The sequence below is a fragment of the Leptodactylus fuscus genome, chromosome 5 (assembly GCF_031893055.1).
Source record: "Leptodactylus fuscus isolate aLepFus1 chromosome 5, aLepFus1.hap2, whole genome shotgun sequence".
Taxonomy (NCBI): domain Eukaryota; kingdom Metazoa; phylum Chordata; class Amphibia; order Anura; family Leptodactylidae; genus Leptodactylus; species Leptodactylus fuscus.
In genome coordinates this window covers 203,370,442-203,514,620 of record NC_134269.1, presented here as the reverse complement: position 1 = coordinate 203,514,620, position 144,179 = coordinate 203,370,442, and the positions used below count along the sequence as shown (strand labels likewise).

Here is a 144,179-nt window from a genome sequence, read left to right as displayed (position 1 = left end):
CCATATCCTGGTAGTAAGCGTTCCTCCTGACCTGATTACCTGTGTTCCTGACCTTTTAGCCTTGACCTTTGACCTTGCCTCTGCCTCCTGTTCCTGTTAATGACCCCGGCTTGCTTCCAGACCTTCGCTCCCTGAACCCTGCTTTGTACTCCACTACAGTTTCTGTCACTGACTCGGTCTGCCTGACTTTCCATTTGGATTTCTCTCTGTACTGCGTTGCCCTCTTGCTGACGACCCGGACCGTACGACTAACGGGTCCGACTAAGTGCCACCACTTGCTTCAGCCTTCTGGATCCCTGGACCAACACCGCAACCAAAAACATCTGCTGGTGAGAGATCTCAGAGTCTGGTTTACAGTGATTTGTGGTGTGTTGTGTATTTGGCAATTCCTGACCCATACCCCTCTGCCCAGAAGTGCAGCCAAGTCCATCCCCACCATTTGGGGCTCTGGTGAACACCATTGAGGGGCCCGGGGGGTGTTGAACATGGCGCTGTGTTATCCATTTAATCGTTGTATCTAGTTTTGGTTATTACTTTGGCTCTGAACTGCATCTGCTATCCTAACAGCTTCCTCAGTCTCAATGCTGGGAGGGGTTTGGCTGCAAGAAATTTTCCCTCGACATCAGCATCTAAGAGGTTAATTATCCGTGATTAGAGTTCTCTTTAATCACAGACAAAGCCTTGCGGTCCCTGCAGAGACACATTACTCATCACACCCAGATCCTCAGCTCAGTTCGAGCCCTAACATCCAACGTGGATTGAGCAGAAGAGTGAGATATAAGAGCTTATAGATATTTTCCATAGGAAATAGATTTGGCTCAAAAAAATTCAGAAAAATCTTTATTAAGAAGTGGCTTTTTCGGAATGTTTAGGCCGGGGCCCATGTGGGCAAACCAAAGCGTTTTACAGTCACAGCAAAGTGAATGGGGTTTTAGCGTAACGTAATAATATGCGTTGGAGACATGTAGCAATTTCCAAAAATGTTGCGGGTTTGGAAATCGCAGCAAGTCAACTATACCTACAGAAATTCCAGTGGTTTTCCTATAGGTTTAATGGAAGCAGAAAATCCTCAGAGGAACTCTATGTCAAAAGCGCTGCTGGAAGAACCGCGATGTGTTGCCACCATGGCATTGCTGCGGGATGCCATGTGGGGCCTTAGCCATAAGGTGGAATATGGAGGCAGAATTCCTCCATGCGAACATACCACCAAGGCTGTGGAAACACAATGAAAAACTCCTGACTTTTACAGTACCAGTAAAGTGAATGAGATGTCATTAAAGGGATCCTATCATTCAGATGGAATTTTTTGTCCCTAACACGTCGGAATAGCCTTAAGAAAGGCTATTCTTCTCCTACCTTTAGATGTCTTCTCCGCGCCGCCGTTCGGTTAAAATTCTGTTTTCCTTCGGTATGCAAATGAGATCTCTCGCAGCACTGGGGGCGTCCCCAATGCTGCGAGAGAACTCTCTCCAGCGCCGCCTCCGTCTTCGCCTGGAACGTCCTCTTCTTGCATCTTCTTCCGGCGCAGGTGGTGAAACCTTGTGCCTCAGGCAGAGCCGACTGCACATGCCCACAGGCCACAAGAAAATTGCTCTGCCCGAGGCCTACAAGTTTCACCGCCTGTGCCGGAAGAAGACCCATGAAGAGGACGTTCCAGGCAAAGATGGAGGCGGCGCTGGAGAGAGTTCTCTCACAGCATTGGGGACACCCCCAGTGCTGTGAGAGAACTCATCTACATACCGGCGAAAACTGATATTTGTACGGAACGGCGGCATGAAGAAGACATCTAAAGGTAGGAGACGAACAGCCTTTCTTAAGGCTATTCCGACGTGTTAGGGGCAAAGAATTCCATCTGAAGGATAGGATCCCTTTAATCTCCTCCACTCCAGAGGGGATGCCGCTCCAGAAACTGTTTTACGCTATTTCAAGTGAGATTTTTGCCGAAACTCAAAGTCACTTTCGCTTTGTGTTTTACCTCCTCTTTACGTCAGACTGATGTGATAAATACAAATGATGCCTGTTATAATTCAGGATATGTTTTATTTTAAACAAGAGTCACCTTTCTAATATTTTTTTCCCGTCGCCTGGGGCAAGCGGCTTCTTCTGCTGCTGATTTCCTCCATGTCTGGTTGAATAAGAGTAAATGCGATCCCTCTTCTTCCTTTGAGCCACGTCTATCAATTATTTGAAGTTAACAATGAGAAGAGATTCCGATTTCAAATACCAAGTAATACACATTGGCATCTAGAGGAGAAAAAACGCCTCCCCCCTCCTACATCATGCAGCATCTTGTCAACGACTCATTTGATTAAAACATCCCTAAGGGGTCGTACATTCAATTGAAGTGGAATTGCTCTGAAGCCATAACTTTTCGGAGACAGGCTGCTTCTTTGAGGAACAAATGTGTAGATGCACTATTAATTCTATTGTTAGATTGAAATGTGATGTTATGGCTCTCAAAAAAGGAGCGTTACATGACAGTGCGGTTTATTAAGTAAGATCAAATCTGCAGCTGGCAATCTTATTCTAAAAGACGGAACAAAATGGATGGTTGCCACTTACATGGGACCACCTGTCTTGAGTTTCTTAGAATACGGTCTACTGACAACCCTTCAGATTCAGTAGTGTTACCAAGTCATGGTTATACATGAACAATGGGCATTGGCCGCCAAGCTTGTAGGCATTCCATAGGTCAGAAGATAAGAGTTGAAAGCAGATCATGCAAATCCCAAAAATTAACAAGGGACAAGACTACAAACATGAAGCCAGACTAGAAAGTCCATGCTGCCTGCTGATGGCACCATGGAGGAGGTACAATATGGTGTTTGGTCCCTACTCTCTGGTTACAGTGGCTTTGGTGCCAAATCCTCCTGTAGGTCCTAGGGCACAATTATAAAGGGACTACATCAATTAAACTGTAGAATTGGTGGCTTGTGAGCTATGCTTCAGGCAGTCACAGCCACCAGCTCCAGCTTCCTCATGGACATTAGGATCTCTCCCCCACTCTTTCTCTGAGCCCATAGGGTGCAAAGTCTCAACTACTGACCTAACCCACAGAAGCAAAACTTAAAAAATGGGGAGAGCGATGGTTGGAGGGGACAGGAAAATGCAGTAGGAGTAAAAGTGGGATGGAGGGATTGGGGGCATCCTATGGTGGCCCACCATAAAATAATGGAAGGGCTCTTAGGTCCTATCTGGATTTCATGAGGCCCATTAAACAGGGAATCTAAGAGGTAACAAAGTAATCAAGAGTATTCCTGAGGAAAGTGGTAAGGTCCTTCATGTGCTGTATGTCCTCTACATTATGTACCCAATGAATTAAGGAGAAGGGGAAGCAGTGGATTTCCACAGAGCTGGGATGCAGGAGCTATCAGCAATTAATGCTGCAACGTGAAATTGGAAAGATGAAACAGAAAAATGTCAGTTGTCTAAGGTAGGCTGATGAACCAATATTTTCTGGCACAGTTTTGCAGTTTGGCACATTTAAACCCACATCCCCTTTCTCTGAGCCATGGCCTTCTTTAACGTCTGAGGTCGAGGGCCCACGTGACGTAAATATAATAAATATAATAATGTACAACACCATGGAATGAATATAATAATGTACATCACCACTGAATTAATATAATAATAATGTACAACACCATGGAATTAATATAATAATGTACAGCACCATGGAATAAATATAATAATGTACAGCACCATGGGATTAATATAATAATGTACAGCACCATGGAATTACTAGAATTACTATAATAATGTCCAGCACCATGGAATTAATATAATAATGTACAGCACCATGGAATTAATATAATGTACAGCACCATGGAATTACTATAATAATATACAGCACCATGGAATTACTATAATAAAGTACAGCACCATGGAATTAATATAATAATGTACAGAGAACCATGGGATTAATAATGAAATATAAATAAACAATAATAATAATAATTATGAAACTGAAATGTAAAGATTATCCGAAACTTGTAGAACTTTTCAATCATACAGGGATTTTACTTCCATAACACCGAGTCATGTAGAAAGTGTTAGCGGTTTGCTGCTTCCACATAAGTTAGAAGTTTTTGGTAATTAAAATTATTATGATTAATAATAAACACTAAATTATATTGACTGTATTAAAATGATTCATCTCTCTACAGCATTGAGCATCAGATCGCTACATATTAAGTTGGCTAAATGAAGCATAAATGTCCCAAATACGCTCTTATGAAGAGCTAAACACCATAACACGGCCCGCAGGCTTCAGCTTCATCTATATCCCGCAGATATATCGCCACCGCAGGGAATACTGGGACAGCCTTGCTGCTCTGTGCATGGAACATAAAAATCTCAAGAACCCAAATCCCAATATTTTAATAACCATAAGACCTAAAATTGGAATGATTCAGATCATAACTTCCAGCACTCACTTAAGAAAAATGAATTGATGTCAATCCTGCAGACCATTTGGTGACAAGATCGCCTTAGGAGAATCATTTAAAGAGGATTCTCACATCTTCACTCTCGTGTGTGGAATAAAAACAAGGCTCTAGAAGAAGTCAAGACAAAGACTCCTGCAGAGCTCGATTACAGAAAAAAAGACTGTCAGATTGAAGAAACGTATCGAGTGGACACCCATTGTTACGGTATGCTGTGAAGCATGTACCTGAATGGAGTGCACAGAACGGTTAACAACAAACCTAACCGAGAACAGGAGAAGCCTTGGTAAATATCACAATATAACCTTGAAAGGTCCAGACGTACGTCCGCCAGTCTCCGGGGATTGTAAAGGTCCAGGCTTTGACCCATTACTCCAACAACACAGAAAGATTATTCATTGGCATTAAAGGTCACTTTGCTCTTTGAGAGTCTTCGTATACAGTATAATGTCAGTTCTAATGTTACTGCATATTATTCCCAGTCCGCGCTGTATACGAGACGTATTGAGCGTATAGACAAGGAATGATTTAGAGGACATTAACTACACAAGTCATTTGCATTGGAAGTTAGGATTGGATAAAGTAAAATGTTATTTAAATATAGCAAAGGGCCGACTGGTACAAGATCTTATGTCCAATAAGACATGATGAAATGAACTGGTACTTGTAGTGTCTGAGATTCAGGAGTGGAGGCCCAGGGGAGGTGTTTGCAATGTAATAAACATTTATACTCATCTTGTCTCTTCTCTCCTGAGCTCCCTTGTAGTGTCTGACAAACCCACTGTGTCCTCTTCTAGCCTATGACTGATGTCACACACCAAGGGGTCACTGCTGAAGTCTGTGACTGTACCTTATCAGTCATATGGGGGCGCTGATGTTATGACACTTCAAAAGCATTGTGCTAGAACCATTACTGCAAATACCTACCGTATATAAAAATACATGAAAATGAGGTTCTTGGTTCTTACACTTTGATAAACTATATTTAAGCCCATCTGCCAATGACAAGGTGACTTCTGTTAGATGGCTCACCTCGTATGGCCTCTCATGATTATAGGGCAATTGTATTTCAGCCATATTATGCCTAGCATACACCACGAACAACCTCTTCTCTGTAGACTTGTGGCCTCTGGTTGAATAGGGGAGCGTAGTTCACCCATATTATCTTCAATTTGAAATCAACCTTGAACAAATTGGTGGTGGGCACATACCAGAATGGAGTTCAGCCACACACCCCAAATGCACAAGTGCAACAAACAGACAAGCGATATGAACATAAAATGCAAGTGCACGTGGTTGTGGCTAAAATACAAATGCAAACAGCAACAGTTACAGCTGGCACCAAGAGCATTACTGCAAATACCTACTGGATATCCCTTTAAACAGCTTCATAAGACTCACTGAGGTCCGGTTCATATCTGTGTTCGGGTTTCCATTCGGCGAGTCCACTTAAGGACCCCCCAAGCAGACACCTAATCCACATAAAAAGCAGTTACCTAAGGAAACCCATGAACCCCATAGACTATAACGGGGTCTGTGTGGTTTCCGCACCAAAAATGCGTAGAGTAAAGCGGCCATTTTCTTGTAGTGCGGGCATGCGCAGTCGGCTCTGCCCAGGCCCGATGTCTGATAGAGTGAATTCAGAGCCGGAAGACGCCGCGGGGACGCTGCACGGAGAAGACTTCTCGGAGAATCCAGCCCGACCCTCACTCGTGGACTTGGTAAGTTCAATTTGATCGAATGTTGCCTACCCCAGAAACGAGCATTTTTTCCCCCATAGACTATAATAGGGTTCGATATTCGATTAGAGTAGTCGAATATTGAGGAGCTACTCGAAACGAATATCGAATATCAAACATTTTACTGTTCGCTCATCTCTATTGGTGAGGTCTAATCATATATTGACATTTACTACTTGTGTGAGATGCATATAGGAGAAAAAACATAGCAAAAATATTGTCTCCATCCTACTAAAGTACAAAGTTCATGTCTTCTCTTTCTCGATTTCATGGCATGTAGAACTAAGGAAGCAAGTGAGGCGGAAGGTGCAAAATGCATCTGAAAGATACAGAAGGCTGTGACAAGTTTCGGGTTTGTTATATTCCATTGTTACGTCTCTTTAGTTTGGAAATGATTGAAAACCAACTTAGGGGAACTAAAAAGCGACTTGTAAATTCTCCTTCTCTATTCCAGGATTTAATTATATTAATACATTGTAGAACAAGAACAAGACTGAGGCGCACAGACATATATATAAGAGGGCTGTATATTTCTCCGACTTTTATTACCTCCACCGATTCATTTGCTTACATTCTTTAATAGGCGTCGCTCAACTGATTCTGGTGCAATGTTTTGTCTACTCCCAGCATTCCCAATATATACATGCAGTTGGGTCCTGATATGCTAATAAGACTCTTTGCTGTCAAGTGGGCAGTATCGGGAATAAATAGGAAAGAATAATCCAGCGCACCAGAAGTTAAAATTGATTGATATTTTATTGTCTCAAATTTTATTGATTGCTCAGTTCTAGTTTACTTTAAGTTCACCCAAAACAGTTCCGTGCACCCCAAGGACTTTGCTATTTGGTGAGCTGGAATATATATATTTTTTCTTACTGGTGTTCTTAGGTCACAGCAGACAATTTAACATTGCTCACCTCTGATTGAAGGACATGCCCACTTGTCTGCTCTAGTTCAAAACCTCCCACTTGAGAGTAGAGAGCTTAAAGGGAATATACCATTATCCCCAAGCTAGTTTAAACCACTCCCATATTGCTGTAGATGCGGTTAACAGAATAAAAACCATACCTTTCATATGTTTCAGAGCCCCGGGGATGCACAGAAATAGCACCTTTATTTAAATGAGGATCTTGGAGCACAGGAGGAGTTTTCTTCTATTACTGAGCACTGCTGTATCATCACTAAACACTCCCATCCTGAATTCAGTCCCTCTCAATGGGCAGTATGATTTGATCCTCCCAGTGTCAGTTGCGCCTCCCACTGCCCAGCTAGACAATGCAGGATGGGAGTGTTTAGTGATGATGCATCAATGCTCAATAAAAGAAGAAAACTCCCCATGAGCTCCAAGATCCTCATTTTAATAAAAAATGAAGGTGCTTTTTCTCTGCATCCCTGGGGCTATGAAACATAAGAAAGGTATGGTTTCTATTCAGCTAACAGCCTCTAAAGCAGGGGTGCTCACACTTTTTCAGCATGTGAGCTACTTCCTAAACTGACCAAGGTAAAAGATCTACTACCCACTTCTTGTGGGCGGGGCTGGGACGGTCAAGTGGGTGGGGCCGATCTTGTGGGTGGGGTTGGTGCAGAACGTGAGAGCAGGAGACAGCGGTGTTCTATGGCTGCCCAGGGATCCCCAGTGTCTGCTTTTTCACAGTGGAGGCTGAGAGTTATCTCTGGACACTGGCAGGCTGGGGCTGTGGCAGCCCTGCCTGCCAGTGTCCGAAGATGACTCTCAGCCTGCGCTGTGAAGAACCAGCACCTCTCCTCCCTCCATCCCTAAGAGCGGCCTGCAAGTTTCCGGAGTGCTTGTTCACAGCGCAGGCTGAGAGTTGACACTGTGAACAAGCAGACACCGGGGATCCCTGGCTGCATCCCGCGATCGACCCATACGTCCTTTGCGATCGACCAGTAGATCGCGATCTACGTATTGGGCACCCCTGCTCTAAAGCAATATGGGAGTGGTTTAAAGTAGCTGGGGCAGTGATAGACTCCCTTTAATTTAGCACATCAGACACTACAATTCCTTGGCAAATGACTATCTAGGATTGTTGGTGGTATAAAAGGTCAATAAATACTTGTATACCCCACTATATAACTATTCTAGAATATCTTTATTAGAACTTTTCATTGTGTTGTTTCTCTGTCAGCCCATGAATATTTTTTATTTATTTATTTTTTTATGTAGATTGTGAGCCCCATATAGGGACCACAATGTCCTCTTTTTCCCCTATCAGTATGTCTTTGTAGAATGGGAGGAAATCCACACAAACATGGGGAGAACATACAAACTCCTTGCAGATGTTCTTCCTTGTGGTAATCGAACCCAGGACTCCAGCGCTACAAGGCTAACCACTGAGCCACCGTGTTGCCCCTAGCCCATGAATAATTTGACAACTGGGTGTTACCAGTTGGGGTGTTGTCCCTAAAATATCAGACTGAGCAAGACAAGCATAATGGAAACATCTCCAATTACAGAAGAACCGCGCAATGTCGAGCTCTAAGGAAAGATACTCTACAATTGTGAGTTTGTGGGAATTACATGTTTTTACAAAGCCAGACATGTCAGGAGAAGTGACAGTTCCTCTTTAAGTGTCAAAATGAGGCCGAAAATCATTATCATAATAGAGAAGGGCAGGAATAACTGGTTCCAGCTGTCGCCCAGAGTCATAAAGGGAAATCATACTGTCTATGAAGACCAGCTCTGGAGCGATTCCATAGTGAAGAGATGAATTAGAATACACGTTATGGGAGGAGAAATATAATAAGACAGTAAACTCGGTAATTCACACACCAGCTCATCCCAACCTATACTTTTAGCAGTATGTAATTAGGCATATTTCAGCTTTTAATTAATGAAAGCCTAAAATCAGCAAGAGGATTACTCTTCCGCTCCGCCGCACAATAATTTCAGGTTATTGAACCAGTCAGTGGGAAATTTACTTCTGTAGAAGCGACGGTCTTCTATTTATTTCACATGCAAAGCTTATGATAATATTTAGTTATGACTTAGTCCCGTGTTATTGGAAAATCACATTTCAGGCCAATTTTCATCCCGTTCCATTTCTTCTCCAATGCCATTCACTAGATTAAATTCAGACCCCTCCCCCAATATATTTATGTTGTGAAATAAAGTTTTGCAACTAGATCTGCTTAGCTTTCTTGTTGCATTAAATACCCTGCAAACTATATCCCGATGAGACATTGCATGAACAAATTTGACAAATTTTTTTAAAGGGATTCTATCAGTAGAATCCCTTTTTTCAGTACTACCACATCACAATAGTCTTAAGAAAGGCTATTCTTCCTCTACCTTTAGAATCCTTCTCCACACCGCCATACTGGTTATATTCCCGCTTTTCTCCATATGCAAATGAGTCTTCAGAGAGCACAGGGGGCGGTACCCCTGTACTGCCGGACGACTCACCAGTGACACACTTCTTTTAGAGCCATGCGCGTTTTCATGCGTCTTCTTCCGCATAAGTGATGCCAGTACAGAGCATACTGAGCATGCTCAGTATGCTCTGTACTCTGTATAACTACACGAGCGTACTACTCTGCATTTTACCATTCAAGGAGTGTGATGCACACTTAATAAAGGGGTATTCTGTAAATCCCCAAAATGCGTTGTGTGTTAGAGTCATCCCAGTTTTGGAAATAAAAATGTATTTTGGTATATCGCCATTTGGATCTGTGCAGTCCACATTCTTTGGTCCTAATATCTCCATTCCTGGAAAAATGTTTAGACTTTTAAACTGGAAATTGTCAACCAATTTCATGTTGTTGCCCTTTTTTGTCCACAACACATTTCACATAGAGGAAATAAATTCTTGACTAGAGATGAGCGAGTACTGTTCGGATCAGCTGATCCGAACAGCACGCTCCATAGAAATGAATGGATGCACCTGGTACTTCCGCTTTGACGTCGGCCGGCCGCTTAACCCCCCGCGTGCCGGCTACGTCCATTCATTTCTATGCGAGCGTGCTGATCCGAACAGTACTCGCTCATCTCTATTCTTGACCCAAATCTTACCAAATGTTACCCCCGCCAAATCTTCCAAATGTTTCACACATATGAATCACTGTCATATCCTGGAGTTTTCTCAATATAATAAATAGAGGCTCAGGGGAGGAGCAACAAAATAAACATCGTGATTTCGGAGCACAAGAATCAGAAACATTTGGGGTTTGTTACCTATGAATCACTATTATTCTCTGAGAAGTTCTGAGACCCTAGAGTATAATAAATGGAGACCCATAATAAACGTCTAAGCGTCATGACGGTCCATCCCATGTGGCTTCTGTGATCTCAGAGGTGACCCCAGGGTGTGTTACATCTGCCAGGAGCACAGAAGAGGCCAAGAGACCTCCAGACACACCACCGAAGCCCAGGGGAGGTGAGTATAATGATTTATTATGTTGTCGCACCTTCAATTATTATCTGACGAGATCGCAGAGTATAATAATAGCAGCTCTGGTTTATGCCAAAGAAGTGAAAACTTGCAGTCTTAGAAAATTTACTAATCCGAGTGGTTATAGCCAAGTCCGATTTACACAGTGTAACCTGGTAGAATACTATCACAATTAATTCATTGACTACTGTAGTGCAGCATTTCCTACGCCGAGCCTGTATTCACCGCAGCTACGGTAGTAAAGTCTAGATGAAAATGTTGGATAAAATTGATAGCAGGTAGGAATCTTACTGAAGTAGTTGTCATCCAGCTCTTGTGCTCTCTGCGCCTCCTGCTTACCAGGTGAATAAATGATGCATTTCGCTAAGATGACAAAGATTTTCAATTAATACACAGACTGCCTGAAGAAATAAATCTCTTTTCTTTGTTAGTTTCCTTGGAGAACATGTTGAATACACATTCTGCATAATAGATCAAGCTCGGTTTTTGTATTCGATGGTATTCCTCGCTCAGGTACAAGGTTTATATGGAAAAAACAGATTTCTCTCAGCAGGCCACATCTGTATTGTGCTCTATTCATCCAGCATCTATGTAATGTCTGGCCCAATGACCTAGTATTAGTAAACTTATAGGAATATTTGTCAGCATTTATGTATAGCAGGTATTGATAGTAAAGTGGAGATACCCTGGAGACCTTTTGTGCGGCAACTTTCTAATATTAAAGGGAGTCTGTCAGCATGGGAAATTGACATTAAACTACTCACAGAACCTTGTATTGTTTCCAAATATGAAACATGCCTAAAGGCCTTTACTGAATGTACAATGCATGCCCGCCTACGTGATGCTCATATGGTGGTACCTCACTCTGCATATGAGTCTGCAGACAGCACTGGGGGTGGTCCCCTGCACTCAAACAGCCGTCCCTTATGCTGCCTGCAGACTTGCCAGCGACTTCTTCTCGAGACCGCCTCTTCTCCGTGTCTTCCACCGAAAGCGCCAACTGTGCATGTGTAGTGGTCATTTTCCTGTGGCCGAATGGAAAATTGCGTAAGAGTCCACAGGAAAATGGCCACCGCACATGTGCAGTTGGCACTCTTGGTTGAAGACGCAGAGAAGAGGCGGTCTTGGGAAGAAGATGGAATGCATTGCTGGAGAGTCTGCAGCCAGCACAGGGGATGCCCCCAGTGCTGTCTGGAGACTCCTTTGCATACGTTGAAAACAGAGAATATCACCGGAACGGCGGCACAGAGAAGATATCTAAAGGTAGAGGAAGAATAGCCTTTCTTAAAGGGGTATTCGCACGTCACATACTCACCAGTCTTCACTGCTGTAAAATCTTCTTTCTTCCTGGTTTCTTGCGTCATTTGGTGGGCGGGGTTTCACATGCAACCTGCCGTTTAGCTCTGCCCCCAAATTAGCATGTAGCTCCACCTATGGGGCGGCTGAAGGGCCTGTGATGTCATCAAAGGTCCTCAAACAACACTATATGCACAATATTGGACTATGAAGTACAGGCAGGAGCAACTCCATTCTGTGTTACATACAGAGACTGCCTGTCTCTGCCATAATGAACACAATTCAATTAGCTAGCCTGATAACTGGGAGAACAGAAGAAATGAAAGCAGCTCCTCTCCCCTATCTGATAGCAGGAAGCTAGGTCACATGGTGTAGACACAGGAATAGCTAGAAACACAGGCTCGCTCCCGTGCACTTAGCCCCTCCTCCCTCCCCCCTGAGAGCAGCAGTGACACAGCAGTGACACATTTTGAGCAGATAAGTCAAGGGCTGTGTCAACAATGAATTGAATAAAATAAGATAGTGGACAAACAAAGCAGTTTTGCTGAAGCAGTGTATTTAGGAAAAGTCTTATATCCACATTAACAAGCAGTATAGATAGGATCCTTGTGATGGGACAACCCCTTTAAGGCTATTCTGACGTGGTGGTACTGAAAAAAAGGGATTCTAACGATAGACTCCCCTTAACTATACAAACTCTACATTGTGCCATTCCTCTATAGAAAATTCATTGATAAATTCACAACCAGAGATACCATTCCCTTTGTCAAAGGGACGTATCCTTACACACCTCTGACTGGACAGTGTGAGGACACGTCTCCACCTGGTTGTATTCAAATTTCAATTTCTTCATCAATGTCTAAAAAGAATAACAAGAATAGAAAACCAGTAAGACAAAATGGTGCCACGGCATTGTAATTTCATGAAAAATACAGATATTTCCTAATACAGATGTGCAAGGGGTAGTGACAAGTTCTCACGCATTAAAACTATATACTATTAGCAAAAAAATCCTAATTCCAGCCATTTTCCTCTCCCATGACAAGTCCACTTTAACCCTGGTACACCACAACTCCACAATTGTTCCAAATAGGCGGGGCAACACGGTAGCTCAGTGGTTAGCATTACAGTCTTGCAGCAATGGAGTCCTGGGTTCGAATCCTGCCAAGAACAACATCTGTAAGGAGTTTGTATGTTCTCCGTGTGTTTGCGTGGATTTGAAAAATTGTTCCAAATAGGCCAAACTCATCTACTATTGTATTAATCCGCTTTATCACCTTCGGTATCCTTGTGTTTATGATGTGCAGAGCGAGTTAATAATTCAGATACAAATAAAAAAAAAATCAATTGAAAAAAACTAAAAAAAGGAACGAAAATATATTACAGAGATGGCAAACAATGGCAATAAAATGTGGAATAGAGAGGATGATATTTTTACAAACAGAGGAGTTTTCTTATTCAAGAAGCCTATAGTCAAAGAAAGTGATTTCTAAGATTTATAAGGTTGGCCATACGCCATAGGTCCCGGGCCGCCATGATTGTTTGTACCAATGATCGCTGCATCACCATTAACAACTAAACTGGGGTTACCGTTTAAGTGTTAAAAAAATCTGAAATTCTGCTAAAGTTAGCCAAAAGTGGCCGATTATGCCAAACACATCGATGATGTCTGACATGTCCAATCTGTTTTTGACAGATTAAAGTCCGCTGTGCGTCAGAAAAAAAACACTTTTTTTTTTTTTTTTTGTTACCTGCTGACCCTTTTTACTTACCGATGCATGCTCCTGCTCACGGCCGCCGATGCTTCCCCTTCTGTGGAGGTGGATATGATCAGGAGAGGGGACTGTAAGTGAGGGTGCAGGCCTGCGAACCCTACAAAAACTGCTATCATTATACTCGGGGGTCTTTCCCGACTCTCTGGTATAATGATCAGAGGTGAGGGAAACATAGAAAACACTGTTACTTACCTTTCTTGGGCTTCAGAAGGCTTCGGGCCTATTTGGTGACGTCCCAGATGACATGTGGGCCTGGCGTGCGTCATTATGCGTCGTGACGCGAGCCTGACTCACGTGACATCTGGTCCATCTTTCAAGATGGCCGACTTCAGCAGGGAATGCATTGGAGCCCAGGAGAGGTAAGTTACAGTGTTTTTGATGTTTGTATGCTCCCCTGGGTCTCCAATTTTTATTTATATTATAGAATATAATAATTGTTCATGGGTGGTCCACTATGGGGGATAATACTGTGTGCAGGGGCCACTATGGGGGATAATACTGTGTGCAGGGGCCACTATGGGGGATAATACTGTGTGCATGGGCCACTATGGGGCATAATACTGTAAGCAGGGGCAACTATGGGGCATAATAATGTGTGCAGGGGCCACTATGGGGGATAATACTGTGTGCAGGGGCCACTAAGGGACATAATACTGTGCGCAGGGGCCCCTATGGGGCATAATACTGTAAGCAGGGGCAACTATGGGGTATAATACTGTGTGCAGGGGCCACTATGGGGTAGTTCTATATAGAGGCGAGATTAAATGCAATCAATGCTGTGATTTGAAAACTGCTCACCTTTTTTTCTTGCAGTCTGTTTCCATCACGGTTTTTCCCGCAGTGTTTCTTGGCTGTGGCTCGCTGCATGGGGGCCTTATCCTGAAAAAAATTCTTAATTATTAACCATCCTTAGAAAAATGGAGAGCAATTCTTTTCTATTGACCTTGTTGCATGATTAGTGCAGTCTTCAGTGTAAGAACAAGTAGAGTAAATTCATCGGGTTGTAAAATTTTCACTGAACCTTTCAATTTGCACTTCAGCGGCCGTCGTAAAGGTGTAAAGTCATGGAAGATGTATTTTCTAGCACTAATTTTCTCCCGCAATTACCAGCTTTCTAAACCTCAGCGTAATTATATGTTGGGGGACTACTAGTGTCTTCAGGAATCTACTAAGGAGGAAAGAAATATGGTGTTATAATAGTACTCTTTTTAACCCTTAAGGGATTGGATAGCTCCAAGAAGTCTGCCATCTTAGGGGACAAAAGGCCGCAAAAATGAATTTTTTGGGATGTTTTTGTGACATAACTGATGAAAAATTGTTTGATTTCGATTAATCTCCTGACTCTTATATCATATAAGAATGGGAAAACCAATATTACATTTCATTGTCAACTTAGATTTGGAAGGAGTCTGTCAGCAGGAAATCATACTAATGAGAATATTGTGTAGGGTGGCTTCTACACTTTCCAAAGATGTCTTTCTTGTTCTACATTGCAGCTCCATTTTCCTGAAAAGATAACTTCCATCATGTTGTTTACATAAGTGTCAATGGGAACCGATGCAGAATCAGTCTGTGACAGTTTAATGTCCATTGCTGTCATCCTATGACGAAAGACAGCAATGGACATTGATAATGGACGTGTGAACGCCCCTTTGTACTGAAATGAAGCAGACTCTGGATGGCAACTTTTCACACACATAAATGTTGTGTGGGCTTAACAACTATGGAACAAAAATGGAATTCAATAGCCATGCCTCTTTTTAGAATATATATATATGGGATAGATCACTCCAAATAAGACTCTTGTCTCAGAGGGTTTTTTTGCAGTCCTGGTGAATGAATGACTTGATGTCATTTACATCAATTATATGGATTTTCAAGGTGCCCCAGCTTTTTCTATCCATAGGATAGGTCTGGAGTATCTGATTAGTGGCGGTCCAACACACAGACCCCACACCGATCAGCTCTGTCCCTATAACATGAGTAAGAACAGATCAGATTCTTGCTCCTTCTGTCTCCATTGCTCCTGGAGCCTGATTGACTCTATTGATCAGATACTGAAGACCCATCATGTAGATACAGTACGGAGCAAAAGTTTGGACACTCCTTCTCATTCAAAGAGTTTTCTGTATTTTCATGACTATGAAAATTGTAGATTCACACTGAAGGCAACAAAACTATTAATTGACACATGTGGGATTATATACTTAGCAAAAAAGTGTGAAACAACTGAAAATATGTCTTATATTCTCGGTTCTTCAAAGTAGCCACCTTTTGCTTTGATTACTGCTTTGCACACTCTTGGTATTCTCTTGATGAGCTTCAAGAGGAAGTCACCTGAAATGGTCTTCCAACAGGCTTGAAGGAGTTCCCAGAGATGCTTAGCACTTCTTGGCCCTTTTGCATTCACTCTGCGGTCTAGCTCACCCCAAACCATCTTGATTGGGTTAAGGTCTGGTGACTGTGGATGCCAGGTCATCTGATGTAGCCCCCCCATCACTCTCCTTCTTGGTCAAATAGCCCTTACACAGCCTGGAGGTGTGTTTGGGGTCAACTAAACGCAAACTGAATGGAATAGCATGCCGCTGTAAGATGCTATGGTAGCCATGCTGGTACAGTATGCCTTCAATTTTGAATAAATCCCCAACAGTGTCACCAGCTTGGCACCCCCACACCATAGCACCTCCTCCTCCATGCTTCACAGTGGGAACCAGGCATGTAGAATCCATCCGTTCACCTTTTCTGCGTCGCACAAAGACACGGTGGTTGGAACCAAAGATCTCAAATTTGGACTCATCAGACCAAAGCAGAGATTTCCACTAGTGTAATGTCCATTCTTTGTGTTCTTTAGCCCAAACAAGTCTCTTCTGCTTGTTGCCTGTCCTTAGCAGTGGTTTTCTAACAGATATTTTACCATGAAGGCCGGCTGCTGCGCAAAGTCTCCTCTTAACAGTTGTTGTAGAGATGTGTCTGCTGCAAGAACTTTGTATGGCATTGAACTGGTTTCTAATTTAACCTGCGATTTCTGAGGCTGGTGACTCGGATGAACTTATCCTCCGCTGCAGAGGTGACTCTTGGTCTTCCTTTCCTGGGGCGGTCCCCATGTGAGCCAGTTTCTTTATAGCGCTTGATGGTTTTTGCAACTGCAGTTGGGGACACTTTCAAAGTTTTCCCAATTTTTCGGACTGACTGACCTTCATTTCTTAAAGTAATGATGGCCACTTGTTTTTCTTTACTTAGCTGCTTTTTTCTTGCCATAATACAAATTCTAAGAGTCTATTCAGTAGGACTATCAGCTGTGTATCCACCTGACTTCTGCACAACACAACCAATATAAGGCAAGAAATCCCATTTATTAAACCTGACAGGGCACACCTGTGAAGTGAAAACCATTTCCGGTGACTACCTCATGAAGCTCATCAAGAGAATGCCAAGAGTGTGCAAAGCATTAATCAAAAGCAAAAGGTGGCTACTTTGAAGAACCTAGAATATAAAACAGATTTTCAGTTGTTTCACACTTTTTGGTTAAGTATATAATTCCACATGTGGTAATTCATAGTTTTGATGCCTTCAGTGTGAATCTACAATTTTCAAAGTCATGAAAATACAGAAAACTCTTTGAATGAGAAGGTGTGTCCAAACTTTTGGTCTGTACTGTAGGTCACCGGTATGAAAACCGCTTGGGGGGAGGCATCAACAACTTTCAATTTTTAGATTTTCTATGTGCTATGTGATTTCTGCTTTTCTCTTCCACTGTAGGAACAGCAAAACTGCAATCTCATTGGGGATGAATCTGTCATATGAAAGACTCAAACGGATCCTGAAGGACCCCATTGACGATAATAGTGTCGGTAAGTTTTCATTACAGCGTCTGTCATTTTAGTGGATAAAAAGCCCTTCATACAAGACATTTGATGGAATCTGTAACCGAGGCCCCTGACAGAACCTTCAACACAGATGTGAACACGACACAATAACACAATACAAAGATATTTTTCTTTTTACTTCTTTTCTTTTCATGCATTAAAAGAAAAATTTTATTAAAACATGATATTAAAATTTTACACTGCCCCCGAGAATAGGCGGCCATGTTGCCAAGAGAGTCAATATTTTATGTTTCAATAACGTCGCTTTCCCCGACGGCTTGGATTCAAGACGCACATTTTTGGAATTGGTTATCGCCTTTTGCATAATTTATAGGGTCAGGTTATGCATCATATGTTACATAAAGAATAGATTGACGACGGGCACAGAATACTATACAATGACATATCGAACATTTTGGAAATCTAACGTTATTGCCAAGGCGCAGACTATACCGGAGACCATATGTTTCATCCATTTACCTTTTATTTTACTATTCATTTTTACTGTTGTGACACAAGGTCAGCGACAAAGGTTATTGGCGCCCCGATGTTCCAGAATCAATCTGAAGACATTTCCATTTTTATTAAGAATTTGCGGACTGCTGACTGCCGAACATTGGATTTACAGATGGGAGGCTGCGACGCGAAGGTAAATATTTATAGAATTCCTTCTTTTTACTCCAAGGCTTTCGTTCACTAAAGGTCAATAAATCAGTAATAACATTGGTCATGGAGAGGGAACCACATGGATGATGATATGAGCATCAATACATGTATAATCAGGTACCAGCATGTGGACAGGAAAGAGTTAACACACTCACTTGCATCTCAAAAAAAAAAATCCAGAATTCACCCTTTCCTTTCCATGCAAACATCAACAAATCTTTATTGTCGCCCTGATTCACTCCCTACTTATCGGTCTTCCCCTAACTAAAAACTCCCCTCTACGATCTATCCTGAATGCGGCAGCCAGGCTCATCCATTAGTCTGCTACACCAATGCCTCTGGTTTGTTCCAGTCACTGGCTGCACTATAGAATACAATATAAATGTATCACCCTCATACACAAAGCTCTCTATAATACTGCACCTCTCTGCATTGCCTTCCTCATCTCTTTCTACCACCCAACCCGTGCTCTACATTCGGCCAATGCCTCTATTATCAGAAACTCCCGCTCACATCACCAAGGTTTCTCTTGAGTTGCACCACTTCTCTGGAATGCTCTACCCTCAGAATTCCTAATCTAAATGCTTCTCCAGTTAGGCTCCACCTTTTCACCCACACCCCCATTATCCCACAGGACATGATGCCTTTATTGGACTGTCACCCTGTATACCCAGGCACTTTGCATCTGTTCATAAAAGGACACTGTCTGGTGATGGCTGGTACAGATTTATTTTTGTAACTATAGTAACCTTTATCCTAAAAATGTCTGGTCACTGATAAGCAATGCTACCTTCTATGTCACCCCTGCTACCTCCCATGTGGCCCCTACGACCTCCTATGTCACCTCTGCTACCTCCTATGTGGCCCATGCTACCTCCTATGTCACCCCTGCTACCTCTTATGTCACCCTTGCTACCTTCTATGTGGCCCATTCTACCTCCGATGCTATCCCTGCTACCTCCTATGTCGCCCCTGTTACCTCTTATGTGGCCCCTGCTACCTCCTATGTCACCCCTGTTACCTCTTATGTGGCCCCTGCTACCTCCTATGTCACCCCTATTACCTCTTATGTGGCCCCTGCTACTTCCTATGTGGCCCATGCTACCGCTGATGCCACCCCTGCTACCTCCTATATCCTCTTCCTATTGTCACGTTCGTGTCTAAGTCCAGACCCAGATTCCGGACTGCAGATTGCACCGCTAAGGAAACAGGGGAAGGAGACTATCCCTGACACTACGGTGGCTAGCTAGGCCCTGCCTAAGGGTGGTGGTCAGCTACCCCCAAGCTAGCATTGGCCCCGACAACTCCTGGCTCTCTAGCATGAAGACCTAGCCGACAGATAGGGCAAGCGTTACATGAGAGCTAGGGACTGGGGATTCTAAGGTGGTGACCCATGCAGAAATCAAGGCACAACTGCAGACAAACAGGATGGGATGTGCTGGACAACGGACATGCAGCACAACACAATACAAAACCAGAGAAAATGAGGAGAGGGACAGTGGAGAGGTGAGGAAAGGGTTAACACAGGACTGGGGCAAAATAAACTGGAACCCACCTCAAACAACCAGATAGTGGCAAGCAAACAGAAGTGAAGGACAGGGCAGAGTAGAAGTGTGGAGGGACAAACCAAACTCACACACAAACAACACTCAAACTCCTTCCTAGACAGTTGTAGCACAAGCAAAACACTCCTCCTCCCAGAGCCACAAATTTTAGGTTGGGACCACAAAAACTGGCAACAAGTGGAGCTGCCCTCATCCTTATAAAGGCCCCAGAATCCTCCCATAGGTTGATGGCAATAATGAACACCTGAGGTTCGATTCCTGGAACCTCAAGTATGCTCAGAGGACTGACGCCAAATACCGAAACCGATGGTCCAGTGGCAAAGAAACCCCCAGCAGAACACAGGAACCTGGATCAAATCCCAAATAGAAACACACACAAACAATTGGGTCATGACACCTATTTCGCCCCTGCTAATTCCTATGTCGCCCCTGCTAATTCCTATGCCGCCCCTGCTACCTCTTGTGTCAACCCCTCTTCCTCATAGATTGTAAGCTCTTTAAAGCAGGGTCCTCAGTGCCATAGTGTGAATTGATTTCTTACATTGCAATATGTCATTTTGTCTATACGCCAACCCTACGATTTGTAAAGTGATGCGGAGTATGTTGGCCCTATATACATTTTATTATTAGTTAATGCAACATTTGGATAGGTTCAATAAGTCAAATATCAGCTCGTCCTCTAGGACGGCTGTGGAATAGTTTCTGGAACGCAAAATTTTAACAAGAGGCCTGACATAGGGGAAATGTCTTCCTTGCACTGGACCGGCTCATCTCATAATTCCATGTTAGGAAGGAATTGATTTCATTATTCACAGAGCAGACACAAATAGGTAAAATGGGTCGGCCGTGGCACGCCATGTGAAGCTGCAGCGCGGTCTGTAGGGTAATCACCGGGCTAATTATTTCTTGCTAGAAATGAGTAGTGAGCAAAATGTATTAGGCTGGTCATTGTACAGCTACGGTACGGCGACTGGATATTATAGCGAGAGAATTAAACAATGAAAATAATAATAATACATTTTTGTGGCTGTTCTCCTTGTCTGAGAATATATTACTAATTCTAGAATCTATGGTTTCTATACACAGTGTTCCAAAGTATTATGTAAATTACATTGTACTCCGATTTTCCTAAATCGTCGAGGCAAATGTCAACCAGTCAGTATAATGTTCATGTATGGGAATTGCCAGTTGAGCAATTCCCCAGTTCTGCTGCGGAGACCTGGGAGGAAGGGAAAGACAGAGACAGTGAGACCTGAACTTGACCCAGCCCCTACATGCTTCACTGTCCTAATGACAGGGACAACACTTCCTAATTGTGCCTTTATCTGCACGAACCCATCTGTGCTGTGAATCAACCAGAAATCTCTTCAAAGTATGATGCTATCACTTAAGTTTTCATGAAATATCTAATGTTTTCATCCCTTGTCCAAATAATTGCATTATTTGATACTTTTCCGTGCACAGAGATCCCTTTTCTTTCGCTCATTGCTTGAAACCGGTGGCTTGCTTAATAATGTGGAACATCCTACTTTGGCTAAGGCCCCAGGTAGCGCGTCTCAGCAAAAAAGCACTGAGGGAAAAATTGTGGCGGCAACGCATTGTGGCTTTTCCTGCAGCGCTTTTCACAGACAGTTCTGAGAGGTCTGCAGATATTCTGCTTCAATTATAACTATAGGGAAACCGCTGGCATTAACGTAGGTATAATTGACATGCTGCGATTTCTAAAAACGAGATGGTTTTGGAAATCACCGTGTGTCCGATGCATGTATTTTCCTGCAGTGCGTGGATAGGGCACCCTAACTCTCCCATTTAGCCACAGCACAATAGTGGACAGACGTGTGCAGTCGGCGCTTTTGGATGAAGATGCAGCGGTGATGTGGGTGCAGGCAGTGGCGTAACTAGGAATGGCGGGGCCCCGTGGCGAACTTTTGACATGGGCCCCCCCCCCCGACCGACACTGAAGACCTCGACCGACCCCCTCCTACACATTCCTGCGCGTTCTATTATGCCCCATAGTGACCCCTTAACACAGTATTATCCCCCATAGTGTCCCCTGCACACAGTATTATCCCCCATAGTGGCCCCTGCACACAGTATTATGTCCCATAGTGGCCCCTTCACACAGTATTATCCCCCATAGTGTCCCCTGCACACAGTATTATCCCCCATAGTGGCCCCTGCACACAGTATTATGTCCCACTGTGGACCCCAGAGTATAATAATCGGAGACCCGGGGGAATAAAAACATAAAAAACTACTGTTTCTTACCTGTCCCCGGGCTCCTACGCTGTCAGTCTCTGCTGCCGTCCTTCTGCAATGACGTCGGACGTCAGATGACCCGGGACGCAGGCTGGGTTCATGTGATGTCAGAGACCTCAGTCAACTAGGAAGGAGGCCTGGCAGGATCGTGGAGAGGTAAGTAACAGTGTTTTTTATGTTTCTTACCTCTACCGTTCCGCCGTCCGAAAAGACCCCCGAGTATAATGATAGCAGCGGTAGCGGATGTCACCAGGCCCCTAATGTCCCGGGCCCTGTGGCAGCTACCTCTGCTGCTATGGCGGTAGTTACGCCACTGGGAGCAGGGGTGGAGAGGATGATGGAGCTATTCTAATGATAGAATCCCTTTAAATAACTTTCATTCATTGCATTTTGGAAATTTGCAGGCTAGAAGTGCCTTTAAGAAGTCACAAGGAAACCAGCGACGTCCTATCTGGAATCAAGTAAAACACTTCATACGATTAGATTTAATGCTATAAAACCCGGCAACATCTGCCATCGCTGAGCATGAACTGCTTTGTAGTAACAGGTTTAATGGCGGCTTATCACTCTTTAAGCTCTCAGCGTTATTTACTTTCTCCGGCCTATCTAGATTAATGGGTCATAATCCTGTTTTGGTGCTACAAAATCTGCTTCCAGTAATGGTTACTCAATCCCATTACCATGACCTCTGGACCCACTGTAAACAAGTCCGATGGATCGGGAGACATCGAGTGACTGCAAATACTTTGCACCCAGTACTAAAAAGACATATATATATATATATATATATATATATATATATATATATATATATATATACATGTTTTTTATATACTGTATATGGACATATCAAAACTTGCATAAGAGTATATAAAGATATAATAAACCTGATATAAACTGAACACGGACCAGCTGACGTTCCATCTAATATTTCGTATCGGCTTCTTTGGCTGGTTTGTTTCCCAATCTTCTGCAGAATATTTCTGCTGTGCAGCGTTTGAGCGGTTTCTCGCATACAGAGTCCATTGCAAATAGGATTTAGATCCAGGTTTTGACTCGAGCGCTTTCCATTTGTTTTCCTTATTTACTTGTAAATTTAGGGGCCTTGACTTGTTATCTGGGTCATTTATGGCTGCCATTTAGTTTTCTAGCAGATGGTCTCACATTATTCTCCAGCACCCTATGACAATGAAGATGTCATGGTGGATTATATGGTGAACTGCCCAAGCTCGAATGTAACTATACAGATCTACTTCATTGTATTTCCACCACTTTAAAGTTTGGATTAAGTTTATCTGGTGTGATACTGCCTTTAATCTCCCCTGGCACTGTAGCCTGGATAGTAAGGCAGGTTTTTGGTAAACCATAGTCTTGTTTTCTAACTTTTTTGAGCAGAACATCTCCCGTGTGCAGCAACTTTGTAAATGTAGATAAATGGCTTTCAATATCAATTGCGGCGAGAGCGACAGTACTGTACAACAGTGGTGTAACTGGGAATGGTGGGGGCCCCAAGACGAACATTTGATATGGGCCCCTCTCCCCTCGACCGACCCAACACCCTTCCTCCCAGCGTACGTTCACAAACCACACTCCTGAACACACTATGATGCCCCATAGTGGACCCTGCACACAGTATTATGCTACATAGTGGCCCCTGCACACAGTATTATGCCCCATAGTGGCCCCTGCACACATTATTATGCCCCATAATGTTCCCAGCACACAGTATTCTACCCAAAAGTGGCCCCTGCACACAGTATTATGCCCCATAGTTGCCCCTGCATACAGTATTATGCCCCACAGTGGCCCCTGCACACAGTATTATCCCCCATAGTGGCCCCTGCACACAGTATTATCCCCCATAGTGGCCCCTGCACACAGTATTATCCCCCATAGTGGCCCCTGCATACAGTATTATGCCCCATAGTGGCTCCTGCACACAGTATTATACCCCATAGTGGCCCCTGTACACAGTATTATGCCCCATAGTGGCCCCTGCACACAGTATTATCCCCCATAGTGGCCCCTGCACACAGTATTATGCCCCATGGTGACCCCTGCACACAGTATTATGCCCCATAGTGGCCCCTGCACACAGTATTATGCCCCATAGTGGCCCCTGCACACAGTATTATGCCCCATAGTGGCCCCTGCATACAATATTATGCCCCATAGTGGCCCCTGGATACAGTATTATGCCCCATAGTGGCCCCTGCATACAGTATTATGCCCCATAGTGGCCCCTGCACATAATATTATACCCCATAGTGGCTCCTGCACACAGTATTATTCCCCATAATGGCTCCTGCACACAGTATTATCCCCCATAGTGGCCCCTACACACAGTATTATCCCCCATAGTGGTCCCTGCACACAGTATTATGCCCTATAGAGGCCCCTGCACACAGTATTATCCCCCATAGTGGCCCCAGTACACAGTATTATGCCCCATAGTGGCCCCTGCACACAGTATTATTCCCCATAGTGGCCCCTGCACACAGTATTATGCCCATTATGGACACCCATGAACAATTATTATACTCTGATGTCTTTTCAGACCTCAGAGTAGAATATTTGGAGACCCAGGGGAGGATACAAACATAAAAAACACTGTTACTTACCTCTCCTGGGCTCGGTTGCACTCCCCACTGATGTCACTCAAGTAGGAAAAGGTTTTTTGAAAAAACAAAATTCTTTTTTTTTTCAAAATTGTTTTAATTTTGCATTTTTTCCAGTTTTTTTTATTTTTAGATAACAAAATCTTTAAGAAAACACTTAAAATGCCATGCCCAAGGTATGATGAATTTAAAAAAAAAAAAATCCAATTTTTTTTTTAAAAAAGTATTTACTAAGTTTGTGCCTTTTGTCAAGATACTCGCAACTTTTTTTGGTCTTTTTCTCCCCTGTGATCTATTTGTGATGTATTTGCATCTGTTTTTAGCACATTATGCTGCCCTCGTCATTTTTGCTTTATTCCAGGGAAACGACAAGACCTAAGTGGAGATCCTTTTCAGGTTAAGGTGCCATGTAGTGTCCTGCAGCAGAAAAGTGATGCGGGAAGGAACGCAGCGGCACAGAACAATAAAGTGGAGATTGCAGTATTATTATACAGAACATGTGGCAAACACACATAAAACACTTCTGTCTGGAAGCTTACAGTGTACAGATTTGCGTTGGATCTGCATTGGCAGACTTCACAAGCACCTGGCGTATATTTTCCCTCTGCTATGCCACTAGCTAGTCATAATTACAGACTTTTATGTCCCGGTAATGAGAACACTAACACTACATCACCTAAACTGTCTGAGGGCCATCGCAAATACCGGGATCGGAGAGAAAAGGAATGAAGCCCAGTCTAAACTTTTCTCTATTCTTAGAAAAAATTACAAGTTCATATACTCTTAGGCCTTATTCATACAGCATTGGTGTTTTTGATGGAATTGTCACTTAAAAATGGCCACCAATGTCCGAATTTGAGGTCAGTTTTGCATTGGATTTTAAGGGGGCATTAAAATAAATAATACATTACATTGGACTTTCTTTTTTGACCCAACAGATCCATCACTCTGTGTATGCCCCTGTATCCAATCTCTGATATTTATGACCTATTATCTGCTAACAAAAATGAACCACATTTGTAGCTAGAGGAAGATCAGAATGTCCATTCCACCTGACATGTGGCTCTCTACCTTTCTGCTCCTGCCAAGTTTTCAATTTCCTCTGTAAGGCGCAACTGACTATACAATCCTTTCTCGATGGTACATAGCTCCTTCTGTCCTCCATGACATTTTTCCCTCTGTCTCCTCCCACAGTTGGTGCTGCTTCTTTGGCCAAGGCACGATGCCACGTGTGGTGGAATTGTCCCCGTCTCCATCCATTTTGGCATGAGGTCCGTCATTCAGAACATTACTGGTGGTTGATGATCCAGACCCTCTCCATCTCTCTATTTTCCCTCACAAGATTCAGAAGCATCTTCACAGTCTGGTTGGTCTAATACTAGGGTTGAGCCGATCTTGAGATTTCAGGATCGATTTCAAAATCCGATTTCCGATCATTTTCCAGCCGATCCCGATCACGAAATTTGCTCGATCGCCGATCGGATCTGATCTTTCCCAATCGCTCGACCTTAGTCAATGCTTCTCTATGGGAAAAGTCACTTTTAGGGTTGAGCCAATCTTGAGATTTCAAAATCCGATTTCCGATCATTTTCCAGCTGATCCTGATCATGAAATTTTCTCGATCGCCGATCAGGATCCGCTCTTTCCTCCATCCAGATCGCTGAACCTTAGTCATTAGGAACAATTCTAGTGTAGCATTGGATGATGATCCATCCCCTTTAGAGATGAGCAAGTAGTATTCGATTGAGTAGGTATTCGATCGAATATTACGGTATTCGAAATACTCGTACTCGATCGAGTACCACTCGCTATTCGAATGGAAAAGTTTGATGCAGAACCAGCATTGATTGACCGAATGCTATACAGTTGGCCAATCAACGCTGGTTCTTCTCCTACCTTTAGAAGTCTTCTCCATGCAGCTTCCCCGCGGCGTCTTCCGGCTCTGAATTCACTCTGCCAGGCATCGGGCCTGGGCAGAGCCAACTGCGCATGCCCGCACTACATGAAAATGTAGTGCAGGCATGCGCAGTCGGCTCTGCCCAGGCCCGATGCCTGGCAGAGTGAAATTCAGAGCTGGAAGATGCTGCGGTGACACTGCACGGAGAAGACTGCTCGGAGGATCCAGCCCGACCCTCACTCGTGGACTTGGTAAGTGTAATTTGATTGAATGTTGCCTACCCCTGAAACGAGCATTTCCCCCCCATAGACTATATTAGGATTCGATATTTGATTCGAGTAGTCGAATATTGAGCGGCTACTCGAAACGAATATCGAATATCGAACATTTTACTGTTCGCTCATCTCTAATCCCCTTCCCTTCTCTCTATTTTTCCACACAAGATATAGAAGCATGTTCACAGTCTGGTGGGTTTCATACTGTTAGCGACCAGGTCCGTCATCCCCCATCATTGGAATTCTACCATGTTGGATTGACTTTAGGAGATCCTGCATAATAGGGGAATTGAGGACACGGTTGCGACTCTACAACAGGATGATAGGGCCCACTGGAAAGTATGGCTACCGTGGACTGTCTTCTACTATTCTTCCTCTTTTCAATCCTCATCTTATGCTCCTTCTCTTGGAGCCCCTTCTCAGCCCCAGGAAGTCTGTACTATAGCATTAATTTTAAGATTTTTATAAATTAATTTCTGCTCATTAGTATTTCAGTGATGTTTTTACTTGACCACTAAAAATGTAAATGATAAAAAAAATAATCATAAGAAAGAATTTGATGATGGAAACTGCTATTTGTATATTCACTTTGATGAAAAATGTAACTGACCCTAGAGTCAGAAGAACTACATTTACTTATTTTTATTCTATCGGAACATGGTAGATATAAATACAATTGAATATTTAGAGATTATCAGAAGTAAAAGATAATGAAAGATGTGCAGTAATTAGGTTTAATAATTTCATATTATATAACAGGATGTGTGTAATAGGATGTCTTTGCACAAGACAGGTTTAGGTGCCGAAATCTTGTTTTGGTAGTCAAGTACATGTTTTCAGAGGAATGAAAAAAGATTTTCCATTGACAAAATTTTTGCATCAAAATTTGCACCAAAAGGATGTGGCGCCCCCAGTCGGAGTACTGGAAAGAGGATTTATGTAATTGCATTTATTTGTGCGTTATTTTAAGAAACTCTGGTTGGAACAAACCATGAGGTTGGAGGCTGAGTTGGTGGTTCCCTCATCTTAGGACATATTAGTAAAGATACTGGTATCTGTACTAAGATTGCAGCTTCCATCTGGCCCATAAACCAAGGAGACCCACAGATTACCCTAATCCCCCCCTAAGGTGGATTAAACTCCTTAGGCCCCTAACCATCACTATCAAGAATTCGCTGTAGGGACGAGGTATATGCCCCGGACAAAAGATTGCACCTGGGCCAAAAAGACTTTAGTTACACTACTGCCTGGACATCTCTATTTACATGTACCATATATCTCCAAGAGGAAAATCAATGATAAAAAGAATCAGAATCTTAGTCCAAGATTGAGTTGAAATCCCTATTGACTAGAGAAGAGCCAACATAGGTGGTGAAGGAGGTAACTGTTTGGTCTCTATTATGGCTACCAATGACATGCCAAGAGTAATTTGCTAGTATGCTACCTTTGCCTCCAAGATGGCCCACGACAATGTCCCAGCCCACACCGCCATCTCGGTGACCACTTTCATGGCAAGAAACGGCATGGCTGTCTTTCCCCACCCACCCTATTCACCCGATATGGTTCCCAGTGACTTTTTTTTATTCCCATGAATGAAGAGGAACCTCAAGGGGAAGCGTTTCGCCGACGTGGAGGAAGTGAAGAGGAAAACGATGGAGGCGCTTGCACACATCAAAGTAGATGAGTTTAAAAAATGTTTTGAACAATTGCAGACGAGATTTGACAAGTGTATTGCTGCTAAAGGAGAGGACTTTGAAGGAGATTGAAGGAATATTGTACAAAAAAATAAATACACAATGACAACTTTTCTGGAAACTTTTGGGTCCCCCCTCGTAGATATGTCATTGTCACCAGCATTTAACAAAGGGAAGCCAAGACTTTCCTGTTTAGCTTTTAGCTAAAATTCTTGCACCAGGAACGGCGTGCATGTTAGTCTGGAAGACGTATAGAAACAGACAGATAGCGTAGAAGAGGCTGGGGAAGCAATGATACAGAGTCAGGCAATGTATAGGATGTGCTAGTTTGGCTGCCAGGCGTGAGCAGGCTATTTTTAGCAAGCCTTTCCTTGCAGAGCCGGAGTGGGAGAGCTGTGAAGTGCTGGAGAGACACAGAAATATAGTGACAAAGGGAAAGCAAGGAGAAACATTGGAAAATACAAAGCAACAAAGCTGCCTCCATTATAGGAACACTGCGGGAACCCTAGCATCATCCTTAATCCTCAGAGAGGTAGGTTCATATATTGTATTCATTGTGTCTGATCTGTCTGCCTGCCTCTGGTATGCAAGGCCTAGCTGCATCGCTGCCATACTGGATCACTATGAGCGTTTGTGTTTACCCTGGGTATATTATGGTATATAGAGGATGATATATGGAGATGCCGGGTGTGTGTGACCGAGCTGTGTGTGTGTCACTGCTGTGTGTGTGTTTCAGCACCATGACTGCGAGGACGGCTCCTCCTGGGTGCTGAGCTCAGCACAAGGCAGACACAATAACACTATGTACACAGACTGCAGGGCTGCTCGCAACTTGGCTGATCCCCTCGCTGGTTAAATGGTGGCTACAGGTGTAGGAACTGCGACTCAATGGAAAACAGCAATCCCCTGGTCAGTTTATGTTAATAGTGCCGATATGGTTTGGAGAAGCGGTGACCTCAGAATTTGCTGCAAAATACAAACCGAGACCAATATCAAGGCTCAAAATTTCCAATGAAAGCTTATCTGCATTGTGTAATATTTTATGATTTCCGTTATATGTGTTACATGCAGAATACTGCGGTTATGTATACACATATATACACACATAATACATATATATAATATGCAAATGCAAATAGATAGACAGACGGATAGATAGATAGATAGATAGATAGATAGATAGATAGATAGATAGATAAATAGATAGATAGGAGAGATAGATAGATAGATAGATAGATAGATAGATAGATAGATAGATAGATAGATAGGAGATAGATAGATAGATAGATAGATAGATAGGAGAGATAGATAGATAGATAGATAGATAGATAGATAGATAGATAGATAGATAGATAGATAGATAGATAGATAGATAGATAGATAGATAGATAGATAGATAGATAGATAGATAGATAGGAGAGATAGATAGATAGATAGATAGATAGATAGATAGATAGATAGATAGATAGATAGATAGATAGATAGATAGGAGAGATAGATAGATAGATAGATAGATAGATAGATAGATAGATAGATAGATAGATAGATAGATAGATAGATAGATAGGAGATAGATAGATAGATAGATAGATAGATAGGAGATAGATAGATAGATAGATAGATAGATAGATAGATAGATAGGAGATAGATAATATGAACTCCTTATACCTTGATTTTCAGAATTTATATAGCTCTCATATAAAATACATTTTTGCTCCTGGTACCTGTGGTCCTCATATACATTCATAAACGCTGTGATCTATAGAATTACTAGGGCGAATAGATGTCCTATGTCTGCAAGGAATAGTTATACTGGTTAAGAGACTGGAAGTTTACAGTAGATTTGTGGCAATGATTTTTTTGACATTGAAATTTTAAACTGTCTAAAGAGGTTGAGATGATTTAAAGGCCCCCTTACGTATCAGAGGAACGCCAGCACAACCTGCTGATTTGGCAGGACCAGCGGAATGATGTGTATAATAATCTCGACCCTTAGGAATATCAAAGCATATTTGTCATTTCATTTGATTTCTCAAACTTAGCTTGTAAGAGCACATGAGAAGTAACATCATTCCTGGTTATTATTTGTCTTATATGTTGGCAATATCCCTCTCTACATGGAAACTTTAGTTTTAATCCATTTCTGCTCTTTGAACTGGTGGGTGAGGACTCGCTGCCATACACTGCACACAGTAAGTAGGAGAGAATCTGCTCTATAACTCTCTCTCTCACACTTAGAAACAGCCCCAGGATTGTGCAGGGCATATATAGAGAAGTACTGGCCTATGGTCATGTAAGGAAAGTGTTTTGGCTATGATGGAAAGCTTCTATTCATATCTAGCATTAGTTGAAGCCTGGGCTTGTCATGCACTGCCTGCTCTCTACTTATATAGAGATGAATCTCAAGAGGGATAGAGCAGTGAAAACAGCTTGAGCACGGCGGCCCACCATGTAAAGATTAATAAAACCAAAGTTTTGGTGTATATATATCACAAGGGGCACAGATGGGTGAAATGTTGGTTCAGTGACATACAAGAGAGTAAGTAGAAAAGCCATGGAAAAACAACAATAGGGGTACCAATGTCCCTAAGTGACCCTAATACGAACAGACACTGACCCTAAAGCCTAACTCGGGGGCAATGCCCTATCCAGTTACATGGAACCACCACTATACAGTGGACTAGGCTGCAGCTCTGCTCATGTTACTTGAATAGAAAGAAGACGGAATGCACTTCTCATCCCCAGCTGATCTGTGTGGGGTCTGGGAGTCGGACCCCGACAGATCAGATACTCATAGCTTATCCTATTGATAGGCCATCAGTATGAAAAATGCATTGGCGGTCAGAAAACTCTTTTAAGGCTTAGGCCCCATGTATGAGCCACAATTGAAAAACACTGCGGAAAAGACCATGGCGGAAACGCATCACGTTCTTTTCACGGAAAGTTCTCTGAGATTTCCTCTGCGGACCTTCTGCTTCTATTAAACCTATATGTAAAATGCCAGTGTTTTTTACAAATAATTGACATGCTGTGATCTCATCCACTTTGGAGTTACTGTGAAAGGTAGCATTTTTGCATGGTGGGGCCTTTGCCTAAGAGATGCCAAAAGCTAATAGACAGATATGAAACCTCTCAATGACTGGCTATCACTGGACTTCACTATGTGGAAAGTGACCAGGTGTTCAGCTCCGGAACTGGATTTGGACAAAGCTGTGTGTCATGTGTTATTATTGCCGCAGGTAGAATAGAAAACTGCAGGTTTGCAGAGTTATGTTGAACTTGTGCTGTTAGTCTGGTTCAGTAAGGCCGGGTTCACACAGGGGTTTTTGGATTGGGTTTTGAGGCAGAGGCCGTGTCAGAATCCAGTCCAAAAAATGGCTAGCCGCGGCTTGATGCCGGTACAGTCCAGATTAGGCCCAAATGAATGGACCTAGTCAGGAGGGAGTGTCGCATGTGGACGTCCACGGCTGATTCAGCCACGGAATCTGCATCAAGAAAGGGCTTGTCGCTTCTTTTTTTCCTCAGGCAGGAACAGGAACCCATTGAATTCAATGGAAGGCGGTTTTTTGAGCCAGATTCTGATGCCGATTCCGCGTAAATATCCGGCCCAAAAAACCCTATTACAACAGTTTACTTTATTGACTTGAGCCTTTATATGATAAATTCTTTATTACTTTCTACATCATATAAAAGAAACAGTTCTACTTTTTGATGTAAAATTTACTTAGAAAAACAAAATACAATTTTTTGATAAAGAACAGAGCTCCAACACTTCAGCCTATGGGATAAATACCTTTATTTTTGGATAGTTTGGACTTACATACTCATGGAATACGTAATATGTTTGTATATGTAATACATTGTATAGACAAAGAACAGGTTGGACTAGTATAATTAGCATAACATGATTGGTGGCAAAGTTGTAAAATAGTTGTGGCACATGGCTATTGGATAAGAAACTACTGGAGAGATGTTGTATACCATTAAGGCTAAGGGGGATGTGAGCTCTCTAAACATAGAGGAGTGTAAAATGACTGCAGGCATGGCACCACATGGCCTGGAATCCGAAATACACAAGCTGACAAATATATATATATATATATATTAGCAGGAGGACCCGGCTTTGCACGGGTATATTACATTTTATGTTTGTGTAGTGGCCCCATAAGTCCAATTTTGCACTGGTGTATTTTGTATGTGGTTTGTGTGTATGTCCATAAGCGTCATGTGATTATGTGTATCTAATTTTGCATATCAGTGAAAAACCTGTGATCAGTTGATATGGATACCTGGAGTAAAGCTGTATCTAATCCTTCCCTGTGTAGTACTGTGTTTAGATACAAGTATCTAATCCTTGTTTCTGTGGTACTGTGTGCAGATGCACATATCTAATCCTCCGGAGTGTGGTACTGTGTGCAGATGCGTGTATCTAATCCTCCCCATGTGGTATTGTGTGAAGAGCGTTTATCTAATCCTTCGGCAAGTGAAACTGTGTGCAGACGTGCATATCTAATCTTACTGCATGTGGTACTGTGCAGATGCTCGTATCTAATCCTCTGGCGTGTGGTACTGTGTGCAGACACACGTATCTAATCCTTCCCCCGTGTGGTACTGTGTGCTGAGATGCGTATGTAATTCTCTGGCGTGTGGTATTGTGTGCAGAGGCATGTATCTAATCCTTCAGTGTGTGGAACTGTGTGCAGAAGTGCGTATTTCATCCTCTGGTGTGTGGGACTGTGTGCAGACGTGTGTATCTAATCCTCTGGCGTGTACTTGAAAAAGGGTGGTAAACCTAAAAAGCATTGTGTGTTTTATCAAAAGAAACTACCCGGACGAGCACACCTCCTGCCATTTTCTTTGCTCAAATGTTCTAGACGCCGTCCCCTGCGGTTGTGGTGCTCTAGAGGGTGGCTTCTGCCATTGGAGTCTGTTATACTTAGGGGTTCCTGCCATCTCTTGGAGGTTCCCTACTACTTGCCTGCATAGTGGTTGTGAGCTATTATCACAACCACAGAAGGTGAGCCTTCACTATCGCTATATTCACATCCATCACAGTATCACACTATTAGCGTTTGGCGTTGCGTTTTTTTTCTCTTCGAGGTTGTTAAACAGAATACCTCGTTTGCCATCCTATTCTTGGAAATCGCAATGGTGCACCTGAGATGCAAGGATCAAATCAAAAAGTATTATTTTATGCGGCAAATGTGAGACTAACAAACGGGAGCCGAAAATTGTTACAACGTGTGAAGATAAATTGGACAAGTAGGAGAAATTGTGTAGGCCGGAGTATATCTAATGAGCAGTTATCACATACACGCAGACCAGACAGATAATGCTCTTGTTGTCAGACAGCAGAAATAGCATCTCTTTCATCTTTGTTGTGCTCCTGAATTTCTAAAAAATTTTAACAAAATCATGAATCCCACGCTCAAGCAAATGTCACATTAGCGGATATGGCTGCCAATCTCCGTACCAGTCAGCAAAGCAAAAGATTAGCAGCGATGTAACCAAGGCAAATACGGGCACTCGTACCTAGCAGAGACGGAGACGCACTTTACTGCTCTACAATTACCTCTATATTAAACCCAGAGGAAATTGTATTTTGCACTGTTTTGATGTGTAGATTTCCATAATTAACTCTCTTGGCATCTCATTTAAATTATCAGGCATTTTCCATTCCATAGACCTTGTGTAATTGTTTGTTACCGGCGATGCCAATAGGCATAGCCAGGAAATCAACCATTTCCTAACTGCTTTAAATTAGATAGCGACACCAATTATAGATAATATTAGTACAAGACATCAGGGACCCGATTCTACGTTTCGATTATTTTCTATTTACTTTGACTATAGGATGGGCTACATTTGGGCGCCAAATAATAAAGGATATAAGGGAACGAACATTACAGAAAATCAAGGGGGAGTTTATTGCGGTTTTAAAGTGCAGTCCCAGTTTGGAGGCATGATAGTGTTATATTAGGGATTTACATAATAAGCAATGTTATTATCAGTTCAGATCCTTGCATGCATATAAATCCACATCCAGGGGCTTAAGGACTGGGGTAGCAGCAGTAGCGGCTGCCACAGGGCCCGGGATATTAGGGGGCCCGGCGACAGCCACTACCGCTGCGGTTTGTTTTGTTTTTTAATAGGCCATTAAACTCCAGTAGGTAATGGGCCCTATTTACTTATCTCTCCTGGCTCCGGGCAGGCTTCGTTCCTACTTTTGTGACATCTCTGACGTCACATGACCAGGGCCTGTGTCCTTATGTGTTGCGACTAGAGATGAGCTAGTGGTATTCGATCGAGTAGGTATTCAATAGAATACTACAGTATTCGAAATATTCGTACTCTATCGAATATTACTAGCTATTCACAGTAAATATTCGATTCAGAACCAGCGTTAATTGGCCGAATGCTGTACACTGGCCAATCTATGCTGGTCAATTCATTCCTATGAGAAAAAGTAAGTTCCCTTGTAACTGCAAGCTGCCAGCTCTCCCGACTAGCAAGGACGAGCCTGCTGCAGAACCATCGTTGATTTGCCGCAGGCTTGTCTTTGCTAGTCAGGAGAGCTGGCAGCTTGCGGTTACGAGGGAGCTGACTTTTTATCAGCGCAACTGCAAGCGCTGTGCAGTTAAAGAGCACGGACCCCATAGACTATAATGGGGTCCGTGCGCTTTAACTGCACAGCGCTCCTCCTAAACACTCTCCTCCTGCTATTCGTGGACTTGGTGACTCTCCTTTAGTCGAATAGTGGTTTCCCCTGAAACGAGCATTTTTCCCATAGACTATAATGGGATTCGATATTCGATCGAGTAGTCGAATATTGAGGCTCTACTCGAAACGAATATCAAATCTCGAATATTTCATTGTTCGCTCATCTCTAGTTGCGACGCAGGCTCTGGGTGTTATGACTTCCCATGCGTCATTGAAGATAGCCGACATCAACGGGAAGTGCAGCGGAGCCAGGGATAGGTAAGATAATTATTCCTGGGTGTCCACAATCAGTCATAATACTGTGTTTGCATGGGCCACTATGGGGCATCATACTGTGTGTGCAGGGGCCAGTATGGAGCATCATACTGTGTGTGCAGGGGCCAGTATGGAGCATCATACTGTGTGTGCAGGGGCCACTATGGAGCATCATACTGTGTGTGCAGGGGCCACTATGGAGCATCATACTGTGTGTGCAGGGGCCACTATGGAGCATCATACTGTGTGTGCAGGGGCCACTATGGAGCATCATACTGTGTGTGCAGGGGCCACTATGGAGCATCATACTGTGTGTGCAGGGGCCACTATGGAGCATCATACTGTGTGTGCAGGGGCCACTATGGAGCATAATACTGTGTGTGCAGGGGATGCTATGGGGCATAATAATGCATGCAGAAATGTGGGGGGGGGGTTCGGGTGGTCAGGGTCTTTAGCATCAGTCAAGGGGAGACCTCATGTCAAAAATTCAGCACGGGGCCCTGCCATTCCTAGTTACTCCACTGTCCACATCCATCATGCTTATTGAAGAAGAATGCAACCACTTGTATTCTGTAACTATCGTTGAAGCACAGTTTAATATTATGATTAGTGTTAACTACACTGAGACACAAAGAGTTAACTATACTTTTTTTTAGAAGTTTTCAATGGTTTTTCTGTCAAACAATGTAACGTGTTATCAATGTACAGTAATGTTAAATGTTGCTACATCTGTATCCCTGTGACAACCTCCTAGACCATAAATTCTGTCTGGGAACCCTCTGGCCTAGTGCCTTCTGCATTATAACTCTGCCTCCTATGGCCTATTGCCTTCTGAAATATTCCTCTACTACCTTTGACCCTGTTCCCTGTGCAATATACTGTATATCTGCTACCTCTAGCCCAGTGCCTTCTGCATTATACCTCTGCTGCCTTTGGCCCTGTGCCTTCTGCTTATATCTCTGCTATCTGGGGGCGTTGCAGCTATATCTGTATGCTACCTGTCTGCAATACCTGTAATGTAGTCCCGTCCTTGTTTCCTGCTGTTGACCCAGCTTACATTCTCCGTACTTCTGCCTTGTTAGTCCCTGTATGGTAATATTTTCGGTCTCTGTGCCTGGCAGACTCCTCACAGCACAGACCAACGCCCCATATGGGAGGTGATGACCAAAGAGTCTGCTAGGATGACACCCTTAGGTGTTGGACATGGTCCCAAGTCAAAGCGGTTTGGTAGCACACTGGGTCCACAATCTGCTGCCCGTGCAATGAACTCTATGTAAGTTTTTACTCTAAACCACTTCAAAGCCCATTAAGACTTGTGTTCGAAAACCTCCCTGTATGTGATGAGAAAAATTAGATAAGAGAAGAGAATAATGGAATTATGAATATACCTTTTAGCAAATGTACGAATATTCCATCTGGAGCTGCTGCGCCCTGTCCAATACCCTGTAAGAAATTAGTATGATCAGGTTACAAGCAAATGCTTAAATTTAATAAAACAAGTAAACAAGGTGAAGCGATTCTAAAATGGTTTCTTGGAAAATAAGACTTCACGGAGAGGTCGGTGAAACAATTCACGGAATAAATGTATAAATTTTGATCCTGAAGATTCCAGTGAGTCATTCGTTATACTTATATACTGTAAACTAGTTGACAGTTTGATGATATTTTTTCCAGTTTAGTATATAATGTATCTATGTTTATGTCATAGTAAAGAATTGTTAGAAATTATACCTGACTGCGGCTTGAAGTGATAGGTTCTGCTCTCTTTGCAACTTTAGGAGTTGTCCAAGATCATTGTAAGGGAATTGCTATAGGAGAAATTCTCCAGTAGCTGCTGGTGTAGCCTGGGGAAAGGGGCACAATAAGACAGTGAGCCCTAAGATGAACCCACCGTTGCCCCTACCTGCTTGCCTCACTACCCTAGGCGGCAGAGGACAACTGGTTGACAAGCCCTTCCTATATATAAGACAAGACAAACAACAACGAAGGGAGGTCAGCTAGCCAAGGGTCCGGTAACAGTCAAGCAATGCAGTACAAATCGTAATCCAAGAGAATAGTAACAAGGGAAGCCAAGGGTCAGAGGTAATAATGCAATAGTAGCAGAAAGAGGAGCTTATCAGGGACAAAGTCTAAGGACAGAGTCACAATAGCCAGTAAGCCTGTGTGGGCTGATGGCCTGTATATAGGAAGCCCAAGAACCACCCTAGGCTTGATTGGAAGACAGTCAAAGCTAGAATTAACCATTTGATAAACAGAGGGAAACAAGGTGCAGGAGATTATTGAGTTGCTGACTAATGTGTGACAAGACAAAATTCCCAATGACTCCCTTGCTGATAGTGAGGAAAGATATCATTCTAGGTGTGTAACTTGCAGAGACTGCAACCACACTGGGGCCCAGGAGCCTTAGCAGGTCCCGTAGACACTGACATAACTTAAAGGGTTTACAGTGGTCCCATCTGCCACAGGGTCCATAAGCCTGGAAGTCCATAGGTCACCATCTTTGACCACCTTTCTGAATCCTTTCGATGACTTGCAGTTTGTGCATTGTAAATATATTTCCCCCGTCCTCTGGCGAACTGAAATGAGAAGATTTATGACACTTAGCCTTCCACACAACTTAAGTTGACTTTAAAAACATAGTATAGAACACTTTCAGGGCTCCTAGGAACCTACCTGTCCAATTTAAGATCAACAATCCATCAAGAGGTTTGGTTTTTTTTACAATCGGCACAGACTTTAAAAAAATGCTTAAATAACAGACTTTTTTTTTTTACATTTGTGCAGGTAGAATCAACATTTTGCTGTTAGGACGCCAGTTTGTATCTATTTAATGAAAACAAATTAAACTCTTGCCCCAAAGAAACCCTTACAAGATTTTTCACTAGCAGGAACTGCACCACTATAGAGATGAGCGAACACTGTTCGGATCAGCCGTTCCGAACAGCACGCTCCAATAGAAATGAATGGAAGCACCTGGCATGGCGACCGGCCGCCAGCAAAGTCTGCGTGCCAGGTGCTTCCATTCATTTCTATGGGAGTGTGCTGTTCGGAACGGCTGATCCGAACAGTGTTCGCTCATCTCTACACCACTATCTTCAGCAGCGCAAATATTGGCCCTCACTCATTCTGTGATTTCTATCACTAATCTGCCTGTGTTTGTAGAAATCTGACTAAATTCCCTTCCTATTCCTAAGAATTGCTTGCTTGCTTGTAAGTTTTTCAGAACTGAGCATTCTGGAAGATGCAGTGACTTGAAACACAGACCCTGCACGATCTTCACCATTACTGTAATGCCTCATGTTCCAGCTTACAGCACCTTATATAGCGTATATGACATCAGCGCTGTCCACTTACCACTGACTATTGGCTGGGAGGCTTTCAGCTCATACTAGAACTTCATAGTCGGAGTCACATACATGCGTTTTCTTTATTTCCCGCTCAATACCTATAACGGCGGCCATTTTGTTCTACTGAGGCGAATCGTCATTTTTTCAGTTTCATTAAAAACTGAACAATTCAGAATGTTCAGGTCAGACCCAGTTCGTGTTACATTGGTTTACCCATCTATACTAAAGGCATTGTAAGGGCCTAGACACTAGTCAGCTCTTGCTATACAATCTGCAGTCTCCATATGCAGAATCTTGTATCGGGAGGTTGGCTACTATATTGCATATTAGATTCATACAACCACACAAAAAGCACACATGCAGCATACATAAATATATACACATGCACATACATATATATAGATACAGTCTCATATAGGAGGCTAGGCACAGAGAGACGTGCCTGCGCCCGGCATTGATATGCAGATGTTGGGACAGTGATAAAGCTCTCGTCTCCTGATTCCTCTTCTCTCTGACTCCACTGCTGACTGAGAAAGACAGCTGACCAGCAAAGCAGAAGGGGTCCGGACCAGGAGAGGTTTTAACCTAATTAAACGCCCCCCTCTCTTTTATACTGCATGTCCCTGCTGGTCACATTTGAAAAAAAAAAGTCTTACATCAATACGCAGTCATGTAGTCATCACACATATGTCGCATGTCAGTGCGCTGTCATATAGTTATCATACATAAGTCCTATATCAATGCCTAGTCATCACTCATAAGTGCTATATCAATGTGTAGCCATGTAGTCATCATACATAAGTCCTATATCAATGTGTAGCCATGTAGTCATCACACGTAAGTGCTATATATCAATGTGTAGCCATGTAGTCATCATACATATGTCCTATATCAATGTGTAGCCATGTAGTCATCATACATATGTCCTATATATATGTGTAGCCATGTAGACATCATACATAAGTTCTATATCAATGCCTAGTCATGTAGTCATCACACATAAGTCCTATATTAATACTCAATTAAGTAGTCATCACACATATGTTGTATATCAATACGCAGTCGTATAGGTATTGTACATAAGTGCTATATCAATGTGTAGCCAGGTAGTCATCACACATAAGTCCTATATCAATGTGTAGCCATGTAGTCATCATACATATGTCCTATATCAATGTGTAGCCAGGCAGTCATCACACATATGTCCTATATGAATGCAGGTACAGAAATAAAAGACAACATAGCTGCGTCATGAAAGTCTTCAGAAATGAGAAAAAGTTAAGAACCTCTCTGGACTCCATTTTACCAGATACATTGTAACACTAGAACTCACTTTGTTTTGTCTCCATCCATTGTCTACCTTTTAGCCGGCTCATTCTGTGGGTCGCCAACCTGCTATTTGATCCAGAAAGTATCATCCCGAATGTGCAAGGCGTCAGGATGTAGTTAAAGTTTATCTCCATTTTCTTCAAAATGACACCCTGAGATAGAGCGATATAAGAGGAACAAAAGGTAAATGAAACCGTTTACCTCAAGAGCTTCCTTTTAGCTCAGCAGACTCGGAGCACTACTGGTGATGTTCTTATTGATTTTCACTCATTCTCTGGCAAACGTGAAAATCAACAGGAATGTCCATTGTGAGGTCCAGATGGTGGGAAGAAGAAAAGACTCTTGGGGTAAACGCTTTCTTATATTCCTATTTTTACTTTGTATTTTTATCCTTATATTTGTCATGTTAAAAGAAGTCAAATATTTTTTAAAGATAAGATGTGACATAAAGCACCATGAACACTAAAGCGAGAAAGTTCTGGCTCTCAGAATGGGACAAAACAAAAGATCTTGGAATATTCTTTTTTTTTTTTTTATAGTTTATTAGATTAAATCTCAATTTAAAAAATGTATACCGTATATACTCGAGTATAAGCCTAGTTTTTCAACACAGTTTCTGTGCTGAAAAAGCCCCCCTCAGCTTATACTCGAGTCGGCAAAAAAAAAAGATTTTTTTTTTTTTTAGGGGGGGGGGGTCTATGACCAGCCGCATTATCAATGTATAGAATCTCCCATAAAATAGTGGGGGGAAAAAAGAAGCTTTAAAAAAAAATAAAAAAAATAAAAGTTCTACATCCCTCCTTTCCCTAGAATACATACAAAAGTAGAAAATGACTGTGAAACACATACACATTAGGTATCCCTGTGTCTGACAGTGCCCGGTCTACTGAATGTAGGGGATCTGCAGTGCTCCTGTTCCGTTGGGAAGGGGTTAATTGGAGCACTGCAGATCCCCTATATTCAGCCAGACTGAATTCCAAGTGGGGGAAAAAAATCCCAGTCTTCAAGCTCAGGGAAGGGGCAGACAGACAACCAAAACACCCCCTCCCCTTCCCAATCACCCAGCTACTACTGCACCCAAAAACTCCGACCATTTTAATTTTTGAAATTTTCCAGTAGCTGCTATATTTCCCCCCCTCGGCTTATACTCGAGTCAATAAGTTTTCCCTTTTTTTGTGGTAAATTTAGGGACCTCGGCTTATATTCGGGTCGGCTTATAATCAAGTATATACAGTAAATATATATAAAGCATCTCTTTTATACCAATACAATTTCAATACATTATACGTAGCCCATTAAAAATGGAGCTCCTATGAAAAAAAACAAGCCCTTCTTTAGCTACGTCAAAGAAAATATGGGGTTATGGGTTACACAGTAATGAAAAATACAAAATTAAATATTACTTGGTCTTTAACCCCTTAAAGGTATCCAGGAATTTCAGTACTTTGCTTTAGACAGGGGAAGATGAAACATAAAAAACATACTCACCTGTCCCTGGCGCCGAGTGATCCCCACTTCACCAATCAGGAAAGAAATCGGTGGTATCACTCACATATATCACCATTTGCTTTGCTTAGGCTTATTGGCCTCAGAAATCACGTGCAGCAATGACTTCCTTCCCAAACTAAAGCACACACAGGGCCTGGGACATATCAACATAGAGTTTGCTATGTTTTCCATGGTAATAGGGTTTGTTTTTTGCAGGATAACTTTTATTTTTAATGTCATCATTAAATTTCTATATCGTTTATTATAAAGTAGTAAATACTTTATTTGCTTGGTGCATTGTTCTATTGACAAAATGTCAATTAGACATTTAAAGAAGACCTTTCACCACCTCCATCTTCATAAGATAAGATAATCCTTTAATAGTCCCACCATGGGGAAATTCAATGTGTTACAGCAGCATCGATAATACAGTAATATATAACAAGAAAGAACGCATACAAGCTCAGAATAGCAGATACAAAGATACTAGGAGTCATAGTAACTAAAAAGAAAATGAAGACTTCAGGATCATTTAGTTCTCTGTGCGGAGTGATCTTCACTTAGCCTGATGTTGATTATACAGCCTGACCACAGTTAGGAGGAAGGACCTCTGATAGCGCTCCTTCTCACACTTAGGTTGAAACAGTCACTGACACTAATATGGCCTGCTCCACTGACTCTGGCGAAGTAAAAAAAAAATTTCTCCAGCCCCCACCGTTTCTGAGAAATCAGTGCTGTTAGTTTTGGTGCCTGATATGCTATTTAGGTTCGGTATTGTCAGGTGGGCAGAGTTAGGCAGGAGCAGGCAAGAGTTGCGATTCTGAGTTCTGACACAGGCTGCCTCTGATTGGAGCTCTGAATCACACCCCCTTCCTGACTCCGCCCTTCTGACATCATGGAACTGAAATAGCAATAGGCACCAAAACTCAGATGCTTGGGAATGGTGAGGCCTAGAGAGAAAATTCCAACTGTGCTGGAATCAGATGCTAAAAACTGGAATCGGTAGAGGTGATGAAATGCCCTTATTAAAATTCATATTTCATATAAACTGCCATGTGAATAGACTCATTGAAATCAATGCTTTCTAAAAATGAGTGATGGTTGTTGCAGACTTCCTGTTCTGTAGGAATCACTACTCAGTAGTAGAGATGAGTGAGTACTATTCGAAACGGCATTTTCGAACAGCACGCACCCATAGGAATGAATGGCGTGCTGGCTGCGTCCATACAACTAGTACTCGCTCATCTCTACTCAGTAGTCACCTCATTATCATCACATACAGAATTACAATGAAAGGGGACACCTCTATAATAAAATTGAGGACAGGCAATACTATAGGTGTAATACAGGCACATTGTGGGGGTCTTGTAAATAGGAACTGAACCCTATACCAGTGAGTGACTGTTGTAAGTTTTAGCTTTCGCATTAGTCTATGAACCACAGAAGGATAAAGTCCTAAATGACACATGTGATAAGCGTCTTATTAAAGCTATTTATTATATTACTCTATATTATTATAACACATCTAATACGGCTTTCTGCATTTAGTTTTGTGCATGAGTTTTATCAAATGTAAACCAAACTCAACAACATACCATACATAATGATGTAATAATGAAAGACAAATGCCAGCCATTAGGCTCCCAGAGGGCCTGTAATTAAAACCAGAACAACCATTCATTAGGATTTGGCAATAACAAGTCATCAGCTGCGACTTACAAGAACCAAATATATTTTGCTATAAGTGTATAAGCCGGTCTTTTCACAAACAGCAGAGGCAATAAACAGGTAAAAAGATTTTTTTACTTTATGGAGATTATATCCATAGACTTTAGTGATTCAATACAGACAAATCAAATCTGTTAAAAACCTTATAAAATTTTAGAATCTTGTCAAAGTAATATTTTTGGGACTTGTCCCACACTAATGACTTAGAATGGTGGTTACTACTTTACAATCTAGAAGACAGAGAAAAAAATCACATCGTAAAAGCATAAAAAGTCTGATAAAGTGAGTTTGAACCAATGTCTTAGAAGGACAATTGGTGTACTCTCGATTCGGAACAGATTTATTCAGAACGATTCAATGAAACTAGACCAAAAAAGAACTTGGGGAAACTTAGACCAATCTATTGTGATATTGTTCCTGGGCTCTTTTTTGATCTGCTGCTCAGCACGTGAAACATGATCCGCTCTAAGAATAGGAGGAAGGGTGGAGAACTAGAGAGCAATGGAGATAATACCCATGTGATGTATGATATCAGGTAAGGGGAGGAGTCAGATATGGAGTGTGGGACATCACACATGCAGTAGAATAAATATAGGAGCCTGTTCATTTGACTTCATGTGAACCATTACAGAGACAGCAAGTGTGAGGAGATGACAGGGAGGGTGCTGGAGTCACGGTATATCTCCCCTAAATTTCTGACTTATTTGTGGTCCAAGGAAGGTCTTGAGTAGGCCTCAGCCCCAGGTGTAGGTCCTGGGCTCATTACTGGGTCATAAAAGGCTACAAAGTCTGCACTTCAGGGCAGATCCTGGGAGCGAGAGGAAGTGCCTGGGTCTGTCTTGTTACACTGTGATACTGCTGAGACAGTATTTTTGGTTGATTCATGTGGCTGGTAGTAAGTCCCACGTACAGTTAGGACTTACTGTTAGCGCTTAGACAAGCAGGATTTTGTTTCATACTGTTTGTGCCCGAAGTTAAGGCCATATTTTATTTTGCTCATTTTTGTGCCTGACGTGAAGGTTTATTTTTACTAATTTATTATTTTTTAAAATAAACCTTTTTAATCCATTGATTTCAATGTGTTAGGCGCGTTAAACGGAACCCATTGAAGTCAATGGGATTCTGTTTTGAAGCGCTGATTCTGACACGATTTTACGTGTCAGAATGAGCGCCACGTTACATGGTGTTCATGGGCCTGAGCATATTTTAGGTCTAAAAAAGTAATTAACAAGACCTACTCAACCAAAAATGTGATTTTTTTAAAAAATATTTTATGAAGAATTCTAGAATATTATTTTATTAAACAAGATTTTTTTTATTTCAACTAAAAAGTCTGCGCAGAAAGAATGGGAGACATGGAAACAGAACAAAAAGCAGTTGGGATCACCTAGGAGCACATCGTTGTATTACAGGAACCTAATAATGAGACTGACACATTTGTTCCATAACAGAAAAACAACTGAAAAACAAAGATAATAAATTGTAAAAACTCAAATGGTTTATTCAGGGAATGGTCGAGAGATGAACAAAACATTGCAAAATTCTCAGTTGCCATAACAGAATTGTTTTTGTCCAAATGGGTGTTGACTCATAGTAATAATATCGTTACCATTTTCTATGCAACTCTATGTCTTCCATAATGGCACTACCTAATGGTTTTGTCAGAATTTTTGTAATATTTATCTATTTGCTCCTTTTTTTTCTTGATTGATGGTTTGATGATTTGATTGATGATTTCCAAATAAGATATCCCATCTTTTGTGCTACAAATGTTATGTTCCAACTGGTTAAAGCCATACAGGAGAACCTCCGCAAGGCGCCAGGGGCCATTCATAGAAATCTACGCCAGCTAATGTAGATTTCTGGCACCATCTATGCCAGTAAACTAGTGTAAATGCATTATAAATCTGGTGGTGCCAGTGTCTATGCCCATGCCCCTTTCAGGAAAGAGTCAGGGGCAGCATAAAAGAAAAAACACCACGGGCAACTAAATTACCCCAAGTGGCTTTTAAAATGTTGCAAAAACGAGATTTAAACTTTCTTACACCACAAAAGTGATGCACAGCAATAATATATGTGGCCCTTATATGTACCACACATAGCAGAGGAGCATACAAAGGAGATCTTCAGTTCTTTAAGATGGGCACACAGCCTACAGGAATACTCATGATTACAGGAACACTCATGCCTACAGGAATACTCATGCCTACAGGAACACTCATACATACAGGAATACTCATACATACAGGAATACTCATGCCTACAGGAATACTCATGATTACAGGAATACTCATGCCTACAGGAACACTCATGCCTACAGGAATACTCATACATACAGGAACACTCATGCCTACAGGAATACTCATACATACAGGAACACTCATACATACAGGAACACTCATACATACAGGAACACTCATGCCTACAGGAACACTCATGCCTACAGGAATACTCATGCCTACAGGAATACTCATACATACAGGAACACTCATGCCTACAGGAATACTCATGCCTACAGGAATACTCATGCCTACAGGAACACTCATACATACAGGAATACTCATGCCTACAGGAATACTCATGCCTACAGGAATACTCATGCCTACAGGAATACTCATACATACAGGAATACTCATGCCTTCAGGAATACTCATACATACAGGAACACTCATGCCTACAGGAATACTCATACATACAGGAATACTCATGCCTACAGGAATACTCATACATACAGGAACACTCATACATACAGGAACACTCATGCCTACAGGAATACTCATACATACAGGAACACTCATACATACAGGAACACTCATACATACAGGAACACTCATACATACAGGAACACTCATGCCTACAGGAACACTCATGCCTACAAGAACACTCATGATTACAGGAACACTCATACATACAGGAACACTCATGCCTACAGGAAAATTCATGACTACAGGTATACTCATGCCTACAAGAACACTCATGCCTACAGGAATATTCATGCCTACAGGAATACTCATGTCTACAGGAAAATTCATGACTACAGGAATACTCATGCCTACAGGAATACTCATGCCTACAGGAACACTCATACATACAGGAACACTCATGCCTACAGGAAAATTCATGACTACAGGTATACTCATGCCTACAGGAACACTCATGCCTACAGGAATATTCATGCCTACATTAATACTCATGTCTACAGGAACACTCATGCCTACAGGAATACTCATGCCTACATTAATACTCATGTCTACAGGAATACTCATGCCTACAGGAATACTCATACCTTATCACTATTCTAGTAAAGACACAGTATCATCTTGTTCTGAGCTTTGGCTGAGACATCAAGCACATTAGGACTACTAAATTGATTGGGTCACCACTGGACATCACTTATTCATACAGTAAATCTAGATAGTCTTGACCTGCATGTCACTATTGTCACCGACTGTCTAGGTTCCCATCTGCTACTGGATACAAAATGCTATGAACTCACCACATTTTATTCATTTTGGTTATATATATTCTATAAAACCAGATGGATTAAAGGGAAAATAATCTTACACAAAGCTATTTATTCCACTAAAGGAATCTAAAATTATATGTCTCCCGGCATGCGTGGGCTACGCAACTTACTGTACAAGCAATTTGTTAAGGAAAATAGTCTAGTTTGCCTTTGTGCTTCGGGTCAGGTCCTCTTTCGCACTCTTGTGGGAAGGATTTTCTGCTAAGCTATTTGACCATCTATTTTTTAGTTACATCCTGAATTTTCTTGTAGATACTGAATGTAAAACTCATCATAATTTGCTATCAAATTAAGTTTAGCGTGATTTGACTTACTCTGTATATTCTGCCTTGTTGGAAGTATAGTTTCTGTTATTTTTAGGCTTGGCAGCCCCCTACTATTTTGCTGCAATGTTACTTTTGCTTACTTTTGTTCCCGTAACATGTACGGTTAAGCCCTAGAAGCCGAAATCCTTTACGAGGTCAATCCTTGGACGGCTGCTATGAACTCAGCACCTGACAGCTGCCTATGTGGAATAACCAACGGCCGACTTCATTAAATATGTAATGTCATTCAGAGCAGTCAAAAGTTTATTGTAATTTTAGAGATAATTTGGACGTACTGCTGTTCTCCATGGGGTTCTGTACCTACAGAAAAGAACATGAGGCAGATGCTCTGTATAGGGATTGCTATGTGTGTGGGAGAAAAGTAGATTTGTCTGCCAAACAACTTATTTTTCTACTTAATGGTGTATTGCTAATGCACGACTTCTGCCCACTCACAACAAACTTTGGAAAACAAGTATTTCTGTGACATCTCCATGGTTGCATATGAAATATACTCCGAGCAATGATGTTTTGGTGTCATTTTAATATTGGGATATTGAGTCACTCAATCATACCTCCCACTTGGCTTCTTGTGGAGTCACTTCTTCCATTTTCCCTGAAGTCTATACTTCAGTCATAAACCCTATAGAACACAACACTTATTGTGTGTACAAATGTATACGGAATATTATTATATGCAAAGTGACTAACACACACTGGAGGACCGAACCTCACAAATATTAGACAAAACAATTTTTGGGGCGTTCGCCTGAAGACGCCTGAGCTTCCATAGCATATTATACTGTGGAGGAGGGCATTTGGGAGCATATTATACTGTGTGGAGCATATTATACTGTGGAGGAGGGCATTTGGGAGCATATTATACTGTGTGGAGCATATTATACTGTGGAGGAGGGCATTTGGGAGCATATTATACTGTGTGGAGCATATTAAACTGAGTGTGGCCACAGCGGAACATTATACTGTGGTGGGGACACTATGGAGCATTACACTGTGGGGACTCTGGGGTGCATGTTTTAAAATGTAGGACCCCTTCCCTATTTACTGGTACAGTATCTGTTTTATAACAGCTGTGAGAAGGTGACGGGCAGAGTGCTGTAGTCCCGCTATATCAGCCCCACGTTTCTGACCTATGTTTGGTGCAGAGTGAGTCGGGCTTCAGCCCAGGTGTGGGTCATAGGATCATTACTGGCCCATAAAAGACTGCAGAGCCTGCACTTCAGGGCAGATCCAGGGAGTGAGAGGAGGCATCTGGGTCTGTCCTGATACTCTGAGTCCAATGAGACTGTTTTGTGCTTGTTTGCTTGTGTGGCTGTTAGTAAGCCACATGTATAGTTAGTAGCTCAGACAAGCAGTATTTTGTTTCCTATTGTTTAGCCTGAAGTTAAGGCTGTATTTTATTTTGCTCATCTTTTGCGCCTGATGTAAACGTTTATTTATTTTGCTCTTTTTTAAATAAACCAGTTTTCTGCAAGCTTTGTGTCCCTACACCACTGCTTCTACCGATCTACTTTCCCCACACAGCATACAATGTTATTACAGTCTGTACTTACATCGTATGGTCTCTATAAATCAGTTACCTCCACTGATTTCTTAAATCTCTAGGATTGTTAGAACCCCCGCAGATCAGCTGTTTCCAGAATGTGCATTTCCCTATTGTTGGCATGCCGGGTGCTGTTTGCGCACCATATTCTTAATAGCTACAGTTGTGGGCACTATAGTTGTATCCCTTTCAAGTATCTGAGATATCGCTAACTGTTGCAAGAATATACTGTAGGGAGGGAGTCAAAGTTTGCACCATGGCCCACAAGACTTTGGTTACATCAATGGCTACAACGGTCAGCTAATGGCACTATCCCCTAAAAATGCTTTTTACTCAGGGGTCCCCATGAAATAATAACCCCTTTAAAGTTTTGTTCCTTGGAACCCTTCTGTAACCCAATTGGGTTACCCCACTTAGTAGCGTCTCCGGGCTGCCTTGTAAGAGCAGAGAATTCCTCCTCGCCAGTCATTAATTAGACAAGTAAAGTGAGATCTCGGTTTCCTGTCGAGCTTTGTGTAATTCTCGCTTCTGGATCTTGTAATTACATCACCTTTAGCCTCATTTATTTCCCTGACAGTTTTAAGTTACAGAACATAATACACAGCTTCAATTCTTATTTAGAGGTAGCTGCATGTTCACAAAGTAGCTGGCAGCGAATTTCGCGATATTCCATATCTGTAAATTCCGTATTGGGTTAGCGTTAGCACAGCAACAGGGACAAATGTGAATATACAGCGTGTTAATGGCGATGGCAGCTCACCAAAAAGCAAAGCTGCTAGAGACACCGGTAATGTTTAGTCAGTCTGCTAGGCAACACAAATGCTAGCAGTCATAAAGCACCAATATCAAAGGCTCCAATGCCCAAATCTCATTCTCCCTGCCATAATCTTACTGTCGCAGATGACAACTCAGCTGTGCACACTTTTTCATGGTTCAATAAGTGGCCGACCCAAAGAGCCTCTTATGGCTCCCAACCTCAAGGAACACATTTGGCTGCAGATGGTGGCAGCTGGCGAAGAAGGTAAAGTAGTATTAATCCACAAATGATGACGAAGATGCCAGAATGAACAATTCCTAGTACCCTGAGACCAGGTGCAAGGGGTGGTAATCATGATATAAGGGAGGACTGGGTTACAGATTTTAGGATAGCAGATAAAGTTCAGAACCAGTACTAGATATACCAATTAAAATAGATAACATGGCACCATGTGTTCAACACCCCCCTGGACTGCACCAACTCCAACCCCACAATGGTGTTCACCAAAGAACCCGGATGGTGGGGATGGACTTAATAAACATATCGTTATCCAATTGGGTGAGCGCTTCTCCTTGCCAAACCTTCCGAAGATTTTGGTCCCAGTCTATTGATGCCTCTACGTCCTAGTGACATCTCTTCCAACTGCTTCCCTCTTGGTTTCTAACATCTTTTTAAACGTTGGAGTTGTTGTGTCCTACACAACCCCTTAGGGTGAGCGGCTTTCCATTTGCTTACCTTTACTCATACTTGTGCTGAATTTACTACATTAGGGTTGGCTCGGTGCCGTATTTTTCTTCTTCTCATCGATGGTGGGGATGGACTTGGCGGCGCTGCTGGGAAGGTTGGCATGGGTTGGGAAACTCCAAACAAACAGTGCACCACAAATCATGGCAAACTAAACACTGACATCTCTTACCAGCAGATGTTTTGGACTGTGGTGTTGGTCCAGGGATCCAGAAGGCTAAAACAGGTGGTGAGCAGATGGTGGCAGAGCGTAAATCATAGTCGTATGGTCCGGGTCATCAGCAAGAGGCCAATGCAGTACAGAGAGAAATCCAAGTGGAACATCAGGCAGGCCGAGCCGTTAACAGGAACGGTAGCAGAGTACAAAGCGGAGTTCAGGGAGCGGAGCCGAGGTCATTAAGAGGAACAGTCAGAGGCAAGGTCAAGGGTCAAAACACAAATAATCTGGAGGAAAGCTTACTATCAGGATACAAAGTCAACTGAATAGCCAGCGGCAATCTGGAGCCAGAGCCCTCCTTAAACAGGCTCCGAAAGTCCCTTGTCCGGTTCAGGAGGAGACCAGCAACCCCCGCACAGCGTTGCAGAGGCTCCGGTCCTCCTCATAACAACAGACAGTCGTATTCTGAAGCAAGTAAACGATCAATTTGGCAAATTAACAACTGGTTATAAGATAGTCACTCAGAATGATTCCATCAAGGAAAATACTTATCACATGGCTGAGATCATTTTCCCCCAGTCACCTTTGATAGAACTGATGGATTAAGGAGAGAAGGGTTCCTGGATCCTTCATGTAGCTGCTTCTAAGTGTCTTATGATGTCAGGGATTTTCTGATATGGCTGAGTGTTATGAATATCTGTATGTCTTTAAGGGGTAAAGGCTCATGAGTAATGTGGGAGCCATAGAGATACTTTATAGTAAATCCATATAGATCAATTCACATGGAGCCACACTGTCACATTCTTCTCTATGGGGCAGTGCCCTGGGTTGTATACCTCGATAACAAGAAGCCACGCAAGCCCTTACATGTTTCATGCAACGGGCTCTGCTATGTGCATGAGCTCTTTTTACTAAAGAGTAACATGGTGGCGGCTAATATGGCGTTCACACGTGCACCGCTGTCTACCCTTTGGGTTTCCATCCTAATCCCCGGAAAAACTGCATAGGGGATGTCTTGCCAGCGGTCAGTTTAAAAACACATTCATTTCAATGGGTTTTTAAAGCAAACCTCCGGTGTCCGTATGCAGCCTCTCCATCCTATATACAGTACAGAATCTACAATGTATTGTTTTCCAGCCGCTCCGTGCTTATAGGAATAGATTTTTCTATTCTTTAATTATTTATTGCAAAGTTGTATTTCTGCTTCGCTTTAGATCTGACACTAGAGATACATTATGCATACTCCTTATATGCAGACATTATATATTAGGTTTGACAGTTCAAACAGGTGCCCCAATAAACGCCCGGAGTCATTACAATGGCACCACATATTAAATTATTGCCAGTGGGGTTATTTCTTCTAAGGGCAGAACTAACCGCTGTCTTCTGTAACCTGTGCAATTCGGTAGAAGGATTTATGACCGACGCAAGATAGTCCTTAGAAAATCACTTGAACATGACAGATTATGTGGTTGTCTTGCTGTTTACGTTGCTCATTCCTCATCACGGAGTGAAGGGGCTGGGGCGGAGCAAAGGGGGCGTGGCGGAGCGGCGTTAGCAGGCAGAGAGCAGGCACGGAGAGGACCTGCTCTCTGCCTGAGCGTGAGGGGAGGCCGCTGGAGCAGCGCTGCTCCGGAAGCCTCCCCAATCCACCGCTCGGTGACGCTAAGCCAGTCCCAGGACAGCTTGTCCTAGACTGGCTTAGGTAAGCAAAAATGCCGCCCTCCCTGGGGCCCTGGCATAGCGCCGCCTGAAGCGGTCGCCTCATGGGAGGTGCAGCGCTGGGGACCCCCCAAACGGAAACCTATCAGCATAAAAAAGCGGTTACCTAAGGGAACCCACAGACCCCATAGATTATAATGGAGTCCATGTGGTTTCCGCACTAAAAATGTGCTTGCAGGACTACTCTCTTTGCATATTTCATGCAGATAGGCGAATGGAATGGCCCGAATGCAGATGTGAACCAGGCCTGTAATAAAGTGGCTATATTTGATTATTATTTGATTTGATTATAAATGTAAAGGTGATGTCCATCAGAGACAACCCCTTTCAGAATACTTCATGGGCCAAGCATAGCCAGCCTGCTGCTGCATGGTGGCCTTTCAAATAAATTGTGTAATGCATGGTCATCTCAAGTCCACCATCATGGGTGAGGTTCCTATGATACAGTATTCCATACTGACTTATGGAGAGGGGATTGCTCTATAACAACTTCTATATAACAAACTCATGTTCTAAGGGCCCCTTCACACTATGGATACGCTGACTGATTCTGAATGTTAAAACACGTTCGGAATAAGCGCGTATAAAGCACATCCCATTCATTTCAATGGGAGCCAGCATACAAGCGCTACTCATAGAAATGAATGGGCTGCTTTTTTCTCTATGAGCGCTGCCATTGAAGTGAATGGGAAGCACTCGCCTGTACGGCTCGGAATGAGCCGAGTGAGCTGTACACGCAAGCGCTTCCCATTCACTTCAATGGGAGCGCTCGTAGAGAAAAAGCAGCCCATTCATTTCAATGGGGAGCGCTCGTATGCCGGCTCCCATTGAAATGAATGGGAATTGCTTTATACGCGCTGATTCTGAACGTGTTTTAACGTTCAGAATCAGTCAGCGTATCCGTAGTGTGAAGGAGCCCTACGAGGGCATCCAACCTGGCTTACCTTTATGAGACTTTTGGAAGTTACATGCCCTAATGTTGATATGAAACATCGGATGCTCATGAAGTGACACTGAACGCATAATCTATATATATATATATATAAAACTCAAATCCTGTAGTATCTGCTCTATACAAATCCACAGTTCTCGCCCGATTTGGGTGAAATTTGGCACGCCCCCTCTCCACACACAGGAGTAGAATACTGCGTCCCCCCATCATGAAATTTGTGCCCCCGAAGTTAGGCCCTATACATATAATGGGGAAATGTGAAATCTGTACTATACAGGAGCTTTCATCACTGAAGCTGCTGAGGTAAAGTGAAAGCTGAGCTCTGATTGGCTGCTATGGACAACTCCACAAGTCTGCCTGTGAGGCGGCTCCTTCAGGGCCTAGTAATACTGTGATGGCCGCTCTGTATTACAATCCATTCTATTACATCTCTTATCAGTGTCAGGTGAATACTAAAGGCTCACAATACTAAGGACTATTTTTTAAAATGCCACCCAAAAAATGACCATCTATTGGGCAGGTTTATCCTAAACCTAAGAGCGTAAAATTGTGTCAAAGAGCTGAGACAAGAGAACAAAGTGACTCGCAGCTTGAAAAGAAACGGATGAGACAGGCTAAATGTAAGGGCCCGTTCACACAGAGTAAACGTGTGTATTTTGGCAGCGCTGAAAAAAAAGCCTCCCATTGACTTCAATGGGGGGTTTTTTCTGCTAGAACGGAATTTTTTGGCAAGGAAAAAACCCACTTCAAGAATTAAGAAATGGTTTTTTGAGTCTTTTTTTGTTTTTGTTTTTATTCCTTCAGCACAATGCATGGACCCTGAAAAAAACGGCTAGCTTTTTTTTTCGTGTGGTTTTTGCCACCTCTGCTCCCAAATCCCCAACGTGGATTTTACGCTACCCATTGACCGCGTTGGTTTTTGCAGGCGGAATCCGCCTGAAGGAACCTTTTTTCCACAATTGAAAAAATAAAGCAAGTGGAACACATAGAACTCTATGAGGAGGCGTTTTTTCCACGTGGATTCTGACGCGGATTCAGCATCAAAATCAGTGCGAAAAAAGGAAAATGGCACTGTATTTGGCGCTGAATTTTCAGCTAGCAGAAGAAAAAAAAGCTAGCCAAACCCATTGAAATCAATGGGAGGCTTTTTTTCAGCTTTGAAAATTCAGCACCAAATACAGTGTCATTTTCCTCCGTGTGAATGGACCCTTATACTGTGTGAGGGCTGCTCTGTATTTACTATTCCTCCTATTACATCTATTATCAGTGTCAGGTGTTGCTTCCAAGCAACATGCCCTTCAATTTTAAGCATCTGCAGTTCCCAATCTGTCTTGCATTTGCTATGACTTTAAAGCACGGGCTGGAAATGCAACACTAAAGAGCTGCAAGAACAACTGCGGCGTGAATGCATTGCGGTTTTTCCCGCAGCGCTTAGAACAGAAAGTTCACTGAGTTTTCTTCCACAAACTTTCTGTTACAATTATATCTACGGGGAAGCTGCCTACGTTTCTGTAGATATAATTGACATTCTGCGATTTTCAAAACCACAACGGTTTTGGAAATTGCAGCGTGTCTGCGCTGCGATTTTTTCCGCAAAGTGTGTATGGGATTTGCAGGAATCCCATCCACTTTACAAGTACTGTAAAATGCCGCGATTCTTCCTGCGGTGTTTCCTCCGCGGGCAATTTGCGACATTTCAGTTCCGTGGGGCATCGGCTTAAGGGTAAGTTTACACGGGTTTTTTGGTCAGGATTTTGAGGCCGTATCCGCCTCAAAATCCTGACCAAAAAGACGGCTCCCGTTTTGTTCTGGTTCCTGGAAAAAGAAGCAAGATGTTCATTCTTTAGGCCATTTCACCTCGCGGCAACCGCCTGAAGACACTCCCTCCCAACTAGGCTCATTCATTTGGGCCTAATCCGGAGCGGAGTGCGCAACTGTCGCAGCTACCTGTATTTTTGACCACCACAGGTTCCGGTCCAAAAAAACCCTGTGTGAACTTATCCTAAACAAAGCACAAGGTCAATCACTTAAAGTAGCCGGCATACCCCAAAAAATCTTTTCATGTAGGTTATGCACCTGAAGGTAAAACAAGAAACATTGTTTACCAAAAAGCACCACAATAGATAGTTGTGTAACTGGAAACCAATTTTACTCTTTGGTCCGTGAACTACTTATAGATTACACTGGAGGGAGGGGGAAGGGCTTCACTATGTTGTTAATTGGGTGTAAAGGTTTTATATGTTTGTGTAAGGGGCAGAAATTTTAGTTTTTGATAAACAAAATAGTTAAAAAAAATTGTTGCATTAGTTTATGCTACAAAATTTTACTTTAGCATAACCAACAAGTTAACATATTTTACGCGAGCGAAGCCGTGGGTAATCTACTAGTATACAATATAATTAAACTATTAAAAAAAGAAAGACTTCAGGATCATTTAGTTCTCTGTGCGGAGTGATCTCCGCTTAGCCTGATGGGTAAGGACCTCCTCTATAGCGCTCCTTCTCACAAACTTGGGATGAAGTAGTTGGTCACTGATAGTACTGCTCAGTAGATCTCTGTTTTTCTATACAGGTCCTCATCTCCAATTGTTCTACCATCTTACAACATAGACATGTAAAGACACCTCTTCCTAAATAATGACCTATTACTAACCATGTACTAGGATGAGCCAGCACCAGGGGAAAGTCTAATAATAATTTTTAGCTTGGGTCTGTACACAACACTGTATGTTACCCTAAATAAAGACAAAATCATCAGTTTTTATCTAACTTTCCGCAGTCTAGTTCTATTACTACATATAAAACAAGAGCATAGCTTGAGTTTCCTGTCATTGTACAGAGAGACACAAAGGTTATTCTGCACTTTCAAAAGCTCAAAATCTAATAAGACTGAGGAATCGCTGTGCAAGTGTAAGCAAAGTCTATCCTCTCCCAGCAAAATGTCTTAGACAATAGATGTTCCTCAGCTGATTTGTCAGAACAAATTGTAAATGTTCTGGAACAATGAGCAGAACCATCATAGATGAGAAGAAACATAGGAGGTCCTTACAGGCATAACCGGAAGCTCCTGTGCCCCAATGCAGAACCTGTAATGGGGCCTCTGTTTACTTTGTGCCATTTAGAATGGTGGTATACCATTTAAGGCACCTTTAGGGTCCAGGGCCAGTTAGCAACTGCTACCGCTGCACCTTTGATGAGTAGGCCATTGGTCACAGGTCACCTATAGTCCAAGTAAGCAATGCTTGCACTGTGAAATTGTTGCTCATATTGCTTTGGAATAGTAAGTTTTAGAGAAAAATACCAACTGTACTGGAGAGAGGCGCCTATGGAAGCTTGCAAAGAGTTGACGTGGGATTGGTGGAAGATCCTCTTCAAGGCCGGCCCCATGTGGTGTAATTGATGTGGTTTGGCCAGAGTGGAAATGCCGATGAGAAAAACGCGGCGTTCTCCAGTAACTACTGCTCCCCATCCACACCTTCCAGAAAAATACGCCCATTGAACACACTACTATTTTCAAAAAATTTTGGAACTCGCCATCGGTTACACCTATGGAAATGTCAGCGGTTATCCCTATGGAAATGCCAGCGGTTCTACCTATGGAAATGCCAGAGGTTATACCTATGGAAATGCCAGCGGTTCTACCTATGGAAATGCCAGCGGTTATACCTATGGCAATGCCAGCGGTTCTACCTATGGAAATGCCAGCGGTTCTACCTATGGAAATGCCAGCGGTTTCCCAATTGGTGGCAATGGAAGGAGTAGGTCCACAGATCAAACCTCTGCGGACTTTCTGTGAAAAACTGCAATGTGTTTCCGCCGCAGTTTTTCCACAACACTTTTTCGCTGTGGCCCGCTACGTGGGGCCTTAACCTAAAGATGTGCAATTATATTAACTTTATACTCTTCACCTAATATTATTTACTATTTTCCTGTATAAGAATATAAAAAGGGGAAACATGATAGTTATATAAACTACCGTACTTAGCAATTACTTTTCTCTTATGCTTAGATCTAAGAGGCACTAGGGAAATGATTTGGGTAATTTCGTACATAAAAACATTTTGAGATCCATTTACCAGCCCTCATTCAGTTATCACAAAATAGTTCACAAAATTTTTTACCTTATTTTAATACACAAGATGCAATATTAACCCCTCTTTCTACATAACAATGAGTATTGTCAGTCTAATGGCCCAAAATACAATTACATGTCTGTAAATGTATTACATTTTATATTTTGTGGTTTTGTCCTCAAATCCTGGATTATTTGACATGCTACCCTGTCCATTATTAAGGTTAGGTTTAAGATATGTATATCAGCTAATGATATATCTGTTAGAGGACTAATTCCCCAGTAGCTGCTGGAATCCTTTGGTGGAGGACATGACAAAACAGTGATCCCTATGCTGAAACCCCTCCCCTGTCCCTATCTACTAGCCTGAACTGTCTTAGGCGACAGACGACAACTGGTCGATAAGCCCTTCCTAGACATAGGTGATGATACAGAATGTAGACAAGACAAACCACAATGAAAGGGAGGTCAGCTAGCCAAAGGATCAATAACAGTCAAGCAACGTAGTACAGAATGGTAATCCAAGAGAGTAGTCAAACTTAAAGAGGTTAGGAATATGAGTACAGGTAACAAACATCCAGAGAAAATAGCCAGCAAGCTCAAGGCAATAGCAAGCACCAATGTGTATATGAGCAAACAATAAAAAGGAAGGAAGAAACCGCCTCAGACCTGATAGGAAGATAGGCTGTCAATAACACAGATAAGGCTAACATTAACTATTAAAGGGGCAGAGGGAAACCAAGGTGAAGGAGATGGGTGTGGTGGAAAATCAATTACCAAGGTGAGGGAATAGGAAAGTGTTCAGACAATACAAGAAGAACCCTAAGCAAGGAATCAAAGCAGAACACGCCTCCTGCGCCGCAGCGTTCGAGCAGATGGCGCAGAAGTTCGAATGGGTGTGCATGTAACAATATCCTTTTTCAAGACCTACAGATAAGGTCAGCACTTGTGAAAATGCTACTGATGCATCCTCCTGGATGTAATTCTAAAACTGTTGTATTATATACTTCCAATGTAAGACTTTAAGTGGTTTATACTTGAAATAACCAAAAGATTTTGTCTGCCTCCAAATTGCCTGAAAATTTCACATAACCAGATAATGAAGACATGGATATGATTACAAATTACATATATTAGATTGTACAAGGGCCAGTAAGAGGACACAACTCAGGAAACTCAGAGGTTCAGGCTTTCTTGTTTGATGACATTGATTTCTTTACCATGACTGAAACACTTGAGATTTGTAGAATTCGAATTCAAAGACTTTGCAATGTAATATCTGCCGTTACATTTCACTTCTCACCTTTCCTCTCATCAGATGTCTGTTTCCTATTTTTTTTTTTTTTGTACTAAGATGAATGCTGCACTTTTAGATCCTTCTCTTTGATAGGGAATGAAAGATCATTTTCAGACAAGTACTCCAGCAGTTTTTCTTTCAGGACAAACAGCAGAACTTGGTTCATGGTGTTTTAAAAAAACACAAAAAAATTTCACATGTGCGCCAGAAATTATTGCCAGAAATTCTGGTATTGTCTGACTGTTAGGATTGGGGCCCGCAGGGTTCTCTCTCAGCGCACTGCGCAACCTACGGGTCAATCTAACTTTTGCCCTCGGCCTTGGGTAGTGAGGTGTCTGGAGTGTAAATCCAGCTTCAGCGTACTGAGCATGCTCAGACATTTTGGAGCTGTTCAGAGGCTAAGTGCCAGTCTTTCCCTACTGAGCATGCTCAGACATTTTGGATCCGCTCAGAGGCTAAGTCCCGTTTTGCCCATACTGAGCATGATCGGTGACATCATGGCCACCGCCCTGTTGGGCGGGGAATAGCTTTATATGGTGTAAGCCGACGCCCGCCCCGGTGCTCATACTTTGACTAAGTACCTTAAGACAGGAGGTTAGGGCCAGGTTCCAGTTAATGGTAGGAGCAGTCTCTAGGGATCTAGGTAGGATTCCTTGGCTCTGCCAGTGGGAATCAGTAGCCCATTTAACTGTCTACTCACTTTGTAGCTCCTAGCTGTTGCAGGAGCATGTTTTGTTGCTGACCTGGGGTGAAGGTTAACCCTTGGTAGCCTTGCTGTTTCAGCTGTACTTGCACCTATCCAGTGAGGTTAACTGGCAGGGTGTTGTTGCAGCTTGTTCAAATTGTGTACCGCACCACATGACTGCCAGTGCAGTTTAACTGGTAGCACACTGTTCAGACCTTACAGCCGCACATCTGGGCCTGTGGACCTCGCTGCAGTGCCTTGCAAACTAGCGGGTCTGTAGTTAAAGTTTATTTTATATATATATATATATATATATATACACAGAACTGTAACACTGATTAGGCCATCGCTATGTAGTATAAGAACCACTAGGAGATACTCACTATGTACCCTCAATTGGTGGAGAGACGGAGGTAAAGAGGAAGGGAAAGAGAGGAAAGGGAGGGAAGGAAGGAAGGAAGGAAGAAAGGAAAGGGAGGGAAGGAAGGAAGGGAGGGAGGAATTTGGAACATGCGATTTCTTTTCATTTCATGAAACCCAACAGAACCTTCACTATGTTGTAAATTGCAATATAAACAGAATTGTTACAGTGAGAAAATCTCAAATGTAGGTCATTGTATTAAAAGGAGAATGCTCTGCTAAGTGTGACCCATTTTGACTGTAAAGCCTAAGCAACTGTCATTGTGAAATATTGTATATCCGAGCTACTTGCTTATTCAGAGTCAGACAAAAAATATAGGGCAATCCTGGGTAGTATTTATCAGAACTATCCACATTGGCCAACAGGCCACTACCACATGAAAAACAACATAGTTTTTTTAAAAAATATAAATTTATTGAAAAAATACATAAATAAATAGTATATATTCAGAAGTAATTAGTGCAACCAGCAATAGATGCAATGATAATACATACTGTTAGGTTTCCATAAGGTAATATATTTTATAAACAGTCAATGCAATGTTCCATATTATAGTATTTTAAAAGGGTAAGTATCATTGGCTATATATAAGTATATATGAGCTAAACCACTAGCATTACTAACTAAGAAGCCAATGAATAATTACTTAGTATTAAGAACAAAACATTGCAGACATAAGAAGGAGTATGTATACTACTAGGACATTACCTGTATGTATATCATGCATCGGTACGCGCCCCGACGCGCGTTTCACCACACAAGTGGCTTCGTCAGGGGGAAATAGCTATATATACACAGCCCAGGAAATAAAAATCTAACAGTAAAGAAAAAATACTCTGAAATGACACTGCCTAGACACAGCCCATGTGTAAGCGACAGTGTCTGTGTGTGGCTTTATGCAACTGTTTTTGAGATATAAAAATCAATTTCTTCTAAAGGCGTGTTCACACTACCATTGGTGAGTCAGTAGTGTCCGCAACTAGGGTCCATTACAAAATTTTAACAACGGACTCTAGCAGAACGGTCATAAATCCATTAACAACCCTGTTGATATCAATTCAACGTTAGTTAGTGTCTGTTTACACCAAATCCATCACGTTTGTGATTTTTCATGGACACAAAAATACATTAGATTATTAGAGTCCATTAATATCTGTTATGATAGTGTCCATGTTTTTTTATTTCTTTTTTAATGGACACTATAATAATGGACACCCAACGGAAGTGTTCATTCTGAACGTGTTTTTACGTTCAGAATGAGCGCAGCGTAACTCTGTGTGAAGGCTCCCATACTTGGATTTGTGTTGTATGGTTATGATATACATTCTTGGAAGAGGAAATAGTTTTGTATTTTGGTTGCTGTATTCAGACCTGGATGACTAAACAAATGTGATTTGGATTTCTGTTATTCTAGGTGAGGTAACCTATTCTATGTTAGTTAGTGCCTAGCCGGGCAGATATTTATTTTTGTATTGTTTCCTTTTGTTGCTGCACTACCTTTTGGAGTGAAAATTAACTCTACCTTTGTTTTGGACTAAAGAAACTGGACTTTTGTGTGTATGCCACCCCACCTAGCAACCCCAAACCCTGACACATCCAAGAGGGCTAATAAATTATTATATGTAAAGATGAGTGAGTACTATTCGAAACTCCCATTTCGAATAGCACGCACCCATAGGAATGAATGGATTCCTATGGGTGCGTGCTATTCAAAATGGGAGTTTCAAATAGTACTCACTCGTCTCTAATTATATGTGAATTAACCTATTATAAGAGAATTGCCAGTTGAGCTGGTGCTACTGAAACATGATAGAAGGGAAAGACAGAGACAATGAGTACTTAACTTAAGCCAGCCCCTATCCCTACCTACTTGCCTAATGACAGGGACAACTGGACGACAGTCCCTTCTCTAAATAAGTGTAAACACATAGCACGTACAAGACAACACAACACAGAAGAGGAGTCAGCAAGCCAAGTGGCAAAGCCAGAGAGACAAAGTAGTACCAAATTGCAATCCAAGAGTGTAGTCATAAGAAAAGCCAAAGGTCAGAAGTCAGTAAATACAATACAATAGCAAAGAGAACAACTAGTGAAGAAAAAGTCAGAGCATGTGTGGGTAGATGACCTGTTCTTAGGAAGTAGCGAATCCACCCCAGGCTCGATAGGCAGATAGGCTATCAGTGACACAGGTAAGATTAGATAACTATTTGAGGAGCAGAGGGAAACAAAGGTGTAAGAAATGGGTTTGGTGGGAAATCAATTACAGAGATGAGGGAATAGAGCAGTGTTCAGACTGAGCAACAAGAACCTAAAGCAAGAAATCACAACTGAACACACCTCCTGTGCCGCAACGTGCAAGCGGAGGGTGGTGCAGGGACCCGAACAGGCAGAAATGTCACACCTATGAGAAATAGAGTCACTTCTAAATGGGGTTGTCTTCTGCTGGACCTTTCACTTCCCTGTTTTATTAAGGGGTCACCTGTTGTATTATGATACACAATATACATTAAATTTTGCCCAGTAAACTAATTTTTTACCTTGGTTTCAGTTATTTTATGCATGTTATAATTTTGCCCAACATTGTTTTTCCCACGTCCTCCTGTAGTTGACTGTAGCAGCGCTAAGATTCCCCCTTTCTCAATCACATATCTTGAGACAATGCAGGATTATTATAATGTGAAAAGGTGTCCTCCTACATATTCAATAATCCGTAATGAAATAAAAGACACGCATCAACCATTATCATGTGGGAGTTTTTAAACCACCCAAACCGTAAGACTGATCTAATTAGAAACCTTGCTAGACGCCTGTAAGACATCAAAACACACACAGAACAAAGTGGTACTGGAGCTGAAACCTTTTGATTGATAAGTACAGCGATAATACCGGAAAAATAATTTGTGTCAATTCACTGCTAGGAAAATACAGCACTGATACTGAGCCTTATGTACAATGAAGTAATCCTTTGTGAAAAGTCAAGTGTTGATAGATGTGAAGCCTTTTAGATGGAATCGTATTAAGCATGTATTCACCTAAAGTAGGACCTTACACCTACAGTAACATATGGGGCTTCTATCCTTTGATAATGAAAGTCCTTTGATAATGAAAGTCTAGGTTCATCAGCTAAAGGACCAAGAATATTTCTTGAATCCACAGTGATCATATGCTCAAGCATGTTTCAACAATAACTAGAAAAATAAAAACCCACACTTACCAATACCTCCACTTGTGTCTCCATAGGCAGTGGTGCCCAGAAGTACTGGTTTGACTTTAGAGTATATAACAAGACTGTATAAAAGCATACGCACTGTATACCAGCAAACATATAAAACCGCTATATAAAAGCATACGCACTGTATACCAGCAAACATATAAAACTGCTGTGTAAAAATATATGCACTGTATACCAGCAAACATATAAAACCGCTGTACAAAAGCATACGCACTGTATACCAGCAAACATATAAAACTGCTGTACAAAAGCATACGCACTGTATACCAGAAAACATATAAAACCGCTGTACAAAAGCATATGCACTGTATACCAGTAAACATATAAAACTGCTGTATAAAAGCATACGCACTGTTTTACCAGTAAACATATAAAACTGCTGTATAAAAGCATACGCACCGTTTTACCAGCAAACATATATAACCGCTGTATAAAAGCATACGCAGCAAATCCTGACATGAATGCACTATTACTCCCTTTGCAATCAAATAATTAAGGATAACATAAAAACAAGTAGACATATTCAATAGAGATGAAGATAATTAAAGGGATTGTCTAGGATTCATCCTTAGGATAGCCCATAAATAACTGATTGCAAGGGGTCAACAGGAAGCTCCTGCACTGATCAGCTGGGCCTTTTCCATCACCTATACTATACACGACATGGCACCAGAAGCAGATTGTTCAGGTCCCTGTATAGTGGTGAGTACTGTAGTTCAGCTTCTGTTAGAGTCAACGGGAGCTGGGATGCAGTTTTCGGCAACAGGCATGGGGTATACTGCCACCAGCCTTGAGTTGTGCATAGTACAGGCTTCAGAATTGGACCCATATACCTGACACCTATTGGACCTCCACCTATTAGTCACTTATGACCTTTCCTATAGAGAGGCCATGAAAACCTAAATTCTGGACAACCTCTTTAATAACAGAATTGTCAACTACATATATATATATATATATATATATATATATATATATATATATATATATATATATATACTAGAGGGAGGACCCGGCTTCGCACGGGTATATTACCTGTTATGTTTGTGTAGTGGCCCCATAAGAATTGTCCAATTTTGCACTGATGTATTTTGTATGTTGTTTCCGTGTATGTCATAAGCGTCATGTGATTATGTGTATCTCATTTTGGATGTCAGTGAAAAACCTGTGATTAGTTGTTATGGTTACCTGGAGTAAAGCTGTATCTAATCCTTCCCCGTGTAGTACTGTGTTTAGATGCAAGTATACAATCCTTGTTGGTGTGGTACTTTGTGCAGATGCACATATCTAATCCTCCCCGTGTGGTATTGTGTGAAGAGGTGCGTATCTAAACCTCCAGTAAGTGAAACTGTGTGCAGACGCGCGTATCTAATGACTCTGGCGTGTGGTACTGTGTGCAGATGCGCGTATCTAATACTCTGGCGTGTGGTACTATGTGCAGATGCGCGTATCTAATCCTCCCCCATGTGGAACTGTGTGCTGAGACGCATATCTAATTCTCTGGCATGTGGTACTGTGTGCAGAGGCCTGTATCTAATCCTCCAAAGTGTGGTACTGTGTTCAGATGCATGTATCTAATCCTCCCCTGTGTGGTATTGTGTGAAGAGGCGCGTATCTAATCCTACGGCGTGTGGAACTGTGTGTAGACGCGCATATCCAATCCCCCGGCATGTGGTACTGTGTGCAGACGCGCGTATCTAATCCTACGGCATGTGGTACTGTGTGTAGACACACGTATCTAATCCTCCCCTGTGCAGTACTGTGTGCAGATGCACGTATCTAATCCTCCGCCGTGTGATACTGTGTGCTGAGACGCGTATCTAGTTCTCTGGCTTGTGATACTGTGTGAAGAGGCGCGTATCTAATCCTTCGGCGTGTGGAACTATGTGTTGGCACGCGTATCTAATCCTACTGCATGTGGTACTGTGTGCAGACGCCTGTATCTAATCCTATGGCGTGTACAACTGTGTGCAGATGCGCGTATCTAATCCTCTGTAGTGTGGACCTGTGTGTAGACGCGTGTATCTAATCCTACGGCATGTGGTACTTTGTGCAGACGTGGGTATCTAATCCTATGGCGTGTACAAATGTGTGCAGACGCGCATATCTAATCCTCTGGAGTGTGGAACTGTGTGTAGACGCCTGTATCTAATCCTTTGGCATGTGGAACCATGTGCAGGCGCACGTATCAAATCCTTCAGTGTGTGGAACTGTGTGCAGAAGTGCGTATTTAATCCTCTGGTGTGTGTGACTGTGTGCTGAGACGTGTATCTAATTCTACGGCATGTGGTACTGTGTGCAGACGCGTGTATCTAATCCTATGGCGTGTACAACTGTGTGAAGACACGTGTATCTAATCCTCCCCTGTGTGGTATTGTGTGAAGAGGCGCGTATCTAATCCTACGGCATGTGGTACTGTGTGTAGATGCGTGTATCCAATCCCCCGACAAGTGGTACTGTGTGCAGATGCATGTATCTATTCCTATGGCATGTGGTACTGTGTTTAGATGCGCATATCTAATCCTCCCCCGTGTGGTACTGTGTGTAGACGCGTGTATCTAATCCTCCCCCATTTGATACTGTGTGCTGAGACGCGTAACTAATTCTCTGGCTTGTGGTACTGTGTGCAGAGGCATGTATCTAATCCTCCAAAGTGTGGTACTGTGTGCACACACATGTATCTAATCCTCCCCTGTGTGGTATTGTGTGAAGAGGCGCGTATCTAATCCTTCAGCATGTGGAACTATGTGTAGACGCGCGTATCTAATCCTACTGCATGTGGTACTGTGTGCAGACGCGTGTATCTAATCCTATGGCGTGTACAACTGTGTGCAGATGCGCATATCTAATCCTCTGGAGTGTGGAACTGTGTGTAGACGCGTGTATCTAATCCTACGGCATGTGGTACTCTGTGCAGACATGTGTATCTAATCCTATGGCGTGTACAAATGTGTGCAGATGCACGTATCTAATCCTCTGGAGTGTGGAACTGTGTGTAGACGCCTGTATCTAATCCTTCGGCATGTGGAATCGTGTGCAGATGCAGGTATCAAATCCTTCAGTGTGTGGAACTGTGTGCAGAAGTGCATATTTAATCCTCTGGTGTGTGGGACTGTGTGCAGACCCGTGTATCTAATCCTCTGGTGTGTGATACTGTGTGCTGGTCTGTGTATCTAATCCTCTGACGCGTGTATCTCAGTTTGTATATTAGTGTTGTATTGTGCATTTGGAGTGACCGTGTGTATTGCAGTTGGAATATGAGTGAAAGTCTTGCAGGTTTGTATTGGCTAAGGGGGGGGGGGCATTGTGTTTGGAATGCTGTATCTCAGCAACGGTACATCCGAGCGAGTTGGAGTCTTGTCTTAAACCTTCCCGGATACCTGAAGTATCTCTGTACCAAATTTGGTGAAGATCGGTCCAGTCATTTGGTTCGCATTAGAGAACAGACAGACAGACAGACAGATGGACGGACAGACAGACAGACAGACAAGAATTCATTTTTATAAGATAGGGAGATATATATATATATATATATATATATATATATATATATATATATATATATATGACCATGTATGTTCATGCACATTATCTTGGAATGACCTTAGAACTACTTGCAAATATTCAGGAGCCACAAAAGAAAATATCCCCGCGGCTTCAGCTGCCTGTACACATCAGCTCTTTGTGCTCGCTGTCTAATATCTGGGATTTTCCACACTTTTCCTCACTTACAGGCTTGAAAAAAAAAAGATTCCCTAAGGTAAAAGTGAAAAAGATAGGTTGGATTCTTCTTGTCAAACTCAATTATAAACGCGAGCTAAGTGGCACCATAAGTATCTAGCAGCCGCCATAAAGTTTAACAGGTTTGTTTTTCCCATTTGATCAGTCGGTAACCATATTAAGGCTCAGTTCACACTTTGCATTATTTTTTCACCTGCATTACTATCGTTTAGCGCACTTCATAGCAAGGAATCCATTTCCCAGTTTTGACCTTCAGATGTAGAAAATGATAACTTAAAATAAAACATTAAAAGCCATGAAAGTCAATGAACTTAAAGGGGTTGTCCACTTTCAGACCAATTCTGAGAGACAAATGTTATTGTTTGTATAATAAAAAGTTGTACAATTTTCCAATATACTTTCTGTATCAATTCTTCACAGTTCCCTATGTAATGTGGTGGAATTGGAGAAAAACCGTGTATCTGCAGCGCGGTTTTTACTGCAAAGTGAGATGGGATTTCCAAGAATCCTATCCACTTTGTTCTTACGTCATATGGAGTACCAGCCTTAAACAGGTTTTTGGGATGAATTGTGATGAAAATATATACCAGTTCTTAAAGGGGTTTTTCAGGTAAAAAATAAGTTTTCAAAAAAAGGTCTGTTAGTGCTATTAATAGGTTAATAAGTACATCCAAATACCTTCAGTGTTGTTTTGAGTGATTTCTGGGGTTCTCAGCCAGCTACCGGTATCATCTCCATGTGTTTACATCCCTAACTTCCTGCGGTTTGTTTCCTACAAGTTCCATGATGCCTCACTTCTCCTCCCTTTCTCACTGCCCCCTCCCTGTTTCCCCAGCTAGCCCACCCACTACATCACTAGCAGACATCTGTAGACTGCTAGTCCTAAGACCACCTCTCCCTCTCTCTCACTAACCCCCTCCCTGTTTATTGTTTTCCAGCAACTAAAAATCAGGCAATAAAAATAATACATGCAATAAAGAACAAATGCCGGTACGTCTTACATATTAGATGTACTTGCGATCCCCATGTGAGGAGAGGTAGGCAATAGAGATGAGCGAACAGTAAAATGTCCGAGGTTCGATATTCGTTTTGAGTAGCCCCTCAATATTCGACTACTCGAATCGAATATCGAACCCTATTATAGTCTATGGGGGGGAAAATGCTTGTTTCAGGGGTAGGCAATGTTCAAATTATACTTACCAAGTCCACGAGTGAGGGTCGGGCTGGATCCTCCAAGCAGTCTTCTCCTTGCAGCGTCCTCGCGGCATCTTCCGGCTCTTCATTCACTCTGCCAGGCATCGGGCCTGGGCAGAGCTGACTGCGCATGCCCACACTACAAGCAGACATGCGCAGTCGGCTCTGCCCAGGCCCAATGCCTGGCAGAGTGAATGAAGAGCCGGGAGACGCCGCGGGGAAGCTGCACAGAGAAGACTTCTAAAGGTAGGAGAAGAACCAGTGTTCATTGGCCGACTGTATAGCATTTGGCCAATCAATGCTGGTTCTGTGTCGAACTTTTACATTCGAACAGCGAGTGGTACTCGATCGCGTACGAGTATTTCGAATACCGTAGTATTCGATCGAATGCCTACTAGATCGAGTACTACTCGCTCATCTCTATTAGGCAATGTCCAGGGGGATTGCAAGTAGATCCAATATGTAAGACATGCTGGCTTCTGTCTATTGACCATGTGCGGGCCATCACACATATTCGTGACGTTGCCAGGCAGCCGCGCATGCGCAATAGGGTAGACCCACTCGGGATCTCTGTTGTACATGCACAGAGCATGTCTTAAGCTGTATTGCGCTGAAGGAGGTTCCAATTGGAATACAGGTAAGTATGAGGGGAGTATGGTCCTATAGAAAAATACCCGTAAGCACTACCCATAGAGTAATGGTACACAATTTTTTTTTGTCTGAGGGCCACATTTTAGGATTGTGCTAATTCAAGGATCAAAGGTCAAAAATTGTAGTCCTTCTTCATGGCTGATACTTGTGTGACCCTCCTTAAGCTTATCTATCCATGTATACACACTTCTTCACGGAAGCAACAGTTTCTCCATACTGTGCACAAAGTCTTCCAGATATACACACACAAAACATTGAACGTCGCTCTTTCGTGTAGACAATTCGTGACTCGACGCCGTAATGTCAGATACTGAATAGGGTTCCGCTAATCCAGAATGTTATTGCTTGCATGAGAGATGAGCTAGGAATAATACATATAAATATAATACTAGAGGAAATGTGACCGCGAGATAAATAATAGGCCGCCGTCCTGCTCTGTCCGGCCCTGGATCCAGATTAGCTCTCCCTTCTCACACAGTTCATTATGAGATAATGGCTGCTTTATTCGCTCCATATTCAGCAGCCTTTGTCAGGCTTATTCTCTCGGGTCAGTAAGTAATGGTGTAGAGCACCGGGAGACAAAAATACCATCACGGATCAAATCTTTGGCACAATCGCTCATGAATCTTCATGAACCTTTTATCAATAATGGGCCTTCCTGAAACCCATTATCATATTCCTATAGGTATTCTAAAATTGTGGCTATCGCTGGAAGAACATCTTGGGGCTTATAGGACATGCTAAATTGGGTAGGGTCGTGTACTCTCATTTACCAGAGGAAGTCATATTTCCATTCTCACATTCCCGTCTGCGTAAGTGTATCGAGCGCGCGGTTCTCATTCTCTTACATTCATTAGATATTACATTCCCTGTGGTCTCTTCTGCATATAAGCCCTGGGAAACTGGACCACTGCTAGAGATATAGCTATATCCAGATGGGGTGAACATATGAAACGAAGAGTCAACATAATATTCACTAATATAATATCTAAGATATTGTAGGGAACAGCTCACATGGTGGGGGTGCATTTATTTAGGTGATTCAGCACAAAAAAAAAAATGTCAAACAAAACCTAAACCTGTCTGGGTGTAACAAAATAGGAGGATGCCTCACTAACCTAGTGCAAATCCGAAACGTGTCACCAAACTGTGTATAACGTCCACTCCATAGGTGCTCGCTCTCAGGATGCAAAACTTGTCAACCAGTGGCGTAACTAGGAACGGCGGGGCCCCGTGGCGAACTTTTGACATGCTTCCCCCCCCCCCCAACCGACACCGAAGACCTTGACCGACCCCCTCCTCCGTACTCTATTATGTCCCTTAGTAAGCCCTGCACACAGTATTATGTCCATTAGTGGCCCCTGCACACAGTATTATGTCCCATAGTGGCCCCTGCACACAGTATTATCCCCCATAGTGGCCCCTGCACACAGTATTATGTCCCATAGTGGCCCCCTGCACACAGTATTATGCCCCATAGTGGCCCCTGCACACAGTATAATGCCCCATAGTGTCCCCTGCACACAGTATTATCCCCCATAGTGTCCCCTGCACACAGTATTATCCCCCATAGTGGCCCCTGCACACAGTATTATACCCTATAGTGGACACCAATAAACAATTATTATACTCTGGGGTCTTTTCAGAGACCTGGGGGAATAAAAACATAAAAAATTACTGTTTCTTACCTGTCCCCGACTCCTACGCTGTCTTCTCCGCTGCCGTCCTTCTTCTATGACGTCAGACGTCACATGACCCGGGAAGCAGGTCGGGTTCATGTGATGTCAGAGACGTCAGACAACTAGGAAGGAGGCCTGGCCATTGTCGTGGAGAAGTAAGTAACAATGTTTTTTACGTCCCCTTACCTCTCCCGGTCTGCCAATCATTATACTTGGGGGTCTGCAAAGACCCCCGAGTATAATGATAGAATTTGTGGGGCCCGCGGTGTAACTTACCGATCCCGGCCCAGCCAGGATCGGCAAGTAAATAGGGCCCGTAATGGCCTATTAAAAAAAAAAAAAAAAAACGCAGCGGTAGTGGCTGTCACCGGGCCCCCTAATAGCCCGGGTACTGTGGCAGCTGCCTCCGCTGCCTCTGCGGTAGTTACGCCACTGTTGTCAGCCCTCCTTTCACCAAGCTTCCTCCCCCAGTAATGACCATCAGGAAGCCTCACCTGAGATCACCCGGGACTGGGGAAAATCCCATAGTGGACATTGAGTTTGGACTGGAAGACTCCCACTACCAACCTGTCCTCCAGTCCAGGAAATCCAGCCCATGTAACTTAAACAAAGAGCCCTAGTAGACTAAGTTCTGCTAAGCCACATATATCCTTCAGGATTTCTGCTTCCGTGCCTGGCTGAGGAAACCAGGTGAGATATACACCCCGTCCACCATTTTACCACAGTATGTTCACAAAATTTTCCACATTTTCAGCAGCTAAATCTGCACGGAAAACTCTTATAGTCTAAGGCCCCAAAGGCCAGAAACACCACATTAAAGCGCTGCAGGAACAACTGCGGCGTGAATGCATCACAGTTCTTCCCACAGCGCTTTAAACAGAAAGTTTGCAGAGTTTCCCTCCGCGGACTTTCTGTTACAATTATATCTATGGGGAAACCGCCGACGTTTCCGTAAGCATAATTGACATGTGGCGATTTCCAATAACATGACTAGTTTATGGAAATCACAGCGTGTCTGCACCGTGTTTTTTACCGCAAAGTAGGCATGGGATTCGCAAGAATTCCGTCCACTTTGTCATTACCGTAAAACGACGCGATTTTTCCCGCAACGTTGCCGCCACAGGCAGATTGCGGCGTTTCCATCCCATGGGGCCCCACCTTTAGACTAAAGGTCCACATAGCAAACCACAGCAAAAACAGCTGCAGAAAAAAAAGATACTGGAAACGCGTTGCAGAAAACTCTGGACTTACCTATTACACCTATATGGAAAGCGTCAGTGTTCTGTAGACATCATTGACATGCGGCAGTTTTCCACTGCAGATCTTTTTCTGCTATGTGTGAATGGGATTGGCCATCCCTGCTTCATCATTCTTACCCTCTCCTTGCCAAGAGCTGCAGGCACCATATGATGATGTCACTTACACCGCGCCTGCAGCTCCTTGACCCAAGACAACAAGGGAGAGAGGAGAGGTGAGTAATAGTGTTTTGTTTTTTTCTGTGGCGGACATTAACTGTGGGGACAACTGCAGAGGGACTTTAACCCTTTTCCTACTGTCCAACCAGGGTGGCACTTTAGTTGCAGAGGACATATGTAATAGGTAACAGTGATTTCTCAGGATCTGTTAGGGCTATGAAGATGAATGGATTCATTTTAAAGATGAGATTCTCTTCCCTCCCTCTCCAGCCTTAGTCAGCATCTTAGGTTCGGAGGGGGATGGATGCTCAGCAGTGTCTTACCTCGGTGTGCAGGGAAGTCCAGTTTCCCAGGACTAACTATCTGCCTTGTAAAACACAATATTCATCTTGACCCCCTGTTGCTCCCTTTGACACATTCCATGTCCCCTGCTGGTCTCTATTTCCTCGTCCCTATTCACTGAGCCAGTGACAAGCCACAGCGGTGACCACCCTAATCCACTGACTTTAAGATATGTATTTCCTTTTGACTAAGGAGGAACCAAAAAGTAAAGACAGGAGAGGACCTTGAGAACATCAGAACAGGCGCAGCATATTTTTCTGCATTAACTTTTCAGGGTCTATGAAAAGCTGCAGTTTCCTGTTGCGGCTAAACTGCAGCGTTTTTACCAGGTGGAGCCCAGGTCTTAGTATTTTGTATGTGTTCCTTTTTGTTGGAGACAAGAAAATTGTATTAAAACCACAGCCCAGTGCCGCACTGTTGGGAAGAAGGATTTGCCATTTTAATTGTTCACCCATGGTAAGAGAACAGAGAGATTAAGCGATTTGTTATATAATTGTTCCAATTAATGCGGCCATGCTGGCGCTCTAGTCAGGAAGGCAGAGGGGAATACAGATGCCTTCTTCCTAGGGTGTCTAAAACATTCACATGACGGATTAATGGCCTTTTTTGGGGGGGTTGTTGTAATAGACATCACTCGGCAGCATTAAAGTCAATATCAGTGTAAGGGGGCTATTCACATAACCGCATGATAGGTCAAGTAGTCCTATTTTTGTCTTACACTGTAATGTATGGGGGGATCAGTGAAAACAGGTGCCCTGGGTGTAGGACGGCTTCGCTCTACCATCCAATTGTCAACTCGATTAAACTCAACTAAACAGACGTCTATGGAGGAAGGAGATGGCTATACAAACCTAAGCTCTGCCCACCTTCTATAAAGTACTATGAGGTGTTGCCTCTCTTATACACAAATGTCAATGCAGTATAGTATTATAACACTTCACTCTCCATAGTCTTCTTGTGTCCCTGTATTACACAGATACTACATCTTCCCGGCAGAAACTTTCCACATTGTAAATAACAATTTTTCTCGGGGTGCCAGGAGTGGGATCCGGGATGATGAGCCCCATGACCCTGTTTTGATGCGACATCCCCTATATAACAGTTTATGTCATGTGTTACCATTAGGCTATGTTCACAAAGAGTCTTTTGGAGTGGATTTTGATGTGGAATCCACCTCAAAGAGCCGCTCACTTCTTTTTTCCGCTAACTAGTAGCGAAAAGAAGCAAGCTGCCCTATCTTGCTGCGGATTCCGTGGATGACTCAGCCGCAGTGTCCGCGGCGCAAGGCTCCCTTCCGATTAGGCCCATTCTTTGGGCCTAATCCGGAGCGGAATAATGCGACTGCATGAGGGTGCACTGTATGCGGCACTGCATCGGCATAGACGCGTGGAAGCGTTCACGCGCAGAATGCAAATTCTGTCGCGTGAACATACCCTTGCATGAAATCCATCATTGCCTAAAATATGGTATTTTACTTTATCCCTTCTGCCAATACACTCACAATATGAAATAAAAGATTTACGGGAAAATTCAAAGAATGCCGGTGTTATTGTGTATGGGCATTTGCATCAGAATGAATTACCTTACAAAATTATCAAAACGGGGTCATCTTAGAATGCGGCACCTTGTTCACCCCTTCTCTGCTGTGCTGCTTGGGTTCCGCTTTTCCCTGACCTGCTACTTTGGTATCCTAGAAACAATTAAAATAAACATCCCTCCCTTTCCTTTCATTGGAGTCCAAAGGTTAGCACTGAACCTCCCATTCAGATTTCCAGAGCGCCGCGTCTCCTGCAATGACATGCTAATGAGCTGCCACTTGGTGACAGCTGCTCCGCGTGAAGCCAAACAGTTGTGTTCTTTGACGTTTTAATTCCTTAGAAATAATCTGAGATCCTGAAGCACAATTCTTTTAGAAGAATGTATTTAGCATACACATTGATTGATATACATGGAAAATCACAATATACAATAAATGCACCCATCCAATAGTATCCATTCATCTAAGGACAGTATAGCATACAGCAAAGAATAGATTGTCTAGAGGTTTGGTTCACATCTGCATTCAGTATTCCATTCGGGGAGTCTGCTTGGGGACCCCCCGAATGGAAACCGATACGCATTAAAAAGCGGTTAGCTAAGAAACCACACGGACCCCATGGGGTCTGTGTGTCTTCCCTACGATGTCCGCTGGAACATTCGGAGAGAAAAGTGCTGCTTGCAGTCTCCGCTGCTACCATAGGACTCGGTGTAGATGCATTGTTGGCCCTATGGGTGAAGCGGCCCTGTCTCTGACAAATGACCATTTACTCTCAAAATCACTTCTCTATCTATTTCCAAACAAGCTGCAAGTCCCATTACTCAGATATCTTAGGTCTATAGAAGTCTATGGGCAGAAGAGGGTGAGGACAAGCAGGAAGTTCAGGAAATAAATTAAGAAAGATGCTGAATAGAAGCTTTGCATCACAACCAAAGCACCTCACATTCACTACTAGAGATGACCGAACAGTGAAATATTCGTTATTCGATATTCGTTTCGAGTCGTCCCTCAATATTCGACTACTCAAATCGAATATCGAATCCTATTATAGTCTATGGGGGAAAATGCTCGTTTCAAGGGTAGGCAACATTCGATCAAATTGAACTTACCAAGTCCACGAATGAGGGTCGGGCTGGAATCTCCGAGAAGTCTTCTCTGTGAAGCTTCCCTGCGGCGTCTTCCGGCTCTGAATTCACTCTGCCAGGCATGCCTGCACTACAAGAAAATGGCCATTTTCTTGTAGCGCGGTCATGTGCAGTCGGCTCTGCTCAGGCCTGATGCCTAGCAGAGTGAATTCAGAGCCGGAAGACGCCGCGGGGAAGCTTCACAGAGAAGACTTCTAAAGGTAGGAGAAGAACCAGCATTGATTGGCCGACTGTATAGCATTCGGCCAATCAATGCTGGTTCTGCATCAAATTTTTCCATTCGAATAGCAAGTGGTACTCGATCGAATACTACTCGCTCATCTCTATTCACTACAAGTCAATACTTCTCTATATACAGTCATGAGTAAAGAGCACAGAGACAGATTCACAAATTTGGGGTTATTCAGTTTAGAGAAAAGACAGCTAAGGCAAGATCTAATAACAATGTACAAATACATGAAGGGACAATACAAAGAACTTTCTAATGATCTTCTTACTCCCTCCCATTGAATATGTTAGACTGCAGAGGGGTTGAGCAAATTGATATATAATTTTGTGTAAAAAGCTTCAGTATAATTTGGCATTTATTCATTTCCTGTTTACTCTCAGATGTTGAGTCCTGTAGGAGGTTTGACAGACTTCCATGTATGAGTGTACAAGACCACCCACTTGGTTTATTAGCCAAGACTTAGCTGGGATGTCAATTTATATCTCAGTCAATTCCATTTTTTGGTTTGGTTTTGTCTGCTGAATATAAAAATTCTACTGAAATTGGGGCCTAAATAACAACTAGGATCAGATACCTGGGTACCCCAAGAGACTCCTGCGAGTGGTTTGTGGTGGCGTCTTTCAGGAACCATTTCAACAAACATTCAGCAGCATGTCCATTTGGTTTACCATAACAATGATCCTCTCCGGTCTCTAGAAACCAATAAATACCTATAAACAATATTCTGGTCTGAACTAAAGCCCAAATTATCCCCCATTCACATAGTTTTTGACACCTAATTTATTAAATCAGGGGATTATATAGAACATAATATACAGTACTTGGCTAGCACACGCGATGCAGTCAGCATTGTGCCCATAAAGCGTCTGAAGCTTGGCCACATGCTGTTGTAAATTTGTTAACAGTATGGCTTAACAAAGGAAAAACATCATAAAGGTCAAACCAGTTAGGGTCAGTTCACACTGAGATTTTTGGCAGTGGATTTTGACTTCAATGGGAGCCGCTCGCATCTTTTTTCCGCTAGCTTAGTAGTGAAAAAAAAAGGAGCGAGATGACCCTTCTCGCCACAGATTTGGCTTACGCCCGTGTCCGCCCGCTGGGTCTTTGTTCTAGGGCTGCATAGGGCTCGGCTTCCCGGTGGGCGGACATGGGCCGGTGTCCATGTGTAGCCTCACTAGTGAGACTTCTAAATACCTACAGATGTCGGAGCAGTGGGGGATCTTTCCATTTATGCCTTCCTTACGTCACAACTAGGGTTGAGCCGATCTTGAGATTTCAGGATCATTTTTAAAATCCGATTTCCGATCATTTTCCATTCGAACCCGATCCCAATTCCGATCCTAATGCAAGTCAAAGAGATTGTTTTAATAATCGAAGATCGGAATCTAAAAATGATCCTATTCACTACACAGCATGGAGTCCAAAAATTGAACGCTTTAATTTTTAGACTCCACGCTGTGTAGTGATTAAAAAAAAATCCTCTGGCTACTAAGTCCCCCCTGGTGTCTACTTACCCGCACAGAAGTGCTGCCGCTGCCGTTCCATGCTGTTCTCGCTCCTCTTCTTGCCTCGCTGCCCCTGCACTCACGTCTCTCCGCCCTGTACCCGCCCACACTCTCCTAAGCCACAAACCCCACCTTCTTCCTAGGTCTGTAACACTAACCTGGGAGGCGGGGGCAGTGAGACGAGAAAAGGCGAGAAGAGGAGCGAGAGCAGTGGGGAGCGGCAGCAATCTGTCTAGAGATGAGCAAGTACTATTCGAAACTGCCGTTTCGAATAGCACGATCCCATTAGAATGAATGGACACAGCCGGCACGCAGGGGGTTAAGCAGCTGGACGCCGGCACAGACTATGTGCCGGCTGCATCCATTCATTGCTATGAGAGTTTCAAATAGTACTCGCTCATCTCTAGACTAGCTAACATTGTTAGCTTTTCCCACAATGCTTGTTCAGTAGCAAAGCATTGTGGGAAATAACCTCCAACCTCGATCCTGCCTAAAAAGATCGGGATCTGAATTCCACTCGCAATCGTGAAATTTACTCGATTGAGGATGGAGTCCAATCTTTTCCAATCCCAATCTCTCAACCCTAGTCACAAGTCAATAGCACAATGAAGTACATTGTGAAGTAAATAAATAGATGTAAATAGATGCCACCAAACATAGTCAACATTGATTTAAGAAAAACTCTTAAAGGACCCCAGTATTCATTATATCCCGCTGTGCTAAGGCGGAGAACTCAGTCCATTACATACATGACTGTATGAAGTTCTCTATGTGAAGTGGAAAGAAACTAAATTATCTGACATCACTAACATTTATTAAAAGCCAAACGTCGCAGAGTATTGATCTGTGATCTGCTGACCCCGGGATCATGTTCTCCATCAGTCAAGTCACTCGCCATTCCAGAGCAATGCAAGAAGAGATGATTATGTGAGGAACAATGACATGTACGAGTACACATGACACAGATATGGATGTCACACGAGGACGAGCCGCTCAGCCTGTCTAGGTTAGGACATATAGAATTTTAATTGCGAATAGATAAACCACCTGGTGTATGTGAGGACTAGTGCACCGTCTTACAGTTCAGGCCTGAACATGATGCATTTCCGCAGCATTTTGTTACGTGGGGCATTAGCCTAAAAGACATGGGTTCAGAGGTTTTATAAATATATATACAGTGCCTACAAGTAGTATTCAACCCCCTGCAGATTTAGCAGGTTTACACATTCGGAATTATCTTGGCATTGTGACATTTGGACTGTAGATCAGCCTGGAAGTGTGAAATGCACTGCAGCAAAAAAGAATGTTACTTCTTTGTTTAATTTTTTTTTTAAATTGTGAAAAGTATATTCAGAGGGTCATTTATTATTCAACCCCTCAAACCACCAGAATTCTGTTTGGTTCCCCTAAAGTATTAAGAAGCAGTTCAGGCACAAAGAACAATGAGCTTCACATGTTTGGATTAATTATCTCTTTTTCCAGCCTTTTCTGACTATTTAAGACCCTCCCCAAACTTATGAACAGCACTCATACATGGTCAACATGGGAAAGACAAAGGAGCATTCCAAGGCCATCAGAGACAAGATCGTGGAGGGTCACAAGGCTGGCAAGGGGTACAAAACCCTTTCCACGGAGTTGGGCCTACCTGTCTCCACTGTTGGGAGCATCATCCGGAAGTGGCAGGCTTATGGAACTACTGTTAGCCTTCCACGGCCTGGACAGCCTTTGCAAGTTTCCTCCCGTGCCGAGGCCAGGCTTGTCCGAAGAGTCAAGGCTAACCCAAGGACAACAAGGAAGGAGCTCCGGGAAGATCTCATGGCAGTGGGGACATTGGTTTCAGTCAATACCATAAGTAACGTACTCCACCACAATGGTCTCCGTACCCGTAAGGTACCTTTACTTTCAAAGCGTCATGTCAAGGCTCGTCTACAGTTTGCTCATGATCACTTGGAGGACTCTGAGACAGACTGGTTCAAGGTTCTCTGGTCTGATGAGACCAAGATCGAGATCTTTGGTGCCAACCACACACGTGACGTTTGGAGACTGGATGGCACTGCATACGACCCCAAGATTACCATCCCTACAGTCAAGCATGGTGATGGCAGCATCATGCTGTGGGGCTGCTTCTCAGCCAAGGGGCCTGGCCATCTGGTCCACATCCATGGGAAGATGGATAGCACGGCCTACCTGGAGATTTTGGCCAAGAACCTCCGCTCCTCCATCAAGGATCTTAAGATGGGTCGTCATTTCATCTTCCAACAAGTCAACGACCCAAAGCACACAGCCAAGAAAACCAAGGCCTGGTTCAAGAGGGAAAAAATCAAGGTGTTGCAGTGGCCTAGTCAGTCTCCTGACCTTAACCCAATTGAAAACTTGTGGAAGGAGCTCAAGATTAAAGTCCACATGAGACACCCAAAGAACCTAGATAACTTGGAGAAGATCTGCATGGAGGAGTGGGCCAAGATAACTCCAGAGACCTGTGCCGGCCTGATCAGGTCTTATAAAAGACGATTATTAGCTGTAATTGCAAACAAGGGTTATTCCACAAAATATTAAACCTAGGGGTTGAATAATAATTGACCCACACTTTTATGTTTAAGATTTATTAAAATTTAACTGAGCAACATAACTTTTTGGTTTGTAAGATTTATGCATCTGTTAGTAAATCCTGCTCTTGTTTGAAGTTTGAAGGCTCTAACTTATTTGCATCTTATCAAACCTGCTAAATCTGCAGGGGGTGGAATACTACTTGTAGGCACTGTACATACCTGCTATTTGGAAGGAAGCGGTTGCACTCGGGATACTTTGCGCAATGTTCTACAGTTATTGTTGTATTGCTGAATCTTGAAGATTCCAGAGAATCTAAAAATGTATTTCGTTGTGCCTTTGGTGCTTGGTATTAACCACTTGTGATGAATGACCCACAGTTATGGGGGGGGGGGGTTCACTGCCCTTCTCAGATATATTTCCCTTTTACCCTGTTAATTTACTCTACTGATTAGCATATCATAGATAGTGTCCCATTGTCCAAGCCTAATTCCTCCCTGGAGGTAGCTTGCTCATCCCATTGTCTTACCCTGGGCACGGCATTGTCAGGCTTCTGTTAACTTTGTTATTCTTAGCAGGGGGTGTCTGGGATCAGTGGATTGAGAGCCTTGCTATCACCTTCTAGCAGACAACCTGACTCCAAGGAAACCTTCAAAGAGTTATGACCGTATATAGTCATACTGGTACAAGGTGGGAGCAGGGCTGCCCACCTTGTTGACCTCATCTTGGAAGGGTTCTGAGTGGAGATATATTGTCACACATGACAAGACCCCAGGGCTCTTGTTCTTCCTGGACTTCTGGGATGTGTCACAAAGTGCTGTGATGCTGTGGAAGCTAATCCCTTGGACTATGGACTCTATTGTCTATGGAAATACTATGCATCCTGGACTATTCTGCTAATGGGGTAGTCAAACCCTTACCACCTATGGACTCTCACGGCTTTTGGGCTCTAAAGAACTGTGCCCTGGATTTCATGAGGTGAACTCCAGAGACCCAATTATAATTCTGTTTCTATTCTTTTATTCTTCTTATATTACTGCACTGTAACATACCTCTCTGTAACCATGCCAGCTTGTATCCGCTAGCATATATCTTTACGTATGTTGGTTGTCTAGTATCGACCCTCTGGGGTTAATAAATATAAAACTTTAGAAAGCTCGTCTCATATTATCCTATAAGACCTGGTCCCTCTCTCAGGGTGAGAGTGGATGGTAAAGGTAAGAAGGTGATCACAGTTTTGCCCGTGGCAAGGCCAGGTAGGCCAGAGGCTTGGGCGCAGGCGAGATTCCTTCACACCACTGCATACTGGAAGGATTCCAGAAGACATGCTAGTTGGAGATGTTGTCACCCAATTGTCTAGAAATCATGATTTGACCCTTCCACAATTTGGCTTCATCGGTGTAGAAAAGTTTATAATAAAGTGAGAATTCACAATTCATACAGAACCTATGATGGGACACAGTTAGGGTTGAGCCAATCTTCAGGATCGATTTTAAAATCCGATTTTCAATCACTTTCCAGCCAATCCTGATCGTGAAATTTGCTCGATCACCGATCGGGATCCGATCTTTGACGATCCTGATCGCTCAACCCTAGCCACTGGTTTATAAAGATGTCTCCAAGAGGGTCTGCCGGAACTGAGGCAATATACTAGACCTTACAATATTTGATCGAGCTCCACTTTTAGAAGTGGTACGGGGAGTATTCTGTCAATTATGTTAATTTACTAGAAATCGATTCCTATGTTGATTCATGGATTGGTCTGAAGCGCCGACTTCTCTTATTCAATAGGCTCTTACTACAGATTATCTATATGCATGCTTCATCTTTATCTCCTACGTCAATGCAGATCATCGGTTTGTAATTTAGCATATTTATTACTATCTAAGGATATAAATCAAAATTTTGCCTTAAAAAAAATCCGCTACTGCACACCGTGTCCTGGATCTGCCGCATTTCCTCCATTTTTGACTGCTTGAGGAAATCCAAACATACTGACATATTCATACCTGCCGGGGGACAGAGGCCGCAGCCTGTTGATTCATTCACTCTTGCTGCTGGCTGGCAGATCAGTAAAATAACCTACAATTTTACCGGATTTTTTTTTTTTATTTCACTGATTTATGCTTATAGAAATCTTATAATACCGAGCTATGGCAGAAACCCGTAGTCTGAGAGCAGAGCCGCGAACCACACCGTAGTCTCCATAGTCATTGGGAATCCTATTTGCTTTCCTTCATATGCATGGCTCCCAATCGATCAATTTTATTATACTATAATATTCATAATATACCGTTGCTACATTCTTATACATCCATACTGTGATAAGGGGCATATATGACTCACTTAGTACCAATGGTTTCTGTGTCCCCTGAGTGTGCGAGGTGGACGTTGTATGGTGGCTGTAGATCTACTGCAATACTGTTTGTGTTATGGTAGCTGGGCAAAGTACTGTATAATTTTTATAATTTTCGCTGTTAGGATAGCAGATGCAGTTCAGAGCCAAAGTAAGAACCAGTACTAGATACACTGATTAAATGGTTAACATGGCGCCGTGTATCCAACACCCCCTGGGCAGCACCAACTCCAACCCCACAATGGTGTTCAACAGAACCCCAGATGGTGGGATTGAACTTGGCTGCACTGCTGGACAGAGCAGTATGGGTCAGGAAACGCCAAACACTCAGCGCACCACAGATCACAGTAGAATCAGACACTGAGATGTTTTGGGTTATGGTGTTGGTCCATGGATCCAGAAAGGCTGAGGCAAGTGGTCAGCAGGTCGCAGAAGAGATTAAATTGTAGTTGTACGGTCTGGGTCGTCAACAAGAAGGCAATTACAGTGGAACGTCAGGCAGGCTGAGTCGATAACAGGAGCAGTAGTGAAGTACAAAGCGGAGTTCAGGGAGCAAAGGTCTAGAGGCAAGTCGGGGTCATAAACAGGAGCAGGCACAGTACAAAATCAGGACAGAAGGAACACTTACTATCAGGAGTCAATGTACAACTGAAAAGCCAGCAGAGCCAGAGCCCTCTTTAAATAAGCTCTTGCCCGCCGCTAGGCCAAAACCGGAAGTTCTGCATCTAGCTCAGGAGGAGACTGGTAACCACTGCACAATGCTGCCTCCTGAGACCCTCCCGAGCAGAGTTAAGTGTAGTCATACGGTCCGGATCGTCACCAAGAGAGAAATGCAGTACAGGGGGAGATCCAAAGGAAACAGGAGTAGGAGGGACGGCAGCCTCCGCATCGGCGCCTCCGGCCCTGCTCCTGACATGTATGCTATTAGTATCTTTATGTACTTAAATGTATGGATTGAGCCTCAAAATCAGAAAAGTATTGGACCTGCTCCATATGTTTCAGCTCGTCTCTACAACTTAGATGCTAATCTGTGAAAACTGCAGAGATGTGTATGGGGCCATAGAAATGAATGGATCTGTAAATATGGATAGCATATGGAGCAAAATTATGGTTGCGCACATGCAGCCTAATCTTATTGGTGCCGCACTATATATAATAACTGCATTTTGGCATCAATACAGGTTGCAATATATATACATATATATATATATATATATATATATATATATATATATATATATATATGCAGGTAGCATGTTGTGATATCATAGAATGTACATGTAAGTGAATGCATGCATAGAGAATATATATATATATATATATATATATATATATATATATTGTAAGCCGATGGCTGGTCAGGTAATGGAGGGGGTGTACATCTCACCCAGACTACTCAGGTGGGTGAGATGAAAAAACTCCAGGAGTGTTTGTTCTCAGAAGACAACTTTCGTCTGCTGAGCATTAAATGCTCAGTATTGGGCTGGATTTTTAGGAATGGCAGGTAGGTTGGCAGTGGGACCTGTCATTCCACCCCCCTCCAGTCCACACTTTGGGGATGTTCCGGCAGCGACTCAGCTGCAGAGAGTCTCCTCGTCAAGGAGGCTTAAGAAGCCAGCTCCAGCAGCAACACTTGGGCAGAGCTTGGCTACAGAGCTGATAGAGAGGTCATATCTTTGGAGCTGTGTCCAGAATGATTCTATTGGCTTTTGGATTTCTGTTATTCCAGGTTAGGTCACCTATTCTATGTTTAGTTAGAGCCTAGCCGGGCAGGGAGTTATTTTTGTATTGTTTCCTTTTGTTGCTGCACTACCTTTTTGAGTGGAAATAAAACTCTACCTTTGTTTTGGACTAAAAGAAACTGGACTTGTGTGTCTATGCCGCCCCACCTAGCAACCCCAGACCTCGACTATATATATATATATATATATATATATATATATATATATATATATATATATACACTGAATATGTATGTGTGTGTGTATATGTAAATATAGATATAAGGCTAAGCTGCAGGTTAGGTTACTGAAGCTTTGTGTCGAGCAGTGTCTGGCAGGATTACCTCAGGTGACTGCTGCAGAGAATCTGTGTCTGCAACCTGCATAATAACTAACAACCTGCAAAATATGGATCCCTGAAACACCTAGCAGAGAAAACAGCAGCAGCAGCAGAGACTGGTGCCTGCACATGTAAGGCGGCACGGTGACAGCTGCTGGGCATCCATGGCAAGGCTTGCACTGGCAGCACTAGTCTGACATATGTATGACTAATTCATGAACTTTCCTGCAGGAGAAGGACCAGGATGCACTTGTCTTTGTAGCCGGCCAATGATTAATATTACTCTGCCCAATGAAGCAAAGATGACAGAAATAATGAAGTATCTCATTAGGATCCTTACAAGAAGGTCAAATGTGGGTTGGGTTCCGGGGGACACTGTCTTTAGAGCTTGCTGTCAAAATGCAAGGTCATCCCTCCCCCACCCTGAGCACAACCCCCCCCCCCATTTCTTTCCTTCATGCAGGGGGAGGCGCCTTCCTCTGCAATAGTCACTGTTGATGTTTTGTGAAGGCGGCCGCTGATCACTATCAATCAATGCAGAGCCCAGGCTAGTAATAGGGAGGAGGAGGAGGGAGACACCAGGGAAGGGAGGGACGGCTCCCAGTCATCGGGCTCATTACACTTACACTCTCTGCAGCAGGCAGGACACAACTGGATTTCACAGGGAATCTCTGCAGATCCGGCACACAACAATCCAGGTTAGTGATCATTGTGGAGAGCCACAGACAAGCGGCACCGGTATGGATGGAGCTGGATGTCAAAGGGAAAATATATTCGTAACATGTAAGCCGGTAGATAGAAAAAGATAAAAAAGTGGCGAGTTAAAGGAAATCTATTTTTGTAGCCTATGAGCCGGTAGACAGGAGGTGCTGAACGGACAGCTCCCTAGTCACCATTCACACCAATGGGAGGAAACTAAGTTCATTCATCCTCTAGTCCCTAACTAATACTGTATACAGCCCCGTCTGACAAGTTCTGACAACTCGCTAGATTTACCTGCAGTCCCATAGAAAACCACAGTCGTAATCAGTTCTATCCAGCGTACCGTCATAGGGTTATATACTGTATGTATTTCTATATTATTACCTTATACAGTAACAATGTCTTTAACATACCGTGATGATGAATCTATTTTAATGTACGCCCCAATACGGTACTATTGCTATAGACTCCTCACCTACAATGACCTATCATATACGGGAGGGGTGAGCATGCTGTCTAGTTATCTGTGTTCTTATATTATAGGTGTACGTTTATGTACGTGTATGGGTGTTCCATGTTTGTGGGTTTTTTGTTAGGATCACTTTGACAGGTGATACATTGTGGGCAAGTATTAAGAGCAATGACGCCGACAAGTGACGCAAATAAAGCGAGAAGAAAACTATATGCCGGGGAGTAGGAGATGAAATAGGGATAATATTATTTAACCATGAATGGGAATCCATCACGTAAAGTTCTTCGATCTGGAAACAGGAAACTTTTACGGCCGGCTATACAAGTGTCCGGTATCTTACGTGAGTCCTGTATGCTGCCTGTCCGGACTTAGATATAAGATGTCTATATGATATATACGGAGCGTATAATATATAGCCCAAAAAGTCAGACTTGCATTTGTGACATTTATGCGTGTCCTATATTATGTATATACTAAAGCAATAACCATTCGTTCCATCAAGCATGATATAGTATAGTATGATGCATGAATGTATATATGACATGTGTTCGGCTCCAGACCCCTGTCTTTGGCAGGCGATTAGATTTGTGGGTAACGTCTGTCGCAGCTTTACTTTATATAAGAACGGAAGTGTTACTACAAATGATATTGACTCTTCTAACAGATTCCATATTCCAATGAACACTAATAATATTAATATTGACAAAGTGACAGAGTATGGTAGAGCATGGGGAAAGCAACATGTCCTATATACAATAGGGATTTACAGTTTGGAGGTCTCGGTAGGGTTTTTGCTCCATAAGACATATGGAATATGCTGGAAGATAAGTAAAACTAGAATTTCGTCATTACAGTTGTTATTATGAGTTACATACACGTTATTATAAGAATATACTGGACCTATGTGAGTGTATTGTAGTTCCCCAGGTAAACTCTTCTCGAAATCTAAATCTGAACTCGTGTCCTACTTGAGATGGTTGACCTTACCCTTTAGATGAATGCCGAATGAACCTGATGATTTTGGTGGGGTTGGCTGGTCTAATGTATATGGTGGTGTCCAAAATCCCCAATGGCAAACGTTGGAGGAAAGAAGGATCAGACGTTGAATTTCAAGATGCCTGATCCTCATGTTCTCAAGAAAAATAAGTCACCACTAGAGGTGTCTGCTAACAGTTTACTTCTTACTCTCCATTGAAAACACATGCATACTTGACCGAGCTGCATGTGCATGAGGCGGTGGGAGGAAATGGCTGTTGACAAGCATTTGGCTAGTTAGTGAACATTTATGGTTGTCCCATGACAGACAATTATCCCCTATCCACAGAATAGGAAATAAGTGTTGGATCACGGGGACCCTGACTGCTGGACCCCCCTGTGATCAGGAGTATGGAGACCCAATAGTTCCCCTGAAATCTCCTTGCATTGGGCTTACCAGTAACCATTCACCTCTATGGGATTGCTGGAAATTGACATCCTAACATCCCTATAGAAATGAATGGAGCATGAGCCCCTATGGAAAGGGAATAAGTGTCTGTAATTATACAACCCCTTTAAGGTCAAGGAGTCTAACCTGACTTATGTATTGTTGTGAGGAATATAACCAGCTATCCCTGTTACAAACCATTGGCATCGATAGACTTTGGGTCTCCTGATGCCATCAGTCACCCTACATGTGCTAGTGCCCCAATAGTGGTCTACGTATCTTCCCAGTCCACCATATTCCTGAATTCATGTGACATGGCAGTAACGGTGGAATATTAAGGTTACTATCTATGGAATTGGGTATGGCTGTAATTGTTACAGTATATGTATTATTGATGTATGGGTGTAGATAAAGACATGTCTATTCTTAAACCGAGTCCATAGATAAAGAACCTCGGAAGACTTCTGGTATTCTTTAATCATTCACATCATATTTTCATAGTGTTCGGAATATCTGAATCTTGCTCATCTTTCCATAATCTTAAGGGTTTTGCTACCTATATTATTTGGTCCTGTGATAAAGAATGCACAGCCTTGTGCCCATTGGGCTGCTTGATGCAGATATCAAAGTGTTATATTGAAGTCCGCGTCTTTCTGCAGCAGGAAATGAGAGGCCGGGGATTTCATTTTAACTAAAATGAAATAGACTTGCTTATCATAAAAGGGCAACCAGTTCTGAGCAATGCGATACATCGGCTTACACACACCATGTGTTTTGGTGCCTTTACAGTTCATAGCAAATGTATTTATTTAATAGTTATTACCATATTCCGGGATTTATACATTATATCTAAGCAATGAAAACCCAAAGACAACATGCTGAGACTTCTCTAATATAAGACGTTAGGGAAATGTTGGGTATTGCTCCATCTAGGGGTAGATGTTAAAGGGGTTTCCAGGACTTGATGACCTATTCTAAGGATCAATATCAGATCAATAAGGAGAGAACCTCCCAAGACCCCTTACCAACCAGCCATGGTACCAGAAACGTTTCATTTCCTACCAGGAACGGTGTTGTATATGAAATGACAAAGAGGCATTCCTATTACCTGACAGCCTTGGCCACCAAAAAACAGCTAAGGGTGAGGTTCCTAAGAGTTGGACTTCTATCAATCTGATATTCATGACCTATCCTAATAATAGGTTGACAATATTAAAGTTCCAGATAACCCATTTACGGAGGTCCTTTCACCATCTTTACCAACTTCAATTTTTTGCATCCTTCATCAGGTCCATGCCACCGATTCTCATGCAGTTGGAAATTTTTCTCCAGCCCCGTAATCTGTTATTTTCAGTACTCAATACATTAAAGGGGTTGTCCCATCTCAAGGATCCTATACTGGTAGCTTATGTAAACTGAAAGCTTTAGAAATGCTGCTTTGTTTGCCTGTTAACTTATTCCTCCCATTATTTACACAGCAAGGATGGACCGGACAAAAAAGAGGATCTCTGCGCTCAATCCGTCGTCTTTTAAAATTTCACTTTATTTTGGAAATATAAACACAACGCGTTTCGGGCTAGCTGCCCTTTTTCAAGTGTATGAACTAAATAAAAATAAGAACAATAGCCCCCCCAAAAAAAAGGGGGGGGGAAAGTAACAGCAATAAGCAATCCAATAGAGACCAATAAAATATACATAAGTAAAAAGCATTCAAATGTTTTTTGTTTTTTTTTTGACAAAAAAGTGTATTACACAACATGTTGTCACTATAGCATGAAACTAGCAAACCATTACTCATAGAGAGAATACCCTCCATATGTGTCCTGAGTCAATAAGCATGGTAACAGACCAGTTGTTCATGACAATTTAAAGTTATTACAGTGAGGAACCAACAAGCTATTTCTCATTGAAAGAATTCACTCCACATATGTCCCACATCCTAACAAACTACTTAGTTCGCGTATAAGGTGGTGATACAGATACATCAAATCCCCCAGGCTAAAATCAGCCATATAAAGAGACTAATGTTCGGAAATAAAATCATGCATATCAAAAATATAATCAAAATATGGTAAGGGGATATTAAAAAGGTCCTACCTTATATCTCACGTCGAGCTGGATGCTTCATCCAGCCGACGAGGACCGGACCTTTAAATAACATTGGTGATAGTGGATGTTTGTGCGCCTTTTTCGGGCGCATGCGTGGACTGCCGCACGTGTAAGCGGCGTCCGGCAGTATGAGGTGCACACGCGTTGGCTCGGTTAGCCGTGCGCGTGCGCACCAGAGCCCCGGGACATCTCGCTCATGCACCACAATGCTTACACGTGCGGCAGTCCACGCATGCGCCCGAAAAAGGCGCACAAACATCCACTATCACCAATGTTATTTAAAGGTCCGGTCCTCGTCGGCTGGATGAAGCATCCAGCTCGACGTGAGATATAAGGTAGGACCTTTTTAATATCCCCTTACCATATTTTGATTATATTTTTGATATGCATGATTTTATTTCCGAACATTAGTCTCTTTATATGGCTGATTTTAGCCTGGGGGATTTGATGTATCTGTATCACCACCTTATACGCGAACTAAGTAGTTTGTTAGGATGTGGGACATATGTGGAGTGAATTCTTTCAATGAGAAATAGCTTGTTGGTTCCTCACTGTAATAACTTTAAATTGTCATGAACAACTGGTCTGTTACCATGCTTATTGACTCAGGACACATATGGAGGGTATTCTCTCTATGAGTAATGGTTTGCTAGTTTCATGCTATAGTGACAACATGTTGTGTAATACACTTTTTTGTCAAAAAAACAAAACAAAAAACATTTGAATGCTTTTTACTTATGTATATTTTATTGGTCTCTATTGGATTGCTTATTGCTGTTACTTCCCCCCCCCCCCTTTTTTTTGGGGGGGCTATTGTTCTTATTTTTATTTAGTTCATACACTTGAAAAAGGGCAGCTAGCCCGAAACGCGTTGTGTTTATATTTCCAAAATAAAGTGAAATTTTAAAAGACGACGGATTGAGCGCAGAGATCCTCTTTTTTGTCCGGTCCATCCTTGCCATTACCTACACCTAGAGTGACGTGGATCCCGCTGGCTCTCCCCTAGGGGCAAAAGTCCTCCCCTTCATAAGTGGTCTATAAACTGTGAAAAACGGTTGTGTTTACAACCTTCCAAGGTGAGCAACTTTTTTGTCTTATTGACCTCCTTACTATACGGTACTTCACTATGTGCAGCTCGGTGCTGTTCTTTGTTTATCCATTATTTACACAGCGATACCATAACCACGGACCTTTGAGATAGGACAAGTGACGTCACTCACTGCTCTGCTTACAGGACAATCAGTTCTTCTAATTGCAGTTTGCTGACAAAGCTGAGGCTGTTATCTCTCTATGTAAACACACAGATAACACTGAGTCCATTCTGTACAAGCATCGGCATATTATCTGATCTGTATAAGTATTTTGATACTTCTGTGTCCCGTTCAGCAAGGAAAGGGGGTGGGGGGGATACAGGAAGTGAGAGTGATCAGAAGAGACAACAGGCAAACTGCTGAAACATTGAGATGGGAAAACCCCTTTAATGAGGCTCCCTACTGTCAGATGGGCGGTCCTTGGCTGTTTGTTCCAAGACTAGTTAGCATATTAGTTGAAAATCACATCACGGATTATTCAGGAATGGTAGGCGCTAGAGAAAAAATTCCAACTGCATCAGAATCAGTGACCTGCCATCTATTGAAGAATACAAAGAGTTGGAGTTGTTGAAGGTTCCAGTTTAACTCACTTGGCTCCCTGTAACCGATGAATGCCATTATTACACCTGATGTAGTTATCATTTTTAATTGGGAATAGTTTAAATGCAAAAACCTAAACCTCTTTTTGGTTTTGTATAGTAAACCATGTCCACGGTAGATTATCGTTCTTTCCATAGATAGCACTTTCGCCGTTTCGGAGATTTTCTTTTTGGCTACTGATGATATAATGTCTGTAACGATGAAGGCCTTAGTACTTTTCACTGGAAACAAATGTGTCCCTTGTCTCTTTTATGTATGCCTTAACGCTTAGGTCAGCAATGAACGATGCATTTGTGGTCTACATTTCCCACCATTAACAGTTTCCAATGCTCAATATAGAATAGCATTATCTTAAAATACTTGTACATTAGTGTGAACATACCGTACACTTTCATAATGTCTTTCTTGGAAATATTTCTTCTGTCAATGTCTTTTGTTCTCTTCAGATAGTTCTTGACAATATGTAATAGAGTATGATACATAGAATAGAATAAAATACTGTACCTGCAATACTCCTGATTCTACAGCTGCAGGTCTGAAATAGTCTCACGTGTGGTTTTCTTACTGGTTCCCCTTTAACAGATGAATGCCATTGCTATATCTGATGTAGTTATCACTTTTAACTGGGAATAGTCTAAAGCAAGCTGAGAAGCAGGGGAGAAACTTGAGGGGGTGCAGAGGGTGGAGTCGCACCAGGGCCCAGGAGCCTTAGGGGGCCCATAAGCTCTGGCATCAGTATTGAGATTGCAGCCAAGATTCCAACCCTCAGATTCCCCTAACCACACTATGGGCTAGTTCATATGGGGCCAAAGGGGCGGATTTTGACAGCGGAATCCACGTCATAATCCGCCCCTTTACAATGGTGGTCTATGGAGACCAATAGCGTTCTTTTTTCCGCTATCGGCAACTGCCGATAGCGGAAAAAAAGAAGCGAGCTGCCCTTTCTTCAGGCAGAAGCCGCGACTCGCTGAGCTGCCGCAACTTCCGTCGTCGGCCCATTCATTTGAGCCGACTCCGGAGTGGGGGAAGCCGCAACCGCGACATTGTGGCAGGCAGGTTTTGACCATATTTTGACTTGGCTCCCCGAGTCAAAATATGGTCAAAATCCGCCCCACCGCCCCCCATGTGAACGAGCCCTAAGCGTGATTAAACTCCTTAAACCCGTAACCATCACTATTAGAGACGAGAGGGTATTATTCGATCAAGTAGGTATTCGATCGAATAATACGTTACTCGAAATGCTCGTACTCGGTCGAATACCACGCGGTAAACTTAAAAGGTGTTTACTGCCTGGTATTCGACTTAGTACGTGTATTTTGAATACCGTAGTATTCGATCGAATACCTACTCGATCGAATACTACTCTCTCATCTCTAATCACTATCAAGAATTTTCTGTAGGGATGATGTAGTGGCCCCAGGCAAAACATTGCAGCGTGGCCCACTTTAGTTACGCCACTGCTGAGAAGACCAAAGTCTAGTTATATTGAGAATGATTTCAGGACGTAACCAATGACTTTCATATGATAAAGTCAGATCTGTAAGGAAAAGACCAGAAATTTAGTGTCCTGCACCCCTATGTACCATGTGTTATTTCTGGCCTTGCCAAATTCTTATGTAGCTAAGAGGTTTTTGTCCCTCTTAGGTACCAGGACCTGGATATGACTGTGTGGCACTACACCCTTGGGGGAATCTTTTAACTTGAAGAGTCAAAGTTCATTTTTAGGGCAGACCCGGTAGATAATAATAGGCAGGTTTTTTGGGTCCCCAAGCGGACCAGAAGAACAGAAACTGGGCGCAGGTGTGAACCTAGAGTTATGGACTAAAAAGTCCCATACACATTATAGGAGAGAAACCTGATGATTTCAGCGAGATAAGTCAACTATCTTATGTACGTGGAGTATGGCCGACTCTTCCCGGGCAGATGATGTCAACATGTCCAATCCTTTCTGCCCACAGGACCGCTGGTAAACGCGTCTGACAGCAGCTTTTCTCTAACCCATTAAAACCAAGTCTATAGGGGAATCCAGAGGGATAGTTGTCACCCAAACCATCAACTATTGAAGGTATATAGGCTGCTTTATCTTATAGACTGGCTAACCATTAGTATACAGTAGTTCACATTGAGTGTATGAAACGGAAAGGGATTTGTTAGCATCATTATCTAACAGAAATGTAAGTCTGACCCTCGCGCTTTTGTATTTCCATGCTCAACTGCAAATATTGGAAATGTAAATGTCAAGTTTCGATGTGCCCGGTACATTTCCAGATGCAATGATGTAGAATACCGCATGTGGTCTAATAGGCACGGTAACCTTTAACAGCCAAATGTAAACTGGATTGCCTCAGAAACAGAATATGGGTTACACAGATCTAGTTCAGTGTCTGGTACCTGGGGGAGTGACACAGTTTGTAAGAAAGTGCTTATCTAGCACAACTTTTAGAAGTATTTACTTATTCAGTCCCCCAAGACCTCGTCCTCCATCGCATAAGCCAGCGCTGGCATTTACCCTCTCCGCATCCTCAAGCACTTCCTCCATTTGTTTAACAGGATCAATAAACCCAGACTACAGAAACTGTTTTGTGAATAAGACATAGGCCAGGGTTCCTGAAATGACAATAATATTGTAAGATTTGTAAAGGTTTTACATTCCATTGTTAACCAGAGTCTTGCCTTAAAGGGGAATTGTCAGGTTGAACATATTGATATTTATTCATTAATGTTTAGAATGGGCTTATGAGTCCAGTGGGCGGTCCTATTCAGTGATTGGCAGCTATCTCTGTATACACTGATAGCTGTCTGTCACTGAGTTAAACCACGTATGGGACTCCTAAACCCATTATAGACATTGTAAGCAGGATTTACAATAAATTAATAAAATGCAAGTAATACGCAATGTTTCCTTACAAAACTAAAACCACAATTCCAAAAAAGTTGAGACACTGTAAAATGTAAAGGAAACAAGGATGGAATCTTTTGTAAATCTCATATAACCATATTTTAGTTACAATATAACATATAACACATATCAGAAGGTGAAAGTTACACAATATAATATAAAGCAGATATCAGAAGGTGAAAGTTACACAATATAATATAGAACCCCAATCAGAAGGTGAAAGTTACACAATATAATATAGAACACATATCAGAAGGTGAAAGTTACACAATATAATATAAAACACATCAAAGAAGGTGAAAGTTACACAATATATTATAGAACACATCAAAGAAGGTGAAAGTTACACAATATAATACAGAACACATATCAGAAGGTGAAATTTACACAATATAATATAGAACACATAAACGAAGGTGAACGTTACACAATATAATATAGAACAGATATCAGAAGGTGAAAGTTACACAATATAATATAGAACACATATCAGAAGGTGAAAGTTACACAATATATTATAGAGCAGATATCAGAAGGTGAAAATTATACAATATAACATAGAGCACATAAACGAAGGTGAAAGTTACACAATATAATATAGAACACATAAACGAAGGTGAACGTTAAACAATATAATATAGAACAGATATCAGAAGGTGAAAGTTACACAATATAATATAGAACACATATCAGAAGGTGAAAGTTACACAATAGAACATAAAACACATATCAGAAGGTGAAAGTTACACAATATATTATAGAGCAGATATCGGAAGGTGAAAGTTACACAATATAATATAGAACACATAAAAGAAGGTGAAAGTTACTAGAGATGAGCGAACACTAAAATGTTCGAGGTTCGAAATTCGATTCGAACAGCTGCTCACTGTTCGAGTGTTCGAATGGGTTTCGAACCCCATTATAGTCTATGGGGAACATAAACTCGTTAAGGGGGAAACCCAAATTCGTGTCTGGAGGGTCACCAAGTCCACTATGACACCCCAGGAAATGATACCAACACCCTGGAATGACACTGGGACAGCAGGGGAAGCATGTCTGGGGGCATAAAAGTCACTTTATTTCATGGAAATCCCTGTCAGTTTGCGATTTTCGCAAGCTAACTTTTCCCCATAGAAATGCATTGGCCAGTGCTGATTGGCCAGAGTACGGAACTCGACTAATCAGCGCTGGCTCTGCTGGAGGAGGCGGAGTCTAAGATAGCTCCACACCAGTCTCCATTCAGGTCCGACCTTAGACTCCGCCTCCTCCGGCAGAGCCAGCGCTGATTGGCCGAAGGCTGGCCAATGCATTCCTATGCGAATGCAGACTTAGCAGTGCTGAGTCAGTTTTGCTCAACTACACATCTGATGCACACTCGGCACTGCTACATCAGATGTAGCAATCTGATGTAGCAGAGCCGAGGGTGCACTAGAACCCCTGTGCAAACTCAGTTCACGCTAATAGAATGCATTGGCCAGCGCTGATTGGCCAATGCATTCTATTAGCCCGATGAAGTAGAGCTGAATGTGTGTGCTAAGCACACACATTCAGCACTGCTTCATCAAGCCAATACAATGCATTAGCCAGTGCTGATTGGCCAGAGTACGGAATTCGGCCAATCAGCGCTGGCCAATGCATTCTATTAGCCCGATGAAGTAGAGCTGAATGTGTGTGCTAAGCACACACATTCAGCACTGCTTCATCAAGCCAATACAATGCATTAGCCAGTGCTGATTGGCCAGAGTACGGAATTCGGCCAATCAGCGCTGGCTCTGCTGGAGGAGGCGGAGTCTAAGGTCGGACCTGAATGGAGACTGGTGTGGAGCGATCTTAGACTCCGCCTCCTCCAGCAGAGCCAGCGCTGATTGGCCGAATTCCGTACTCTGGCCAATCAGCACTGGCTAATGCATTGTATTGGCGTGATGAAGCAGTGCTGAATGTGTGTGCTTAGCACACACATTCAGCTCTACTTCATCGGGCTAATAGAATGCATTGGCCAATCAGCGCTGGCCAATGCATTCTATTAGCGTGAACTGAGTTTGCACAGGGGTTCTAGTGCACCCTCGGCTCTGCTACATCAGATTGCTACATCTGATGTAGCAGTACCGAGTGTGCATCAGATGTGTAGTTGAGCAAAACTGACTCAGCACTGCTAAGTCTCTGCATTCGCATAGGAATGCATTGGCCAGCCTTCGGCCAATCAGCGCTGGCTCTGCCGGAGGAGGCGGAGTCTAAGGTCGGACCTGAATGGAGACTGGTGTGGAGCGATCTTAGACTCCGCCTCCTCCAGCAGAGCCAGCGCTGATTGGTCGAGTTCCGTACTCTGGCCAATCAGCGCTGGCCAATGCATTCTATTAGCCCGATGAAGTAGAGCTGAATGTGTGTGCTTAGCACACACATTCAGCTCTACTTCATCAGGCTAATAGAATACATTGGCCAATCAGCGCTGGCCAATGCATTCTATTAGCTTGATGAAGCAGAGTGTGCACAAGGGTTCAAGCGCACCCTCGGCTCTGATGTAGCAGAGCTGAGGGTGCACAAGGGTTCAAGTGCACCCTCGGCTCTCCTACATCAGAGCTGAGGGTGCGCTTGAACCCTTGTGCACACTCTGCTTCATCAAGCTAATAGAATGCATTGGCCAGCACTGATTGGCCAGAGTACGGAATTCGGCCAATCAGCGCTGGCCAATGCATCCCTATGGGAAAAAGTTTATCTCACAAAAATCACAATTACACACCCGATAGAGCCCCAAAAAGTTATTTTTAATAACATTCCCCCCTAAATAAAGGTTATCCCTAGCTATCCCTGCCTGTACAGCTATCCCTGTCTCATAGTCACAAAGTTCACATTCTCATATGACCCGGATTTGAAATCCACTATTCGTCTAAAATGGAGGTCACCTGATTTCAGCAGCCAATGACTTTTTCCAATTTTTTTCAATGCCCCCAGTGTCGTAGTTCCTGTCCCACCTCCCCTGCGCTGTTATTGGTGCAAAAAAGGCGCCAGGGAAGGTGGGAGGGGAATCGAATTTTGGCGCACTTTACCACGTGGTGTTCGATTCGATTCGAACATGGCGAACACCCTGATATCCGATCGAACATGTGTTCGATAGAACACTGTTCGCTCATCTCTAAAAGTTACACAATATAGAGCAGATATCAGGAGGTGAAAGTTAGATGTTTCTCTATTTCATTTGAAAAAAAAACTGATTTAGAAATTGATGCAGCGACACATCTGAATAAAGTTTTGACATGTCCACCATTGTGCAACACCTCAACTTCTTTTTACAACGGTCTATAAATGTCTGGGAAGTGAGGCGAGCAAGTGCTGTAGATTTTGGACAGGAATGTTGTCCGATTTTTGTGTCCTGTAGGGTTCTAACTGCACAACAGTGCTAAGTTGACTTTGCTTTGTATTTTTTTTATTTCATAATGCACCAAACGTTTTCCATGGATGAATTATCTGGACTGCAGGCAGCCTGGTTCAGCACCAGAACTGCAGAACCTTGTGCAAAGTCTTCCTGTTGTGATGGATGTGTAGTGTTTAGTTGTCTTCTTGAAATACATAAACAGATTTCGTCCAGACAGAAGCATAAAACCTCTATATTTTGCTCATCGCTCATCTCATAGGCATTAATGTAACCACATACCATTACAGATACAGGCTTTTGAACAGTGCACTGATAACAAGCTGCTTCTGAGCCACAGGACATGGCATCCGTGGTTTCCATAAAACATTTAAATAGTTGATTCATCTGACCACAGAACTATTTTTTCATTTTGCCCAGAAAAATTGTGGACATTTATGAATTGCGTTCATATATGACTTCTTCTTTGCATAATACAGCTTTAACTTGCATTTGTGGATTGTTCTCAAACTAGGATTTTTGGAACTATTCCTGAGCCCATGCAGTGATTTGAGTTACTGATTCATACCTGGTTTTAATGCTGTGACACCTGAGGGCATGCAGATCAGGAACATCTAATACTGACACATGAATTTCTCCAGATTCTCTGAAACTTTTGATGATATTATGTACTGTACATAGTGGAATATTCAAAGTCTGCAATTTTAGGTTGAAGAACATTTTTCTGTCACTCTATCATGCTCTTTTTTTATACACGGTCATTTGGATTAATTGAAAATTGACCCTCTAGCAGTTTTTCATTAGTACCACTTCATTTTACAGCCTTTTATTAACCTTGTCCCAATTTTTTTTTAGATTTGTTGCTGCATCAATTTTTAAATTTGTTAATTTTTTCAACTTTCAGATCCTGATATGTGTTCTATGTTCTATTGAGAATAAAATATGATTATATGAGTTTACAAATCCTTACTAGTGTTGGGCTAATCAGCTTGCAATTAGAGATGAGCGAGTAGTACTCGATCGAGTAAGTATTCGATCGAATACTACGGTATTCGAAATACTCGTACTTGATCGAGTACCACTCGCTATTCGAATGGAAAAGTTCGATGCAGAACCAGCATTGATTGGCCAAATGCTATACAGTCGGCCAATCAATGCTGGTTCTTCTCCTACCTTTAGAAGTCTTCTCCATGCAGCTTCCCCGCGGCATCTTCAGGCTCTGAATTCACTCTGGCAGGTATCGGGTAGTGCGGACATGCGCAGTCGGATCTGCCCACGCCCGATGCCTGGCAGAGTGAATGAACAGCCGGAAGACGCCACGGGGACGCTGCACGGAGAAGACTTCTCGGAGGATCTAGCCCGACCCTCACTCGTGGACTTGGTAAGTTTAATTTGATCGAACGTTGCCTACCCCTGAAACGAGCATTTTCCCCCCATAGACTATAATGGGGTTTGATATTCGATTCGAGTAGTCGAATATTGAGGGACTACTCTAAACGAATATCGAATCTCGAACATTTTACTGTTCGCTCATCTCTACTTGCAATGAGCTGGATTTGTCCCAGATATTCCAATTGTTTGGGTTTTTTTGCCAAAACCGAACAATTTGGGATTAATCTCAGATGAACTGACATGGCCGTGTGTTGATGATACTCAGCAGGTCCATGTCACCACTGAGGCCTGTGATTGGGCGCGTTATATCACAGAAGAGCGCCACATGCCAGCTTTGGAGCTCTTCTCAGACATCACATTCCCGGAAGAAGGAAGATACAGATCACTGGGCACGTCTCCTTTGGGTCTACCCTTATTAACCCAGAATATCAACCCAGCCCCACAGATAGAAAGGTTAAGGTCACTGGAATCAAAGAGAATTTTCCATTTGGGAGTCAGTGTCTCTGATGCCAAGATACGCAGTTTGGTCAATATGCAAAGGAGCAACAAGGGAATTACCGCTTAACTCTTTGGACCTTGCTGATCCAAGGAGCTCACTTGCATACTACAAAAAAGTTGATCTCAGCAACAGAGGCACCATATCACAAAGGGAAAACACTGTATGATTCAGGTGACCCAAACCTATATGCAAAGATGGACTAATATTCTCGATTCTGGTGACAGAGCTTTTGTCCTAGGGTCCGTCCAACCTCTGCATCACCTATGGCACGGTCCATCTTAATCATTTTAGAAAATTTGGTTTAGAAACCATAGGACCAAATATTATGATACATTATAGAATTGCTATGCTGCCCTACGTCTTACTAGCATCCATAGCTAGGACTGTAGCCCAGTTTAGTTCCTGAAAAAGATGAATTCCCCTCCAGCGGATGGAAGACACCAGATTCAGGGTGAGATATATTGTCCCATAGCATTGTATCTTCATTATCTTGAGCTTCGCGCATTGATTATCTAGTTAAGGGCTTTTAATTGCCTAGAGAGCTGAGAACACTCATCTACATTATAGTAATGGATACAAAAATCCATTGAATGGCTGAAGAATATATGACATCATAGAAAACCTATAAAGATAAGCAATATATTAATACAACAGGACCAAGTTTAAGAAATGTTGTTTCTTTGGCAGCAAAAAATTGATCAGTATATATTGGGGGAAATCTATCGATGTATCTACACCATCTTTCTGACATAGATGTATGATAATGTGGTTCGCCTTTGGCTCTTTTATGAACCAAGGATGTGCCATATCCCCTATTTTGTACCTCACTGGCCACCTTCCAGGGATGTGGACGGAGCGGGGCAGACCGGGATGTGACTTATACGGGAATTCTACACCAGTTCCTGAATGGCTTTTTCATCCACCACTTTCAGTTTCAAACCAATGGACACAAGATGGACCCCATTATAGTGTGTAATGGTTGTCCGTTGTTCTGGTCTTCTGACTAAGTCTGATCCTATTGTAAAAATGCCTTATTATATTGAAAAATCTGTAATATTAACTAATGACTAAATGACTAACCATGACGTCAGGACTAGAGATGAGCGAGTAGTATTCAATCGAGTAGGTATTCGATCGAATACTACGGTATTCGAAATACTCGTACTCGATCGAGTACCACTCGCTATTCCAATTGAAAAATTTGATGCAGAACCAGCGTTGATTGGCCGAATGCTATACAGTTGGCCAATCAACGCTGGTTCTTCTCCTACCTTTAAAAGTCTTCTCCGCGCAACGTCCCCGTGGCGTCTTCTGTCTCTGAATTCACTCTGCCAGGCATCGGGCCTGGGCAGAGCCGACTGCGCATGCCCGCGCTACAAGAAAATGGCCGCTTTGACTGCTTTGGCAGAGTGAATTCAGAGCCGGAAGATGCCGTGGGGAAGCTGCACGGAGAAGACTTCTCAGAGAATCCAGCCCGACCCTCACTCGTGGACTTGGTAAGTATAATTTGATCGAATGTTGCCTACCCCTGAAATGAGCATTTTTCCCCCCATAGAGTAATAAGATTCGATATTCGATTCGAGTAGTCGAATATTGAGGGGCTACTCGAAACGAATATCGAATATCGAGTATTTAACTACTCGCTCATCTCTAGTCAGGACTTATTAGTTTATAATAGAGTAAAATCTGTATTTTTATACACCGAGTTCTAAGAGTTAAACCTTTCCATTATGGAAGCATGATGTTTTATTAAACAGAACCAGGGAAAAATTGTTTATTCAAATGTGAGTGGAAAATTGTTAGTGTTAGTATAACATCTGCTTACTAGTCTATTAAATGAAGGCTGTCACCAGGATATAGATAAGGAGTGAAGACTGTGGGGTATACCAGAGCCTCAGAAATCTGAATAAAGAGCCTTTGGAGGGTCTGCCATATATACCAGCCATATATGAGTTTCATTTGCAAATCTATTGGACTATTTAAAGGCATGATGGGGTTTGGCATAAAGTCCCCTGAAACGCGCTGTGCCTAGTGTGATATCGCGTTTTCTGGTGGGAGGCTCCATTTGTTATGTCAGTCCAGGTAGCTGCAACGGGGCTAAGGGATAGCAGTAGGGAATCTCGCCCTGCACTACTCCCACTAGCTATCCCGGTCCCTGCCTCACGGGTGTGGGTCGGCTGTACTCAGGCTAAGCCTGACCCCGACAGCTCCTCTCTCACTGATTCCGTAGGCCTAGAGGGAAGTGGGAGAAGGAATGCCCTATAAGATCTCTAGGGACTGGAGACTAAAGGGGTCACCCCTAACGAACAAGTGAAGCTGCTACTGACAGGGACTGACAAGGGTGTGCGCTGACTAACAACACAAGCAGCACACAGGAAAAATGTGGGAAAGGATTCCCCCAAACCAATATCGGAAGGAACCATACACTAGGAAACAAACACAGGGAAACTGAGTAGAAATCAAAGGATAAGGCAATTCACTCACACAGTCAATTATACACAGAGGTAGGATTGGTGAACACAGAAGGGAAAACACACAAACCAACTCGTTCACCCAAACCTCCCAAAAATCAACCACGGAACTTCCTCTATCCCAGAACACCACCTACTCCTCCTCCTAAGGCCTAGCTCTGTAAAAGCGACACTCAGCACAGAGCCATGGGAGGCATGGGTTTAAATACAGAGTAGAGACCACTCCTCCCAGGTGCAAATGGGAGGACAGACTAATCAACCAGGAGATAAAGCTGCCTACCAGCAGTGCGCGCGTGCAAGTCAGAAGGTGTGCACCAATACTCACGACAGGACAACCCCGCAGCGCCAGGATGCCACCCCAGACACCGCGCAGCCAAAAACTCCCCAGGTAAGAAAAATAGAAAGTAAAGAACCTAAATACTCCTAACACCATTTGAGAAAGATGGTTAAAGGCATTCAAAGCCATATTCTATCTAACTATGTATCTAGCTAGCTACAATATACACTTGGGTACAAGGGAGAGGCAACAAGCAAAAACAGCTCAAAGTCAGGACTCAAACCTGAAAGATGAGCTCAGGAGCCCACGGTAGATAGGGAACCATTCTGAAGTCTGCAGGTAGGTCGTGATTACTAAGATGACTGAATGGTCGTCATGGACAGACAGACTAACATCCAGAAACACAAAGCAGTGATCTTTTCCAGGCATATTCTTCCACTAACTACAAATCTATATCTTTCATTTCACCACAAACATGAATCCCAGGACGTTTTCTTCGCTTACCCTTAGTCCTACAGTAGCTCAGGCTTTCACACTGAGCTACTAGACCCTTACAACATGTCAAGATTCCTTTTCTTCATTACCTTTTAGAGCCTTTTAGAGCCAGGCTTCCCGTCCAGCACATGGCGCCACCTGCGGGCCAATCCAAACCTCGCCCTCCGCGTTGTGCAGTGAGGTATCTGGAGTCTATGTCCAGTTTTCGGCCCACTGAGCATGCTCAGACATTTTGGAGCTGCTCAGAGGCTAAGTGCCATCCTCTCCCTACTGAGCATGCTCAGACATTTTGGGTCCGCTCAGAGGCTAAGTCCCATTTTGGCCATACTGAGCATGATCGGTGACGTCATGCCACCGCCCCTGTTGGGCGGGGACTAGCCTTTAAATAGTGTGAGCCGACGCCCGCCCAGTGCTCACACTTTGACTAAAATTGAGACAGGAGGTTAGGGTCAGGTTCCTGTGAATGTCAGGTCAGGGATCTAAACTAGGACTCCTTGGCTCTGCCAGTAGGAACCCCCCTAAACCTATTGGAATTGTCCAATCATATTGTTGCTCCCAAACTGGTTAGGAGCCCTTTGTGTTACTGACCAGGGGTGAAGTTTAACCCCTGGCAGCCTTTCCTGTGCAGCAGGCTGAAGCTTGTATTAGTGCCTATTCCTCTGCTGTATTTTAGCAGAAGTCTTGTGCAAGGCTTCTTTCAGCTTCACTCAGCGGCTTTGCACAGGTGCACTCTCCCAGTGAGGTTAACTGGTGAGAGTGTGTTTGCAGTTAGTTCACACCAGAACCGCACAAACACCACTGCCAGTGCAGTTAACTGGTGGTTAGCCTTTCAGGCACACGGCCGCCTCTTCCCCCTGGGGCTTGTGGACCTCACTGCAGTGTCTGCAGTCCAGCGGTTCTGTCATTGTTAAAATATTATTTTCATATATATAGACAGAACTGTAACAGCCACTTAATGTTCAATTTAGCTGATGTAGATCAAGGTCATGAGAGCGCACCAAATGCAATACTGTAGCAGGATAAACAAGGACTAGAGTAAGGCATGTCTCATGTAACGTGTAAACCGAAGTTGGGACCTCACATGGATACTGAATTAATGGGTTCTGGTACTTAATGGAGAGAGATTCTGGGCCTTACATGGTTACTGAATTAATGGGTTCTGGTACTTAGTGAAGACAGAGGCTTTTAGGCAAGAGAAGGCCATTATTTCCTCATTTACGTCTATGAGATTATGGAAAGTCCAGATGGTCGATGTGTCAGAATCATAGTTTTAAATTAAATATTGCCAAATATACATTCTTTATATTGTCTGTATTTTATCATTATAGAGATGGTTATTATTTTCCTATTGATGATGGCTCTATCATGGCCAGGTAGGATCTGGTTTTCTGATACTTGTCTAGTTAGAAAAGTTTAGTAAATGAGTTGCATTTGGCGTGACTCTGGAATCCTGACCAATTTCCCTCTCATATATTATTCAACGCCATATCCTTCAATGTATTAATGTCATAAAACATGTGTCATACTTGGACAGATCTAGATTTACATAGTAAAATTTTACAAATTTTTCTTTGCTACGTTTTTCTGAAAACCTCACAGTGCCGGGGTGATTTTTGGGCATCAATGATGAACATGGCATAAAGTATTTTATAGGGTAAAAGAGTCTGCAATGTCCACGACCTAAGGCTACCTTAGGTGCCAATGACCCCATACGAGTGAATGGCTGATACTTATCTGCAGCCGGACTGTGGCTTCTATCTGTGACCACATGGCCACACAGCTCTGATCAATGCATGCATTAAATGGATAGAGGATTATCTCTTTGGCTTGGAATTAGGTGTGATGCCTCCTACTGGTTGGTCTATACCGTTTCCAACTTGACTATATAAGAAACAAGATTCAGATAGTTCTCGAAATCACAAGGAACGTCTTCCAGGCTGAAGAAACATTTGCACTATTCTTTAGTCTCCACGCCCCTGTGGATGATGATAAGGGAGAAAAGATCTAGTAACTAAACATTCCGCCTTTGGAAGCCGTAATCCTTAGCAAACCTTCCTACTACTTACTAGAATTACAGTTGTAGGCAGTAATGTGTTTCCATTTTACCAGGAGCCTAGCTATAGGGACTGTAGAGGTAGCTCAAGGGACTGTCTAAAACTCAAGTAGACCCCAGTGTTAGCAATAGCGCACGATAAGTGGGGCCCGATTATAATTCATAACTACATCAATCCCCAGGTTGGATCAGCTTTCGGCACACCTTGGGAAAAATTATTAGTTGCACCTTTGTGTGTCTGTAACATGTCACCCAGCCTCAATAACCATGTGAAAGAATACCAAAAAGTTTTGGTGCCGTTATTAGAACTTAAATAGGTGCAACTATGAACTTTGCTAAAGGGGTTGATCTAAGCTTTTAAGTTATTCCCTATCCATTGGATTGTGTATAACACACTGATCGGTGGGCGTCTAACCGCTAAGATCCCTACCGATCACAACTAATTGGATTGGCAGGCCAAATATTCCAGGGTGGCATAGAGAATGAATGGAATGACATTGATAATGCTTGGCTTGCTGCTCCATTGGGATAGAGTAACCCCTGTTCAAGTGATCAAGGGGGTCCCAGCAGGCAGATCAAATGTTACATGCAACAGGAAAAATACGTTTCCATTCTCGGTAGTCCTCCTGTTCAAAAACTTTCTGTTTATCCTCCCGATGCCGCTTCTGCGAGTCTATAATAACTGGTGGCAAAAATAATTCAAGGTTCTATTTTTGCCAGAAAAAGTGTCAAGTTCTTCTTTGCTCAATTGCATGTAATTAAGAAGTTTCTGCCGCAGTGTGATACAAACATAGAATACTAATCTAAAAATACAGGAACCCCAATGGAAACTGGTAGAAAATGTCAGGGAAAGGGGAAGCAGACTTTCCTTGTGCTCCTGATTTTACGCATTGCTTAGACTGAAGGTCGTTTATTACTTGTAATTATCTTTATTTGACTTTTATATTAATTATACAGTCCTCCAGATCCAGGGGGACCAGTTTATATTCATGTAGCGTCAGTAATGAGAATACATTGACGACGGGACATGCCATCATTCTAACTTACTGTAGACACGTTACAAACACTCGTTGGTAGTCATGGACACTACATGTCTTGATTTAATAGATGTGATAAATTGCAGTAATATTTACATTTTATATCAATTTCCTTGAAATATTCTATATTTCTGAATATGTTCTCTCTCTTTCTTTTAGAGTGTCCTTACAACAGTACTGGATGAGAATATCTCTTTGACCAGCAGGGCAGAACTCATCAGAGGACCATGGATTTTGTTATGAAACAAGCTTTAGGGGGTAAGAGATCTTTTCTGTAACCCTGATCATCTGCTCCTGATTGAAAAACTATACTGGGATTACTATAGTTTCTAATATGCTTAAAGGAACAATAAACATAGAACAGATCTACACACACACACTAAGAGCCTTGTGATAGGCTTGAAGACAACTGGCCAAAGCAGGAGCCTCCAAACCGTGCTCTGTTTGCGGTAGAACAAAAATATTGTTAATGGGGTGTTCAAGTTCTTAATGAGACGGGATACTGAGGCTTGAGATAACAGATACTCTATACCAGGGGTGCCCAATACGTCGATCGCGATCTACTGGTCGATCGCAAAGGACGTATGGGTCGATCACAGGATGCAGGGATCCCCGGTGTCTGCTTGTTCTCAGTGCAGGCTGAGAGTCGACTCTCAGCCTGCGCTGTGAACAAGCACTCCGGAAACTTGCAGGCCGGGTAGCAGAAGCTCCGGGGGATGACGGGCTCCCCGCTCTTAGGGATGGAGGGGGCCAGGGTGCTGCTTGTTCACAGCGCAGGCTGAGAGTCATCTCCGGACACTAGCAGGCGGGGCTGCCGCAGCCCCAGCCTGCCAGTGTCCAGAGATAACTCTCAGCCTGCGCTGTGAACAAGCAGACACCGGGGATCCCTGGGCGGCCACAGAACGCCGCGGTCTCCTGCTCTCACGATCTGCCCGGCCCCACCCACATGCCCGACCCCGCCCACAGGCCAGTCCTGGCCCCGCCCACAAGTGGGTAGTAGATCTTTTGCCTTGGTCAGCTAATAAAGTAGCTCACACGCTGAAAAAGTGTGAGCACCCCTGCTGTATACCTACCTGTTCTTGTTACCGGAGATCTACCAGAGAGTCTCCATTTGGGTTCCCCTAACTGTACGCGAGCACTTCAGACAATGAGTGGCTGATACTCTGATTGGTTAATGTAATCCCGTGCAGGGTAAAGGCGAAGAACACCAGAGATGTCCAGATAAAAGGATGAGTAATTATAAAATATTTATTATAAGTTTCACTAGCCAACAATATTAAGAACTGGAACACCCCTTTAAGCTTCTAGTCAAATATGAAGCAGAGCAGCAAGAAATCAACTCCTTTGTTGTATGCGTCGTTTCTACGAAATTCGAAATTCAGAATGGGGTTGTCCACATGAAAGAACCCCTTTTCATAGGTTTTGTTGGGCTACCATAATGGGGATACCGTTCCTGATATCCTTATCTACATGTCAGAAAATGGTGATATGCTATGAATGGTTCTGGATGACCTTGGCCGTCTATTACATACACTGTAGCTGTGATGTCCACTGTTCAATATCAGGAGGGGTTTAAGAAGTCAAATCCGTGGCTGATCCAAGTACAGCTTTATGGGAAACAAGAGTGATTTATCATTTATTATATCCAGCTATAATGTGTCACTAAAATAGGTTTAAAATAAGCCCATGGTTATGTGATTGACAGTCCGTGGTCAGGTGATTGCCAGTCTACGCTCAGGTAATTGACGGTCCATGGTCAGGTGATTGACAATCTATGGTCAGGTGATTTACAGTCTATGGTCATGTGATTTACGGTTAGTGATCAGGTGATTGACGGTCCATGGTCAGGTGATTGACGGTCCATGGTCAGGTGATTGACGGTCCATGGTCAGGTGATTGACGGTCCATGTTCAGGTGATTGACCGGCCATGGTCAGGTGATTGACACTCCATAGTCATGTGATTGACAGTCCATGGTTGGGCAATTGACAGTCTATGGTCAGGTGATTGACACTCCATGGTCATGTGATTGACCGTCTATGGTCAGATGATTGACTGTCTATGGTCAGGTGATTGACCGTCTATGGTCAGGTGATTGACCATCTATGGTCAGGTGATTGACAGTCAATGATCAGAAGGAATTGATACAGAAAGTATATATTTGAAAGTAGACAAACACTTTAAGGAGTCTATGAGATCAGAAGGAAGACCTTACTTTTTTCCAGATATAGACAATTGACAAGAGTGTCCTTGATCCTCGAATACGAGACCTCTCCATACAATGTCTGGAGCTATTTAGTTTCACTTTATTCAATCCCGGGTTACCTTCCATTATATACTGGGTTATTTTCTTGCTTCTTCTAGACAGGCAATGTAGTTAATGATGTGATGCTTTCCCCGAGCCACAGAATTTAGCCATTCTGGGGTCTAGTTGTATATTGCTTGCAGGCTATGCATGAATATTCAATATCACCTCCTACTGTGCCTGCTCCTCGCAAGAACCTTATATCTGATTCATAACACAAAACATATCAATTTCGCTTTGAAATATTTTCATTAGCTCAGTTTGATCAGTGTAATACAAGATGGTTTCTGAGTAATTCTGATTGATTGTGCTGACATTTTCATGAAAGATGAATCTTTCCAAGTCCCAAATGGCGGCAGAGTTTATTTCTTATTTCAGAACTCTATGGGTCATCCACATTAGTCTAGAGTTGATCAAACAGGATGATTTTAACCAAATGAATTATCGTTTTAACAGATGAAGAAAAACGTCTGTGTTTAAAAAATTTCCAAGAAACATTTCGAGACTGTTCCCAAAAATATAGTTTGCGCTTTGACTCTTGCTACTGACATGATACATGAAAGAAACAGAGAAATTCACGAAGTACAAGATCTTGACATTGAATTGATTAGAAAGAGGAGGTCCAAAGCCCAATTTGTGCCAGTGGTGGTCAGAGTTCTGGGCAAGGTGAAAAAATTTTGGAGCCCCAATGTGGAGGGCAGCATGGTGGCTCAGTAGTTGGTACTTCCAGCACCGGAGTCCTTAGGTTTAATCCAACCAAGAGAAACATCTGCAAGGGGGATCCAATGTCCTTCTCCTTAGTAGTCACTAACACTTCTAAATACATTTCTTCAATTTGGTTTTCTTAATTATTTTTTTTAAACTTCAGTTTTCTGGCTTCTAAATTGGATATATTGAAGTTAGAATGTTGGTTTCCATGGAGTAATTAGCATTGATGATTATGCGTTGCAAATATTAATACAAAGCTATGTAACATATGAGAAGATGAAAGCCAAGTGCCGGAGTCCCGCTATATCAGTCCCAGATTCCTGACATATGTGTGGTCCAGGGCAAGGTGTAGGTCCTAAGACTTGTTACTGGCCCATAAAGGGTTGCAGAGCCTGCACTTCAGGGCAGATCCAGGAAGTAAGGAGGCGTCTGGGTCTGTCCTGTAACCCTGAGTCCGGTGAGACTATATTGTGCTTGTTTTTTGTGTGGCTGATAGTAAGCCACATGTATAGTTAGGCCATTTGTTCTGTTTAGTTGTTCGCTCGGACGAGCAGGAATTTGTTTTATTTTTGCCTGAAGTTAAGGTTGTATTTTATTTTGCATCAAGGTTTATTTATTGTGCTGTTGATCTTAAATAAACCATTTTGCTGCAATATTTGTGTCCCTGTCTTGACTGGGTCCACAACATTACTTCTACTGAGCTACCTCCCCCCACAAATGGCTTATTACATTAGCATTACACATTGCGTTACTTCATTACATCACTTTAGTTTAGTGGTCATTAAGGATAAAGAGTTTCTACACGGATGATGTGTAGACCGAACTACTTATTTAGTCTCTTTTTCCATCACTATCATGGTGTATATAGATAAAAAAAAAATTGGGCTTATCCATGTCTGCTTCTTGTGGACATGTGATGTCCATGTGAATTGCGTGTTATTGCTCGTGTGCTGTCCATAGCTGATATGAAAAACACATCATTCTTTTTTCTTCCAACGTATTTCTACCTTTGTCAGTGACTTTGGGACCATAAAAACACAATGACATGTGGATACCATCCATTGGCAAATTTGGATTGGACACCATTTTAAATGTTTATAGTTTCATAGATCAGATCACAGATTGATACAACCAGACTTGACAAAGGGATGAATGCTAAAACACTAACCTGATCGAGTAGATGACACAACTATGATCGGAGCCATGTGTATACATGACTGGCGTGAGGCTGATGAGAGCCCTTTAAGTGTTAAATATGGTATGGGCGTGAAAGGGTGAAGGCCATGCGGAGACAGACGCCATATCAATCCTACACTTAGAGAGGAGCTTTGAATCTCTGGCACATACTCAGCACCGAAATATTCCCTCATCTTCTGGAGCAAATCCCAAGTGTTAGAATAGTCTAATAATAATTATAGTCTTAGTTTGCTAGAATAACAATCTAATCTCTTGTGGAAATGAATCCTAATATTTATATATAAGCATTGGGCAATGGAGACTCAGCCCAAATGCGATGTCAAACATGAACTTGCCACAGTTGGGCGAAAAGGATACATAAATCTGCCTGACCTTGACTGTGTATGTAATGAAATTACGAAAAATTTGCGAAAATTGGGTGTAATGAGATGACTGAATGATGGATTGGGATAGAGTAGGAACTACTGATAGTGACAAGTCTAAGTGCATGGTCTGTAGATGACAAAGATAGGCACCATGGGATGGGATTAATCCGATGGTGCCATGAGACTTGCCTTCATTGGCCTAATGTAATATGCCATAACATTGGCAAACATAAATTCACACTTTACATTCTTCAGTACAATTTTATCTATACCTTAGGCTCTCTTCACATCTTTTAAGAGCATTTTATCAGAGTTATACATTGGAGAGAGCTACAACTTATTCCTATGTTGGAAGACATAGATGAATCCCTTTGTTCTAGGCACACAATGGGATACTTTGGCCATAGGCACCCATATATATTTACTGTATGGGATAGGTATATAAAATATCAACTCAATATATGCCAAAAGGGCAAAGGGTCAACAGAGACCTTGGGAAATGTTTGGCATACATATATGCTAGGAGCTGGACCATACATACACTGCCTACCGATAAGTATTTGGACGCCCATGCAATGAAGATATCTGCGGTTGTGATGTAGGTCACGCCTTCTGCCGTTACATAGGAAACAGCATTGGCATTAGACATCTGCAAGATGCCACAGTGCAGAGTTGTCCGATTTCGAGAAAGGGGTAATTGTGGGGTACCACAGAAATGGTCGATCCTTAAGGGACATAGTAAGTGAACTGAATTTCCCCAAAATTGACAGTGGTCTATGTGATTACGAAGTGGAAGGTGAAGGGTGATTGACGGAATGTGCCCTGCGTCGGCAGATCCCCGAAACTGGGAGATGGAGACTGACGGGTGCTGGCCAGAGAAACCGCACCCAACCGATGGTTCACATACACCAGGAGTGTCACCAGGCATCCGGGAGTATTGTGTCCATCAATACCATCCGTAAGGAAGCGTCTGCTGGGCTCTACCAACTATTGGATAGGAATAAATGTTGTTTTTCTATTCTAGCACAGGGGTCCAAATACTTATTGGTAGACAGTGTACGTCAAATGTAGGGTCCTAAGAATTGAGATGTTGAGACACTAATGTTATCAGGCAAAAAAATAAAATGGTAGACATTGTACATGTGACTAACCATAGGCTCAAATATAAAATATGTTTCTTTCCCACCAACTAACCAAATTATTTTGCATCTACTGTATTTTCCACCTCTTTACCGCCATGTTTGTTTTCCTACTTTACACAGGGGCAACAAAGGATATGGGAAAGATGCTTGGAGGTGAAGAAGAGAAAGATCCAGATGCCCAAAAAAAAGAAGAGGAAAGGCAAGAAGCTCTACGTCAACAGGAGGAGGAAAGAAAGGCCAAACATGCCAGAATGGAGGCCGAGAGGGAGAAAGTCCGGCAACAAATAAGAGATAAGGTGACTCCTTTAAGTTCCTTTTTGGCTGTAGAATTTGACATCATAAGGGATAGTAAGATAGAAAACCCCATGCATAGGATGTAAGTACAAACATAGATCCAGTATTGTATAGTGTCCATCCATAGGAAACGACGGTGGGAGTATAAAGAACCTAGTAAGTCAAAATGATCTTTTAGAAGGCTTATATCCTTATGATAGGTCATCAATGAAAGATTGGCAGGGGTCCGACACTTGGACCCTTACCGATATCTGTATGAAGTGGCTGTAGTGACTATATCATAAAATGTGTCATGTTTGGCCGTCAGAAAGCATTAGTAAGAAGAAATACATTGTCGGTAATAACAGGACACATTGGGGTTAGTCTGAACATGAGATTCTCATCTCGTAACTTTTATCAATGTTTAACTCTTGCAGCTTAATAAGCTCTGAGCCAGGTTACTTAGCAGTGACCTTTTCTGTTGTGACGGAGGGTAGAAAAACTGTACGTGGCCCTGCTATATTCATATTCTATTGAGGTCATTCATTACGTACAGGAGAACAGTGAAACATTCAGTTTCTATGGGAACTAAGTTTTGATATACTTTAAACTTGTAAAATCTAGAAAAATAAGAAACACTGCCTATCCCTTATGCTGAGCTATTTCCAGCTGAGGGAATTCTTATGGAAAGATTTCTTGCATTAAGATGGCCATATACTATGGAAAACAGCTAAACCTGTAAGGAAAGTGTTGTCGGAAATCTCTGAAGACAATTTATCTCTTCTAAGAATTAAAGAAATCGACATATTAAAATTCTATTTCCTTGATCCTTCTATTCCCCCCCAACACCTGCCATTAGATGGTCGATCAGACGATCCTGAAATTGACAATTGCCCAGGTCAGGACATAAGTGTTATTTTTGGTATAAACAAAATGACATAAGGTGTCAATTCATGGTCATGGAATGGACACATAGGTTCATGGTTCGTAACAAAACAGCACTCTGATAACAAGATGTGAAACTGTGGGTTCATCTCATGACCACAAACTGCCCATCACATCACTATGGACTTCCCATCATATGACCATGGACTGCCCATCACATGACCATGGACTGCCCATCACACAACCATAGTCTGGAAGGAATTTGAGACCGAAGTCCTAAGACAACACAAAACTGACTTAAAGACTTTCTTATAGTTCAGAAGAACTTAAAACAGACCATCATATGACCATGGATTGCCCATCACATGACCATGAACTACCCATCATATGACCATGGACTGCCCATCACAAGACCATGTATTGCCCATCACACAAACATGGACTGCCCATCACATGACCACGGACTGCCCATCACACGACCACAGACTGCTCATCACATGACCACGGACTGCCCATCACACGACAACGGACTGCCCATCACACGACCACGGACTGCCCATCACACGACCACGGACTGCCCATCACACGACCACGGACTGCCCATCACACGACCACGGACTGCCCATCACACGACCACGGACTGCAAATCACATGACCACGGACTGCCCATCACACGACAATGGGCTGCCCATCAGACAACCATGGACAGAAAGGAATATGAGACAAAAGTCCTAAGACAACACAAAACTGACTTAAAGACTTTCTTCTAGTTCAGAACAACTCAAAACATACCAACAACAACTTTATGAATAAGCTTCGTATATAGGGTATCAAAACATAAGTCACACGAGTCACACTACAGATTTATGACTCCTATTGTGTTTATGATGTACAAGCACTGTATACAGATTTAGGGTGATATGAAGGACCACAATTGAAGTAGAGAAATGGCCGAAATGTTTCACAAGCCACTTCTCCTCTCAGAGATGTAACTGGAACCTCCAGGGCAAAATCTGTAATGGATCCCATACCTACTTTGTGCCATTTAGAATACTGGTATATTTTGACCATCGTGACGGACATGAGGTTAGATACATTCACCACAGTATGGTAACTCCATACATTCTTCACCACTATTAGATAACATATAATATATAGTCGAAAATTGCTCCAGCTTTGGGAATTTATCTAATCTTTATCTGATTTTTGTCATATTCTACACATACGATGATGATTCAATTTATGTTATACTCCGACTATTCTTCATGCTATTAAATATTTTATTACGGGAGAATTATTACACATGACCAAAGCCTCTGAAGCCTTGTGAGCGGGGGAGACGCTAACCCATCACTTTAATTATTGAGTCCTATAAATTATACATGGTGCGACTGGTCGGGCTTTGTGTCTTACCTTGTTTTAATTAGTAACACAACGTGTGTGATTGTCATGTGTTACTTGTATTGGATAGAAGGTGCCAACCCTGGATACAGATATTAGAAGATAGACACTGAGCAATGGTATGGTTTTCCTGAAAACCCATTGTAAGATAGTAGTAAAGAGAGGTCCACTAAAACATTGAATACCGGGCATTCATTTGTCATATGTTTGGGTAGATAGAGCTTGTGTCTCGGGTGAAAAACACTATGGGAAATATATACTAATCCTGTCTAATATGTAGACAATGTAGTCTTAGACTAGACAGTCTTAAAATGTACCAGATTTATCACAGTACTCACCATTTGGTGTCCAGTCTTCCTTCCCCCATCATGTCCTGGCCTCTTCTGGACTCCTGGGTGATGTCACTGGCCCTAGGTCACCCCAGAGACCTAAGATTGGAACTTTGATGACGTTTACCCAACATGACCGATATGGACCAATCACGGGCCTCGGTAGTTATAGAGTCTCTGACATCACTCAAGAAGCTGAAAGACGCCATAAAACCTCCGGAGAGGTTAGAGAAGGTGAATATGAGCAGTGTATTATTTTTTCACACCCTCGAATATTGTACTCTGGGGTGTAAAGAGACTCCATAATATAATAACAATCTATGGGTAACCCAAAAAATTTCTGACTTGGTGGAACATGACGTTTTTAGAAAAATTCATTACAAACCCTGCTTGTTACAAGGGATACGCCAAATACCTTACTACAAAGTGGGCCTTCAGGTCTCCGATAAAGAACAGTTACCTTGTAGGCTTCACCCTGGACAAGGGCTGGTATGGAGGATGACAAAGTCTGTACGGTGCTACAGAATATGTAAAACCTATACCAATGATGTCACATAGAATAGATCTAAAGCAGATGAGATAGAAGGATGTCCACGACATCCATCTATTTTCCTAGATCTACATGTCCATGGAGAAGATGACTGTACCTGATGACTTACACCGATGTAGGCTTAGACAACCAGTGTAAATCCAACACATGTAGAAAATAAGAAAACAATGCATGTACCGCTGACATGATCTAACATCTCCAACCCCCCGATCTGGCTCACACATCCATAACACAATAAGTCATTAGTTTAGCAACAGCTGATAGATGGAGCTCGCTCATGCTGGTTATAGATTCTCCTGCTGGGTTGTGTGTGCTCAGAGAGAAACCTGGAATGAAAAGCGAGTCTAAAGAGAATGGTAAAGGAACAAATATAGTTATAGGATTCATCAGGCATTGATCGTGTACACTGCTGGGTGAATGCAACAGCTGTCGTGGACAATGGCAGGTATTGTGTTCCGGCTGAATGAGTGAAAGATGAATACATACAGTACCATTCTGTTCATTAACAAGTGACTTTGGGTGCGGTTTTCAAGATGGACCTAGGTTTGTATTGTCATTGCATTTTCTTGTATGTGGAACGAAAAAACAAGATCATCGGCTCTGTGTATTAACCCCTTTCTACTATGGTGAATTTTCGATTTTTTATTTTTTGGGGGGGGTCCTCCCTGCCTTCCAGAACTCATCATTGTTATAATTTTCCATGAACATAGCTCTATGAGAGTTTGTTTTCTGCAAAAAAAATTGTACTTCCTATGGGCACCATTTAATATTCCATACAATGTACTGGAATAATATGTACTAATGGCACAACACGCATTTCTCATAAGAGTACGTTCATTTGAATACATTCTGTAGGTAATTTAGCTCGGTAGAAGCACTTGTGCGGGCCCAAACAGTCAAGACAGGGGCACAAGATGTGCAGCAAACTGGTTTATTTAGAAATAAAAACAGGAAAATAAATAAACCTTGACTTCAGGCACAAAATTAGCAAAAAAAAATACAGCCTTAACTTCAGGCAAAAACAAATAAAACAAATAAAATCCTGCTCGTCTGAGCAACTAACTAAATAGAACTGATAACCTAACTATACATGTGGCTTACTATCAGCCATAAAAACAAAACAGGAGTCATAGCAACTAAGAAGAAAAGAAAGACTTCAGGATCATTTAGTTCTTTGTGCGGAGTGATCTTCGCTTAGCCTGTAGCCTGACCACGGTTGGGAGGAAGGATCTCCGATAGCGCTCCTTCCCGCACTTGGGGTGAAGCGTTCGGTCGCTGACAGTACTGCCCAGTGCTATCATGGTTTCATACATGGGATGACAGTTATTCTCCAGCATGGAGCTCACCACGGACAGTATCCTTCTGTCGCCAACAATTATTGTATTAGATTAGGCTTCTGTTTTTTTGAGCCAGTGGCTTTATTCACAGCATTTTCCTTGCATATTTCCTGTATTTTGGGTTTCTAACCAACAGCTGCTATCCGACATCCTCGTATTATTCACACTACAGGCACAGATCTAGGACTCCATTTACACCTGTTAGGTTTTTCCTGCTGTGTAAGAAGGGTGTGATTGAGTCAATGAGCCATGACTTCCTCTATCTATTATGGTGACACACAAGAGTGGTGGGCACAGAATCAATGGTCCATGGATCCAATCGAAAACTTGCTTCATTTAATACAAGGTCACCTTCAAATAGCAAACAACAGCCTCCCTATGCTCTGCCAAAATCTTATGTTTAGAAACCACAGGAAAGAAAGAATCAGTGGAAGTCTATGACAAATATGTTATCGTACAGTCAAAATTCCACTTATGCGTAGAAAAGTATGAAATATATAAGTATATCCTTAGAATTACACTATATATATATATATATATATATATATATATATATATATATATAAATGTTAGAATATAAATGACAAGATATCAAATGCAAATTAGAATCAAATCTGAATCTACAACATATTTTGTCATCCTTTATAATATACTAGAGACATTCTATAGAAATGATTCTATACTAACCTATGCCGAAGCAGAATAAACATCAATGTATTCGTCGTTGGCCCGGGTACACCATCTATGTGGCAAGGTGAGAATTTCCCCTCAGGTGGCCCCCATACGCGGTTGTAGGAGGCGAAACGCTTTGGCAAATATAGAGTCCATCTGTGCATGTTGATTTTCTCCAATTTTGGGATGGCAGACACGATTTTAACTCTTAAAAATATGGCAAAAAGGTCGAAATCAGTGGCGTAACTAGGAATGGCGGGGCCCGGTGGCAAACTTTTGACATGCCCCCCCCCCCCTCCCGACGCCGAAGACCTCGACCGACCCCCTCCTACGCATTCCTGCGCACTCTATTATGCCCCATAGTGGCCCCTTCACACAGTATTATCCCCCATAGTGGCCCCTGCACACAGTATTATCCCCCATAGTGGCCCCTGCACACAGTATTATCCCCCATAGTGGCCCCTGCACACAGTATTATCCCCCATAGTGGCTCCTGCACACAGTATTATCCCCCATAGTGGCCCCTGTACACAGTATTATGCTCCATAGTGGCCCCTCCGCACAGTATTATGCCCCATAGTGACCCCTGCACACAGTATTATCCCCCATAGTGGCCCCTCCACACAGTATTATGCCCCATAGTGACCCCTGCACACAGTATTATCCCCCATAGTGGCCCCTGCACACAGTATTATCCCCCATAGTGGCTCCTGCACACAGTATTATCCCCCATAGTGGCCCCAGTACACAGTATTATGCCCCACAGTGGCTCCTGCACACAGTATTATCCCCCATAGTGGCCCCTGCACACAGTATTATCCCCCATAGTGGCCCCTGCACACAGTATTATCCCCCATAGTGGCCCCTGCACACAGTATTATGCCCCATAGTGGCCCCTGCACACAGTATTATCCCCCATAGTGGCTCCTGCACACAGTATTATCCCCCATAGTGGCCCCTGCACACAGTATTATGCCCCATAGTGGCCCCTGCACACAGTATTATGCCCCATAGTGACCCCTGCACACAGTATTATCCCCCATAGTGGCCCCTCCACACAGTATTATGCCCCATAGTGACCCCTGCACACAGTATTATCCCCCATAGTGGCCCCTGCACACAGTATTATCCCCCATAGTGGCTCCTGCACACAGTATTATCCCCCATAGTGGCCCCAGTACACAGTATTATGCCCCACAGTGGCTCCTGCACACAGTATTATCCCCCATAGTGGCCCCTGCACACAGTATTATCCCCCATAGTGGCTCCTGCACACAGTATTATCCCCCATAGTGGCCCCTGCACACAGTATTATGCCCCATAGTGGCCCCTGCACACAGTATTATGTCCCACTGTGGACACCCATAAACAATTATTATACTCTGGGGTCTTTTCAGACCCCAGAGTATAATAATTGGAGACCCAGGGGGAGAGAAACCTAAAAAAAATTCTGTTACTCACCAATCTCCCGTCTCCTCTGCTGTCGTCCTCCGAAGTAGTTGATCTTCAATTACATCAGACGTCACATGACCTGGGACGCAGGCCGGGGTCCTGAGACGTCAGACGACTAGGCCAAAGTCTGCCTGGATCGTGGAGAGGTAAGTAACAGTGTTTTTTATGTTTCTTACCTCTCCCGGTCCGCCAATCATTATACTCGGGGGTCTTTTTGGACCCCCAAGTATAATGATAGCAGCGGTAGCAGCTGTCACCAGGCCACTAATGTCCCGGGCCCTGTGGCAGCTGCCTCTGCTGCTATGGCGGTAGTTACGCCACTGACTGTAATCTGACTTCTCTCTATTAGGCTAAGGCCATAGTCAACAAGTAGAGTTGATTTGAATAGTATTTGAAACCTAGTTTTGAATACCTCGCTCCCATAGGAATGAATGGGAGCGTCCGAACAGCAAGGGGTTAAGCGCCGGCCGCTCCCATTCATTCCTATGGAGCGAGGTATTCCAAACTATAGTTTTGAATACTATTCGCTCATGTCTAGTAACAAGTCATAGCTTAAAAACACTGCAGAAAAAATGTAGCACAACCACTTGTGGTTTTTACAGCTTTTCTCTACTTTTTTTTTCATTTTTGCCTCCAGTCATATTCCGTAGCACCTTACTAATCAGAGATACGTGAAAAAACAGTATTTGACACTATAATGTGACAAAGATTTAACTTAGCAAACTATAGGAGTAAGGCCGGTTGTACATGACTGTATGCTTCCAGCCAGCCATGAATTAAAGGCATGGATGGCGCATGAGGGACAAGCGCACCATTATAGTCTATGGGGTCTGTGTGGTTTCCTTAGGTAACCTATAGCAGGGGTAGGGAACCTTCGTCTATACAGCTGCTGTGAAACTACAACTCCCAACATGCTCCATTCACTTCCATGGGAGTTCCAAGAACAGAAGAGCAAGTATGCATGCTGGGAGTTGTAGTTTTGCAACAGCTGGAGAGCCAAGGTCCCCTACCCCTGGTCTATAGGTTCCCAAGTGGGAACTGGGCCTGAGACGACATCTTGATACAACACTTGCTACACAAAGGCGATTAGATCATAAGGTGATACATTAGTAACATAAAGCAAGGCAATAACACTGAGGTTCTAGGAGGATCTGGAGTCAATTTTGGATGGGGGGTTAAGTGTGTCCGTGTAAGGGCTCATAAATCCAGGTATTAGATTGAGTCCTTTTTTCAATGATCAATTGACAATTGGTGACAAATAGTCTCATAGCAGTATCTACCAAGGGGGAATTCACATGATAACTCGCGGCAGAATCAGCGCTGATAAAAAAAGACTCCCATTGATTTCAATGTGTTCCACGCGGAAAACGGAACCCATTGAAGTCAATGGGAGTCTTCTTTCGAGTTATCATGGCAGAAGCACCGCCATTTTACTCCACATGAATGCCCCCTAATTCTTTTTTTCTTATTTTACCCGTTGGGATAGGGAATCTTACTTATATCACATTGCAGACACATAGAGCGTATAGCGAGGTGCACAAAGTGACGTATTTCATTGAACATGTGACTTTCACCGCAGTCTTCACTTGAAGGTCAACCACGAGAACAAACAATGGCTATTTAAATAGAGACACTTTCCAGAATCCAGTCCAATATTTGACTTCAATATTTACCCATCCCCCCCCCCCCCACGTCTATGCCGTTTCTATACAGACCGAAAAAAATTTCTTTCATTAAAAAGCAACAGATGGAGAATCTGCCGTCATTTATTGCTACAATCCATCCGTGTCCTAGGGCTTAGACGACATTTAAAGAGTAGTTTGGGGAATATAATTCATATTAAAAGATTGTTACCGAGGGATAAGAAAAAATACTCGAAAAATTGTATTAAACTGGGCCAGCTCAGAGGGAGCACACAGGAATACATTGGTCTTGGCATTCAAGGATGAGTCCTATTGTATGGCCTCCTATCTGAACGGTGAACATTTGTTCGTCTTTGTGTTTATCTACTAGCATTGTCAGCTATTGCCGAATGGTTTGTGCGAGCCAAAAAAATTCCACGGTCTCAAAAGCCTAAAAAATAGATGAAGGGAACAATAGCCGTAAATATGATTTAGTTACTTTTATTGCAAATGACAACCTTTTATAATATGATGTGTTTTTGGCATGTTATCATACATAATTAACATCCCATACATATTAGATGGACGCCCATCCAACTGATGGTTCATAGGACCAAGCCCACTATCAACCGTATCAGATAAACTGTTCCATCAGTCTGGTGGCTGATGAGCGACCAAAAGAGGTCAATCATGCCCAATGGTGGTATTTTCACCCATTGGTAGACCGGTGCATTGGTAATAAACCTCCATAGTATTTTCATGTCTGATCATCAACCATTTCAGCCAATGAAAATCTAATGTGTTTAAAGGGTTTTTCATCAGCAACAGAATTTTTTATAGGATTGGTCTTCGATGTCCTATTAGTATAGTTCTGGCACCAAGGCCTCACATCGTTCATCTGTTCCAGCTGCCTTTGGTATCCAAAGGTAAGGCAGCACTCCTTCTAGTAGTAGACCAAAGCTGAAGCAGCCCACCACCACCTCACAGATATTGATGGCCTATACCACTTTTGACACGCCCCCCCCCCGACACCGAAGACCTCGACTGACCCCCTCCTACGCATTCCTGCGCGCTCTATTATGCCCCATAGTGGCCCCTTCACATAGTATTATCCCCCATAGTGGCCCCTGCACACAGTATTATGTCCCGTAGTGGCTCCTGCACACAGTATTATGCCCCATAGTGGCCCCTGCACACAGTATTATCCCCCATAGTGGCCCCTGCACACAGTATTATCCCCAATAGTGACCCCTGCACACAGTATTATGTCCCATAGTGGCCCCTGCACACGGTATTATCCCACATAGTGGCCCCTGCACACAGTATTATGTCCCATAGGGGCCCCTGCACACAGTATTATCCCCCATAGTGGCCCATGCACACGGTATTATCCCCCATAGTGGCCCCTGCACACAGTATTATCCCCCATAGTGGTCCCTGCACACAGTATTATCCCCCATAGTGGTCCCTGCACACAGTATTATGTCCCTTAGTGGCCAATGCACACAGTATTCAGACCCCAGAGTATAATAATCGGAGACCCGGGGGAATAAAAACATAAATAAACTACTGTTTCTTACCTGTCCCCCGGCTCCTAGGCTGTCGGCCTCCGCTGTCGTCCTTCTTCAATGACGTCGGACGTCACATGACCCGGGACGCAGGCCGTGTTCATGTGACGTCAGAGACGTCAGACAACTAGGAAGGAGGCCTGGCCAGGATCATGGTCTCCGCGGTGAAACTGTTTTTTTTTTAACCGTACACAAAGTCGGACATGCGGGACTTTGTGTCTGGTTAAAAAAAATGGTTTCACCGCGGAGACCAAAAGACGCTCACAGGCGGACACGCACGGAAACCCACAAAGTGGAGACCGGGTGCAGGTGTGAACCCGCCCATACGCAGATGGAAGTTAGGCACTCGGAAATCCTTGTCCATGACCTATACAGTATATCAGTAGAGCATCAGATGAGAGCCGCCATATCCCAGACAGATTCTTAGATAAATCCCAACCACTTCCCTGTACATTACAAAATCTTTAGTTTACCAGATTATCTAGCAGACACTTAAAGACTTTGCTAGAAAATCCACTTTGCATTTTAGTCAAAACTACAAGACGCAAAGAATCTGTCACAGGTTTCGGCAGAATTCCTTGAAGATTATCCTGCTCTTAAAGTCAGGCGGCTGACTCGGTGCAATAGGAGGGCAGAGACTAGCAGTCCATCAAAGTCTACTTCTCTGAACCAGCTGTCTGAGAAATCCAGGCCTCTGAACTCTCGGAGACAGAGATCAGTAGGAGAGCAGTGGAGCGGAACATCAGATATAGTTTGTGTCTGGACGTCAGGAATAATGGGTCAGCACCGTGACTCTCATCTCTCATGCTTATGTCTTATCCTATACAATATTTACAACCTGTTTAATCTTAATGTACATTTAGCCCGGAAGGGATGAACCCTGGTGACTGCTCTCTCCATCAAAGTCCCTTCCCCCTCCCCTTTGGCTTTGTTTATTTCTGCTGATGTGCCTATTTTTTATCATAATGTTCAGTGTTGTGTAAGTAGTTGGCAGGCAACGCACTGGGTTTGCCCACTTAATAATTCATTAGCTTCAGAGAAGCTTCCTGTCTTTTACTTTACACCATATGGCTGTAACCCCTTCACTCCCTCACTAACAGGCTGACGTTAACCACTCATTGTCCCCAGCAGGGCTCAGCTTCCATATTAATATGTCATTAGAATATTGAGGAAAAACAGAGAATACGGGGAAACCAGTGCAACCCCCTAGAGATCATAGTCCATGCAGACGATGTCCATGGTCAGATCAAACCCAGGACTGTAGCAGTTGTGAGAAGGTGATAGGCAACGTGCTGGAGTCCTAGTATATCAGCCCCGGGTTTCTGACCGAGGTGTGGTCCAGTCTGGGTCTGGAATAGGCCTCAGCCAGAAACAGCTTCAGGGCAGATCCTGGGAGCGAGAGGAGGCAAGTTGCAAGTTGCAAAGTCAAAATGGTAGAGAATACTTAAAGGGATCCTATCATACAAAACAGTTTTTTCTTAGTAACATGTCGGAATAGCCTTAAGAAAGGCTATTTGTTTCCTACCGTTCGTTGTCTTCTCCGCGCTGCCGTTCCGTAGGAATCCCGGTTCTTGCAAATTAGTTCTCTCGCAGCACTGGGGGCGTCCCCAATGCTGCCAGAGAACTCACTCCAGTGCCGCCTCCAAATTCGTCAGGAACGTCCTCATCATCCGGTGCAGGTGCTTGGGCCTTGGGCAGAGCAGACTGTGCATGCCCACAGGCCACAAGAAAATGGCCGCTTACCCAGTATTGTTAGTTTTTTCCATTTACTTGTGGCCACTTACACAGTAAGCTGGTGTAAGCGGCCATTTTCTTGTGGCCGTGTGCACGCGCAGTCAGCTCTGCCCGAGGCCCAATGCAGAGCCGACTGTACATGCCTAGAAGACTGAAACCCAGGAGGGAAAAAAAAGGGAGAGGGCGTTCCAGGTGAAGATAGAGGCGTTGCTGGAGAGTTCTCTCGCAGCATTGGGGATGCCCTCAGTGCTGTTTGAGCGCTGGGGACCACCCTCATTGCTGTGTGAGAACTCATTTGCATACTGAAGAAAACACAGATTTCTACTGAACAGTGGTTCAGAGAAGACATCTAAAGGTAGGAGAAGAATAATCTTTCTTAAGGCTATTCCTACGAGTTAGTCAGAAAAAAATGGGAATCCAATGATAGGATCCCTTTAAAGGAAGAAGTGCTGGCAAAAGTCAAGGGACCTCATTGTTTGTACTGTACATTATATCACCTATAGGAGAAGATGCCCCATATTTTTGTTGCCACCCAAGGTGTGATACCACCCACACTGGGTAACAGTTAAAGACTCTCTCTATAAGCCTCAACTATGTAAAATATACTCAATTGCCTTTAGATTAACTTTATTTGTCTGTGTCTTGAGACAAGGGACATCCAGGGTCTTCTCTGTCCTTGCAAGTCATGATGAAATAGGGTTTCCGCTACATCGTAACGGATATTAGGTAACAGGCCATGTTTGCCGTGTCTGCCAGCTTATCTTTTCTTGGCATTGAGTTACATATAATTAATTCCAGTCAACAATCTTTCATTACATATCTGATATTGGGCTTGCCAAAATTGTCTGTAACGTAATGCCAAATCAGATACATCCCAGTATCCTAATAAAGTAACATCCATGAATGGAGACCTATTACTTCTCCATTGTAACTTTTGTAGAAATGGCGTTGAGTCATCCTCTTATTTCTTTCATAGAAGTGGTATCTGTAAATTTGCAGGAACGAGATTACACCAACTTGAAAGCAAGTAACTTACTTTTAACTCTCGCCTGTGACCTTGGGAGACCAAATCTTCGTCGTCCCTGAAGAGGTTTAAGAAAGTTCAATGTTATCAACAAATCGCTTAATATTAGAAAACTCGGTCATATCACTATCTATCATCTCCCTTGGGCAGCTCATTCCCTCAGCAGATGTTCCATCTAATCACAAGGTGGGCAGAAGGACATAGATCTTTAATATCCTGTCAGGAAGATGAGGGAGATAACAGACAATAAATTGGCCTTCTCAAATTCCGCCATATCAGATAAATAAAGAATATTCTTCATAAAAGAAAGAAATCTCTCCATCGTCTTCTGTTTACCGCATGGTGGAGGTAGAAATTACATTTCTCGAAATGGATTTGATTGATGGATCCAAAGATGTGCGCAATGTTTTTTTTCCGTTTGATGTCTCTGTAGATGCTGAGATAAAAATGGCTTTTGACATGGAGGTTCTCTAGATGTAGGAATGTTCGGTTTATTTTATGCCAAAAATGGTTCTGAAATGCATATTTCTCTTATCCAAATGGATGTGGCATTGACGTGTTAGACAGACTTGTCTACCATTACTGAAGTCGTCTACTCCTTTGTTCAATTAATATCCTAAAATAAGTCTAACTCCTATTGCTCTTGGTAAGATGGTCTCATAACGTTCCAGACAATCCTGGAACTAGTTTTAGTTAGCACAGATCCCTCTTTACCCTGTGTCATGTAAAATTGTAGTATAGTTTATGTATTATGGGCCCCCTATGGTCTGGTTCCGGGTAGAGACTTCTACTGCTGCATTCCAATGGTAGGTGCTGATGTAGTTTATGTATTATGGGACCCCCTATGGTCTGGGACCTGGTAGAGACTTCTACTGCTGTATTCCAATGCTAGGTGCTGATATAGTTTATGTATTATGGGACCCCCTATGGTCTGGGACCTGGTAGAGACTTCTACTGCTGTATTCCAATGCTAGGTGCTGATATAGTTTATGTATTATGGGCCCCCCTATGTTCTGGGGCTTGGTAGAGATTTCTACTGATGTATTCCAATGCTAGGTGCTGATGTAGTTTATGTATTATGGGCCCCCCTATGGTCTGGTTCCTGGTAGAGATTTCTACTGCTGTATTACAATGTTAGGTGCTGGTGTAGTTTATATATTATGGGACCCCCTATGGTCTGGGGCTTGGTAGAGATTTCTACTGCTGTATTACAATGGTAGGTGCTGATATAGTTTATGTATTATGGGCCCCCCTGTGGTCTGGGGCCTGGTAGAGACTTCTACTGCTGTATTCCAATGATAGGTACTGATGTAGTTTATGTATTATGGCCCCCCCTGTGGTCTGGAGCCTGGTATAGACTTCTACTGCTGTATTCCAATGATAGGTACTGATGTAGTTTATGTATTATGGTCCCCCCTATGGTCTGGGGCCTGGTAGTGACTTCTACTGCTGTATTCTCTACCAGGCCCCAGACCACAGGGGGCCCATAATACATAAACTACATCAGCACCTATGGTCTGGGGCCTGGTAGAGACTTCTACTGCTGTATTTCAATGATAAGTACTGATGTAGTTTATGTATTATGGCCCCCCTATGGTCTGGTGGCTGGTAGAGACTTCTACTGCTGTATTCTCTACCAGGCCCCAGGCCATAGGGGGGCCTATTATACATAAACTACATCAGCACCTACCATTGGAATACAGCAGTAGTATTCTCTACCAGCCCCCAGACCATAGGTGCTGATGTAGTTTATGTATTATGGCCCCCTGTGGTCTGGGGCCTGGTAGAGACTTCTACTGCTGTATTCCAATGGTAAGTAGACTATGATACTTTGCGCAGAAGGGATACAATTAGAGATGAGCGTACGGCTGTTTCGAATAGCACGCTCTCATAGAAATGAATGGGCGTAGCCTCTTCCATTCATTTCTATGGGAGCGTGCTATTCGGAACGGCTGTTTCTAATAGTGTTCGCTCATCTCTAGATACAATGTCTAAGCCTATAAGCATCTGTACACTATATTGTAATCTTTGGTCCATGACCTGTATTAGAATTGTTTATTTGTTCTGTACAATTCACTTGAAAGGTTTTCATTTCTGCTTACAGTACGGCTTAAAAAAGAAAGAAGAAAAAGAAGCAGAGGAGAAGGCAGCCATGGAACAGCCTTGTGAAGGTAGCTTGACCCGCCCAAAGAAAGCCATTCCAGCAGGTTGTGGTGATGACGATGAAGAGGAAGAAGAAAGCATTTTGGATACTGTACTCAAGTACCTCCCAGGTCCTCTCCAGGACATGTTCAAAAAGTAACTGTGGCCACCTACACGGACTTCTCTATCGAAACATATTTTCAGCTACAAAAAAATGGGACCATCTACGGAATCATTGACCACAAGAAATCTAAAAAACATAAAGCACACAATTGGATAAAACAAATAAGAATGACCGAACCGTAGTATAACACAAGTTTTCTTTACGTTCCTGATAGACATATCCATACACGTAGACACGCAGGCACAATCGCATACATACGTACATTCCGGAAAACACAAGGACACAAAACTCAACTTCTGATTTCCTACTTACGGACATGGTTCTTTAAGCCTCATGCTACGTTTCATGGACCAAACCCGTCGCTGCCGCTTGGTTTCAGCAGCGGCAAAAAAATTTGCAAGACTTTTCCAGTTTTGGAGCGGTCGTAATCTATCGGATGAGTATTTAGGGTTTATGTCTGTGCCCTATAGATGTTTACTAGATGACAAAACAAGACTCCAGTGCTCAACAATAACTGAAGGCTCGTAACCGTCTTACGAGTGTTATCCATATGTGTAAATAATAAGCTCCTCTCCCACCAGGGTATACGGAGATGCAAAGTGACAGAGTTCATATGCAGATTTACAGTCCAGTTTGTGAATTTTGTCGCACACTGCGTGACATCTGGGAGCTTGGAATATGTCATGAGATGCATGTGGAGAAACCCTAGTGTGTTTCCATCTGTTCCGTACACTGTATATTGTTTACTTGTCGCTCTTTCTTCTCGCCTTCCCTTATCTCTCTACCTTGCTAATGGGACCTGCAGCGTTTGGCTTCTTTGATTCAGAATTTCTGATCCGCCAACATGCTTTGCACAGAGATACGTGAGAGTGCTACCCGATATGAAACAAGCTATGGTGCCGTATAGGAGTAACATTAACCCTGCGGGTCTCTTAGCAATAATTTTCTTAAAGGGGACAAGGGTCTGAAGCCGTGTGTGGATCCTGACGTGGACGCCGACTAGGATCCATAGACTTCTCTTCTAGATTTCTATGACTGTAATGCTGACTGCATGCTTAGGAAAACTCAAGTGTTTAATGCCTTTTTGGAATTGCAAGCACTGTCTGTCTTAGTCCTGTCACTGTGCCTACCACTGTATTTCTTGTTTACATTGATACCATGAGGACCAGAGTCGAGCTGTGAATCGAACATGTATACCGCCGTGTGCGTTCAGCAGCCGCTCACTTCTTTATTTTTTACCGTGGGAGATCTTATTTTCTGTAATCAAACCAAAGTGATTTTCTTCTTAAACGTTTCTATCTGTCTTTGTTAGTCAACGTTTATGTCCGACATTCCGAATACGTGAAGGCATGACTCCTCTTCCCTTTCGCCATGGGGGGCAAGGCAAAATGCCAAGGACCAAATTTCAGATCCCTTAAGGAATAGCATGATATTTTATAGGATATAGCACAGGGTCCGTAAGCATTTGCTTCTTAGGACCCCTCTATACACCCACAGCTAATGTTTCCATATGATTCATTTTATAAAGAAGTCTGATACATTCCATTTGCCCCCCGTGATCAACAGAAGTTGATTTTGAGGGCCTATATTTAGTGGATTAGATTTTACAGGTGTATGTAAACAATATAGACTAATAGAGAATACCCAAGATTTCTATGTACTGTAATGCTGTCAAAATAAACATATTATGTCATAAAGGCCAGAATTGTCTTCAAGGTGATGCCCAGGCTGTAGATGTAACACAAAAAAGAAATGTAATCCCTTGCATGTAATGTACAGCGGAAATGCTCTCTATCCCCTGTGAAATTATCACGTGATCAGTGCTCCTTCCAGGAATGAGGCAGCTCTCTCTGCCTCTAGCACAGCAGGAAGTCCCAGCATGATATAAAGCACCAATTAGCAGCTGATTTCCATCCACCCAATCCCAATCTTGGAAATTTTTATGCTTCTTATTCCTTACCACAATGCACAAGGCTCAGCAGTAGGCAAAACAACACACTACGGGGGAAAATAGGGGCATTTGGAGTGCACAACATGCAAGCGATTTCAACAATCTTCAGCTTCTATGACGTCTATATCTATTAACTTCGTATCCAATGTAGAGATTCTTTTCACATCAATAGAGTTTGTATATATTTTGATAATTCATAACTAAAAAGTGAAATTTATGTAACATATTAAAAATGATTAACTATAAAGGGGCAAAGGGCGTTATACTACAAAATGGGTTTTAACTCTGTAGACCTATTAAATAGAACATACAGAAATCGTAGGACATTCCTAGACTGTAAGAGCTGAAAAGCTTCGAGTGGTCCTTGCAAATATTAATGTACATATAGTATATGTGTGTGTATGTATATGTGTGTGTCCAGTGTGTATATATGTACATTGAAATGTTCGATGTTATCACTTATATTTCCTGTGTGTGTTTATTGTCACATACTATGACTTACAGAAATGGATAAATGTGTCATACATGCATGCTTCTGTTTCACAGTAATACCAAGCTGCCCATGTCACATGACTGGGAACGGCCATCCGTGACCGGTCATTGAAGCCCCGAGGCTTCTGTAGGAGATAAAGCCATAAAGCCATTACTTGATGTCTTGTAAAGTCTGTTTTTGTATATGTTCATTCTGTTATGCACATGACAATATAGAATCCAACCAACTCCGCTCTAGAGGTTCTGTTAGGGACAAATCTGAAAGCAACCAAAATTGACCAACTATATAAGTTGTGAATGTGATATCAATAGAGTACGACACAGGAAATAATCCATATTCATCTATATGCAGAATAAATAGAGTGATGATGTATTTTGCTCCCACCTTGCACTTTAGCCTAAAAGTCTTATATGAGATAATAAAAAATGTTCTAAAACATATTAAATATAGTAACTGGTCGCTGGTCACTGACTTCAATAAGCACCTACATATTGGGTAAAAGCAGTCTGCCAGAAGTTTTGACGGTACTATAGAGGTGAAACGCAAAACAGTTAAAACTGTTGGCTTTCACCATTATATGCCCTGGAGCAAGAGATACCGGTGCTGTTTCCGATATCTCCCTACTGTCAGAAGGGCATTCCTGACAGTCTAACTGGGCAGTGAGGAACGCTCCTCTGACAGTACTGTCCGTAGCCCTGTACTGTCAGAGGAGGAGTTCCTGACTGTCTAACTGGGCAGTGAGGAACACTCCTCTGAAAGTACTGTCTGTAGCCCTGTACTGTCAGAGGAGGTGTTCCTGACAGTCTAGCTGGGCAGTGAGGAATGTCCCCCTGACAGTCCTGTCCATAGCACTAAACTGTCAGAGGAGGCGCTCCTTATAGCTAAGCTGTGAAGAATACCCCTCCAGTACTAGTCTATGGACAAGTACAGTTAGAGGAGGGCACTTCTCGCACCTTACCATCATCGCTGGGTGGTAAGGAAAGCCCCCTCTGGCAGTACAGGGCTATGGACGACTTCAGTCAGGGGGGCGTTCCTCACAGCCCAGCTAAACTGCGAGGAACACCCTTCTGACAGTGGGGAGATATCAGTAACGGTACCAATATCTCCAGCCCTGAGATACATAACGGGAAAGCCAACAGTAGGCTGAATTCAGTTCACTGTTGGCTTTCTAGCGGTATATAAAACCGCATGTGCCCGAGGACACGAACTAGAAAAAAAAAATCACCAGTAAACCCTAATCCTTCTAGAACTGAGCTCTCGGTTCTTTCCGCCAGCTTCTTAGCTTCATCCATGACAGCCAATGTGGTCGGAATTACAGACCCTGTAAATATAGTTGTCCTCTATATTTTGAGTCAAAAGCACATTAGTAATACACCCCCATGCCACTGTATTACTAGGCGACAATGCGGATAGCTTGCTGATTCACATTTAGTGGTGATTTTTTTTTTATTTACAAGGCAATTGCTATGTAATCTTTCTATTTTATTCCTTTTATATATTCCAAGCAATTTCAGTCTTATCTGTGGGGTAAGCTTTACAGATCCCTCTTTTAGAACCCGGTTTTCTTTGAAGCCATATTCCTATGTAGGGATGAGTAAATCGCTCTTGCGTGGTTCAGACTTTATAGGAATCATCGTCCTAAATTTATTACATTTGAGGTTTATGGAGCGGCCTAAAACTTTATATCTGTAGATGACACTTTCAAACAACTCGACCAATATAGTAGGAAAGGTTTTTTTCCATACTAGCTTGTCCGTGTAGCTAAAATTTTGCAACAAAAATGAAATTGAGGAAATATAGATAAAAGGGGGCAAACTGAACCATGGAAGATTTATTCATCTCTATATCTATAACTGCAATATTTCTTCATGATATGAATTGTGTGAAAGTGAGTTGGATTTTGTAAATGTCAGAAAACCTGTACTAAAAGGTGAATTCCTTACATGCTGATGTTTTGGGGGTTTTTTATGCTATAAAGTCACCTCATAAATAATAAAAAATTATTGAACACCACATCAGTGTAATGTGAAAAATTACTCAGGATTGATGTATATTAAATGGGTTTCCCCATGAATCCTTTTCATACAAAGGCTATTAATGGTTGTTCTAAAGGAACTTACAGCATAGAGGATTCTTCTTGGCTATACTGGCATGTTTCGTCCTAGGTAATAAGATAAGATAATCCTTTAATAGTCCCACCATGGGGACATTCAGTGTGTTACAGCAGCATGAAAATATAGTAATAAATTACAAGAAAGAGCACATACAAGCTCAAAGCACATAGAAAAAGATACTAAAGTCATACTGAAAAGAAAGACTTCAGGATCATTTAGTTCTCTGTGCGGACTGATGTTGATTATACAGCCTAACCGCAGTTGGGACCTCCGATGGCGTTCCTTCTCACACTTGGTGTCAGGATTTGAACCCAGGGACTTTGGTGTCCCAGGTGGCAGCTCTTCAAACTGAGCTATTCAGCCTCCTGGACAGTTCCTGTGCTGATCTGAGCCTAGTTCCCGCTAGCTCTAATTCCACTTCCCGCCACTCTGGTTTGCTCCACCCTGTTCTCTGATTGTACATCCTATATAAACCCAGCCTTGCACTTCCTGCTTTGCGAGATTATTGTGCTCTGCATGTGATCAAGCTGCCTCTCCTGCCCTGCTGCCAAATCTGACACTTATCTCGTGTATTGACTACTGGCTTGCTCCTGACTATGGTATTTGCCTTCTCCTCCAACTCTGATGCTCATCTCGTGTATCGACCACTGGCTAGCTTCTGACTTCGTTACCAGCCTTGCAAGTAAGTCACCCTCCAGGTGGTAGCAACCTTAGACTCCAAACCAGACCCAAACCGTTACACTTGGGGTGAAGTAGTACATTCCTGACAAGCAGGGTCTAACAGACAGAGGGTTGTTGAACCACTGTGCCATCTAAGCGGTTTGACTTCAGGCCACATCCATTGGCATGGTCTAGGTATCTCCCCAGCATTCACCCTTTAACCTCCAGAAGGGGATCTAGCTTTCACTCTGGGGGAGACAACAAGGTCACTTCCTATTGCAGTGGTCTCCGTATAGCTGTCAGTTGACCAAAGACCAGATGGAAACCAAAGGGTCAGACAAAAAAATAGCCAAGTCCTTACTGAAGGTCTGTGCCAGTTAAAAGGTCAGGAGAGGCAGCACAGTTTGAAGGTCAGGGACAGGAAGAGGTCATACACAGAAGATCAGCAGAACAGCATCGAAATCAGCAGTAAAGTCAGAAACCAGGCCAAGGTCAACAAGCAGAGACTCATGTAAGAACACAGTGTTAAGATACCTTCATCGGAACTAGAATGCTGCTTGTGATTGGCCGGGCACTGTAGTCCTACAAGTTGCAAGGAAGGAGGGCAAGCCCATCTTGTCCATAGGCCGAGCTATATAATTTTTTATGGCCCTTTAGAATATATTGCAAAGAAAGCATAGAAGATTAAACCAAAGAAAGGAAAGGGCAAAACGGTTAAACCCAGCTGAACCAAAATTGTCCTTCGTTGATCTGGTATGCAGTGACCCCTGTATACTGGGAACTCTCCACTAGACCTGATATTTTTGAGATGTTCAATAATGTATCAATGATAATTTTTCCTTTGTCAATTCCATAGGCCCATCTTCTGCTTCAACTTCAAGAACTGAACATTCACTCGCTTCCCCATATATCCCACCTACCCTGTGAAATGTGCCATTGTAACCAGATCAAGTAAATAATCAATGTTACTTACATGTCAATGGTCAATGTTATACCTGCCAGCGTGTAGGCCAATGGGTAAGAAATATTTGACAACAAGGGAACGGTATTAAAGTTGATGTGTTGGGAATCGGAGAAATGTAAGAATCTTTGCAACGATGGTTGAATTGGGATATCCAGAGTGGCAGGTCTTGTGTGGTTTTACCAGTATGACGAGGTTGGTTCTTAATAAAGCTGAGCCATGAAAACCAAAAAAAAAATGATACAGTGACAGTCATGAGTACCCACAAGGCATTGACCACATGAGTAGTGAAAGCTAGCCCATCTGTTCCAATCTCAAAAGCTACTGTGGCATGAAGAAGTTACTGATGGCTATAATTGGAAACTGGCAGAACACACAGTGAATGCCAGCTTACATGGTAGGTGTTATGGCTGCAGAATGCTGACAGCTGTCCCTCTTCAAAGGCGCATAAAGGGAATACAAAAACATTACAAATGGTTAATGGAGAAATGGAATCAGGTGGCCTAGTCTGATAAATCACATTCTGTGTTACACTATGTGGACAATCAGGAGGTTGTGGTCTCCTTCCTGGGGAAGAGCTGATACCATGAATGGAATAAATGCAAGCTGGTGCACCATAGTGCTATGAGGAGTGTAACTTAAGGGGGTGCAGAGGGTACAGTCACACTGGGACCCAGATCCTTAGGGGGCCCATAAGCACTGGCATCAGTATTGATATTGTAGCTTCCATCTGGTCCATAAGCCAAGAAGACCTACAGATTACCCGAACCACAGTAAGGCTGATTAAACTCCTTAGTCCCCGTAACCATCACTATCAAGAACTCGCTGTAGAGATGAGGTAGGGGGCCCTGGACAAAAGATTGCACCAGGGCCCCATACTTTAGTTACACCACTGGCTATGAGCAATGTTCTTCTAGAAAACCTTGGGTCCAACCATTCATGTGGATTCTACTTTGATACATATCATCTACTTAAACATTGTTATAGACCAAGCATGCCTACTGGACAATAGTATTCCCTAATGGTAGTGTCCTCGTTTAGGTAAGTTTTAGGTTCAAGGTGATGACTTGGCTTCTAAATTGCTCAGATCTTAATTGGATTGAGCATCTGCGCGAAGGGCTGGAAAAACAAGTCTGATCAATGAGGTCCCACCCTAACTTGAAGAATCTGCTAGATCCCACAGAACATCTTGTAAGGGTTTGTGGAGTCCTTGCCTCAATGGTTCAAAGCTGTTTTGGCAGGACAGGATTAAGGAAAATGTGTGTAATGTATTGGGTGAGGAACCAACTGGTTTGACTTCAGAGGTCAGGAACAAGCCGGGGTCAGATACCAGAAATGAGAGATTTCCAGAGATTCAAGTATCAAGCCAAGGTCAAATAAAAGACTCCACCACTGAGACTGAAATGCAAATGTGAACACTGTGATTCTGCATGTTGAAAAGCAAAGAAAAGGGAACCATTTCCAATTCTTCCAACCGTTTAGTCAAATAATCTTATAATTTTGGAGAAATCAAATTGAAATGTGATTTGGCGACTGAAGGGTTGATATTGTGGAACGTAATTATTAAGAGCTGTCATTCCTGTGCAGGTAGTACTGACGTATTCCACAGTGCTGTACAGAATATGTACTCACATCAGTCACTGTCCCCAGTGGGGCTCACAATGTAATTTGCCTATCTCAAGCAGACACACGCTCTGAGGCTAATTTTATACCACCCACCACATTATTATGTTGTACCTGTTCGGATGCTAATAAGTATACTTAAGGAAAGGAAAAGATCCTCAGTAAATAATGAGATGCAATATTCACAATTATGTTGCTAATTCTATAAAATCCTGTGTTGCCCATGATAAGCAAGGCTGGATTAAGAGGATTTTCATTGCAATGAACGGTAAGCACATCTAGTGCCGCAGTTATTAAAGAGCCCTAAGAAATGAAATTCTTACATTAGAAAGCAGCAAGATTGTTAAAGCATGTTAAGCTGAAAGCATGTGAAAGCATATGTCAACACTATGGAACATTAAAAGGGATTTTTGCAAAAAAGACATTCCCATGGCGAGCCATGAATGTGTAATTGACAACAGTAATAAGGAAACGGGGTAAGTTGCTGATCAGTGGGTGCCCCATCTCTGGGACCCCCACCGTGCACCCGGTCATATGGCAGCTCCATGTATTTGAATGAATCGAGAAGCGTTCTGTACAACTGAGCGCACAGGCCAGAACGTGGGTGCAAAACACCCCAGTTCTCAAGATCAGTGAAGTCCTAGTTGGGTCACCCACCAATAAGCAAATGACAGTCATCCTTTGGATAGTTGAGTAGGATTATCTTGCTGGCTTGTTGATTTATTGCCTCATTCTGTGCACTCACAGCCTCTTATCTACAAACCTAGCAGTGTTGAAAAAGTGTAACTGCATCAATTATTTGAATGATTTTTATATCTATCCTCCATAGTCCTTTCTTGCACCAAGCGTGAACCTCAAGCCCCAATCCGCACCATTCTGTGATGGTAGGTGCTACAGGGTGGAGATAGGGGCGGGATGAGATGGGGACGCTTCAACCCAGCTGATTGTCTTAAACTCATGCCAGCAAGTGGCGTAGATTTCCATACTGGCACTGGGACCTCTGTCAGATTTATCAGGAAGCCATTTTTTCTTCTTACAGTTATCAAGATTGTTGTATGGTAGGTCAGTCTTAATAATTTCACACCATTGTTTATCTCTATGACCAAAATCAGTCCAGTGATATAGCGGAAACAGGATGCCATGTGACTACTAAAGTGTCATTCCCATATATTAGTTCTGCGCCTTGGTCTGATAGATTGTAGTAGGGATTTCCTTTTATGCCGGCAGTCTTGTAATAAATTAGTTATTGCTCTACATCTTGTTGACAGGACAAGTCTATAAGATTTTTAATGTTCATTTGTTAACACTTGTGACAGTTCATTGCTACCGGCCAAAGATCCTGGTCAATTTATTATGTGTGAATGAAGTTTGAGTTCACATTTGTTTCACTGGCAAAGAAAAATTACCCCACGGTATACGGGAAAGCAGATCATGTTATACAATACCACTCATGTTTTAATAAGTGAAAAGTGAATGAGCAGAACACTGAGTCCAGGGGGCCCTAGAAGACGAGACCAACTTCCTGCTACATTGCACCAAATACTCATCCGTGAGGGCCGCCTACTTCCAAAGACTCTCTGCCCACATCCCAGACTTCACATCGGCAGATGAGAAGAGGAAACGTGGCCTAGCACAAAGTATCCAGCCTCAGTGTCTATCAATTCGCCATGTCTGCTCAGATGCTCGTGTCACCTCCGCCTGCCCCTGAGAGCATCCTGGCAGAGAGCCTTTCCACCCACACGGTGGAGCCCACCTATAACCCCATCCCCATATAACCAAAGCCCTGCCACACCCCCACCATGCCTTGTCAGGCCATGGAAAAATGGTCTTGCTTGAAGCCGGTCTCTGGTGCAAAAAAGGTTGAGGACCACTCATACACCACCAAGCCAAGAAACTCATTCATGTTAATATAGACTTACGGGTATATTCCCACAGTGATTTTGCATGCTGATTCCAGGGCATTTTCACAATCAAAGTGAGCATGCAGACTTCCCCTAACCCCTTTTGTCTCTGGTGGTCGGATACATGCTAATTCGGCTTATTTTATAGGGTTAATCCGCAAACCAATCCAAGGCTGAACAAAACTGCAAACCTTGGCAGAACACCAGGGCTCAGTCTTGAATTTGCACTGTGGGAGAGGAAACCTTTGCAAACTTTCTGTCTAAAGCCCTGTGCAAAGAACCGTGATGTGTTGCCGTCACGTCAAGTACAGTGCCATATATTGCATAGGGGCTATGCATGGTATCGCAATTCAGCCCTTAAAATTGGATTGGACTTAGCAGAAAACAGGCCACCTGATGTATTTATGTGATTTATGGCCTGTGACGCAGCCACCGTCACTTTGAGCAGCTGATCTGGGGGGTCCAGGTTGTTGAACACCCACTAATCAGATTGTGAACCCTGGTCTCTTGACCAGACGTGGTCTGCTCACCCATCCACCTGACTCGCCTTGTACTGCCATTGACCAGGGGGATGGGGAGGGTGCATGGCCCCTCCAAAGTTTTATGCCTTGGCGCAGAACAGGCTCTCCATTTTGCCCAATGCCAAAGACCAACATCTTCCATCATCGCTCAACTCTTGCAGCACCCCTAAATGGTTAATGTAAATTAAAGACATTCCAAGTCTCCGCAATTATTTCCTGTTCTATATTAACAACATCTTCAACTGCTGCTCGCCTACTTCTTTCTTTACCGTGCTAGGTTTGTGGGGGAGACTATGCTGCAGCCTTACATGACAAGTGTGTGTGTTACCATTCTGCTATATAGATATGTAAGGTGTGAGCGACAGTGTAAGAGATGGGAGCCTGGAGGACAAGGACGCCTCTCACTTGGCTGCTATAGTACCAGGAATAGGAGCTAGCAGTGTTATATATTAGGTAAATGTGTATAATGAAACATAGCATTGCTGTCCTCCCGGTATATCACATACTGCTGGCTCCCGGATTTGTAACCGAAAGCTTTGGAAACCCCGAGCAATGTGTTTATCTGTGTTTCCCGTCAGCTACTGTGCAAAATAATCAGTGAATAGGAAGAATAATACAGAACATTAGGGGGCGCTGCAGCCAGGGTTGTCTTATAAGTCACAGAGATGGAAGAAGACAGGCAAGATAACAATTTCCCCTATACTATTATATTGTAGCTTCGGGTGCCCAGGAGCCATCCTATTCACTTCTATTGAACAGGTGACTGGGATGCCCAGGAGCCATTTATCGTAAGAGAACTGCAGAGAGGTGGCAGGTCGGATAACTCCTATGTATGTTCACCAAATATCTCCTCTAATAACCTGCCCAAATAGAGGATCTGTACATGCACAGCTACCGGCTCAGTGACTACCGACAACCCTGCAAAAACAATCATAAGGGTCCTGTATCCCCTGTACAGTGCAACTACATCAATTCTTACACCTACATAAGGGACAATTTACTTATACAGCACCATCATATTCAACGGCACTTTTACAGATATTGCCAACACTGTCTTAAGAAGGGCTCAGAATCCAAGTACCGTATCATTATGTCTTTGGTGTGTGGGAGGACACGGGGAGAACATACAAGCAGATCTAGATTGGATTCAAACCCATGACTCCAGCAATGGAAGACAACAGTAGTAACCATTGGGCCACCATGTGGCCCATAGATCAACAAAATTAGAAAACCCCTTTAAAGTAAAAACATCATTAATGAAATGAATATGAAATCATGGAGTGATCTATAAAAGGAACAGGCTGAGCGTACTGTTCCTACAAGCAGTCACAGTAAGATGGCGGAGCAGACATGCATAGTCGGCTCTACTGAAGGCCAATGGCAGAGACTTTGAGAAAGGAACAAGATTTCCGAAACGCGTCAGTCTGGACGCACATTTTAAACGACACGTGTGTTTGATGTATTTATTTCATCTGGAATTTTGTATGGAATAAAGAATCAAGAAAAGTTTTTTACAACGTACACGGCTGTGCTGGATACCTTTTTTACCTTTGGATTTATCAATGGCAGAGACGACTGCGCATGCGTCAGATTCACATCCTGAAGACGGGATCGCCAGAAGAAGACAACACCCGATCACCAGATCCCTGACCCTCAGACTAAGGGCCCCTTCACACGGCGTAAGCGCTCAGCTCATTCCGAGCCGTACACGTGAGCGCTTCTAAACACTTCCCATTCACTTCAATGGGAGCGCTCGTAAAGCTGGCTTTATGCACACTCCCATTGAAGTGAATGGGAAGTGTTTAGAAGCGCTCGCGTGTACGGCTCAGATGCAGATTACGTTGTGGTTTTTTGAGCCTTGTCCTGCTGGAAGACCCCTGACCTAGGACTCAGCTTTCTGTCACCGGGCCCTACATTACGATCCAAAATCCTTTGGTAGTCTTCAGATTTCATGATGCCTTGCACACAGGCAAGACACCCAGTGCCAGAGCTTACTCATTTTGACAAACTGCAATCTAGTTTTTTTTATGTCTCGGTGCCAGGAGTGGGATCCGCCTGCGTCTCCTGCCATAGCATTTCATTTCATTCAAATGTCGACACATAGCTTATGCTGACACTGATGCCTCCTGAGCCTGCAGGACAGCTTGAGTTTCTATGGAACTTGATTGGGGCTGCTATACACCATCTGGACTATCCTGCATTGCAAACTTTCATCAATGTTTCTCTTCCATCCACGTCCAGAGAGATTAGTTACAATGCCATTGGTTGTAAACTTCTTGATTATGTTGCACATGGTGGAGAAAGAAACATCAAGATCTCCAGAGATTGAGAATGTTGATATTTTTGTACAATTTTCTGTTTTCCATGCTTCATGTGACACACACAGACACACAAGTCAATTTCTCTCCTTTTCATCTGGTTTCAGGTGTTATTTTTATATTGCCCACACCTGTTACTTGCTACAAGTGAATTTGAACAAGCATCACAAGCTTGAACAAAGTTATTTACCTACAATTTTTAAAAGGTGCCAACAATTTTATCTGGCCGGCGTTTGGAGTTTTGCGTGAAATTATGCCCAATTGACCTTTTTTCTCTTTTTTTATGTTGTTCCGATACACACAAAGGAAATAAGCATGTATAATTTCAATAATTTTCTGGAAAAATTTCAGGGCTGCCAACACTTACGGACTTGACTGTATAACACTGGACAGGTCCTACGGAGCCAGAGACACTTTTTGTAACTGCACCCCTCGCTCCAAACCACACACACAAACATACACAATACAACATATAATAAAAGGTTTGCTGCATTGGACAAACTATTCAGGATTCTCTTTTGAATTTGACTTCAATAAACCATATTTAGACATTGTTAATATATTTCACTTCTTTGTTGAATTTCTACGGGAGATTTTCTCGGAAAGGGTCTATACACTGTACATCATAAACACAGCTCTGCAGAATCATTCTTATAGACACATGTAACCATTGGGAAATGCAGAATCTATATTCTTTTTGATTGAATTAGCCTTCATTTATGTGAAACAGCAGACGAAACGGAGATGTATATACTAAGGACAATGCAGTATGGCCTGGCAAATGGTGAAAAAGAATAGCATGGATGAGAGAGAAAGCTAAAGCAAATACACTGCTAATTTGTACATGTTAGACCTTGTTCATATACTTTGATGTATCAGGAATACATCCATCAAAGCAAAGCCTTGCTATACAGTGATTTAACCTGACAACAGCCCTCACTCTACAGGAATACTCACTCAAACTTACATACTTGTATGTTACACTTGGGTAACACTAGAGGTAGCAGGGGCGGCATCAGAGATATCATTGCTTGTACTGTACAATGGTCAAGCATTTTTGTGATAAAGTTTACTATGATTACACATATATAAAGCTATATGAGCCATCACCAGTCAATGTTCTTTACTGTGCAGAGGGTACCTGAACATATAAAATTACAGTCGGAAATGGTATCCTATCATGTGGGAGCGGGAACAGAGGAGGGTTTGTTTTAGGGATTCTAATTATGGAACGGAAGGGTTTAAATTAGGAATTGTGATTGGCCTGTCTGATAAGATGTGTCTTTAGTTTGCGCTTGAAGCTGTAGAAATTGGGAGTTAATCTGATTGTCCGGGGTAGAGCATTCCAGAGAAGTGGTGCAGCTCGGGAGAAGTCTTGTATATGAGCGTGGGAGGTTCTGATAATAGAGGATGTAAGTCTTAGGTCATTGAGTGAACAGAGTGCATGGGTTGATCGGTAGACAGAGATGAGGGAGGAAATGTAGGGAGGTGCGGCATTATGGAGAGCCTTGTGGATGAGGGTGATAACTTTATATTTTATTCTATAATGAATAGGCAGCCAATGTAGTGACTGGCACAGACCAGAGGCATCGCTGTAGCGTCTAGCCTGATAGATGAGCCTGGCCGCTGCATTCAGAATAGATTGTAGAGGGGAGAGTTTAGTGAGGGGAAGACCGATTAGTAAGGAGTTACAGTAGTCAAGGCGAGAATGAATCAGATAGACAATAAGTGTCTTTAGTGTATCTCTGGTAAGGAAAGGGCGTATTCTGGAGATGTTTTTGAGGTGGAGATGACATGAGCATGCAAGTGATTCAATATGGGGGGGTGAAGCAAAGGTCTGAGTCAAACACAACCCCAAGGCAGCAGGCATACTGCCTAGGAGTTATAGTAAGGCCTGAGACTGCAATGGAAATATCAGGGACAGATCTGTTAGATGGTGGAAACAGTAGTAGTTCAGTCTTAGAGAGATTTAATTTAAGATAGAGCAAAGACATGATAATAGAGACAGCAGAAAGACAGTCACTGGTGCTCTGTATTAGTGTAGGGGTGATGTCATAGGAAGATGTGTATAATTGGGTGCCATCAGCATAAAAATGGTACCGGAAGCCAAATCTGGTGATGGTTTGTCCAATGGGGGCTGTGTAGAGAGTGAGAAGAGTAGGGGGCCTAGGACTGAGCCCTGAGGAACCCTAACAGCAAGGGGAAGAGACAGAGTCCACAAATGATACACTGAAAGTGCGGTCTGAGAGGTAAGAGGAGAACCAGAAGAGCGCAGTGTCCGTGAGGTCAACTGAGCGGAGCCTAGTGAGGAGGAGTTGATGGTCAATGGTGTAAAATGCTGCTGAGAGATCGGGAAGAATAAGAAGAGAGAAGTCACCACTGGATTTAGCCGTCAGGAGATCATTGGAGACTTTTGTGAAGGCCAAGAGTTAGCAGAGAGCTAGCGGATGAAACAAGAATAGACCAAGCGTTCAAGATTTTGGAGCTGAAGGGGAGGTTAGAGACAGGTCAACAATTACAATTTTTATTATTTCATTATTTACATGCTATATTTTGATTTACTTGTCATTTTTCCTTTGTGTTCATATTTTGGTGGCTCCGGAACAAATTAACAGATATGAATAGAGTTAGATCTCATTCACAAATACACAATGACTATACAATATTATTTGACAGTATTTCCTTTTTACTGCGGTGGCTCTGGAATAAATTAGAACTGCTTGGAATCACTGTATACCTCTCATCCATTATGCCTCCATTGCCAACTGCGGGTATTAGAATCAATACTCATTTGTCATATAAATGGGTGACTAACAAACAAGAAGATGAGTACATTGCAAAAAAAAAAAAAAAAAGGAAGACATCCTCATATTCAGTTTCTCAGCTGATACTTTGCTCAGCAAAACTGAAACAATTTCTTATTGCTTGAATGGTGACTTCTAGAAAGCGCACCCCTAACTAATATTAGTTGCAGTACTACAGGGTGTCACTCGGTCATTAGCATTACAGCAACCCATTGGAGAGACCAAGAGGCTCGGAATAGTAGTGACTGGAAAAAGGACTTCTTATGGTGGCTGGTAGGGTTCTGCCAAACTTGAGATTTCAAAATCTGATTTCTGATCATTTTCCAACCGATCTCGATCCTGATCGCGATCTTGAAATTTGCTCGAATCTGATCTTTTCCAATTCTGATTGCTCAACCCTAGTCAAGGCTTCTCTATGGGAAAAGTCACTTTAGGGTTGAGCCGATCTTGAGATAAACTCCGACCTCGATCCCGTTGGAAAAGATCGGGATCGGAATTCCGAATGCGATCGTGAAATTTACTCGATCGCCGATCGGAATCTGATCTTTTCCGAACCCGATCGCTCAACCCTAGTGGCTAGATATCTCAGCCAAATCCTTTGAGCACTCCTCCTGAGCTGGCACCGAGCTAAGGGGGCCTTGCTATGTTCCTGAAGGTGGTGGTAGTCTTTCACCAAGGGCACAACCTAATCTTCTTCAGTGTTCCTCAGCCTGATGGCAGTCATGGTGCCCATGATGATCTCACAAGAATGGGGTAAAGGAGACTCATGATTGGAGGACAACACATGATTTTACCTACAAAACTGAACAATTAAGACAACGGACAAATACTAGCAAATGGATGTACACATCTTGTAAGCGAGGACCACTGTGAAGAAGGGTTGAGCCAGTAGATGGTAGTTTCAGAACAGCTTGTGTTTGAATCTGTCTCTTGCTTAAGAGGTGCCAATTTCTTACTCTCTCAATACACCAGAGTGCCTTCTCTGTCCTGTGGCTTGGGCAGGGTCAATGTTCTGAGGCCCTTGCACAACTTACCCTCTGACAAATCTAGTTTAAGGTTTCAAAAATTCTCTCTCTCTCTCTGCCCCTAGGTTTGCTTGAACACCATGCACTAATCCATAAGAAGCTACCTTCCAAAAAGATGGTGGTGGAACTCATTGCTCCTATCCGTCAATGAAGCTTTATTTGCATATTCCTTTCCCGGAATTCTTAGCAGAGCATTCCTGATCTCATACCAGGTTAGTGCTCTCCCAAAGATTAAAGATCCTTGGTCCCCACAAAGTATAATACCCTATTAGTGTCCCTACACAGTACAATGCACCATTACTATGTTCCTTAGTGTCCTTTATACAGTATAATGCCATGTTTGTGCTCTCGCACAGTATAGTCTCCCATGATATTGTATGCACCAATAGGACATTATAAGCCCATGGGGGCCACTAATCAGGCTTTTGTATGGGCTCATTTATCTTCCTTAGCATACCAGCTACTGTCATTGACCGCTCTACTCCATCTGTTGAGCATTCCTCCTGGGCTGGGGTGGCCTACGATGTACCTGGAGGTGATGGTAGTCTTTCACCTAGGGTACATCCTAATCGTCTTCAGTGTTCCTGAGTCTGATGGGGTCATTGTGCCCATGATGACATCACAAGAGTGAGGCAAAGGAGACTTATGATTGGAGGACAACAGATCACACATAATTTTTCCGTCTGTTGACCAGTGAAGGTTACATTCACATGAAATATTTTTTCCTGCCCAAACTTGGGACATATGAAAAATATGGAAAATCCTTAATTAGTAAAGCATTAATAAGAAGATAAAGACTTGGGAGACTTATTAAATTGGCCCATGTGTCTTGATAAAGGCAGTATGTATGCCATATGCCAAAGTTTTTATGGTCTAAAATGTATCAATAGACCGAAACAATGTCCAGGCTGTGATAGAGAATTTCCCTTCTGCCAGAGAAGGTGATGATGTATCATGTATAGGGTTGATGTATCATGTATAGGGTTGATGTATCATGTATAGGGTTGATGTATCATGTATAGGGTTATTTTACCTAATCTAGGCCCATAGCAGTACCAAAGAGATGACCCTGAACAAGTCTACACAGAACAGATGAAAAGTAAAATGTCAGCCTATCTCATGTTCTTGGATGACTAATATGAAAACTGGAATGCTATAAATCTCGTTATATGCTAAATTCCCTTGCGGTAGATGTGTTAAAAGCAAAAATCCATAGCAGGCTGGTAAAAATAAGCATCGCAACCAATGGCCATTAGCATCATCCATTCACTCCATATGGCTAGATCAAAGCCGTCTTTTCTACTAAACTACACGTCTTGGAGGAATCATTTCTTCTGACCATCTTACGACTTTCCCGTGTCACCCATGTGTTTCTCCCTCAGCCCTTATTTCTCGTCTTTTTCAGCTTTAGTGTCCCATTTCCATCGTAATTCCCCGGATGGCGTGTGCATTTTCTTGCCTTTTCATCTCGCCTGCTCTCATCTACTTATTATCTCTTTCCTTCAGTCCTTGGTGTATCATTTTAAAAGCAATTAGTGCATCTCCATCTTCTGCTTAGAATCAATTAACTAATTAAGAGGATGTCCTCTGGCAGAAACTGAACTAAAAACATAACCAAGTTTTTCTTTTTTTTTTTTAACTGGAACTTCCCCCGAAGCAACTCACAGACCTTATCCAAATGGAAAATCCGTGGGTGGAATCCATTAAAGATGTACAACCTTTTACGGAATAGGATTATTCAACTTTCCTTTATGGCTGGTTTGTAAGTACAGCTGATCCTGTGCCCTAATTTACACCTCCCCGTGTACCCACTAGTGGTATATCATATATGGAATCTAGTAATCAACGTGATCACAAATGTCAACTTGGTCATCAATAATGGTCAAACCCTAGACCTAGAGTACAATGCTGCAGACAACCATGTATAGTAAAGCTTCATTTTTTAAATTTTTTTATTTTTTTTGCAAAATTGGGAAAAGAGGGCGAATAGAAATTTTATTATTTATGGATTGTTATTTTTGTAAAACTTTTGTCACGCTTATTTTTTGCTGTTATATTGTGTAATAGAAGATACGTGATGACCAGTTATCCTGATGACCAGCCGCTACCCCTTTGATGTTGCATAAGGAAGGGACATCAGGAGTACCAGGATATGGGCTATTATGGCTGAGGCCCCACGTTGCAGAAATGCAGCTTTTTTTGCTGCAGATTTTGTTGCGTTTTTTTGCGTCAAAGTCAGGAGTGGATTGGGCAGAAGGTAGAAGTATAAGAAGCTTCCTATATTTTTCCATTCCTGTTGTAGCCAATCTTGGCTTTGGCTACAAAAAAAAAAAGCTGTGTTGCCTTTATGCAATGTGTGGCTTCAGACTTAGGCTGGGGCCTCACAAGTTGGAAACACTGCGATTTGACCACAGCGGAGACACCATGGGAAAAATCGTGGCATTTTAGATTAAGTGTAAAGTGGATGGGATTCTAGCAAATCCCATGCCCACTTTGCGGTAAAAACCGTAGTAGGAACATGCTGCAATTTCAAAAACCTGTGCAGTTTTGGAAATCGTAGCATGCCAATTATATCTGTGGAAACATCGGCGGTTCCCCATAGATATAATTGTAACAGAAAGTCTGTGGACGAAACCACTGTGAACTTTCTGTTTAAAGTGCTGCAGGATGAACCGCAACGCATTCCCGCCACAATTTTTCCCGCAGCACTCTAGTGCTGCGGGTCGTTCCACGTAGCCTTAGCCTTAATTGGATTTTTCCATTTCCCTGTCTTAGCAGTTGCAATTTGAGTTTCGTCTTCTCACTTCCTGTATTCTTCAGCAAGCTGGTGAGATAGCTTTGACTATTTGGTGAATAGGACACTATGAAGTGTTTCGTGAATGTGGGG

The 144,179-nt window shown here is 42.7% G+C and overlaps 1 protein-coding gene across 2 annotated transcripts; it reads left to right on the top strand.

Moving 5' to 3' along the window:
- Positions 1-28,810: 28,810 nt before the first annotated feature.
- Positions 28,811-127,802, top strand: CPLX2 (complexin 2). 2 transcript variants are annotated; one of them, XM_075275056.1, is made up of 4 exons: positions 28,811-29,036; positions 104,252-104,350; positions 109,929-110,104; positions 124,760-127,802. In XM_075275056.1, exons 2-4 carry the CDS (start codon positions 104,320-104,322, stop codon positions 124,955-124,957), a joined length of 405 nt encoding a protein of 134 aa, XP_075131157.1. In that variant the 5' UTR covers positions 28,811-29,036; positions 104,252-104,319; the 3' UTR covers positions 124,958-127,802. The 2 variants fall into 2 exon arrangements, with proteins under 2 accessions (XP_075131157.1, XP_075131156.1); XM_075275055.1 differs by lacking the exon at positions 28,811-29,036 and adding an exon at positions 83,774-83,903.
- Positions 127,803-144,179: the final 16,377 nt, after the last annotated feature.

Bases quoted from the DNA above. Each gene is read 5' to 3' on its own strand.
- CPLX2 (XM_075275056.1), top strand. From the start codon at position 104,320: ATGGATTTTGTTATGAAACAAGCTTTAGGGG. The intron at 104,351-109,928 runs GTAAGAGATCTT...TACTTTACACAG, and splicing joins TATGAAACAAGCTTTAGGGG to GGGCAACAAAGGATATGGGA. The intron at 110,105-124,759 runs GTGACTCCTTTA...TTCTGCTTACAG, and splicing joins GGCAACAAATAAGAGATAAG to TACGGCTTAAAAAAGAAAGA.